Genomic DNA, 144,179 nt, shown 5'->3' with positions numbered 1-144,179 from the left:
GATGTGAATCATTCAAGTGATGCCCATATGCCGTAGATTAGAATGAAGAAAACCCGTTGCATGGCAATGTACCAGGATGCTTCAACTCTTAGTACAACCACTGCGCAACCAGGAAAATATCGATTGCAGTCTTCATCAAAAAAGGAGCAGTGTAATTTCTACCTTTTTCCTTATACAAACCGTTTGCCGTACATTTAAATCACAGAAGTCTCAGACTCGTAGCACTGGACAATATTTCAACCGAACAGTAAAAGTTCGACTGGTAATGCTATTGAGCCACTGCCCCAACGCTGCATGATCAGCATGCGAAATTGCTTCCACGTTCCAGCACGTGCTCTCTAGAGGAAAAGAATCGGCAAGCTGGAAACCTGGCCCAGAGGACAAAAAAAAATATGTTCACCCCTTTTCAGGCCTAAAGGGCCATAATTAACATGCAGTGCAAGCTGTCTAACACGCTGCGACGCCTTCTGTAATCTGGACCCCCTCTGTTAGTTCCTTGTATATTCCGATGGATCGAAGATTGAGGGCTGAGTGTGAACAACGTCAGGATAAGGGCGATAGACATCTCATGAATTGCTATTTAAGCACGTTGACGTCAGTCGGTACGCGATTGCTGTAAATGATATCCAGTTTGCAAGGAATGTGCATAGAATTGATGCATTCTAGACTATTCATTTGTATAGGTATTTAACAGACAGCATTACACAGCCTTCAAATATTTTGTCTTATCCCAGGTCATCGCGCCTCTGCCCAGTTAACGCTTTCTGGTCTGTTTCGTTTAATTTTATCAAAGACGTTGTTTGATCATTATCTCAATTCATCTAAGGAAGAAACATTTGTGGCTGCCAATTAGATGCAGCGATATGTTAGCGGTTTATCTGCAGACATGTAGCTACTGCGAATAACGCGTCGTGTCCTCGGTTAAATGAGCCTACAACTCATCCTTGTTGCTTTTGCTCACAGGAGCCACCGCTTAATCGAAGGCCACACAAAGGCGGCATAGCCGCATGCTCGTCATCCATGGAGGGATGCTGCCATTGAGTTGAAAATGCCTTTTTTGTAGTTCGCTCAAACTCTCGTTGGAAACAAGTTAACAACGGTAGGTTTGTGGCGTGTGAAACTTAGTCATCATAAAATCTCTTAACTTTCAATACATCCATGTGTGTGGTTCCCACAGTGACATTGGAGTAACGTCGTCTTCCACCAAGTCAGGGTGGAGAAAGCTCCTCACTCGCCGAGCGCTGCAGAAATGCGGGAACCGAAGTGCGGCAAGTCGCATCCTGAATTGTGCTCTCTTCATGTACCGAGCATCGCTAGTCGCCCTCACCTGCTTCTGTCCGCTGCACCAGAAGGGCGACGGCGCCTATTGCCAGGATCACGATGACTGACGCCCTTGGCGACGACGACGACGCTGGAGACATGATGCCCGCTCGGTAACTCATCGCGCACCACCGACTCACACGAAGAGTTCGCGCCGCCGCCGTGTCTGCCCTTTATAAAAGTTCTCCTCTCGGCGGCCGACCCAAGCCGGCTCCCTCTCTCCTCTCCAGCTGATCTCGCCGGTCCTGCAAGGTCGACAAGCCCTGGGGCGACGCGGCGGCGGCGCTGGTGAGAGGATACCCTGCTTGGACGGGCCGGTCACGCGTCTCTTCAGTCGGCACCGGCCGCTGTGCGGCAAGCTCCAAACGAGGCGGCCGACTAGTTACCGCCATGGGGCAGCGTTTCTCCAGCGAGCCGGTACTGGTCGCCTTATGGACAAGCATTGACGAATGCATGACTTGCCGTAGCATCGTAGCCGAGGAAAGTATGTTATACTATGAAGCGTCATAACAGGGGTAGCGAAACGTGGTATGGTTGGTTGCCCTATAGAGTTTAACGTCGAAACCCCACTCAAGCTATGAGGGATGACGAAGTGGGGGACTTCAGAAATGTCAACCAGCTGGGGTAGTTGGTGTGATATATGGCATATACGCTTTTGTATCGCGAAACCGCACAGGTGATGTGGACAATACAAAAAGGCATGTAATTAATCCAGATGAATGCGGTCCATTTTTAAGCCAATATACTGTCACTTGAAATTTATCGGTATTGATGAATGCAACAAAACATTTGCTCTGGTTTAGCTTGTGGGTAAACCTAGATTTACGCGAGAGCTATCTGCTTGGCCACGCTTAGGCTCGGCTTGAAATTAAAGACATGTCTTTTGCATATAGTAGTTTACTCTGTGGTTTCAGCATTATTTATGTCATAGGGAGCACTTTTGACACTAAAGTGCGATGAGGCGAATAATTTTATTGTGCGGTGGTCCGAATCCCTCCCTTACGGCACCTCTTTCTCTTTGTTTTCATTCTCACCTTCGCGATGATGCGATAGCGTAAGCTACCAGCCAATATATAAAGTCCCGCTTTAACCGAGCCATATGAACAAGCTTGCGTGGCCTAGAGGTAACGCGAACACTACGTTACTGGCAGGCTGATTGTGATATCACCCTCCCATATGAAATGAGAGGACCGAGGTATGCCAAACGTAATGTCGGGAAGCCTTACGTCCAGTTAGTGCTCGACCATATGTCAGCTGCCAGCTACAACCTCCAGCGACTTCTTCTTTCTTCGCTCTTCGGACAGGCACGGACAGGCACAGTGAAATGGCGAGAGTGTGGCCAATGTAGCTTTCGCTATAAAATCCAGTTTATTTTTCCAGTTCAGTGTTAAGTCGTCGACCAGTTTACAGGGCACACCATCAAAGCTCTCCGACAGGGGACTAATATTACACTTCCTTTGTGATTTTCGAAGTCGGCGGTCCCCATCCCTGGCGGCCTCCGTGCCTGCCTCTTAAGAGAGAGAGGCAGGGTGGAATTCTTTATACCTTCGTGTACGCACAGGAAGATATTATGGACATGCTGCCATCTGTCTGGCTTCTGGCGTTTCAGAAAATGGGTTTTTGACGCCACTTTGGTCCAACCAGCATGCCTAATGCTATGGCACCCTTGGGCCAAAGTTGTCTTGGCGCCATTAAAATGTCCCGCATGTACAATGTAGGCATTCAGTTCTGCTTGAAAATTTTTATTTAGTCCAAAGGACGTAGTGCTCGGTTCAACACGAATAATGTCCAAAGAATTTGTTTCTTTCTATAAGGTTTAGCCTCCCAAGAGACTCAGGCTATGACAGACGCCGCTGTAGAGGGCTCTGGACATTTGACCCGCCTTGTGTTCTTTAATGTGTACTGAAATCGTACAGCTCACGGCCACTTCGGTTTTCGCCTGCATTGAAAAGTGACCGTCCCGGCCGGGATTCGATTCCGCATCCTCGGGCACAGCCGCTGAGCGCCCTAACTGCTGCACCACCGACGCGGAGCAATCTCTTCAGAATATTTTGGAGCTAACAGGTTTTCAATGGTCTTTACAGCTGATGGTACTAATGTTTATTAAGTAGCAAGTCATTGGGATGATCCACTCGGTAAGTTAATACTTTGCCAGAAAAAACAACAACGTTCAATTGGAATACGGGCTATATGAAAGAGGACAATATATCGTTTCTTTTTAATGGATTCGTTAGACAGACCGTAATTACTAAACGGCGTGTCGGCACAGACATATAAAACATTTAACAATGGCAAAGGAAAACAAAACACAACAGCAGCTCTCCGCTTTCTTTCACTTGTTTGGTCTGGGGAAAACGACGTGAAAATATGGGTAGTTTATGTCAGCTCGAAAAATCGCGAATAAATTTCCTCACCTGTCCGCTCATATTCCATGTCATCCATCTCTTCTAAATGTTTTGACAATCATAAATCTCATGCGGGTAACTTTATATAGAAAAATAATACCCCCCGCGCGTAATGAGAGAGAAGAAGCAAATTTCGATTCGTACTGTGCACTCATCAGCACAACAGTGCCAATAAAGGCCTGCAGTTTAAGCAAATCACAGCTGATCCGCAAGCAAGATCAGATTTTACTCTGTGTGGGAGTATTCAGTTTACTCCTTTCGCGCTAATAAAGACGACAAGACGGCAATGAAATTATCTTTGCACTAAATAATCTATAGACGACTGTTCAAACTAAGGTCAAGCTCCTGCAAGTGTGTCTCTTACGGCAGTATTATTTTGGAGAGAAAGCGGCGCCAGAGTAGCCAGAAATGTCCCTTAGATTCGGGCTGAAGGTGAAATTGGAGCAACAAGTTTTAAGGATTTCTCGCTTCGTTAATATATTTCACACTCCCTCTCGCTTTTGTTGGGCTGTAGAGTCTTTTTTAAGCAAGTGAATTGTAATGGGTGCACCAGGTGGCGCAGGTGTAGCGCAGATATAGGTGGCGCAGGTATAGGAAAAGAACTAGGAAACTAACTAGTAAGTATGCTGGTGAAAAGGACGAAGAAATAGAGAGCGTTAAGCAGCAGGTGATAAGCACGGAATGTAAAAATTGCATAAATTATATGGAAAAGAAACAGAGTGTGGAATTATACCGAAAGTGGAAAATCCAGATCAGGAAAGAAGTTTTCTTTGATAACTCAAGAGGCAGCGCCCTACTTTTGGATATATCTTTTAGATTTATGGATATATCAGGGTGCCTTAGAACACGCACCTGCAAAAAAAAAAAAATTAGCCATCAAGATGACACATGTGCAATATGTGGTACATCCACAGAAACAATTAACCATCTTATACTCGAATGCGATGGTACCTATCCGGAAGTCGATGCAGGAGCAGTCAGTCTTCCTGAGGCCGTGGGGTTTAGAGATACCAGTGGCCGGGTGAATGAACCTGCGGTGGAAGCTAGCAAAAAACGTTTGGAAGATTGGTGGCGTAATAGCAGAAAAGTAACATAATGTCAGTAATTTTGGAAAAAAAAAAATCAATAAACTGAATCATGGTATCGTTAACTGATTTAAAACAATAATTAAGATATAGGGGAAAAATGAGCATAGTAGCAACTGCTACCACGCCGTTCCTATATTTCATCCACCGATCCATCCATCCATCCAAAGATTAAAAAAAAATCGAAGGAGTAAGCGCTTTCATTTACCCAGCATTGTCAATAGTATTATCCGAGTTTTTTTGCAGATCACTAACGCATGTTATGCTATCATATCTGGGCTTTATGGTGGCCAGTGTCTGGCATGGAATGGATGTTTTGTCGCCAAATACAGAGGACTACAGAAAGAAACAATCATTAGACAATCAGCGCTCTTGCCGCATCCGTCTCCTTCACTCGTCTTGTGCATTTCTCGCTGAAAAATGCTTTCTATTTACCAAGGCCTACTAGCCCGTCTTTTTACTTCTAATAGTTATCTAGGACATGCTTCCGCAAATCTTGCTTTTGCCGCGATAACTGCTTACTTCGCATTTGCAACGAAATGCTTGGGCCCCGAAAGCAGTACTTAACGTGCAACTTGCGGGTTGCTTCTGCTCATGGAAGCCATAGGTCCGAGCTGAGTAATTTCTGTTTTAAGGTATTGCAGCCTTGAGGCCATACATTTCTTTACATTTCCTTCTAGAGAGCTTGATGCGGATTACACACCACTATTGCTAGCTTAACAAGATACAATAATAATGTCTGGAGCAATGGGTTAAAAAATTAGGTGCTGAATAACACATCTATTGATGCATTGTGATTGCCCAAAGAGACCCCTTGCGAAATCCCAGCCATCTATTCGCGCTGCTCTTAATACCCTTTCTTGATATCCTGCCCTAACCCCTAAAATGCACTGCTAGTGTCTGACCGCATCGGGTTTCATTTACGCATGCTCAGTTTATTTTCATCGCTCGCCGCTGAAAGAAACCGCCACCACTGAAACAGCAAACGCCGGTCAGTGCCATCAGCGTCCTCCTTCCTAAGGCAATGTTCACCTTGGGAGGGAACAGCTGTGCAAACACCTGAGCGTGGGCTTCTATTGCATAGTGTTCTTGTATCACCTGTCGGATGGCTCCACGGTGTTTGATACAGGGTTTTAGAGTTCGCGCCGCCGTCACGACTGCCATGCCATCGCTTGAAAAGAATGCAGACATTATGTGCAGCAGCGACGCAAAGCGGGAGACTAGTTGCAGTGTACCTGTAGCAGTCGACATTAAAGCGTTATAACTCGTGCTGCGAGGAGGCGCTACCACTATGAAGGCTGGGCTACTAGTTCCTGCTGTTTCGAGAAGCGAATTTCTTACATTTGTGTTTACGACACTTCTCACTTGTAGCACTCATCGAAACTGCAACACGGACACGCGTGGTAATTTGCCTCCCATTCAACTTAATGACCTTTTGAACGTACAATTATTTTACATGTGCCCAAAGTGGCCATCAAGTATTGTGATAAAACTTAAATAATATGGAATGGTATTTCAATGGCCCCAAGAAAGACAGAGCATGACAGAAGCCCGCAGACACTGCATTCAGCATATTGTTACATTAGGCCATGAATGCACTGATATGCGCACGAGGAAGGAGGAAGAAGAATCTCGTGAGTTTTGAAGAAAACGACGTTCGAGCAGTGTCGGCTGGTGCCTGGTTGATGCTGCTGTGTTCTTGTGTGCTGTGTGCTGCGTTATCTTGGACTAATCCGTTGGCCTTATCTTGCCACGTATCATCTTGGTGGAGGTGACTAAAGATCCCCTTGCGCACAGAATGAAATAAAAGAGCAAAATAGCACTGAAAAAGATAGATTTGCGCAGTGGTCGCCACCTACCTGGGCTCACAACAACGTCAGCAACGACCACTATGACCTCCGAGGCAGCCCCTACCATCGCAGCAACATCGGCTCAGCCAGTGGTGCTCACGAAGGTCCGCCACTTTCCCATCTTTAATGGCGAAGACAAGCCGGACGTTAACGACTGGCTAGGTGAGTACTAGCGCTGCAGCAGAAACAACCACTGGGACGCGACCATTATGCTGGCGAGCATAATCTTATATCTGGCGGGAACAGCTTGGACGTGGTTCCAAATTCACTAGCAAGAGCTAGCGACCTGGGATATTTGTAAACAAATGCTTCATGACGTGTTCGGGAAGCCGATTGGGCGGGCTCTCGGAGCAAAAATAGATTTTTCTACTCGCACCGAATCCCCCACGCAGTCCTCCCTCGCCTATATTCAAGACGTGCTTTCGTTGTGCAGCAAAGTGAACAGCCCCATGCCAGAAAGTGACAAAATAGGGCTTATCCTCAAGGGTATAGCGGATGATGCGTTCAACACCCACTTCCGCGTGGATTGCTCAACCGTCGACTCGGTACTACAAGCCTGTCAAACATTCGAGCAGGCTAAACAACGACGTCGCGTACGTCGCTTTCATTGTCTTCCGACCACGGCGGCTACATCATCCTGCGCTGACCTGGCGGCTTTGCAACAGCCTTCTCATCCAGCGAATATGACTTGTGTCATCCGGGGACAACCCGAGGCCTAGGATCCTGCACCACTCACGTCTCCGCCGTCCGACACCGTGGCCATGATACAGGCCGTTGTGTTCCAGGAACTTGCCAACGTCGGCCTCTCCGTCATTCCCGTGCCGCCACCTCCACCAACGCAACCTGTTCCTGTAGTGGCTGTTGCTACCGCCAGCCAGGCTTCTCCACGTCACTACCTTAGCCGCAATCCTTCAGAGTGGCGCACGTCAGACGACAGGCCAATTTGCTTCATTTTCTGTCGCGCCGGCCACACATCGCGTTATTGACGTAGCCGTACCTTCTTCGCCCCTCGCTCTTATTACAATGCCGACCATCGATACAACAATGGTCCTCGACGCTTCCCTGCCCAATCAGAGGAGCCCTGCTCCGCCTATGATGGACCTGGACGTTACCTTCCTCAAACAGATCTGCCTCGCAACAAACCGTCCCCACTGCCCGTCGCTCCAGCCGATCTCCATCCCCACTGGCTCGTCGATCCCGTTCACCGGTGCCTCGCCGTAGCTCCTCCCCATCATACGCCGGCACCTACTCGGGAAACTAGCGAGTGCAGCGCCCAGGAATGACGCTGCATTACCGACCCGCACTGTCAACTCGGAACTGACCCCCAAACACAGACGTAACCACATTGACATTTTGTGGACGGAATCTCAGTTTCTGCCCTTATTGACACTGGAGCCCATATTTCAGTGCTTAGTTCGTCGTTCTACCAGCGCCTTAAAAAAAGTTCTTACGCCCGCTAACACCTCTACAGTTCGTGATGCTTATGGAACCCCAGCTTCCTTTTGACAGCCTGCTCCCTTCTGCCGCAACTGCCAGCTCATATGCTCGTGACGCTATAGCCCGAGCCGATGCTGCCCGCGTTGTTGACGCAACCGATTCGCAGCCTCCCAGCATTCCCAGAAACGTCGCTGTGATTCCTGTCATCGCAACACCCTTTATTCTTGCGGCTCTCTCGTGTTAATTTGGACCTTAGCTCGCCGCGTTGGCCTCTCGGAAAAACTTTTGCCCCGTTATAAAGGACCCTACCGTATTTTACGTTATGTGGCTCCAGTGAAATACGAAATTGGGCCCTTCCATCCCGCAACGCATACCTCTACACCACGCACCGAGACGGTCCATGTTGCACGCCTCAAGCCGCACTTCACGGACCCTGGTATCGACGATAATACGCACCGGTACGGAGCTTTTTACCCGGCGCGGTAGTATTACATTAGGCGGTACATGCACTGATATGCATATATAAAGAGGGAGGAAGAAGACGACGTTCGAGAAGTTTCGGCTGGTGCCTGGTTGACGCTGCTGTGTTTCTGTGTGCAATGTGTTGCGTCATCTTGGACTACTCCCTTGGCCTCACCTTGCCACTTATCAATATATTTAACTCACTGACGCGCCTACCCAGACGTCATCGAAGGCTTTCAAAAAAAAATTCTGAGGGCACTGTGGAATGTGCACTCCAAAAATACGGAACTCTTGGCGTTGCTGGTGCACACGGTGCATCAAGTTTGCTCTCATTATCGCTATCAACTGATGTCCCATCATTATCATTGCTACTGTCATCATTGTCATTATAACTTATTGCAGTCATTTTCATTGCTACTATCATTCCCATTGTAGACAAGAAGAGTTATGATTCGCGTTTCACAATCCCGGGCGTGGCGCAGGTAGTAAAGCGGTCGTCTGTGATCCGAGGATGGAGGTTCCGTTCCCGGTTGAGGCAGGATTTGTATTTTTCTAATGGCTCATCAGGATAATTCACGAGTGATACATCAGTGCACATATTCAATGCATAGATCTCATGCACAATTCGGCGCAAAGATCTAGCACACAGCTCTCGTGCACTGGATTTCATTCCATGCGCCTAGAAAGGATTTTTCCTTAAATTTCCGCATCAGCTAAGCTAACAAATAATTGTTCTGCAGACAGAAGCAACGAGCAGTCATCAAAAAGCCTCTTGCTGTACAAGAAAGGAGCACATGAGAACGTTGCCACGAATGCCCTAGTGAAGCTTGGCAACGGTGGCCGGATGGGCAAATGGATAAATACTACGTAAGTGTATTCGGTTCTTAATGTCAACTGAGGAAGTATCCGGTTGATCAGAATCTATCCATTCGCGAGTAGGCTCATTTTGGCCTCAGTTTGTTCAGCAATTGATCACGCAGACCAGCTGGGGACTTACATTTTTATACAAGATGAATAGAGTTTAAGACAGCACCTCTTCTTTGAGACAGCGTACAGCACCCCTTGAGGTGCGTGCATGACATCTTTGGGAGGCGGCCATAAAGGCTCGCTAAGCTCTAGAACAGGGTCAGAGTAATACCACCAAGGCCTTCGTAGTTACTTTTGCGCACCAGCACAGCCGTTGTCAGCTTGCACTGCCGTTACAGATAAGCAAGTCCTTTTCTACACGCAAATACATCGCGTAATGGTTGCGCACGTGGTTCGCTTTTGAAATTCTCCAAATATTCATTTCGAAGCGCACAAGGTTGCTTAAAAAGCGTTGGAGCAACTAAGATGAGAGCTACCATTAATAATTTAATTTTCAGAAGCAACTGGGACGTGCTTCTGTGCATAAAGAAGGTCTGAAACCAGGGGGAAAAACCATAACAGTCAAGACCAAAGATCATTAAGCGGCATCAAGCGCATGCTGAATAAAAAAGAGAGGACCTTTAACGGCAGTCAAAAACATGTTTGCAGAAAATGCAGGCGTTTCAGCAGTTTGTCAATACTACAGTCCCCCAGTGGTGCTTATGCGCTTGACAGGCTTCACGGAGGGAGGGAAGAAATTGTTGCTGCGGTGAGATTCTAAATATAAAATGGAGGCAGTGGCAAAGTGCTACATATAGTGGCTGCAAATATGCGGTACACGAAAAAGTACTGGTCTTGAAACTCCGGTTGCGCATTATCTGAAGTCATGAAGCCTTGTAACGCTTAAATATATATATATATATATATATATATATATATATATATATATATATATACAAAAAAATGCATGCTATTCTTTCGCCATGAAGAAACTGTAAACTTTCATGTTCCACTTTGTTCACTGGACTATAAAAAAAGACTGCCGACGCGATTCCATGAACCAAATAAAGCTTATTATCTCTAACGCTCTCTGCGTTCAAGTCACTTATGAGACAGACATCTTAGAAAGTATTTTTTTGGATCATTTCGGATTTTTTTTGAAGAAATTTGTCTCAATACATTCCCACCAGAATTCATTTTGAATCAATTTTCCTAAACTCCAATGATCCGAAAAAATACTTTCTAAGATGTCTGTCTCATAAGTGACTTGAACACAGAGAGCGTTAGAGATAATAAGCTTTATTTGGTTCATGGAATCGCGTCGGCAGTCTTTTTTTATAGTCCAGTGAACAAAGTGGAACATGAAAGTTTACAGTTTGTTCATGGCGAAAGAATAGCATGCATTTTTTTTTGTATTCGTATCGAGAGATTAATATACAGGCGCTGTTTTGGATTCACCGTCATAAATGCCGAAACAGAAGTAGCATTCAAACTTCCGTAGTTCAAGGTCTCAGAAGAAAAAAAAAAAGAAGCTGGTGAGGGGTATCCCACGTGTACCTGCTAAATGTAAGCAATGTTTAAAAAAAATGATGGCGCTGTTTTCGTCCAGTGGAGGAAACTGCACATTTGGAGATTTGCGCGGCCTATATCTTTCTCCATACGTATCTTTCTCCAAATGCTGATCAGCCAACGTTTTATTAACGGCTTCAAAAACGAGAAATCCTTACAGAAGTGGTCGACTTCCAGAAGAGCTGGCTGTAATGTTTGCGCTAAGCTCCCAATCATACGTAAACAAGTATTTATTACTGGTTTTAAATGATGAATTTTCAATTTAATAGCTGACACATGAGAACCCTACCACGTTAACATCCAACGGCGCATATCGGAGTTCAATATCCGCTTTTTTCGTTTGAGCGCTTTATCCTACAGAGCATTTCGTGCTCAATGGGTGATATATAATAACTAGCAGCTGGTCACTCAGTCAGCTTCCTTTAAAAGGCTTCAAGCAAACCTGCAAGGAGGTAACTTATATGTCTAGCAATACAGCCAGCTCTTTTTGACATTGGCCTGCAATTTTTGCATTCAGGATTTGTTCCCCAAGCAAATAATTAAACATTTGGATAATTATGCTTTACTTGCGTATTATGCATTATTATGTATGTATTAACTTTGGAGAACGAAAATACCGTAGATAAGGCTTGCATGGGACACCTGTTACAAAGTCGTTTCTCAAGGTACTATGTCTTGTACTTCGAATGCATGCTGAGGAGGTTAAAAAGCAAACATATACTCTATTGGAATGTCCGGGCACTGGTCACCCAGGGTCATTTGGGACCGCTTTCTTAACGCATTGCAAGTTCTAAGCTGCAAACTTTCAGCAAGCTTGTGCGTACCTGCTATAAAATGCGGCAGCTTCATGCGAAAATATATCAATATACCTAGATAGGGGAAAGGATAAACAGTAACAATTACAAGGAAGCAGATTGCTAGTTAACAATAGAAGGAAAGGGCGCGCCTTGTGCGCGAATAGTTCTCTGAAAAAAAAAATAAAAAAGTCAAAAGTGATATTCAAAAGTGGACGAGAGCAGCAGAACAAAAGAGACGCCAGCATACAGTACGTTTTTCCTTGTAGTATAACCACCTGTGCCGCTACAGCGATCCGAAGCTGGCCTGAAAAGCAGCTGTTGCCGGACGCATGCACGAAGTGACCGTATATAGGCTACGCAAGTCTCCGCATGGACGCTTGTTCACCCCTTTTTACCCCACGTAAAAGCGCGTCGGTGGTTCAGTGGTAGAATACTCGCCTGCCACGCGGGTGGCCCGGGTTCGATTCCCGGCCGACGCATTTTTATTTTCTAGAAAACACTATGGGTCCGAAGTAGGGTGGTCATGTAGTAAAATAAACTATGAAAATATATAATTATTAGTGTACCATTTTAAATGGGTTGGTAAGAAGTGTCACCTAGCTCCTCATGCATCGAGTGCTCAATATTTGTTTTACATTGATTATTTTCTCTGCACAGTCATCACTACTTCCTTGGATTTTTCCAGCAATCCTCAAGTCTCCTCTTGCTTCCACTGTTAACCGGCTATTCCGTTCTGGATAAGCGCGTCGGTGGTTCAGTGGTAGAATACTCGCCTGCCACGCGGGTGGCCCGGGTTCGATTCCCGGCCGACGCATTTTTATTTTCTAGAAAACACTATGGGTCCGAAGTAGGGTGGTCATGTAGTAAAATAAACTATGAAAATATATAATTATTAGTGTACCATTTTAAATGGGTGGGTAAGAAGTGTCACCTAGCTCCTCATGCATCGAGTGCTCAATATTTGTTTTACATTGATTATTTTCTCTGCACAGTCATCACTACTTCCTTGGATTTTTCCAGCAATCCTCAAGTCTCCTCTTGCTTCCACTGTTAACCGGCTATTCCGTTGTGGATAAGCGCGTCGGTGGTTCAGTGGTAGAATTTTTTTTTTTTTACTCGCCTGCCACGCGGGTGGCCCGGGTTCGATTCCCGGCCGACGCATTTTTATTTTCTAGAAAACACTATGGGTCCGAAGTAGGGTGGTCATGTAGTAAAATAAACTATGAAAATATATAATTATTAGTGTACCATTTTAAATGGGTTGGTAAGAAGTGTCACCTAGCTCCTCATGCATCGAGTGCTCAATATTTGTTTTACATTGATTATTTTCTCTGCACAGTCATCACTACTTCCTTGGATTTTTCCAGCAATCCTCATGTCTCCTCTTGCTTCCATTGTTAACCGGCTATTCCGTTGTGGATAAGCGCGTCGGTGGTTCAGTGGTCATTCTACTTCCGGCCACCGGCGTGTACGGACGCAGAATGATGAGCTCCGGCGGAGCGGCGATTGCGGCCCAGGCTGGCCGCGGTAACAGGCTTGAGGAAAACGACGATAAGGAATATCAGATTATTTTGCCGCATCTGCCCACCGGACGTGTTGTTTTCAACACAGTTTTTTTGCACGGTGACGTACGAGTGCGACCCTTCAGGGTTGAAGATTTCCGGGACGCCCTGGCCAAGATTGGTACGCTCCCAGACGTGGTGGCCTTGGGGGCTTACCAAATAAACCATGTCTGGGCGGTGACTTTGAACAGCACGGAAGCAACCAAGCGGCTGCTAGCATTCAAGGAACTTCAAGTGAAAGGTCGACGGTGTATCGTCATTGACCCGGAGGACCAACAGGTGAAGCTACGGCTCCACTGGATGTTGCACGGCGTGGCGGATGAAGATATCCGAACAGCTTTTGCGGCGTTCGGCGAGGTGACGGAAGTGACCCGTGAGCGGTGGCGAGTCCAGGGAGTGCACGAAAAGGGCTCAACAACGAGAACCGTGCTTCTGAAGTTGAAGCCTGGGATGAAGATAGAAGACCTGCCTCACCAGATAAGAGTAGCAGGGGAGTTGGCCCTTGTTGTGGTGCCTGGGCGGCCCATGCAGTGCCTGCGCTGCCGCGGGACCGGTCATGTGCGCCGGGAATGTAAGATTCCGCGGTGTGCGACGTGTAAGCGGTTTGGCCACTCGGAGGAAGACTGCGTACGAACGTATGCAGTGGCTACTGCACCAACAGCGAGGGCGGACATGACGGAACACCGAATGGACGTCGCAGAGACGGAGGAGGCCGCAAAAGGGGTCGGAGAGGATGAGAGGATGGCAGCAACGACAGGCATGTTAGTGCCCCCGGGGGGTGGCGACGAGATGCTCGGTAGACCAGACAGGGAAGTGGCACTGCCAAGCAACGGACCGTCGGAGAAAGAAACGGTGAGCGATGCCGAGAGCTCAAAAATTGAACTTCCGGAGTCTGCGGGCAGACGGGGGACCCTCGAAGGGAGCAGCGGCCGAGCGACCAACGTCCAGGGCCCTGCGAAGCGTGCCCACGACGGGAGCGCCAGTGAGACGAATGAGGCAGAGGCAGCTAGCAACGACGAGCCGCCGATAAAAACGCCAATAGGGAGGAGGGCGACCTTCAAACCAAGACCGAATGTCTCGACGGACAGGAGAGCTGCCGAAAAGCCGCCCCCGTCACAAGGTCTGCCAGTCCAACCTCATGGCTCTGGCGTCAACGAAAGCGTCTAGCGCCATGCTAGACGTGAAGGGTAAGCACCAAGCTCTTGGCCTCTTTTCACTCTAAGAAAATGGCTTATGTACTGTCACTAAAGGTTGCGACCCTTAACGTGAGAGGTCTAGCAGCAAAAAGGAAGCAGAGCCAGGTACTGCGCCTTTTAAATGAAAATGACATCGATATACTTGGAGTTCAAGAGACAAAAGTCGAGGGTGAACAAGAGACCGAGAGCATGGTGCAACGTTTCACGTCGCGGTTTTACGCAGTTGTCAGCCATGCAGTCGGTACTTCTGCTGGATGCGTCCTGTTTGTAAAGAAGTTGCCGGGTCTTGTAGTGCAGTCGCATGCTTCTTTTCCGTCGGGTCGGGGTGTGGTCCTCGATTTTAGTTTTTGCTCGGCTGAGTGGCGTGCTGTTTGTATATATGCACCTACGGTAGTTGATGAGAGGGCTGCTTTGTTTGATTTTGTTGAAGGGTATTTAAACACGGATAAGCAACTTGTCTTTCTGGGGGATTTCAATTGTGTACTGAGCTCCGGTGACAAAACTAGCCTTCGTACATTTAGGGATCGTAGCACAGAGGTGCTTTCGCGCTTGATTGACGAGTTTGCACTGGAAGACGTTGCAGAGTGTCTCACGAGCGAGCGACGGGTTCAGTATACGCATTTTCAGGGTGCTAGCCACGCCCGCCTTGACAGAATTTATGTGGCCGCAGAACTGGCTCCAAAATGCCAGGATTATTATGTTTTGGCGGTAACGTACTCAGATCACTGCATGGTTCAGTGTACAATTGGACCAAGAAAGGGAGGTAGCGGTTTTAATTGGGAATTGTGGAAGTTAAATAATAAACTGCTGAATGACGAGCAATTCACCAGACTAGTAGAAGAAGAAATTGGTAATATTTGTCAGGAGGACACCCACGAACTGGGTCAAGAATGGGAACTGTGTAAGCAACAAATTAAAATCAAAGCTATAGAAAAGGCCAGCTGCATACGGTTTCAAGAAAAACAAAATGAAATGCATTTAAGATCTTTGCTAGATAAATTGTTAGCCCTGGAGTGTAACACGCCAGGGTTATACATGGACGACGTTAGAAAAATAAAACAAAGACTTCAACTGAATGACGAAGACCGTTATCGCGGAGCACTGGTGCGTGCGAGAGCGGAAAAATTGGCCATGGATGAGACGCCGACAAAAAGATCGTTGGGAATAGAAAAAGCAAATGCAAGGCGAAATCACGTGGCAGAGGTAGATTGGGCAGGACGCACAGAAACCGATAACGAAGGAATCGCGAAAGCTTTTCGGGAGTATTATGAAGAGCTATTTTCGTCCCGAGAGGTTAATTTGGACCGTTTTAAAGAATCCTTTCTTGACGCGATGCCAAAAATAGATGACGAACAAAAAGAAAGACTGGAGCGGCCAATAAGCGAAAAAGAAGTGCAGCAGGCAATAGAAAATTTAAACCCTGGGAAATCACCCGGGCCTGATGGCCTGAGTGCGGCTTTTTATAAAGCGTTCAAGCAACAGCTATCTCCTTTGTTGTGTGCCTTATTTAATGAAGCGTATGAGCTGAAGGCACTGCCTGCGTCTTTCGGATCGTCGCACACAGTACTTATTCCGAAAACTGACCAACCAGATAAGCTTAGGCAGTTGTCGTCTTACAGGCCCATTGCTCTGACAAACGTTGATTACAAGATTTATATGAAGGTGCTTGCTGGCAGACTACAAACGGTTATATGCGAACTAGTGGGCCCTCACCAAACGTGCGGTATCAAAGGACGATCCATCTTTCAGAACATTCACAAAGCGAGAAGTGTGCTCGAACGCTGCGATGCAACTCATGCGTGTGTTGCTTTACTGCAGTTGGACTTGGAGAAAGCTTTTGATTGTGTGGCGCATGCTATTCTGTTCAGTATATTAGACCATGTTAATGTCGGCTCTGTTATTCGAGAGGGAGTGGCCTTGGCGTACCGTAACTGCACTACGAGATTAATTGTCAATAAGTCACTGGGGGCCCCCATCAACGTACGCCGTTCGGTGCGCCAAGGTTGCCCCCTCAGCCCTCTTTTGTTCGGCATTTATATTGAAACATTATGTTTAAGCATCCTACAAAACAATGACATTGATGGTTTTCGACTGCAGGAGTCAGAAGTCAAATTGCTGGCTTACGCAGACGACGTTGCGGTTTTTTGTGTGAATAAGGAGAGTATAAAGAGGACAGTGGAGGTGGTAAAACATTTTAGCAAAGTCACAGGGAGTAAAGTTAACTGGGGTAAGTGCCTGGGATTTTGGCACGGAGACTGGCAGCTGACCCCCGACACTTTCGCTAATGTGTCGTGGGTTACAACGCCTGCAAAGTACTTGGGTGTGCCCTTGGAATTTTACAAGGAAAGCGAGCCTTACTGGCTAGAGCAGGTCAGAGAAACCCGTGAAAAAGCGGAGAAATGGAAAAGCGCTCAATTATCAATATTTGCAAGAGCCGCAGTTTGCAACCTGTTTTTAATTAGTAAGTTATGGTATGTAATGCAAGTGTTGCATTGCTCCCGTGTAAATGTGCAAAAATTGCATCGAGTTTTTGCGGTGTTTGTTTGGGCCTCGAGTTGGGAGAGGTGCAGTCGGACAAATTTGTTCCGGCAGGTGAAGCATGGAGGGCTTGGTCTGGGTCATTTGTTTGTGCGACAGATTGTCAACCGGTTTATGTTTTTTAGGGATGCCAGTGATCCATTCCTGCGCACAGTGTGTCAACAAAGACTTGGTCGAGCGTTGCCTGATTTCGTAGTTTATACGCAATGTATGCCGGGATCTCTTTTTGGATTCTTTAGGGAAATTGTTTTGAGCGTGAAATTCTTAAGCGCACGTTTTTCGAAAGAGTATTTAAGTAATGTTAACAGGAGAACATTATACAAGGATGTTTGTGAAGTGGTGTTCCCGGTGCCCTTGTACCGAGCTTTATACTATGGAGGCACAGGAAGTAATGTATTAAAACGCGTAAAGAAAATGCAAGTTGCTACGGGAGCTAAAACTTTTTTCTTTATGCTACATACCGGTACTTTGAGTGTAAAATCATTTATGGAGGAAAAGGGTATTTTCCTACCGTGGGGGGCCCAATGTCTCATCTGCAAACAGCCAGAGACAATAGATCACGTGTTTTTGCATTGCTGGGAGGGGGTATATTTGTGGGATGTTCTGCAAAGGACAATTAAAAAACAGTTGCCACTTGATTCCCATGGCATTAGGTATTTGCCATTGGATAACCACGATGATATGCCGTTAGACCAGGTTATGTTAATGTGCCTCCACAGTATATGGCGCGCACGAATGGCTGGTTATCACTGCGATCCAGATGCACGGCCAGCCCGCATGTATTTCCGTGAAAGTGTGCAGCGATGGCTCGACGTGCTTAAATTGCAACCATGTGCTCCTGAGTGGCTGTCAAAGCTGGAACCTTTGACGGTGCTCAAGGAATTTTAAAATGACAATGCCTGCCCCTCAGTGGGGGATAGGCAACGCGAACTAGCTTTGTGTACATATATTATTCCTTTGTTCCTGTTGTTTTGTTTTCCAGTGCGTTGTATTTGTGTCAAAGTCAGGCAATAAAGAAAAAAAAAAAAAAAGTCGGTGGTTCAGTGGTAGAATACTCGCCTGCCACGCGGGTGGCCCGGGTTCGATTCCCGGCCGACGCATTTTTATTTTCTAGAAAACACTATGGGTCCGAAGTAGGGTGGTCATGTAGTAAAATAAACTATGAAAATATATAATTATTAGTGTACCATTTTAAATGGGTTGGTAAGAAGTGTCACCTAGCTCCTCATGCATCGAGTGCTCAATATTTGTTTTACATTGATTATTTTCTCTGCACAGTCATCACTACTTCCTTGGATTTTTCCAGCAATCCTCATGTCTCCTCTTGCTTCCATTGTTAACCGGCTATTCCGTTGTGGATAAGCGCGTCGGTGGTTCAGCGGTAGAATACTCGCCTGCCACGCGGGTGGCCCGGGTTCGATTCCCGGCCGACGCATTTTTATTTTCTAGAAAACACTATGGGTCCGAAGTAGGGTGGTCATGTAGTAAAATAAACTATGAAAATATATAATTATTAGTGTACCATTTTAAATGGGTTGGTAAGAAGTGTCACCTAGCTCCTCATGCATCGAGTGCTCAATATTTGTTTTACATTGATTATTCTCTCTGCACAGTCATCACTACTTCCTTGGATTTTTCCAGCAATCCTCATGTCTCCTCTTGCTTCCATTGTTAACCGGCTATTCCGTTGTGGATAAGCGCGTCGGTGGTTCAGTGGTAGAATACTCGCCTGCCACGCGGGTGGCCCGGGTTCGATTCCCGGCCGACGCATTTTTATTTTCTAGAAAACACTATGGGTCCGAAGTAGGGTGGTCATGTAGTAAAATAAACTATGAAAATATATAATAATTAGTATCCAATTTTAAATGGGTTGGTAAGAAGTGTCACCTAGCTCCTCATGCATCGAGTGCTCAATATTTTTTTTACATTGATTATTTTCTCTGCACAGTCAACACTACTCCCTTGGCTTTTTCCAGCAATCCTCAAGTCTCCTCTTGCTTCCACTGTTAACCGGCTATTCCGTTGTGGATAAGCGCGTCGGTGGTTCAGTGGTAGAATACTCGCCTGCCACGCGGGTGGCCCGGGTTCGATTCCCGGCCGACGCATTTTTATTTTCTAGAAAACACTATGGGTCCGAAGTAGGGTGGTCATGTAGTAAAATAAACTATGAAAATATATAATTATTAGTGTACCATTTTAAATGGGTTGGTAAGAAGTGTCACCTAGCTCCTCATGCATCGAGTGCTCAATATTTGTTTTACATTGATTATTTTCTCTGCACAGTCAACACTACTCCCTTGGCTTTTTCCAGCAATCCTCAAGTCTCCTCTTGCTTCCACTGTTAACCGGCTATTCCGCTGTGTCAAAGTGCGTCGGTGGTTCAGTGGTAGAATACTCGCCTGCCACGCGGGTGGCCGGGTTCGATTCCCGGCCGACGCATTTTTATTTTCTAGAAAACACTGCGTCCGAACCAAGAAGGCTATGTTATTAAAGAACTATATAGACAGATAATTATTAGCATCACCCTTTAAAATGTGGTGCTGAGAAGTGTCACCCAGCTCCTAATAAATTGAGTGCTCAATATTGTTTTTTACATTAATTGATTATTTCTTCTGCACCGTCAACTTTGCTCCCTTGGCCTTTTCCACCAATCCTAAAGTGTCCTCTTACTTCCACTGTCAACCGGTTTTTCCCTCTGTACAAGCGGGTCGGTGGTTCAGTGGTTCAGGCCACTACCACTGAACCACTGAACCACCGACGCGCGCATCTATATGTGCGGCAGATGGTTTTAAGGTTTTGTTTCCAACGTGACCAAAAAGATTCATTCCTGAGAACCTTTATGCAAATCATGCTATCGAGTGCAATTCCAGAGTTTATATTCTCTTCATGCTCTGCTCGGGGATACACTGTGTCACGCTTTCTGCGAGAAGTGGTCTGGTCGTTCAGGTTTTTGCGCGTGCGGTACTCTGTAGAGTATTTAGCGACGGTACCACCTAAGTGGCTGTACAAGGATTTTATTTCACAGTTGTTGTCAGCTCTATTGTACAGAACCTTATACTGTGAAGGCCCAGGGAAAGACGTGCTCAAGCGAGTTAAAAACATGACTGTTGCACCGGGCGTAAAGACATTCTTTTTTAAATTGCATACAGGAACCCTCCATATCAAAACATGGATGGAAGAAAAGGGCCTTTTTGTACCTTGGGGCTCAAACGGTCTACTATGTAGGAAACCTGAAACAGTTGAGCACGTGTTCCTGGATTGTTGAGATGCGGTGTTTTACTGGGATGTGCTACAAAGGACACTTAAAAAAGTCCTGCCATTGACGCCACGTGTAATTTGGTACTTGACAACTGTTAATGATGATTTTCAGTATGACCTCATCATGCTATTGGGCCTTCACAGTATTTGGAGGAGTAGGATGGCTCATAGACACTGTGATGTCGATGCACGATCTGTATGTGATTATTTTGTTGAACAAGTGTATAAACTAAAATAAATTTTGAAGCAGCAAGACGCTGTGGAGGAGGTCTTGAGTCTGATGGGCGAACTTGTGGTAATGAAAGGCCATTAGACACGGTTGTCAGCCAAGGGGCATGGCAACCACGATCTTTTACTGATGTATTTGTACCAATTCATGCAATAAAGAAAAAAAAAAGTCGGTGGTTCAGTCGTGAAACGTCGCACCATGTTATCGGTCTCTTCTTCCCCATCAACTTTCGTTTCCTGCCCGGCCAGGACGTCGATGTCATGCTCAGTTAAAAGGCGATACACCTGGCCCTGCTTCTTCTTGCTTGCCAGTCCCCTGACATTGAGTGTACCTACTTTTATCGGAGCCGCAGAAGCCATTTTCTTACGGAGGAAAGAGGCCGGTAACATGGTACTTACCTCTCGCGTCTAGCGCGTGGCTAGACGACGTCTTTGACACAAGCCATGTCGTCTGTAAAATAATTCACAAAGGTTTCCGGCAGTAAAGTTAATTGGTCAAAGTCCCTGGGGCTTTGGCACGGAAAATGGCCAACGACGCCCGAGAAGTTCGCAAACATGTCCTGGGTGACAACACCAGTAAAGTACTTGACGGTCCCACTAGATAGTTATCGCAATAGCGAATCGTACTTGAGGGCACAGACTCAAGCCATGCGGGCAAAGGTGGAGGGGTGGAGAGGGCAAAAATTGTCAGTTTTCTCCAGGGCCACAGTGTGCAATATGTTTTTTATGTCGAAGCTGTGGTAGGTGATGCAAGTGTTGCATTGTGCAAGGATGAACGTACAGAGACTGCACCGGATATTTGCCATTTTTGTGTGGGCAGCAGAGTGGGAACGATGTAGCCGGACAAGTTTGTTTAGGCGGGTGAAGGACGGTGGACTGGGTTTGGGGCATTTGTCTCTACGACAGATTGTCAGCAGACTTGTTTTTGTTCGCGATGTAAAAGATCCATTTTTGCGTACAGTGTGCCAATTAAGCCTCGGAAATGCACTGCCGGACTTTGTTGTCTCGACCGAAAGTGTATCGGGACGCATTTTTGGTTATTTTAGAGAAGTTGTCGCTAGTGTGCGATTCCTGTCTGTTCGATTTTCTTATGAATATTTATCTTGTGTTAGCAGGAAGAAGCTGTACAAGGATTTGTGTGACGTAGTTCTTCCCATACCAATGTACAGGGCCTTATACATTGGAGGACCAGGACGCGAAGTACTTAAGCGGGTGAAGGCGATGCAGGTCCTGTCAAATGCAAAAACTTTTTTCTTTAAGTTACACACGGAAACACTGCCAGTAAAGACGTTCTTGGAAAGCAAGAATTTATTTTTACCTTGGGGTTCGCATTGCTTAATTTGTAAACAGCCAGAAACTATAGACCACGTTTTCCTACATTGTTGGGAAGGGGTATCTTTTGGGATATTTTACAAAGGACTTTAAAAAAGGAATTCCATTAGACTCGCATGGTATTAGGTATTTGCCAGTAGAGAATGAAGATGGGGTGCCATTTGACCTTATTATGCTTATGGCCCTCCACTGTATTTTGCGCACGAGAATGGCAGGATACCATTGCGATCCTGACGCACGGCCAACACGAATCTATTTTCGGGAAGGCATGAATAGATATATTGAAATTCAGAAACTTGCTCCTGAAGCTCCCGAGTGGCTCGGAAGATTGGAGCCATTAGTGAACCTAAGAAAATTTTAGCACAACGACGCCACAACCCACCTGGCTGATTGTTGTAATAATGAATGCTCATTGTGCCCTGTAAGTGGTTTTGTGTATTGTGCTGAAGTCAGGCAATAAAGAAAAAAAAAAAAAGTCGGTGGTTCAGTGGTAGAATACTCACCTGCTACGCGGGTGGCCCGGGTTCGATTCCCGGCCGACGCAGAGTGTTTTTTAGTTTTTGTCCTCTCTTCGGGAATTTCCGTTCGACACTTTGCTGAGTGCGTTCATGTAAGGCACTCGCATGTGATGCATTTAGCCGGAGAAATTCGTCTTAAACTACCCTGTTTAAATCCCTGCTAGGCAGCCGCTTTTCGATGGAGGCGCAAAGCAAGTCGTCTGTGCACTGTCATATAAGAGAGTTAACTGCTGATCTAGTTGGTTGTCAGATTTCAAATATTATTCAGCGCAGCACAGACACACTTAAGAAAGAGGTCACTGTGGTCGCTTGCTGCAACTGTTTATATAGCCTTCTCGGATAATGCGCACGCATACAAGGCATCAGGGAAGCAGCACCAATCTTAACAAAACAGGCATGAGAGAAATGTATGCTCAGCCTCATAAAGGAAAACCGATCTGTCATTGACACTGTTCGAGCCTGCTCTTTGATATAGAAGGCTTCTAGAGTTTCAGGAGCTGTCTGCTGTCTGCCTCTACCCAGAATTCACACGTCGCGGAACCATGGTGTACAATTGGTGCAGACCCTACAGTGGAGAACAAGTCGCTCATCCTTATTGTTTTCAACATATTTTGCATGTAGCCTAAAGCTGTCATTCCGGCAACGTCCCGTGTGACCAAGACAATGAACTTTCATAGAAGGCGTTGGTGGCGCACGTAATGAACTGCTGGCATCGGTTCTTCTGACATATGGCTTTTTGGCTTCCGCACGTTATGCGACGGATTAGCTGGGCAAGCGTGGGGGGGGGGGGGGGGGCAGGAAACAATACCGGCACATTAAAGCGGTTCGCCACTTTTTCCAGGACATCAGAAACTTTGTGGATGTAATTAATCACAGCACGCCTTACTCCATTGGACAGGCTTGTTGAAGCCAGCAATGATGTTATGGTGGCTAGTTGGTTTTTCATCTTGATGTATGCGCGTACAAGGACCAATTACAAAAAAAGCCAGTCTAGTATAATTTTTTTTGTAATTCGTGCTTGTGTCAAAGTATAGCGCGCCTACCTGAAGTTGTTGAAGCCGGCTTCCCTGAGTCGGTCTTAGTACCAGTTGCGGAAAGACTTCTGAAGAAGATGACGGCTGGTGCGAGCAGGAATTAACTGGAGGGAAAAGAAAGGCCTTTTGTGGTGGCGTACATCCGCGAAGTTACTCACGTCCTGAAAAAAGTTGCAAACCTTTTTACTGTGCCGGGGGTATTTTCTGCCTGACGCGAACTTGCCCAGCTAAGGCGCCGCATAAAGTATGAAAGCCAAAATGTCGGATGTCAGAAGAGGCATTGCCAGCGGTTCATCAAGTGTGCTCCCAATGTCATCTGTGAAATTCCGTTGCCCTGTTTAAAATCATATATTGGACAGACAGGACGTTGCCTAAATGACCGATTTAGGGAACCCGCAAAAGATTTAGAAAACATTTTGGTGAGCGACTTGTTTTGCACTGTAAGGCTTGCCCCAATTGCACACCACGGTTCCGTGACGGAGAATTCTGGGTGTAGGCAGACAGCACTAGACTATTGAAGCTTTAGGACCATTATACATCAAAAAAGCAGATCTGAACTTTCAGTGACACGTCGGTTTTTCTTTATTGGGCTGAACAAATATTCCTCGCACGCTTCCTTTGATAAGATTGGTGCTGTTTCCCCGATGGCTTGTACGCGCGAGCATTAGCCGAGAACACTATATATGTCTTCTGCTTTCCCCTGCTTAAACAGCGGTAGCAAATACCCGTAAAGTCCTCTTTCTTGTGTGAGTCTGTGTTGCGCCTAATACCCTTTTATAATGTGTACTGTCGGTGCACTTGAAAGAGCCGCGGCTAGTCGAAGTTTCCGGAACCTTCATCAAGGATCTCTCCTATCCTGACAAGTCAACTTGTCGAAACGTTGGCTCGGCTTGAGAACTGGGGCTCTCCCTCATTCCTTGTTCAGTGCTCTCTCATATCGTGTAGCAATCTTCTTTCTATCGGTCAACTTTGGGACGTTAAGAAATAAAAAAAAAGAGTAAGTCCAATATACCGTCAAAGTAGACTGCAGGATGAGCATTTAACACAAATTTACTAAAAACAGCAGTGTAGGACAAAAAACAAAAAAAAAAACGTGAGGAATTTGTCATGCTTTCCAACCTTTCACAAAGCAAAACATATTGGGAGCGCTGCACGGATCTGCTTTAGAAAAATGCGAATGTGCGTTGGCTGCAATTATAGTAGCTCGTAGAGTTTCATCACCCAGCACATTTCAATATCATTACGCGGCACTTTTGTGCATCATGACTAAGAGTTTTTGACTCATGACTAAAAACTAGTCATGGTCATGACTTTGACTTAAACAACTCATGGACTCCAAATCATACATGTTGGATCTCAGATGATCTGACTCAAGGCAAGTGACTATGACTCATCACTAAATAATAATGGCTCACATGACTAGTCGTGACATGACATTCATATACCGCTTGTAATTACACACATGCGTGGCTACCAGTCTCATCTTAATGTGACGCCACACCACACGTCACATTTTGTTTCCATGTTTTACGAAGCCGTTTCCGTAAGCACAGCCAAGTAAGGTTTTGCCATCATAAATGCGATTTCTTTGCTTTCTAAACTGCCCATCCGTGCTATACGCAAAAAGGCGCACACTCGAGATCTACGGGACCGAATCGCTAGGTGAAAACAACGTGATTTCACACATTGAGAGGAGTGGCGATATGCATTTTTCCCTGCGATGTAGAGAAGCCTGAGAGAGCCTGTCCATCTCTTCCATCTGGCGGAAGAGGCCGTAAGAAGCCAAGGGCTGCCTGGCAGCGTCTCAGCTTCGGTTTCACTACTCCGCATCTTCTCAGGTCTGCGCGCCGGAAGCGCAGGAAGGCGCCCTTTCCTGATGAAAATAAAATTTGTACAATCAATCAATCAACCTGCGAATACATATTGCAGCAAGATCTTGCAAGATCTACGTGACACTAGTGCTGCAAAAAAAAATGTAGCTGATTTAGCAAAGTTGATCAAGTGCGAAGCATGCTAGCAAGCACGATACGTCCAACTGCGTTTACGGTTCGAGGCTAGGCATTCGAGGAAAGGCTCAGGAAAGTATTGGCGCAATCGATGACGGGGGCCTTCGTACTAACGCAATATAAACTTGTAGCAACGATTAGCGCAATTAGGAAATCAGTGCGATTGCGGCGTTTTTTTAATGAGCATGGTTGGAAGCAGAAGACGACAACACGAAATGAACAGCACGAAATAGAGGCAGTAAAAAACGCCGGGTGATCGGCTGCGGCGGTATCTGAGAGATGTCACTTAAATCCTGGGCCCAAGCACTCCCCTCTCAAAAGGTTTTTGTTCTCAGCTCGCTTCAGCCCAGGTTATATAAGCCAGAAATGTTTGGTTGGAACAGACGGTAATGAGTAGTGCTTTCTATCCGCAAGGGCTGTTGTTCTTTATATCCAAAAGCTAACCTTCGCTTTATTTGGTTTTATTTGTGGGGTTTAACGTGCCAAAGCGATTCAGGCTATGAGAGACGTCGTAGTGGAGTACTCTGGAAATTTCTACCACCTGGAGGTCTTTAACGTGCACTGACATCGCACAGCACAAGGATGCCTTTCATTCCGCCTTCATTGAAAAGCGGCCGACGCGGCCGGGATTGGATGCCGCATCTTTGGACACAGCAGTCGACCTCCCTAACCACTACAGCACCACAGCGGGTTACCCTTCACAAAAAGTTCAAACGACAAAGAAAAGAAGTCTATAACTTCGAGGAAGTCGATTTTCAAAAAACAAAAAAAAGTCAATTCTCATTTCTTTCTGACAAAGCTCCGCTTTGTTGCACGCAAAATATTTCTCTTCTTGATACTTGCGACACCTAAGTCCACCTTCGAAGAAATCGGACCACTTTTCGACTTGAAAGTTTCGAAAGACGTGACTAAGAGCTGTATGTTACTATTTTGCAGGTGATGACAGTAACGGTGATGTTTTTCACGGTCGCAAAGTCACCTTGCCTAAGCAAGCACCACAGCTAACGTTTTGCTCCTGGACAAAGTGCGGTTTATGCCCTCTGCACATAAAGAATCGCGTTAGCAGTCGACATTTACCGAACGCTCTATCGCACATGGAATAAATGTCATTTTGGGGACTCATTTATTTGTTTGCTTTTTTGTTACCCCGTGCGAACGCCAATAGGCCTTAAGAAGTCACCAATCGCTGCCTCATCGGCTGAGCAAAATTGTACCGTGTTTATTTTGTTTTCATTCTTTTGATTTGGAGATCTTCGCCTTCTGTCGCAAAAACAAAGGGAATCCCCTTCGGTAAGCACACTGTGTTCCCCTTCCTGGCGCTATCAAGCGGCCAGGAAACGACCACCAGAACCAAAATTACAGCCAAGCTTATTACCTTCATTTCTTTGCTCAGCGCATGAACCGAGGGGACATTCGTGTCGTTCCTGAGGGTTTTTCCTGCCGTTTCACGGTAGGGCGGTAGATAAGCTGGAAAGCTGATGCACATACGTAAAAGCATGGCTGCAAAATAAAACCACTGCAATCAGTTGAAATGTTCAGCCAAAGAGCCTGTCGCTTGCCGCCAGACGGGGCAAACTTGTTTTTGTATTTTCCTCCCCACGATACCACGTCTAGGTGCACCCACGCGAAATCGTAATACGCGGAAAAGTACGATCCAGGGGCCAACAGGTGCGACGATATGATAACCGCACGTGGCTCAGCTTGGCCAACGACTGCGGCCTAATGCTAAATCGTAATTGGTAAACCAATACACTTTGACGGCGAGGAGAGTCGGGTTAAGGTTACGCAGAGCGCATTAGGCGAGAAGCCGCGAGCGACGTTTAAAGAGTCTTCAACACCTGCTGCAATTATGATTTTCTGAGAAGCTGAGGGAGCGTGGAACGCAGGGATAAAAGTTTGGCCCAAGTGACCGCAATACTGCATTGCTTATGATCAACGCCCGCAATAATCGTTGACTTATTAGCATGCCTGCCCGCAAACGAAGTTTGGAGTTTGTCTACTTAGAAAACTGGCCATGAATAGTCCCGATAAGTTAGTTGACAGCTAATAGCGACGACATTTCTTTGTGCTTGAAACCTCTATATGTCAGCATGTGTATGGCAATGATTGTCACTACTTTCTGCGAAACGCGGTACTGTCTTGGCCTTCCTTCGCTTTACACAGTGAGCAGGGTTGTTTGTGTCGATCTCTGATACCTGCAAAGCTGCATGCCTCGCGCAGTGAACCTTTGTGACCGGGCCCAATGGCTGCTGTGACACACGCAGTGCCTTGTTTGGCACAGAAATCCATAAGTAATTAAGCAGGCGTGTCTAAAGAATACGCGAGTATTAACACCCTCTGTTTCCTAAGCACCTGGTAGCACGTTGGTTTTGGCAGTCTTATTTTTCTTAAACAGGCAGCTGTAGCTCTCAAGTCATGAATCCCCAACCAGCCCTTACCTTCTCCTAGTGCACTGATGACGTAGCTGTTCTTCAAATATATGGCTGTTTTTCTGCGTCGCTTGTATATCGTTACGGCTATGCGCTGAGTGCGAGCATTATTATCTACGTAAAAAGGCGCCTGTTTTGCTTGATTCCTTTGCGCGTATTTCGTGCTTTAAAGATAGTGTTGGCTGTGAGCTGGTACAGCGACGAGACGCAATGTGACAAAAATTGGCATGAATAATTGTAATTTTTAAAGAATGTAAAATATTAAAATTTGAAAAACCAAGCTACATGGTTATATAGTTTGTAACGTTTATTTCAGAGATGCATCAATAATGAGCTGATCGCTTTGAAGCCAAACTGCAGGTCAATCACACAAAACAAAAAGGCATGCACACTCTAAAGAAGATGGAATCACCACGCGTAAATTGAGAACTATTATCTTGACAAAACTTAAGTATCGCTGAGTGGAAATAGCTTCTAAAAATTCGGCTAATGTACTGATCTGTTGCGGAGATGCTCGTAAATCCCCCTCTTTCACTATGGTCTTCATGAAAGTACGAAGTTAATGCGTAATTTTCGGGCTTGGTATTGGTATTCAGTTTGCTTTGAGGCAACTAAAACATTAGGGGTATTAGTAACGAAACCTTTAATAGTAAGGTGATTTTCTTGCGACATTTCGGTGTTATTTGTTTTTTATGGCATTGTAGGGTAGGCGTCATCGGCGGAAATACATACTGTGAAATATTTAGTATCGCCAGAAGCAGTAACACCAATGCAAATTAAGGACAAAAATAAAACAGGAGTCCAGACAAGCACTCGAGAAACCCCACATGCTTGAGTTATTTCACTTTATTACCTTAAAGACTCCGCGTTAAGGGTATTAAGGGTGGGAAAAAAAACTTATTTGGTTTTAGTGATCACGTTACATTATAGAAATGGTTTGTTTACTGTAGTTGATTTCAGCAAACTTGTTCTACCGGTTAGATGTGCTGTTATTCAGTGCATGCGTCTATGGTCACTTCTGAGAGTATTAGTTTCTTAAATGAATCAATCTGACAGGCGCTGCCGAAGTTAGAAAAAACTCAAGGCATATTGCAAAGGTCTGCATTTTTTTTTTCATCCAGAGCCTTCGCTAAGCCGTCAGTTGCCTCTATTAGCAGCGTTATGTAGACATTTTTGCTGAGAGCTTAAGGATCTCAGAAAAAGGTATTTGTTCTTTCCAAATGTACATCCCTTACCATTATTATTAAAGGTTGCAGAATTCTCCAACATACGCATATCACCGCGCGTATTGTGTGGAGGTGCGTTTTTGTGTATGCGACTGTTGTAAAAAGTCTTTATGGAGCTATGGCGGCCTTATGTCATTTGCCTACCCACGTGCGCTTTATTCGGCGGATACAGGTGACTTTTCGGTGCATTCAAGCATTGGTTATTCCTAATACGCAGGTGGAATGGCTAAGTTTTGTGCCAATAAATTCTGCGCTGCCATCTAGTGAAATTAGCGTCTCCGACTCTATATCGCCCATTTGGCAACGTAATCCGCCAAATAGAAGGAAACGCCCCCCCCCCCCCTCCCCCTCATATGCTAATATGCGGTTGATGATTTCTGGAACCAGAGATTGTGGTTGCTGCTGGCTACAGATGGGGTTAACCTTGGTGGTTATGCCGGCAATTTCTCCACTATAATACACCTAAATATTAAAACCGTATCCACAGTTTAGGCACAAACACGCCATCCGAAATCACAGATAATATTTTATTCAGCTCCCTTGCAACACTAATTCTTCTTGCGAACAGCAAATACACACAGTCGCACGTGATAGTTATTGTTTTATCAAGCTCCTTTGCAATACTAATCACGCTTGACAATGCCCTGGGAGCCCTACAAGTGTTGTGAAATTGTTTTTTTATATATGAGCAGCGAAATATTTTGCATGCCCTTGTGTTCATATGTTTGTGAAAGGCCAGGCGTCTGGTTAATTCGCTTGTCTCGTCACTAGACAATTACCGCATAAGACGACGTCTTAGCTGTCCAGCGCCTACTTGTAACAGCGTCAACTCAGCAGCATCGAAATGGTATAAAACGTAACTGATTATCAAGTAGCTTTGTTCAAACCTGGATTTTCTGGACTTTATATCGCTGTGAGCTATTTGTGATCTCGTCATCCTTCGGGATGGCGGGCGCACGACCCCTGCACCCACCCGCCACCATCGATCAGGCTGCGGCGTACTCGACGGGTCACCTCGACGTCGCGGACGTGGAGCTTCCAGACTCGGCAGATGACTCCACAGTGACTGAGATGGATTCTGACAACAGCTACACGCCTGTACAGTCGCGCCGCCTGAAAAGGAAGCTGCGCCGAACATCAGTAATCAGTGAGACACCAAAGAAGAATGCTGAAAAGCAAGGGATCTTCTCCGTGGCCTTCGTACCAACAACGGCAACGGCGAATCTGAATGTGATAAAAAGACAGCACCTGACCCAGTTTTTCGACCAGCTGGTTCCCGGTGAAGTTGACGAAGTCAGAATTAATCCCTGGAAGAATGTCCTGACCGTGGATGTCAAATCTCAGGCTATAGTGGACAAGCTGAAAGGAATTGGTGCGCTAGGCAACATGCCAGTCCATTCCTTTCTTGCACATGGGAAAAAGACTACTGCAGATGTAATCACCGACGTTGACCCCGTGATAAGTGAAAGCGACCTCTGCACGCTGATCAAATCTACGGCGCGCATTGTGGATGTTCATCGTTTCGGCCGCTCAAAGTGCGTTAAATTAGTCTTTGAAACTGAATCCCTCCCATCCCACGTTAAAGTGGGCTATGTGAGACACTCAGTTCGGATGTATGTTCCAAGACCTGTTCAGTGCCACAAATGCCACAAGATCGGACATGTGAGCGCCGTTTGTCGAAACGAGGTATCCTGCCGTCGATGCGGCGGTACGCATCCTCGTGACACATGCCAGACGGAGACTGTCAAGTGTGCGAATTGCTCGGGTGCCCATGAAGCGAAGGCTAAGGACTGACCTAAAATTCGGAACGAAAAACGTATACTAAAAAAGATGGTGAGAGATAACTCGACTCATCAAGAAGCGGCCGCGTCTATTCGTCGTCGCAAGCACCGTTCCCGACGCCGACACAAAGAATTGGAAGGCAAGCCTAGCCTGGATAAGTCAACTTCAGAGTTAACGTCAGCTCAGGAGCCACAACAGATTGAGTCTAATCCCGTTAAGAGTACTCTTGCTGTAATGTCGCAGACAATGTCACAGGCCAAGGATCAGACAGAAGCTGTTGTATTACCTACCGCCTCTGATGTTGAGTGGCCTGCTCTACCATCAAAGGCCAACGCCAGGCCTCATCCCAGTTTGGTTGCCACACGTAATGAAAATTCCGACAACCCCGACAGCCAGAAGGTAAAAGAAATGCTGAAACAGCTGGTTCGTTCAATGCGGGTGCTGCTCTCCAGCATCAACACGCAAACAGGAAAGTTTGCTGTTCAGTTTTTGGACGCATTTGAGGCGCTCTTGGCGGCATTGCAATAATTCACAATGGCGCAACAAACTAACCCCACCTCTGTGACGATGCACTTGCGCCGCAGTGTAGTGATGCAATGGAATGCCCGAGGCCTGCGTGGTCGGCTGAGTGACTTCCGACAGCGGGTACAGAAGTACCGCTTTCCTGTGATCGTGATCTGTGAGCCCAACATGCCGGCTGCTTTCCGCCTTTCTGGATATGTTCTGCTATGGTCTAGAGAAGCAGACGAAACAAGCAAAGTGCTGGTATGTGTACGCCAAGACATTGCGCACGTCCGCCATGCTCTGCAGCCCCACAACACGAACCATTACATTTGTTTGACGTTAACCCTGAAACGACGAGTATGTTCTGTAATTGGCGCTTATATTCCACCGAGGGATGGCTTGGACAAATCATATCTATTTTCAACAATCCAGTGTTGTGCAGCTCCTCGTATTATTGTGGGGGACTTTAATGCTCACCACATTCAGTGGGGTAGTGCCATAATGAGCAATAGAGGAAGATACCTGGCAGACTTTATGCCTACGCAAAATCTCGTCGATATAAACGACGGCTCACCGACGTTTCTACGCGGAACAACCTACAGCAGCTGCTTGGGTGTGGCGTTTGTTTCCAAAAGCCTCCATCCCTCCGTTTCTTGGTGTAGTGATGTGGAAACACATGGAAGTGATCACATACCAACGTACATATGCGTCAAGTGGTTCGCACCTGCCACTTCACCTCGTGTGCAATACACAGACTGGCCTGCCTTTAGGGCAGCGGTGGAGACTTCCAGCGTGGACCTCCAGTCACCATCTCAAATAGAGGGACTGATTACTTCCTCTCTCAGTGAGAACACTCGCTATGTTAGTGTGCCGGTGTCAGTGTCCAGCATCGACGTGGAATTCGAGCGGCTTCGCGCGATCCGTCGGCGGGCTGAAAGGAAGTACAGAAGAACGAAATCCGCGCAAGATCTCGCACTTTCTCGCCGAGCTAAACGACAAGTTTTGCGCCACCTGGAGAGGTTAGGACGACAACGTTGGAGACAGTTCTGCTCATCACTGGATCCCCGTAAGCCCCTGTCGCGTATCTGGCATGTTACGAGAAGCTTGCGCACACCTCCGCGAGAAAGGCACCCTTTTCGTGCCCTGGCCCTTGACCAACGCCGCATTGAAGTTGACGTAGCTGAAGATTTTTGTAAAATGGTTGTGGGCACAAACCAGTTACCGATTTCAGAGGTTTTTGCATCACCTTCGCCAAATGATCAATACGACGTGCCATTTACAATAGCTGAATTAGACGCCGCTCTTGCTTCTTGTCGACATTCATCTGCACCTGGTCCTGACGGGATTACTTATTCAACCTTATCAAACCTAGGCAAGGATGGTAGAACTGCACTACTTAATTATTTCAATGATATATGGGCTTCTAGTACTGTTCCTGAACACTGGAAAATTAGCCGCCTGGTTGCTCTTTTGAAGCCTGGAAAGCCTCCTCTCGAACTTACCTCATACCGGCCAGTTGTCCTAGCAAGCTGTTTTGGAAAAGTTATGGAGCGCATGGTGCTGGCAAGACTTGAGTGATATCTAGAGAGTAATGATCTTTATCCGAATATGATGACTGGATTTCGGCGCGGACGCTCTTCCATTGACAGCGTCATCGACCTTGTGGCGACAGTAGAACACGAAAAGCGTCACCGTCGACTAGTAGCTGCTGCATTTTTAGATATAAAGGGAGCTTACGACAACGTCCTCCATGAAGCTATTCTTGATGGACTTGACGACGGGGGAGTTGGTGGCCGGCTGTACTTGTGGATTGTAAGCTATCTCAGCGGCCGCTCTGTTTACATGACTACGCCTGAAGGAGATACTACCCACTTTCAGGTCGGTCGTGGAGTTCCACAGGGAGGAGTTCTCAGCCCAACTTTATTTAACGTTGCGCTAATTGGCCTGGTGAGTGAACTGTCAACTAACATCCACATAAGTCCATATGCTGACGACATCTGCATCTGGGCCTCTGGTTCCACGCGCCCACAACTACGTGCGAGACTGCAACGAGCTGTGTCATCAACATCGATGTACTTACGGCGTCAAGGTTTATTTTTAGCGGCAGAAAAGTGTGCAGTGATCGCGTTTACGGGAAAATGTGTCAGCCGCTACCCGATTACCCTTCATGAAGTCGTAATACCATACGTCTCCAGGCACAGATTCCTAGGAGTAATTATTCACCACCGACTATCTTGGTCGAAACATATTGCTATGGTGAAGAAAAGGCTAATTAATTTTTGCCATGTACTTCGTTACATAGCTGGCATCAAATGGGGTCCAACTGAGCGCTCCTTAATACGGCTTTACGAGGCTCTGTTTGTTGGCTACATCCGGTACAGTCTCCCAGTACTCTCTAGTATGAGCATTTCCTGCTTGCGGACTTTAGAGAGCGTGCAAGCGCAGGCACTGAAAATATGCCTTGGACTGCCCAGATGCACCTCTAACAAAGGCACAATTGAAGAGGCACACGCTCGCCCAATGTCCATATACTTGTCACACGAACCACTTCGTGTATATTTACGAGCACTTACAAGACACCGTTTTCACCACTCAGCAAGATTCTGGATGAGAGGCCGGACTGCAGTTTTACAAGTGCACTCCGCTGCCATCAGTCGCAAGTACCGACAGGATATGCCCTCCCATATCGTCACACCCAACCACCATGGACGATGGATAAACCTTTGGTGCACCTTCGTGTTCCCGGAATACTAAATAAATCAATGGTACCAATTAGTGGACTCAAACAACTTACTCTAGCACACATCTGGTCAGAATATCCCAATTATACTCACGTATACACCGATGGATCTGTGTCAGCACAGGCATCCGCTGCAGCTGTGGTCATACCAGCTCAGAAAACGACTCTGCATTTCCTTTTGGGACATACCTCTACATCAACCACTGCAGAACTTGTAGCTATTCGGGAATCTATTCCCTATATATGTGGGGAACCACCTCAAAAATGGTGTATATTCACGGACTCGAAGACTGCATTACAAATTTTGGAAAACTTCTTACGCCACACTGCCTATCAGTCCCTGGCACAAAACATTATGGAGCTCATCACATCTACCCAGCTGCAAGGCCACATGATAATGTTTCAATGGATCCCTGCCCACTGCGGCCTCCATGGGAATGAGCAGGCCGATGTTGAAGAGAAAAGCGCACTCATCAATGGCTTCCAAACAGCTGTGCCTTTTTCAAGAGCGGATACGACGTGTCTTCTAAAGAGTTGTATGAATATTGCTTCAGCAGCTTACTGGGCTCAACCAGACGCCCGACACATCCGTCTAAGAGGGCTCGATCGAACATTTAAATTTAATGTTCCGCGTGATATTCCGCGTCATCAGGCATGCTTGATACATAGACTTCGTCTAAACGTGGCTTTCACGCGCAAGTACTTACATTTAATTGGACAGATGGACTCACCGGAATGTTCAACGTGTGGCATCCCAGAGACTGTGGATCATGTATTATTGGTGTGCCCAGAATATGCGAACGAAAGAAATGCGCAAGCTGCTTCCTTGAAGCGTTTAGACAAGAGGCCTCTGTCGGAGGAACTGCTGCTCGGCGCTTGGCAGGACAAGGGGAAGGGCGTCCAGGCAGTGCGTGCTCTTTGCCGTTATTTGAGCGCCAGCGGACTTGATTCGCGCTTGTAAAGCAAGCTGCTGTGTCTGTATATATATTTCATATGCCTTCTCCCACATCGTCACCCATCATGACCTTCTTTCTTCTCTCCTTCCCCTTCCCCAGTGCAGAGTAGCAGGCCAGATTTGAATTGTTCGGGCCAACCCCTCTGCCTTTTCCTTTCAATAAATCCATCTATCTATTGTTCAAACCTGCGAATAAAATGTTTCTACATTAGAGGGCGTTTTGTTGACAATCTGCACATCTTTCGCAGAAAAGTTCGTGATATTTGGCCATTCGTGTACTTCAAAACAATTAAAAATGAAATATTGTTCTGTGATTATTAGACTCCTTTTAATTCAAGTGTATACATACCATCATTTTACAGTGCATAAACCTTAGTTAGACACGCGTAGTATCAGGACTGCATTGCGACACTTCGCAGGGCGTACATGCCGCTGATGCTGTTTCTCGTCTCTTCTGCTGGCCCTCAGTCTTCCTTTCATCAGCGTGACGATGGCGCAAAGGAACAATTAAGAGCCATTGCAGCACTCCAGCGTTTCCTACATTTTATGCATAAATAGCGGTATTTGTAGTCCATTGATATTCTGTGTCTGGTCTTTCTTATACGCTCACTTTCAGCCGTCCGCCATAGAGCTGCAAAGTCCGCATCTGTACAAAGGTCATTCTAACAATATTGTGTCCTGCCTATGGTCATCGTATGCGCCTTAAGAATAATTAACACGACGGAGTCTTAGCCAGAACGCTAACGACGGCTATCGTTCCTAACCTAATTATTGCCAACTTGAAATGGAGAGGGCCGGGGGAATGGTGATAAGCGGATTAGGCATGTGGGTTTATTTCATATGTGCGCGGTCCAGTGCTGCTGACCTCGCAAAGCGGAAAACGGACATGAAGTGGTGTCTCGTCCACGGAAGAGAGGGCGCTGAGAGAATTAGCCTTCATATTAGAAGGCGCCGAATGTACCGAAACGGGTTAACGGCGCGGATCATGAACCTATACCTCTGTAATGTACGTCACTTGGAGCCGACGGACAATAAAAATGAATGGTTTATTTACTAGCGTAGATCATACATAGACTCCATGAAATCCAGGGCGCTTGCCGTATGAATGCGTTTCCGGACGAGTTCATCCAATCGAGTAATAAGGGCGCCGCGCTCGTTAGCCCGTTTTACCTCAGAAATATTGGCGCCTAAAACAAAAAAACTTGATTGAAAGTGAAAATTTCACGTTTTAGCATTTTTCACAATGATTTATCATCATAAAGAATTGAGGCACACTTTCATTTCGCAGCCATCGTATCGCTCCTCCCGCGTCGATCATGCTTACAAAGTAAATGGCATAACTTGCAATACTAATGCACTTTTTCATTCCTTTTTACCTCGTACGTCAGTAAAGTGGAATCGCCTTCCGCCCGATATCGCATTAATTCAAAATCAAGATTCATTTCGCTCATCACTGATGCAATATCTTGAAGCTGATCCGTGACAGTTTTTTTTCCTGACTATTATCTTATTTCATTTTTCGTTTTTCATGCTTGTTTGCTCCCAGTGCTGTTGTTCTTTTCGCTGTATAATGCTGTTTTCTCACCGCTTATGACTATTGTCAATTTATTGCACTTGTATTACTTTCTTCATTCTACGATTTTTTTCATTGTTCTGTATTCCCTTGTTAGTTTAGCCTTTGTTATGTTTTGTTCATTTAGTGTTCTACGCTTTCTATCATATATGATGTACTACTCCCTCTGTAATGCGTTGCGCTTGAGGGTAATAAAATTAAATGAAATGAAAATAAAATAATGAAAATTTAGAGCAAAGATAATATTTGGCAGAAAATGCAATAGCCAAGTGACCAATTCGTTAGACGGAACACTGCATCGGTTTTTGTTTTTCACGTTCTCGGTATCCTCGCACAGATGACAAAGTGTTTTTCCCCTGTTTCACATATAAGTTAAAGTTAAATTGGTTCACAGGAAGGGAAAGGCGCAGTAACTGTCACACTTGCTCTGTGGACACCCGAACCGCGCCGTAAGGGAAGGGAGGAAGGTGGGAATGAAAGTGGAAAGAGAGAAAGAGGAGCCGTAGTGGAGGGCTACGGAGTAATTTCGACCACCTGGGGATCTTTAACGTGCGCTGACATCGCACAGCACACGACGCCTCTTCGTTTGGCCTCCATCGAAACGCAGCCGCCGAGGTCGGGTTCGAACCCGGGAACTCCGGCACAGTAGTCGGGCGTCTTACCACTGCACCACCCCGGCGGGGCTTTCACATATTCCCCTACAGACTTCTCAGTACATGTTTTGCACCGCATGGTGACAGGTTCTGTTTAACTTTGCAAGAAACATATTTCATAATGAATCACTTAAAAGATCTTTGGATTTATTTTGTCTCTTATAAATGTCATTCAGTTTAGAAAAACCTATCTCACTGTAAATTTCATAAGCCGAAAAGGAATTTCATTCTAGTAAAGTACAGTGATTTTTTTAACTTTGTATATGTATCCGAGGCATTACAGAGCCCTCAAGAGAAACTGGTCGATCCCTCCCCCCCCCCCCTTCTCGTCCGAAATAAATAAAACATAGCCGAAAAAGGAATAACGGTTAACGCAACAAAAAATAAATATCAGAGCTTATTGTAAGACGCAGGAGAAGTCAGCACCAGGGGCGTATTCTTTGTTTCATTCTCTTGCCTATCGCAGGTCAAAAACTTCTCGTGGAACCGCGGGACAGCTAGGTAATTCGAAGACTCGAAGATTGCGCTATTCTCGGCCTTACTTTGGCGTCAGAAGCATGTAATAGTCATATTTGCTTGCATGTCAAGTGCCTGTGATTGGCACATATATTAGGAGTTCTTTCATTTTTTTTTTTCACGCTTTCCTTCTTCATAATCTCGTGTAAAAGAAGCTTTTGGCTATTTCACTATATCATGAATCATAATTGCAGCGAAGAAAGACGATCATATCAGCAGCGTTCTTCCGTGTGCTGCGTGTTCCTACTTACGTGATCGTCTTTCCTAGCCGCATTTATGGTTGAGGAATTTTTCGTACTCTTGTGTCACTTCAGTTTTTGCGCCGATAGTTCACAGCTCTACAACATTCTTTACAACTCGGTCGACCGACAAGCTATGGGCGAGGTTGTTGTCTTCTCTGTTATTGACATCGTAAAACAGTGACAGAGAAAATACGAAAGTGATTTCCTACCAACATTGTGCCGTAACTGTAATTTGTGTAGTGTTCAGAGTACAGTCATATCATTTCGCTAGCAATTTACATCAAATTGTGGGGCAAGTTGAGGACTAGTTTGCGACAGGGATTCGAACTGATGACATATGCACCTTTGTCAAAACGTGGTGGTAAAACCGTTTCGCGTCTATTACTACTTAAACCTCCGAAATATTTCCTTCCTGATTTTGTTTTCTTTTTGCCCCTTTTTTATAATACATTCTTAAAGCTTCAAAATAATATTATCTTGCAAGAAAACGATTGTGGGTGCCCTTACCTTTATTGAGTTCTTTTTTGCGCTATTTTTATATCATGAGTTGCATGCCAAAACAATCAAGAGGCTAGGTGTTGAACCCTTTTGCTGCATTTTCAAGAACACAACGGAAAAGTAACACTAAGGTAAAAGGGAATGTAGACACTTGCATTAACTTTCCGCAAATGGTTACCTTATAGGAGGCGTGCATGAAGCGTACATTATTATTTGTTGGTTGTTTGGTACTATCGGTGCGTATGCGTGAACGTGCGTGCCTACTCCTGCGGCGTTTCATTCAGGAGTCTTTGAACCGATGGCTGAGAAAGTGCCCTGGATGCAGCATAAATGCATTCGCATGATTCTTGGGCTTGTTTAAGGCTCCATATGTTCAGAATAAAACTAGCACGTTAATGCCGGAAATAACAATCTTTATTGACCCGCCACCTACGCCGGATGCAGCCAAGGAGAAAGAAGCCGAAACTGAAAGGAAAGCAAAGAGCATTGCCCGTAAGTACGAGAAGCCAAGCATCGCAGTCGCGGTTATCAGCACTTATGTGGAGACAAATTTTAATAGAACCAGCATAATAAAACGCCAGTTTTATAGCGCTACCTATTGTAATATTAAGGGAGAAATAATTCGTCAGGATGCACTAACGGCGTTCATAGGTGCCATGGTTTTCAGGAAACCCCTACACTCTCCACCACAAATCAGACTACGGGGGCGAGGTTCTAACGGTCACAAGTTAGCCCTTGAAAGCCAGCTGGCAATAAAATTACCGCCTTTAGTTCACAGCTTTGCGTCCTCGACAATTTTGTTTCTAAAACTACGTTCGCTAAGTAAATGCGTAGAATTCATATTTAGCGTGTTTCACTCGCAGCGTACACAGACCCCTAGAGGAAATATCCTCGCTACTCCATTTACTGTGTCAGGTAATCAGAATTAGCAAGATCGAAGTTCTCGATGCAGCCACGACAAAACCACACAAAAATACAAACAAGGTCGAAATATAATGAGCTAACTCGATTTCTTACAGCAGTGGGAAATCGCTGAATTAAATGCTTTGTGACAAAATACACTGTAGTAGTGTGTCACGGCGCATCGTAGCTGAACAAAAGAGAAGTTGTCTCGTATGCCTAAAGCCAATTTCCAAACATCAGGAGACAAACTAAAAGCAGGGACGGCGTACTGAACAACGACATAATCCTGAAAGCACCCCTCGAGTACGCACACATTCAATGACTCTTCAATAAGGCACACACCCGCCGCGATCACTATGAGTCATAGGGACAGGGTATTGAACACCAGACCCCTAGAAAAAAAAACCCTCGGCCACGAAGGCGCATTGTGATGGAGTTCAGAATAAGAACGCCCTGAATCAGTGTCATGCCATAAAAAGATACAAAGAATAGAGAAAAAATTGGACTAGGGTTGTTGGCTTACTCGGAGTGTGTCGCGAATGACGAAACCCCTTTGATCTTATACGCAAGGGCGTTGGTTTTATATTAAAACTATGTCATTTCTTTGTAAACGGGTGAGTTGGTAATCAGCGCAAGTGTGTCTTTCCGCTGTCATCGCTACGTCGCACGTTTTCCAAATGTTCAACGTTACAGATCTCCGGGTGACCAAACACGAAACGAAGCTATTCATAAGAGTCTTTCTCAAAGCCCGTATGACGTTATCGAACAGTAAGCGCGACAAAGAATAGCCACTAAGACGGGCGATATCACACTGCTAAAACGCATGCCACTTGGAAGAGGCAGGCATAGAAAAAAATTTATCAAGGAGAGGCTTACTGTTCCCAAACAATCTTTAGAAATTAGTGCCATAAGAGAGGGATGGAGGAAAAACAAAGTCACCGAGCTAACGTGGTTCGATGAAAGCTGCGTAACTGCGTTCGAATGGCGAGCAATAGTTTAGCGCTCTGGACCGACGCTAGTATGCTGAGGAAGCTTGGGTGAGGCGCCTCAAAAATGAAGGGAAGGATTTCCTGACCGCATTGAGCAGCCTTGAAAACTTCGCTGCAAGCAGGAAACGGTGGTCACATAAAGAGAACAGAAATCACAGATACTGTCATTTGGACCGAACATTATGCACTGAAGCATGCGCATTGCTAGTTTGAGGAGGTTGAGTTTGAGGTTGCTGCTAGTTACAGGTCAAGTAAGCCTTGCGGATTCCACCGAAAATTGCTCTAATGTAGCGACACTTGAATTTTAAATATGGTTCAAAAGTCAGGCACGTGTATAACATCCTTTAAAATAGTTTGCAGTCACTCCTGCTGTCACTACCTGCAGTCCATAGCAGAGTCCTGGGGGAGCACTAAAAGAAGGCATGAAACCTCCTTTCTAAAACATCGTTTCCTCACGGGTATAGACAACGCCCTCAAGTTAACTATAGGGGACTCTTGTTGACTTAACGGAAGCGAACAATAATCTACTTTCTGCGCTGTGACCTGGATAGTAGGTATGGAAATGCTCTACCTCCGAGCACACAATCCAAGCGGAGAAGATGGCAGGCCTGCGCAATATACATTCACGCAGGATTGCGAGCACAGCCCGTAGGAATGAGATATAGAAAAATAACCTGGGATCTATTTAGCTCTTAGGTCACGCATGGCTTGACGGGAGAACATTAAAAGAAACTGAAATGACTGAGCACTGTTCATCTGAGGTTTATTCTTGCGTTAGGAGTTTGTTCAGCGTGTTAGAGAATCGGGCAAAAGATGAAAAAAAAGCAACACGTTACATTTACACACGCGGAAGAAAAAAAAAGCATTTATTGAAGCTCAGCATCGCATTGCTCAAGTTGAGGCCGCGTTACTCTCTTTGGTCACAGGTGTGCTTGCTATTCCTAATATGGCGTACAAATAATCTGTTTATTCAGCTCAGTTCAGTCGTTCAATCGTTTCTGAGTCTTCGTGACCCTATGGACCATATCACGTCAAGCTTTCCGGTCTCCCACCGTTTTCCTAACATCACATAGCTTCATCTTCAGTACCTCTAGTAATCCATGTAACCATCGCGATCGCTACCTACCCCTTCTCCGGTGACCCACAATCTTTCCCAACGAAGTGGCGTCCGTGTGCTGTGCGATGTCAGCGCACGTTAAAGATCCCCAGGTGGTCGAAATTACTCCGTAGCCCTCCACTACGGCTCCCCTTTCTCTCTTTCCACTTTCACTCCCACCTTCCTCCCTTCCCTTACGGCGCGGTTCAGGTGTCCACAGAGCAAGTGTGACAGATACTGCGCCTTTCCCTTCCTGTGAACCAACCAACCAACCATCAAAGTTTTCTCCAGCTACTCCTCTTTTCTCGTCAGATGACCAAAGAAGCTGAGCTTTAACTTTAGAATTTGACCCTCCAATTAGCAGTCAGGGTTTATGGTTGAAAATATCGACTGACTTAATCTTCTGGCAGTCCAAGGAACTCTCAAGAGTCTCCTTCAGCACCACAATTCAAACGCGTCAATTCTTTGGCGGTCTGTCTTCTTTACAGTCCAATTCTCGCATCCATACATCACAACTGGAAAGACCATAGCACGAGTTATACCGATCTTGGTTTGGCAGTCTGATGCCTCTGCTCTTTACTAGGCGGTCAAGGCTTGCCACGGCTCTCTTTCCCAGAAGCAGGCATCTCCTAATTTTATGGCTGCAGTCACCTTCAAGGGTAATCTTGGAGCCCAAGAAGAGAAAATCTGTCACGGCTTTCACTTGTCCCTGTATGTTCCAGGACCTGATAGGGCAAGACGCCATGATCTTTGCCTTTTTGTGTTCAGTTTAAGCCCAAACTTCTCACTCTCTTCTTTAACACGCGTCAGAAGTCTCTTGAGTTCCACTTCACTTTCAGCCATTAAAGTTGTTTCATCCGCATATCTAAGGTTGTTGATACGTTTCCCAGCAATCTTCACTCCAGCTGAAGACTCGTCCAGACCGGCCTTCCTCATGATGCAATCAGCATACAGGTTAAATAGGCAGGGCGAGAGTATGCAGCCTTGACTCACTCCTTTCTCAATCGGGAACTAATCCGTAAGACCTTGCTCAGTTGACTGTGGACTCTTATACTGTGGCCTCTTATATTTCATACAGGCTCCTAAGGAGACAGATGAGGTGAATTGGAGCTCCCATCTCTTGGAGAGCTCGCCACAATCTTTTGTAATCTACGCAGTCAAACGCTTTCACATAATCAATAAAGCAGAAGTAGATGGGTTTCTGGAACTCTCTTGCTTTTTCCATCATCCAGCGAAAGTTGGCAATCTGGACTCTAGTTCTTCTTCCCTTGAGAAACCCAGCTTGGATGTCCGGAAGCTCTCGATCCACATACTACTGCAGCCTACCTAGGAGGAATTTCAACACCACCTTGCTGGCATGCGAAATAAGCGCGATCGTGCGGTAGTTGGAACAATCTTTGGCACTGCCTTTGTTTGGAATAGGGACGTAAACTGACCTCCTCCAATCCTGTGGCCACTGCAGGGTTGTCCAAATTTGTTGACATAATGTATACAGAACGTTAACAGCGTCATCATTGTTTATTACCCTGCCATCAAAGCTTCCCGCGGTTACGGAGTTGTAGCCAACACCAAGGCTGAAACGAAACTTCGCTAGCATTCAAATGTCTGAAAAAGAACAAGCCCGCTGTTTTCCAATATTTGAAATTGCAGAAGAAAACTTAATATTCGGTGTGCACGTAGGAGCATAATCTTGCTAAATGTATTTCAATGTAACCAAAGTAGTGATAGTAGATAAAAATGTTGGCCGGGCATTGAGTACTGCAACACTCATGCTCTGAAACGGCACTCTGTCCGTCAAAATGCTGCGCAGAGGGATGAGAAGCTAGAATGCGTCTCGCTACGTCACGCTCGATTGCTCATATATTTAGCGCCGTTTATCAGAGACACTTGAGAGGCTAATTTTTTCGTAATGTGTGCGCAGTCAATAATCGGCATATAGGTAGTATCCGTTTTTCTTTCATGCTGTGAAGGAGTTGCCATCTTGCTTTCCGCCCTTCTCAAATAATGCACCAATAACCACGTGCTTTGAAACTGCAGAAAACTCCTTCATGTTGTATTTTCCGTACACCGAACACCAAAGGAGGTCTCTGTCGCATGTAGCAGCCCGTTGCCGCTACTCAGCGCGTAACAGTATTGTCGCACAGTCCTATGTGAAGGACCGCAAATTTCCGTACATTCTTCTTCAACCGAGAGAAATAAGCTGGTGTCCTTAAAACGTAATCGAATCTCCACAATAACCGTCGTTCGCCGAGATGAATGGCCACCGCCAGGCTAACGGTAATCTGGGCATTTGACCTCGGAACGGGCCAGTACCAAAATCGCTAACATTTGCGTCGTTGCCTCGGTGCAACAAGAGGCCGTTGCATTGTGACGCACAAGCAGTTACATAAACGACCGTTATGTGCCTTCTACGCTTGTGTGTTTGTTTGTACGACAATGTCTGCCTCGTCAAGAGGTTCGTCGACGCCGTCAGCTCGAGTAGCGAACCCCATAGCATCCGCGCAAGCGCGAAGCGTGCGTGCGTGAACGCACGGTCGGCCTTAATAGCGTTTCTCGTAAAGCTCCGCTATGCGAAAGTAGGACGACTGCAGATCACAAAGCGTTTCCTTTGATTCCAAGACTGAACACACGGCAACGGTGTTTGTCGCTGCGAAAGCGGCTTGGTTCTATTCGTTTGTAGCACAAGCAGTCTCCTGCTCCCGCTTTATCTTACTGTCAGCCGCTGCATGAAACTCAACGCTAACAAATAAATAAGCCGTACTAAATGCAGTTGTATCGAGTGAGGGCTCGGCTACTAGCGGCAAAAAATATGAGAGCAGCCTATCGTAAGCTACTATCCGTAATTTTCTGCGGCATTATTTTTGCGTTATTTTACCTTGCAAGGCCACATTTGTCGAACGTGCGTCGCATGCAATACAAAGCCACCACTTAGACACACGATACAAAGATCACCCAAAAGAATTAACGATCTCATCCGAAATAATTCCTCGGCTCGCATATTTAAATACACAGTGAGAACAAAGTGACTTAGGCCTCAGCATGCATGCGATCAGGCTCTAACTATAAAGCGGATTTTAACGGTAAATCCTTTTTTATAAGTTATAGAATAGAAATAATGAATTCCAACAAAAGTATTGCCCCCACCAGCCAGTTCCGCGAGCCAACTTTAGTGACGGTTAGATAATTGCAAGTCATGGTACCCTGCGTCTAGGCTACAGGATCATTCGGTTCTCAATGGTGACAACAGAGCTTGTGCTGTTCTCGAGGTGACGAGTATAGACTGGACGCCAGAAAAGAACAATCTAGCTTCCTTTTTTTTTTTCATAGAGCTTCTTTTCATTACTCTTTTTTTTTTACCTGTAAAATTAAACTTCGAAGCAATTGACGATGACTGTCCTTTTCCTCGCGCCAAACGAAGAAATGACAGAACAAGCAAGATTGCAAACCGCCATAAAAAAAAAAGAAAAAAAAAACGCGCATACAGTTTATATCGTGTGCAGTGGGCATTACAGTACGACCTTAGATGGCATAACATCTACTTGAAGTTTTTGTGCACCTTGTGCAGTGTGTTTAGGACTTTATAAAATAAACAAAAACGCCGCACGCAAACTTTTGTGACATGTACTAGCGTTATGTTTTGGGCGTGTGTTTCTGTTTGCACGGCTAAAGAGATCAACACGAGAAGACGAGGGTTAATATTAAAGCACACATGACAGCTTTTTATGTCTCCTTTTGTGTTAGCCCTCGTCTTTTCGTACCGCTTGTTCCCACTTTGCAAGATGGTTTTTCTTCGCTCTAAAGGATAACATGGCGACGCCTTCTCCGCGGCTACCAAATACTGTGTTAATATGAAATTTCAGTCATCCACTTTAGAAATTGTCAGGATTTTGACGGTTTAAACAAATGCCTAGAAGTATTTCGTTCCTTCAGCAATCTTTGGATGCGCCCCTTAAACGTACCGGGTAGTGTTTTTACTGACATAAATCGAAAGAGATGAACTTTTCTTCGTATTGGGGGGACATGGTAGGTTTGGTTTCGACTATGGAATTTAACGTCCCAAAGTGACTCAGGCTATAAAAGCCGCCCTAGTGGAGGACTGCAGAAATTTTACCACATGCAGCTCTTTAACTTGCACTGACATCGCACGGCACACGGGCGCCTAGCTTGTCGCCTTCATCGAAAAGCGACTGCCGAGGCCGAGATTCAATCACGCATCCCTGGACTAACCAATTCGAAATGTGTCCCAGAGAAAACGTTATGCATACGAAACCTATGTAGAATACTCTGGATTAAAGGCTCATTGGAAGGAAGAACACCGGGGGACAATTGGCTCCACCTTTATGGGTATGTAAGCGTCAGTGCATATAGTGCAGATTTCCACTTTTCTCAATGGCTTCCTTTATCGCCTTTCCTTGCAGAGCCCAGTCCACGTAAATCCACCTTGTTACTTTCATTATTACTAATACCATAATGTGTTCGCTCTGTCATTTTACCAACAGCCATTTTCATACAATCGTAATCTGCCGCACTCTGTGACCACCGTGCGTAGATATAAAGGCTCTCCTTCGAAAGTGTTAGTTACATAGAAGGAGGGGAGAGGGGGGGTGGGAGTTAGTGAGGAATACATGTAAAAAGAACGTCATGTTCGGTATTGTCATGAGGGGCGCCTGTGCTCTCGAGCTAACATGGCAATATGGCAACATTTTCGTTTTTGGCGTACGGGTCTCCTACAACTGCTCACTGCATACCCACAGCTCTTCGTTTATCTCTCTTTCCTGTGTTTTTTCACCAGGATAGGTTGGTGGGACAGTACACTTTCTCAAAGCTTGCATTGCAACATGCTCTCGGAGAAACAAATATCAAACAATCGTAAACTCAAACTCTACTAAGACCGCTTAAGGCCTCACCGCACGCCTTGTGGACAGATAAAAGGACCAATATCATAAAAAAGGTATTTATTATATCAGACGTGGCAGACTAAGCCGGTGATCGAAGCGTGTCAGATAGCAAAGGCGCTTTGAACAGAAACTTAAACAAGAACCAGCAAGAAAAACATCGCATCCCAAAAGACCTTCGACCTGCCACCGTCACAGAACCTATCTAAAGCCAGCCAGCAAAGTTGCCTTGCTGTGTAAAATAAGTAAGGCTTATCGCATATCGGAATTGACCACTCTTGAGCAACGAGAAAACGACTTTCTCAAGAGCACAAGCAGAAGCCAGCCGATCTGGCTGGGTACTTGAGGAAAGCACGCGGTAACTTGTTGGGCAGGGGAAAGACAGACCGATAATAACAATGAAAGGAAAATAGTGCGCCTCGCAAGGTACAGATTGAAACAAGCTGGAGCCCGGCATGCGTCATCACTTTCTGCCTCAAGTTCAGTTCGGTGCACGTGCGGCGAATTCGGTAGTAAAAACAAACAAAACAAAATAACTCTAAATGAGAAGATAGTTCGCCGTGCCTTGTTTACGGCCCCTGTCTAGTCTGCCGGAAAGCGTTACTCCATTACGTGCAGGCAGCTGTTTCCGAGAGGGCACCTCTGTCAAATCTTTGGTCCGACAAAGTGGTCGATAACAAAACAGTGCATATACCAAGTAGAAAGCGATGCAATTTAGACCTCCTCTGCATGCCGAGGCATGGTATATCTAATGCCTGATTTTGTGCGATTAGTTAGAGGTCCCCTTTTCCGGAAAATCCGGCGTTAGCGTTGGGATTGCGGCCGAAAAATCACGCCTAGCTCTGCCAGGTGGCAGTTCGCAGAAAACACGGCCACGCCCTGATTGGTCATCGGGTTATCTGATGTCCGAAGACAACGTGGCACGTCCGAAATGGTGGCCGCTGCCATTTCGGACTTCGCCTTTCATGTAGGAGGGTGATATCGGTGCTTAGTCTTTCAGTACACTTGAATGCCGCGTCATAAACGCTGCCCCTAGGCCGCGTAGGCACGATCGTGTGGCCTGATCGAAGCGTTGGATTTATACCTACGCATAGTGGCCTTGCACATAATCTGGCGTCCTGTGACTGTGCGCTAGTAAGAACGTATACAGGCACAAATAAAATTGCCGATTAATTCACTAGTAAAGTGTACGGACGCAGAGAGGATGCATAAAGGGAGCCGACAAACGGAAACCGTCAACCCCATCGCTTCAAAAGCGTAAAGGCGGAATTGCCTCCCTATCAGAGTGAAAGCGAATTCTACCAAATTAGCATAAAACAAAGTTAGCTCCGGGAAGTAAACATCATGGCTGCTCGATGCTTAACGTATTACTGAAGGTAGTGTTTAAAAGCAAAACCTTTGCGACTTGTATCCGATGTAGCACTTCTAGACCATCGCAAGTACTATGCATATTGTCTGAAAACCACATGCACCAAAGGGGCATAGGCGCTAGAACGTATGCGGTCGGCTGCGACCCTGTCTTTTCACTTTAATTATTGCTCACGCACAAGGCTGACTTATCGTAAAGAGGATCAGTTCGGCCTAGTGTGGCAGGCGAGGCATAATCTGGGCTCCTGATTTTCGCTCTGTATAATAGAGCCACGGGTGTTACTACACTACTACTTTACTGCTGAGGGGACGGAGGGGATGACTTCCATACTGCGGCCGTTCATGAGAGAAACAAGGTGATGTCGATTCAGAGAATTCTGTTTTTTTTTTTTTTTTAATAAACTATATCGCCGACTTTTATATTTAGTTGTGGTGCGCTTCAAGTGCTACTTTAAGGATTTGTCTTAGCTAGTAAAAGCTCTCATGAACATTTGTTCGTTTCCATTATGTACTAACCATTACGTAAGAGCGGTATTTAGAAGTGAGAAATACTAATTTCAGATTTGTCACAACTAAACGCAACTTTAGATACATGTAAATTTACGTGGCGTATCAGCAACAATATGCCCTCATTATGTTAGCATGCTGCAGGCTCCATGCCCTGGTCTTTTTAGGCTTGCCCTATAGCTAAGCTTAATTCTTGATGTTGTCGGAATGCCTGAGTTCTTTAAACTTAATTATTGCGTCGGAAGAATTATGTTATTGTAAAAGAGAAAAATAACTAAACCTAGAACTGGTAGACATGTTTTAGTTAAACTCGCAGGGTGCCTTTATGGCTCTAGTGGGACCGCCCCTTTTACGAGATTTTATAATTCTATGTTTGCTGTGTCAGGAGAAATACAAAGTCGAAAATGAAGCTGACTATGATCACTTGTTCGAGATATCATTGAGGAAGACTAATATTTTTCGATCATTTTGTGTGGAATAATAATGCTGACTGAACGGGACTGTCGATTTAGTTTACAACATTTTGCCCTATTTTGTTTGAAGAAAGTTTCACGTACATAAAGCTTTCCACATTTATTGTACCGGGGGGGGGGGGGGGGGGGGGGGTCTAATTTATTTCTGTGCTCTAACCTCGAAATGAATTCTTCCTGTGTATATATATGTGAAGCCTTCCTCGCACAACATACTGTGGCCGTCGGAAATACCTTGATTCATTGAAAACATGTTTATTTTTATTTTCGCATCTCCAGACTCTGCTGGTGTGGATGGAGTAGAGAGCTTCGCGCTTCAGGCTCTTTTGACCGGCATGTTAATGCTATGAAGCATTTGTGTACGTGAGGGCTTCAGGAATGCCTCGCGACCTTCATACGACCTTCGCCAAGTGCTACGCAGGGTATAGGTCGCACGCGAAGCCCAGCTTTTTGTCTAGTTTCTGAATATCTTTTAAACGGAGATTTAAATCCAGAACAGTAAAGGGAGCCAGTGCCTTCATAGTTCTGAAGGGTGTAAACTCAGCCTTCGGATATATCTTCCAAATCAATTTTTCGCACCAGGAAAGTAAGCGTTTCTACTCCGGACCCTTAAACCATTGCACAGTGTCGAAAGCACGTAAGCGAAGCTATCTGCTAGCTTTCACGACGCTAAAGTGGCGTCTGTCCCCGGCCTACGATCGAATAAGCGTGAGCGTGTCGTTTGCAAGCGTACAGATCTGAACGAACGTTTCTTTGCTACCTAGGGAATAGCGGAAGAATTAAAAAAAAAAAAAAAAACATTTTTACTCAAAACTGCAGCTCTGTGTTTTCCTTTAAAAGTAAGTTCTAGGTGAGAAGGAGGTCACTGAAACCTTAAACGCTATACGTCATCATAGAAACTGGATAAACTTCTTGAAATAATTTAAAGTATCAAATCTATGTTCTTTACGCACGAGCCATCTGTATTTCTTCACGAAAGTATAAAATACCATATTCATCCGCCTGCTTCGGCCAACTTCACAATATCAAGCATTTTACTGTTCGGTACGTGTCGGAAATATCCTCTTCGAAGCAAGTTTGCGAGCCGAAAGACAAATTTTATTAAATATATTGCTTTGGGTCACAGCCTAGCGTCGTGCCTAGCGCCTTGCGACAGTGAACTGGGCAAAAAAATACATATATATTGACCAAACCCACAATAAAACAAGCTTGCGCAAATGACACCAGATAGAATCGAAGAATACAGGCCGAGTGCAGACTTTCTGTAGACCAAGTCTACAGTGCCGTCCGGCTCGCGGTTGACAGTTTATTGCTTCTTCGCGGCGCTCTATATTCTCAAAATAAGCCCCCCTCTTCGACACCATCTCTTCTGCACCGCTGTTGGTTCTGCACCATTGATTATTTGAAGGTTTCTGTACTGTCGCTAGAAATGAAGCATTTGATCCTACTGGAGTTAGTGCCATTCATTTCCTCACCGGTGGCCCTTATTTCTACTTCCGTAAATGTTATAGCGCAGATTTTGTAGCGCGATTTAGATGCACATACGGGCTTTTTACGAGAGCACTTCATTACTGAGTTTACCGAGATGAACCTCTAAAAAAAAAAAAAAACAAAAAAAAACAAGAATTTCTCATGTATTCTGGCCATCTCAGTTTCTAATAAGTGCTGGGCAGCCAAAGCCGCACTAGGAAATAGATGACAACTGTTTTAAATTTACGAACGTTTTCTTGAAACGATAGGAACGCCCAGATTGGCATTCATTCCGTGTTTTAAATATTAACGCATGCCCTCCCTAAAATAACACGGTTTTGTAATAATGGGTAGGATATTTTGCTGTCTTTCGAGCTGGAGATAGAACTATAAATCGAATTTCTCAATCTTGGCTTTTTGGATAGATAACGTCCGCCAAGAGTAGCCTCCTGTTCAAGGGTAGACCGAGCCGACGTCAGTAAGTCTGCGTCGCTTTCTCACGGCGCGGCCCACCTCGGATGGTAGCCTCTTATTTCATTGGCTCAGCTGGAATGTGCAGGTCAATGTCAAGGCCCTGCGGCTACGCGTCTCGAACAAATCGCAGACTGCGTTGGCGGCTGACGCAGACCGGTTTTGTTTCTTTTTGCCGAGAGGCTGGGCGCGGTTGCACGGCGATTTCATCGGACATGTGCGCGACGTGCAATAGGTTGCGAGAGGTCTTAGCGTTGTTTGAATAGAGCGCGTTGTATCGCTTGGAGGGAAGTCCACGTTGTCTGTTTAAGTAACATGTGATTTATAGGCTCCACCGGTTCATGGCCGACATACTTGCGGGAGACGGCACATTTCCATCTGGGTAGTTGTACACATGAACGACAACGCCTACAGCGTCCGCGGCTCCAACGGCTGAATCTTACGGCTGAGGCAAAGCAGTAAAATTGAAGAGATTAAACCCAAAGATTGAAAGCTTCCGTCTCTATAAAGTGCGGCTTTTCCGCTCTGCTCAGATGGTAAATGAACGGAATGGATGACTCGCATTTTAAAGCTTTCGCCCTCATCACGTGCTCTTCCCATGCCACGTTTGTACAAAGGCATTTTGCATGCAACAATCAGAAGCGAACAAAGAGATCACAAACGCCTCAATAAACCGGAAATATTATTTCAACGCATCCTACAATTTTTCGGTAGGTCTTGCAGGGCCTTATACATTAGCAAAACTGTTCTCACGTGCTGCTTGTTCCATAATTCATCTCCCTCGTTTCAAAACCTACCGTCTTTCTATAGTTTTCGGGAGGAGGAGGATCTAATTTTTGGAGGCGGGAGGGCTGAGGGGTAAAAGTGTATATTAGCTGCATTTCTCCGGAGCTAATCTGCATTAAGTAAGCGTTGTGTCTCCACAGAAAAGCGAAACTGTGTGCAGCCTACGTTTAGAAAAGTAACGTTTAGTTTACAGCTCCTTTAAAAGTGTCTGCTACAAGTTACCGCGGATACTCTCTTGCTAGTACCTCTAACAGATGTGCACACGTCCATCTACTTGTTCCACCTGGTGAAGTACTGTTTCAATATACGATGCTAAGAATATTAAACAGCCCACGATAGTGCGCATCGGCAGGCGTTGTTAACAGCAATTGAAGCAAATTTTATTCGAGTTTCCGCAAGCATACAAAATTAATTTTTCTCCTACACTATCAATCAATCAATCATGTTTATTTTGCATGAGCAAAAGAGGTGGCGGGAGAAAAAACTGCATTGTTTGCAGCTTGAAGAGGCTCCAGCCACCCATACAGCAGACACTCACACACTCACACAATGGACATGAAGCTAATTTTAATGGGAAATAAATATGTTCAGGACGGCTGAGTAACTTTTGCCTCAGCCAGAAGCGAAAAATCTTTACGCCTATTATTCGTTTTCATTGCATACTGTTGAAGATTGGAAAGCATCCGCATATCCCTGCTGTTCTGTTCTGCCTAGCAAATCGCCTCGTGTGCGTCCACACGGTTTAATGACGAGCGCGACTTATCTGGGGACTGTGCATGGCATGCAGATACTCTCACGACGAACGTCCTTGAACAACTACCAGTCACCGAGCCCCCATGTAAAAGAAAATAACACCACTTACGGGGGAGATTGCTCGATGTTCTTGAAGCCTGCACTTAGCCTTTGCCCTGGAAAAAGAATCGTCATGCGAGCAAGAGTAAATTGAAATTGACTAAGCTTGCGGTAACGTTCCTGTAGAAACGTCAGCATATCGAAATAACGGTACGTAAACACCGGTAATCTGGAAATCGGCCTATTAAAGAAAACTGGTTAAACTTTCCCAGTATACGTCTGCATAATTCTACAGAACTGAGTCTTTGCTAAATTGCTTCAAATTTGAACAGTTGAAAATAATCATATCCGCGATTACAAACACAATAAAATCTGCGCAGCCAATAAAATGCCTCCAGTAATGCTACGCAGTATTTCCGATTGTTATGCAGCTTCTGTGAGTAAATCGCGATACATTTCTCCTTCAATTACAGGTACTGTTTGTGTCTCAATCGTTATACTCGATTGGTATTAAAACAAAGCATAGCTTATTGGTGGTCTTTAATGCTCGAAGTCTTCTCTCGCTAATTAGAGAAATGCAGTGTAATGATCTATCTAGTATCGTTTCAGATTTCTATTTTTTGTTTTTTGCTTTTTTTTGCAGCTAGAAGTGTGCCCTTATGTAAGCGGAGCAAATTGCGTTTCGACTGAGATGGCTCAGTGCTCATTGTTTGTTAGGGGTGACGCAGTTGCACAACCGGAAAGTGCCTGTTACCTTCCCTCGAAGGTGCCATTTGCAAACCCCCCTGTCGATGTTATCATTCAAGAGACACTACGCCAAACCTCGTCGCTTAGCTGTTAGCATACCTTTTTGCAAGTGAACAAACTATCATAAAAATAAAATTAAAAAATTCTGAAAAAGCAACAGCTATGCGTCACTTATCAACAATTGTATCAATAACTGCAGAACTTGGAACCCCGAGGACCTTCTTACTTTAAAGTTGCACAGAGCAAGAAGAAAGTATGAAGCTTTCTTCCCGTTTCAGTCCTGCCTATGCGTAGTTCTGCGTTTTCGGTTTTTCCCTACTGCTGCTGTACACCATCGCAGATTGGCATGGCCCCATAAGGTAACACCTAGCGTGCACTACCTTTTTCATAGCACAAGATAAGGCCTTCAAAGCGCTAGGTGCAGTGGATTCCATAATCTATAAACTGGAAGCTGTCGCCATTGTTTTATGATCATTATTTTCTTCGATGCAGGCGACAAACGCAAGCCGCTGCCCAATGCAGACGAGATTGGTAGTTTGCAGCAAAGTGATGTAATCTAAAAAGTCGCATCGGCATCGCACTTAACTAGCGGCGAGGTGTTATTTGTCACTTTTGCATAATATGTGCAAACATTAAGCTCGTTTCGAATGTCGCTGGCTGCTTCGACAATTCGCGGCTCCACACAGCATCGGCTAGCATTGCCTTATATACTCACATTGTATTCTTCGCCAACGAGCGATTCAGTCTGTACAGTTCATATAGCAATTTATTGTAAATTAGTGAAAATGGTGAGTCGTTATGTGCGGAATATCGCTAATTTAAATCCTGCTTTCACACCTGTCTCTACAGCAGAAACACCCGCTACTTGGACTTTCGGCAAGAGCGGTTATAGAGGAGGTGCCATAAATAGCAGGTTATGGTTCGCAGGTTTCGCAAATATATCTATAACAGCGCTTGACAGTTGCGCGTCTAAGTGTCCTGCTACCCCTCGCCATGGATAATAGTTTGTATCGTATTTCGTTTGCGCCGTATCTGCCACGAGGCGCTCGCTACAGCTGCAGGTCACGGGGCACTCACGATCTGCAGGCTGACGAGCTCGATGTCGCCGTCGATGATCATGACGGGTGTGACGAGGCGGCGCATGGACTGGTCGATGATCTTCCGGTTCAGGCTGACGAACGCACAGCTCGAATGGGACGACACCTGGATTTCCTCGTACGAAGAGCGCCCCATCACTTCCATGTGCTCCTCCAGGTTGATGTGGAAGGTTATCTCGCCGAAATTCAAGCTCATCCTGCGATCCGAGCGACGACACCGCGCAGAATGGTGTGAATAATTTTGGGCCTGACATGAAAGAAAACTGCACCAGAAAGCGCCGAACTATTTCGCAATGTATTTATTACCAGCCAAAAACATATTAGAAGGAAAGGAAGGTCTTACGTGGCCGCTTTGTAGGCGCTTTTGTTTTCATGAAACCTACAGTGAAATGACGCGAACCATGTTGGTACTAAACTCCACAAAATAGGCGTTTGTTCGCTCGAAATATTTTAGTGTTCGGCAAAGAAAAAGCATCTTTTCCTTGGCTGAAGCACTTGAGTGTCACACAAGCGAGTCTCTTGTTCGAGCAAACCCACAGCATGCCACGCGAGCCTTTTGCTACAAGATTTTCTCTACAACCCACCTTGCACCACATCACTCATGCCACCTGTTTCTCCCCCTACCTGAATACGTTTCTCAAGCTCACCGCATCTCGTAGCAGTAGACAGTGAGGGAAACTATTCCCCTTGCTACGACCTCGAAGTAGACACAGTACCGTAAGGCTCTGAGATGTGAGGAGGTGACTTTCTAAGACGATGTTGCATCTTCAACAAGAGTTCCACATCATTAGCAATGCAGAGCAAAGTCGGCAAGAAGACAAAAAGCTGACACGACGAGAAAATCTCCCCGTCAACGATGCACTATTTGCCACGTTCGTCTACCAGGAAGCCTAATTTTCTATTTTCTGTGATGAGAGCGCTTGTGCTTCCTCAAATTTGTGCACCAGTTGACACTCGATGCCCAAACAAACCAGGGGAGACGAGCTCAGCCTTGTCCGGCCAATACACTAGGCGACTGGTTTCATCTGCTCTGAACGCACAGCTGCTGAACCGGCGCCTCCGTCATTGTGCTACTCCACCAAATATTTCGGCCTCTGCGCCTAGACTCCTAGCGCGTTCCCCTCTATGTGGCACCTTCTCTCAGTCGAAGGTGAGCTGGCGCCATCCTCAGGATGTTCTAGAAGGTAGGCGTACATCAAACATTAGTCGTATTCGAGAGAAGCACCTCTGTTTCACTTCAAACCTCAAAGTTCCCAGTTTTGTTAGCAGTAAGCCAATAATTATGAAAATTTAAAATAAACTGTTTTAAGCGAAAAAGTCAAATGAGGGCCTGTATGCAACTGTGTAGGAATTGAAGGTGAATTTCGGCTCCGTAGCTTACGCCGTAGCAAAGCAAGCTAAAGAACTGTTCACGGGTGCAATGAAATATGCCCGTATGCGGGCACAGAATTTGTTTGATAAATTAGAGGAATTTTTGATAATTTATTCTCGGAGCTTTTTGGGGCGTGCGGCAAAAACAAAAAAACAAATAGGCATTCTCCCAGATAGTGCCGATTGTTATAATAGGATACTCGTTATAACACGTTATAAATAGGACACTAAGTACACTCCATCAATGCTTCCTTGATAATCAATTGAAAATTAATGTAACTAAAACTAAGGCTATTATCTTAAAAACCAAAACATAAAATCTATATTACACAATTCGATCTTAAGCTAGGTTTGGAAACAATAGAGGTTGTAGACAATTTAAGATATTAGAAGCATAATTCAACAGCTTGCTAAGCTGGGACAATCATATGTTAACGCTGTCATCAGTGAGCATTCTCGTGTCACACGTATCATTAACCGGCATCGTCACTTACTTCCATGTAAAGTTAAACTTCTCGTCCATAATTCAGTCTTAATGTCGCATGTAAACTAAGCGCACATAGTTTGGGAAACACCTACAGGTATAGTACCAGTGTAAATAACATTTACGTTTTGCAGAAGAAGGCACTGCGTTCAATACTAAATTGCGATTCTGATATGAACACATGCGATTAATTCCGCCAACCATATGGCGTAAAAGTATCTGAAATTTATAATGTTAGGCTAGCTGAAAGACATAAGAAGGACATAAAATAAAATGTGATCTACTTGCGTGACACGGCCCACCTTTCGCTAAATGTATAATTTTACCCTAGCAGACAGATCGCACTGGGGCATCTTCCAATATGCCGCACAATATGCGGAACATATAGCGTATACAAACCACGCTGCCTCGTCTTTTGAATAGGTTTCATGCTGAAAATGTTGATATGTCGCGAGCAAGCCGCAAATGTACATAGGATATGTATGTGCTACTTTCTAGATTTCACCATGCTTTCTTTGCTTCTTTATCTCTTTCGTTTCATGAATGTTGACCTGTTTTGAATAACCAGTGACCTGATGTTCAATGCATTGTGTTTTTGTTTTTTGCTATTATTTTTGTAGGCGCTTCATTTCTTTGTTGGTGTTTTGTTTCTCTCTCTATAATGATGCATCAGGCGTTTTTTTTTGGCAACCATTGTTTGCACTTCGCGCTGTTATTTGTGTAAATAATTTGGATGTTTCCTGCTGTTCTGCAATGTATGACCGAGGGGCATGTCAAGCCACAATTGCTGGCTTTTTGTCTTCGAACCTCACAAAGTGTACATGAAAAAATAAATTGAAAGCGAAATTGAAATTGAAGAAAACGCCTAAGTACGTATTCCGCGATAGTCACACTTCGAACCAAGCGTGAGAAATTTCGCAGACGAACGGTGCTTATGGGTTAAGACTGTGGAAGAGTAAATTGAACGCTTTTATAAGCTACGTTCGCAAAAACAAATATCAAAACGAATAAATTAAATTCAAATAAAGTTTAGACACTACGTATCTGATAAACGAACGTGCACTCTGTGTTCGCTATTTTGACATCGGACAGCCATACTCTATTGTTTGTGATTATTTCACCCCGCCAACTGTTAAGCACTTAGCAGGCGCACAGTATTTCGAGAAAAGATGTTATCAAATTACTGACAAAATTGAAAGTTTCAAATAGCACAATAAAAACCCGCATTGGTATATTCGGTGACCACCGATCGGAATAAATCTGCATATGATATATTTACAAATTACAGCGCTCCTGCGTAAACATCCCTAAAAAGCGAAGTGATGCTAATCAGCAGAAAAAAAAAAACACCTGCAAAATATTTGTCAGCACGGTCTTACTTTTTTCCATTGGTCTTGACGTGGAAGCGAATGGAGTAGGTGTCGTTGTACACAACTGGCCCGTTCAAGTTGACAGTGAACGGCATCTTCTGCAGGACATAACGCAAATATTGCATCAGATATTGCGTCAACCACATACCTCATCTGTAGGGCGGCTACGCGCGAGTGATACGAGCATTCGAGCAAGAGTGGATGTGATGTTGACATCAGGACGTGCCTAAAGAGATTCGCTGCATAGTTCCGCGCCAACCATTTCAACCCTTACTAGCGACCCAACTTCAAGGCAGTATCAGGAAGCAAACAATTAAGGGCGCGTGAGAATGTTTCTTGCAGGAAGCTCTGAAAGAGCCGCTGCCATGAAAAGTGAACCTAGGCGTAACTAATCCCATTTTATTAGATGAGACAGCTTGAAGGAATCGTTGTCACTCCACAACCAAGATAAATTCCAGCCGCATTCTGAGGAGTGGATTACGTGACCAAAACAATTTGGCTCCGATTTTTATTTTATTTTATTTATGAAGTTGCTTCCTGCCTTACACAGAAATGGCAGATTGCGTAACTCTTTAGACAATTATGAAAGCTTAGCATCGTCAAGGTTTTCCGAAACCAGAGGGGCCAGCTAGAAGCCTTACTAGCAGCAGCTATAAGGCATTTAAGCCATAAATGTGAGTGAATTAAACGGAAAGGTAAGAGCGTCGCCAGCTAAGAGGCTTAACCTCGCAAAAACAATTACCTCGAACGCATGAATAATAGCTTCGCCGTCGAAGAATTACTGCTCATTTGCGAAATTGCCCGAAACATTCATGATGGCTGCAAATGACAGCGTCGGAGATTTGGAGATATTGTTGGAGATAACTGCTTCGAGGTCATTTATTCGCGATCACTGCTGAAGATAATTTCTCGCTTTCCATTAACTAATGTGTCCTGAATAGTTATTGTATTGCATGCAATGCGTTTTTTCAACGCCTGTGCTGGCGGCACGCGACGTCGAAAGTAGTAAAAGCAGTCCGCTCACGTCGAAATGGTACGGGATGATCAGTTCGGGGATGAAAACGGTGCCGTACAGGGTGAACTCGTTGGCGATGCCACCCTCGTCCATGTCATGCCTGTTATACTCACGTCCGTTCACTAAAGTCTGCAACAAAAAACAAGCACTGACTATAAATCACACGTGAGGGCAGGGTTCAGTCTGCGCACATCCAAAGCCCTTCTACCAATTCACAGGATCCTGGCAAGCATCAAGCAGACCTTGTATTCAGTACTTTGTTCTAAGACGCACTTATTGCCGTTAACTCCTAGTTGCCGTAGGTATGCGCCCATATCAGTTTGCTTGTAACGAGCAGAATGACCTTGGGAATGACACGAATGTTTTGTTCTGTTTGTCGATGCTCAAAGCCGCCGGGCATAGCTTCATCGTTTTCCTTTGCCGAGATCTATCACGAACGATTGTGGGGACTCGCGTCGACTTATCACAGCGGCGTTATCTAGATGTTTCTTCTCCGACTTAAAATTGAGCGCTGATTGACGGGCAACGGCCGACGAGCAGGCTCGCTATTATCGCGCCACCGAGTTTCTCAGCTATTTGCAGAGGCACGTACTTCTGCCATTAAGTAATAATATTCTGCACCATAAAGCAGCTGTGAATAAAAACTTTCAACTCAACCACAGTGACATTTTGTTGAAGAGAGCGAAATACATCGGTTTGCAAGTTTCTTGGAGGTTCTTTACTGTTTCTACCAAGCATGTTCGTAATATTGGTGCTGTTTTTGGAACCTCACTTACTGAGGCACCGTAGTTGTTATATAAGCCACCACAATTAACCATTTACTGCTCTATAAAAAGTGCATCAAGCAAACGAAACAAATATTCCTGAGAATACGAGTGGTTTTTTTGTTCAGTATTTAGTGTACCTGCTCACAAATCAAAATATAACACACTCTTTATTTTATTTTATTAGGACGCTCAATTTACCACTCAGTAAGTAAGCAATATCCCGGTAATGAAAACAGCATTTCGAGGTCAGCATGACACCCGCCCCGTATGTGTCCACGCCAAGCAACGAACTATTAGGATTGTCATGACAATCCAGAAACGCTTCAAACAAAGGGTGGTGGCCAGAATTTTAGCGCGGTTGAGCGAGTTACTCAGCCTACAGTGTGCGAGGAAATAGCCGGACGCAACTTGATCTCACTGACCGACTGAGCTACAATTTGAGCAGATACTACACGCCCGTCTAACTACATATACAAACACAAAAAACAAAACAAAAGAGGCTCTAACATGTGTTTTGCAATCAGATTATGAAGCAGATGAAAACGTCTCCAACACTGGGTCTATGAGATTATATTTTAGAAGGGATTACTGCATCAGAGGAGGCATTTAAATCATCCGCTACATGACTTACATAAAGGTTCTGTAGATGCTGGTTATTTAGGATGATAATGGTGTATGGTGCACTTGTCCCTCGAACTAGGTTTCAGAAGAGTAGAATTACATGTCAGAACGTGCGACTTCCAAGTTCACCTGTTGGCATATCACCTCCTCAACCCTGAAACGTGTGAAGTACGGGGAAATGCAATGGCTATGGAAGGAGGGGCATGATACTTTACACCCTTGTGAGCATCATTTGAAAATATGACGCACAGCTACGAAAAACATTCTTTTTCATTACTTGATTGTATAAATTGTATACATGTACTGCATTACCACAAATTCTTGGACTAGTTTGTACATACTTGAATTGGTGAAAAAGGCATCATATAAACGAATCACAACTGAGTAATGAGTAGCGCCTGTTTTTCGTCTCTTTCCTGTTATATGGTGTGCATATTTCGGCGCCAATTCACCAATTCAAATAACATGTACTGCTGCTCTAAATGCCGCCTATGGTTTTTGTGAGATTCTTTCGAAAACAGTGCCAGAAGTAATATGCCTGTTATGTTTTATACTGAGACTCATGGATTTTACTTTTTTTTTGTATCAAGCTATGTGCGTTTGCTGCTCCCACGACACTATACATATGGTTAGGCTATGGGCCTCATCAACGCGTGAGGTTAGGGGAAGGGCGGAAGAGCTCAAGATCTCGGTAAAGAATAGATATTCAACTCTAACCGAGGATGGCGACATTACTCTAGAAGCAATGAACAACAATGTCAAAGATATTATTACGGAGTGCGCTGTAGAAGTAGGCGGTACGATAGTTAGATATGATACCGGTAAGCTGCCTAAGGAAACGAAAGATTTGAATAAGAAACGCTAGAGTATGAAAGCTTCCAATCCAACAGACCAGATGGAATTGGCCGAGATATCAAAGCTAATCAATAAGCGCAAGGTGGCCAATATAAGGAAGTATAACATGGAGAAAATTGAGCATGCTGTAAAGAACCGGGGAAGCCTTAAAGCGGTACAAAATAAATTGAACATGGGCAAATCCTGATGTATGCGATAAGGGACAAGGCGGGCAACGTCATTACGAATATGGACAAGATAGTCAAAGCAGCCGAGAAGTTCTATACAAATCTCTTTAGTAGCCAAAGTAGTCAGGAGCGTAAGGAGATTGGCGGTAGGGAAGAACAGTCAGACATTCCACCAGTGACGAAGGACGAGGTCAAGAAAGCATTAGAAACTATGAAAATGGGGAAATCAGCTGGAGAGGATCAGATAACTACAAATTTGCTAAAGGACTGGGGGGATATCGTGCTAGAAAAACTGACCACCCTGTATACGCAGTGCCCGGTGTCATCGACGGCACCGGAACCATGGGAGAATGCAAGCATTATCCTCATTCATAAGAAAGGGGACTCTGAAGGCCTTAAACTTACAGACCAATCAGCTTAGTGTCTGTTACGTAAAATGTATCTACTAAGGTAATCGCTAATAGAATCAGGACAACCATAAACTGCAATCAAGCAAAAGATCAAGCAGGTTTTCGGAAACGGTACCCTACTATCAATCATAGCAATACCATCAACCAGGTTATAGAAAAATGCCCGGAACATAACCAGGCCTTATACATAGCATTCATTGATTACGAAAAAGCATTTGACTCAGTTGAAACCTCGGCGGTGATGCAGGCACTGCGAAATCAGGGGGTAGACGAGCCGTACGTGAAAGCGCTGGAAGACATATATAGTGGCTGCACCGCAACTATAGTTCTGCATAAAGAATGTAACAAAATTCCCATAAAGAAAGGTGTTAGGCAAGGAGACACAATCTCCCCAGTACTATTCACAGCTTGTTTAGAGGAAGTATTCAGAGACTTGGAATGGGAGCAGTTAGGGATAAGGGTAGATGGAGAATACCTTAGTAATCTGCGATTTGCTGATGACATTGCCTTGCTAAGCAACTCGGGGGATGAACTGCAAATAATGATTGATGACCTAGACAGGAAAAGTAGAAAGGTAGGATTAAAAATCAATATGCAGAAGAATAAGGTAATGTTCAACAGCCTCGGGAAGGAACAGCAGTTTACATTAGGTAGCGAAGCAGTGGAAGTAGTAGGCGAATATGTCTACTTAGGACAGGTAGTTACCGCACATCCAGACCATGAAAAGGAAATAACAAGCAGAATAACATTGGGATGGAGCGCATTTTGTAAGCACTCGCAGATTGTAACTAGCAGCTTACCGGTATCGCTCAAGAGGAAAGTATACAACAGTTGCATCTTACCTCACCTATGGGGCTGAAACGTGGAGGCTAACCAAGAGGGTTCCACTTAAGTTGAGGACAACTCAGAGGGTTATGGAACGAAAAATGGTAGGGGTAACATGAAGAGATAGGAAGCGTGTAGAGTGGGTCAGAGAAATAACTCAAGTTACTGACATTCTAGTGGAAATTAAGAAGAAGAAATGGGCATGGGCAGGACATTTAGTACGAAGAGAGGATACCCGTTGGTCGCTAAAGGTAACAAACTGGATTCCAAGGGAAGGAAAGCATAGCAGGGGGCGGCAGAAAGCTAGGTGGACGGATGAGGTTAAGAAGTTCGCAGGGGTCAAGTGGATGCAGCTAGCACAGAACCGGGTTAATTGTAGAAATATGGGAGAGGCCTTCGCCCTGCAATGGGTATAGTCAGGCTGGTGATGATGATGATGAACTCGTATAACACCAAGCTGCTTCACTGACACCGTGGTTCTGCTATATGCCAAACCGAAGCGATATAACTGTCGTCCCCTGAACCCTTTGTGATATGGGGGCAAACATGGTGCGACATATGGATGCGACTGACCACAAGCTGCTTCTCCTCCTTGTCGTAGTGGAGCTGCATGAAGTGCTCGCTGTGCGGCTTGAAGACAGGGCACACAGAGCCCACGTCCGAGTTGTGCCATTCATACTTGTCTTCTTTGCCATCCACAAGGTCCTGGAAGGTGACGCGCACCGCGTGGTGACCCACGTTCACGATCTCCGTGCAGTTCCACACGTGCTGCCGGTCCGCCGACTGCGTGAACTCCCAATTCACCCTGCACGCGAAGAGTGCATGTAGTTACAACTGGCTTCTGAGAACTTTGCATCTGAGTTAGGGTGGCCCCTCCAGAAGGCGTCGTTCTTAAAAAAAAAATTCACGATCAACATACCTCGGCGAATGGGAAAAAAGACTCAAAGTTCCATACTAGCTCTGTACAACTGCTTAGCAGAGTATCTGCTATTGACAGGTACCATGCACTATAGTACGGAAGCGAGTCCAACTTTATGTCCATAGACTCGCAGCACCCGATGATTATTTCGTTCATTTTTCTGTATGTCCATGTAGTAGCTTTATGATAATGAGCTCTGCCTACCCCATTATAAGAAAAAGACATGCCCCTTATCTCTGCAATTAGCCCTGCTTTCTCTGTTCAAGCATAAGGAGCTTGGGCGATAGGAACCGAATATAATGTGATTTCATAGGTTCACTGCTTTTGTGAAAACCGCGAACAGTGCGTCAAACTGAACAATTCTGTATCTGAGAACTTAGATGTGCATTCAGGAGTACCGCAGGTTTCAGTCCTCGGCCCCTCATCGTTCTTTAAATATATCAATGATATCGTTTTGTGCATTGACCTGGGGTACAATTCTGACTCTTCTCGGACGACTGCGTAGTGTGCAGGACACTAGATTCCGTGGTGAACAAATGGGGAATATACCCTGAAACCATACAGCATAATTTCGAATAACAAGAAAAGTGAATACATTTTTTATGCTCTATACCTAATCTCCCAGGCGGGAAAACTAATTATCTAAAACACCTAGGAGTAACACCGCCAAGAAACCTAAGCTTGCAACAGCACGTCAGAAATATATGCGATAAGGCCCAAGGAAGAATCTATTTCCTCAGGAGAAGACTATGCACTGATCTTCCTAATGCAAAATTTAATATTTATTACATATTAATATATTCAACCCTGGAATATTCCGGCTCTTTTTGCACAAGAAATATATGTTAACATACTAGAGCGTACTCAAAGCTTATTAGTACGATTTGTATACTCAAACTTTTACATCCATTGGCCCATATCTTACCTACTTCACGGAACTTTCGAGACGGAACTTTCTGTACTTAGTTTATCACGGCCACTTCAACATATCACGAGAAGCATGCCACCAGGAACTGTTCCACCCCTCTTCGAGAACTAACGATCACAGAGCAGTTCAACAACCTATAAGCCACATTAATGCTCATAAATATTCTTTTTCTTCATCGGCTGTTATTAATAATACTTTTTTTTTGCTGGGATAAAGGCTCCTCTGCTGCTCAGTGAAATCATTCATAAAGCGTGCTAATCACATAAGATTACTATCAATACAACCGCTAAAATCTGTGATGCTGAATTTCCATTTTGTACTTCTCCGTAACTACGCACATTTGCTTCCTTTCTGCAGTCCACTATTCTCGTTTCCCTTAATTGACATCATTTTCCACCATCGCGATGGAACTATAATGACGAATATTTATTCTGCACACCTTTGTTTATAAAGCTGTCTCTCTGGTTTATAGGAGATTTCCTTAGTAAAATAAAAAAATCATTACGCCATGCCAGCCACGTTCGCGTCATCGGTTCAGGTTTCGTAGTCACATTTGCGCACCGCACCTATATGTCTGTCTTCCTTTGGAATCAGTCAGTCGCTTTCAGTTCAGTTCAGTTCAGTCATTCAGTCGTGTCCGACTCTTCGTGATCCTATGGACCATGTCACGCCACGCCTTCGGGTCTCTCACTATCTTCCTAACATCACATATCTTCATCTGCAGTGCCTCGAGGATGCCATCTAACCATCGCGTTCGCTGCCTACCCCTTGTCCGGCGACCCTCAACTTTTCCCAACATCAAATCTTTCTCCAGCGACTCCTCTATTCTCATCAGATGACCAAAGTAGCTGAGCTTTAACTTTAGAATTTGACCCTCCAATGAGCAGTCAGGGTTTATGGTTGACAATATCGACTGATTTGATCTTCTAGCAGTCCAAGGAACTCTCAAGAGTCTCCGCCAGCACAACAATTCAAACGCGTCAATTCTTCGGCAGTCAGCCTTTTTCACAGTCCAACTCTCGCATCCATACATCACAACTGGAAAGACCATAGCACGAGTTATACGGATCTTGGTTGGCAGACTAATGTCTCTGCTCTTTACTAGGCGGTCAAGGCTAACCATTTCTCTCTTTCCCAGAAGCAGGCGTCTCCTAATTTCATGGCTGCAGTCTCCTTCTGAGGTAATCTTGGAGCCCCAAAACAGAAAATCTGTCACAGCTTCCACTTCTTGTCCATTGATGCTCCAGGACTTGACAGGGCAAGACGCCATGATCTTTGTCTTTTTAATGTTCAGTTTAAGCCCAAACTTCTCACTCTCTTATTGTACGCGCATCAGAAGTCTCGTGAGTTCCACTTCACTTTCTGCCATTAAAGTGGTATCATCCGCATATCTAAGGTTGTTGATACATTTTCCAGCAATCTTCACTCCAGCTGAAGACTCGTCCAGACCAGCCTTCCTCATGATGCACTCTGCATATAGGTTAAATAGGCAGGGCGACAGCATGCAGCCTTGCCTCACTCCTTTCTCGATCGGAAATAATCAGTAAGACCATGCCCAGTTCTGACTGTGGCCTCTTGCCCTTCATACAGGCTCCTGAGGAGACAGATTGAGGTGAATTGGAACTCCCATCTCTTGGAGAGCTTGCCACAATTTGCTGTGATCTGCGCAGTCAAACGCTTTCGCATAGTCAATAAAGCAGAAGTAGATGGGTTTCTGGAACTCTCTTACTTTTTCCATGATCTAGCGAAGGTTGGCAATTTGGTCTCTAGTACCTCTGCCCTTGCGAAGCCCAGTTTGGACGTCCGGAAGCTCCTGATCCACATACTGCCGCTGCCTACCTTGGATTTTCAACATCACCTTGCTAGCATGCGAAATAAGCGCGATCGTGCGGAAGTTGGAACAATCTTTGGCACTGCCTTTCTTTGGAATGGGGATGTAAACTGACCTCCTCCAATCCTGTGGCCACTGCAGGGTTGTCCAAATCTTCTGACATAATGTATGCAGAATGTTAACAGCGGCATGGTTGAGGTTTTGAAGCAACTCAGCTGGAATGCCGTCAATTCCTCTAGCTTTGTTCTTAGCAAGGCTGGCTCAGGCCATTCAACTTCACTCTTCAGGATGCCCGGCTCGAGATCAGTAATCACAATCGTCATATGATGGGTTTGCACATTCGGGTCCTTCTTGTACAGTTCTGTGTATTCCTGCCACCTCTTCTTTATCTCTGAGGCTTCAGTGAGGTCCTTGCCTCGTTTGTCCTTTATCACGCCCAGCTTAGCACAGAAGCTTCCTTTGTTATCTTTGATTGTCTTATACAGAGCTCTTGTGTTCCTTAATTGGCTATTGTCCTCAACTGCTTGGCACTGTATGTTCAGTAAGGTATTCTTATCTCTCCTTGCTATTTTCTGAAAATCCACATTGAGAACCTTCTATCTTTCTTTTTCCCCCATAACTTTTGCCATCCTCCTTTCCTCAGCTATTTGCAAAGCCTCTTCAGATAACCAGTTTGCTTTCTTGCATTTCTTTTGCTTTAGTACTACCTTACTAGCAACTTCTTGTATTATATCACGAACATCAGTCCGCATCTCTTCGGGCTCTCTGTCTTCTAGATGTAATTCTTGAAATCGATTCCTCACTTCCACAGCATATTCTAATGGAATTTGATCCAGGTCATACCTGAAAGGCCTTCTAGTTTTCTGCGTTTTCCTCAATCGAAGCCTAATTTTGGCAAGAAGAAGCTAATGATCGGTGCCACAATCGGCCCCAGGCCTTGTTTTTACTGCTTGTGTCAGTTGCTTTATATACTAATAAATTCTGTGTTCTTGATAGCACATGCCTTTCTCGTCTTAATCGCCTTCTCTTTGCTTCGGAGAAGGTGCCGTCAAAGCATGTCACAAGCTGCTTCAACTATTATACGTATATATTATGGTGAGGCTACCAAAAAAACATAAAATAATGTGCCTCTGCTCGTGCCACTAGGTATAACTGGCTGTCACCTATTATATTGCGGAAGTTGCGGTAGCTTCTGCCTCATATATAGAGCGAAACTTACGGGACACAGCCGCCCCTCAAAGCAGGATTCGACACGTTGGCTGGGGCAGCGACCGCCTGTCCTTGACGCGGGCGCTGCGCACAAGCCTAGTGTATAAAATAATCGACTGCAGAACGCCCGTGCCAATGCGCTCTGGGAAGATTCAGACTTCCGGGCCACTCTCGCTGCCGCTCCAGGAAAGCGTATTGTGTTTCATCGGGCCCGCGATCAACGCGTCGTTCTCCTCACCCGTACGGCCGCCGCTACCGAGCAACCCAGCCTTCGACGCCTCAACTAGCAAGAACGCCGTGAGAATTCCATTTCGCCAGAGACTTTTGTTCAATCGAACATTATGTTCGCTTTTGATAACCGTTACCTGACTTAGTAATGTTTTACGCTGGAGAACAATTTGATGTTGTGAAAGGTTGAGGGTTACCGGAAAATAGGCAGCGAACGCGATAATAAGATGGCATCCTCGAGGCGCTGCAAATGAAGTTATGTGATGTTAGGAAGATAGTGAGAGACCGGAAAGCGTGGCGTTATTTGGTCCATAGGGTCACGTAGAGTCGGACACGGCTGAACGACTGAACTGAACTGAACTTTCAATGTGACTTTTGACGATATTTATTATATCTAGAATACTTGCTTTGTTATCTTTATAGTCTTCTTTTTACCGCAGCGTTTTGTTCATTGTCGGGCTTTCCTCTTGTCATTTAATTAGTCGTCTTGCTATCAATATCTTGTAGTGGCGTTTTATTTTTTTATTGTACTGTAGTATAATGCAGTGTAATTTGGACTACTATTTATAAACATTCAATTGTTTGTAAAAGAAAGTGACCTCTTTGATTTATTCCGCAATCACACACCGAGACACGTACTACACGGGTTGGCCGGCCTAACTTTTAAATGGGTTCTCAAACCTCATAGAGGGACGACGGATAACTGTAAATAACATCATGGGACTCTGTACGCGCAGAAAATCGCTTATCTGATTTCACACCATGAACAGCATTGTCTACTCTCTCTGCTGTTCTTGCGTCCTACACGATTACCACCACTGTAAATGAGGACGAGCCAAACCCGGACATCCACCTCCTGAATCTTTGGGCTCTGCGTCGCCAGGCAGATCATTATGCTGCTCGTAACCCCGATGACCCATCGGCTATCCCCGCTCTTCACCGGGCTACCGCACGTGCGAGGCGGTATGAAAAGCGTCTAGGAAGACAATGTTGGGCTTCATTGTGTGAGCGCCTGTCCTCCAAGTAGAGTAATCGACAACTCTGGCGAGTGTATTACGCCATGGAGCGCTCTTCTCAAGGTTCTGATTACACAGAGAGCATTCGCCTTGCGATGAATGTAGATGAGGACACATTTGCAAAACAGGCCGCCAGACAGTTTTTTCCAAACTATGATTCCACCTCGACTTCTCCACCTTGCTCACCGGTTACCGAACCCCCCGATGCGATTACTTCTGACCTAACCATGGCAGAGCTGCTGGCCTCCATTGAACGCCTCAAGTCTAACTCTGCTCCCGGGCACGACGGCATACCTAACTCCTTATTCCCCCAACTTGGAAGGGACTGCTTTGCAGGCCCTGCTTAATGCATTCAATAACGTGTGGCATTCTGGTGTCATGCCGGACGAGTGGAAGCATTCTATTGTTGTTCCAATACCGAAGTCAGGTCATCCTCCAGTATCTCTCTCGGCCCTTCGTCCAATTTCCCTGACGCCAACAATCTGCAAGCTTTACGAAAATATTCTCGCCACTCGCTTATCGTGGTGGTTGGAATCCCATGATTGTTATCCACAATCCCAAATTGGCTTCCGCCCGCAAATAGGAACGGAGGACTGTCTTGCTACTTTGGCTGCTCACGTGCTTCACCACTCTCCGCACAGTCATCTTCTTAGAACTGTGATCGCTACAGATATAACAAAGGCATATGATAACATCCTTCACTCAGGCATTCTTGCCTCCCTACAAACTTTTGGTCTCCCTCACAGGTTTCTCCTCGCCATTCACGCCTTTCTAACAAATAGAACGTTCAGTGTGCGTGTCCATGGAAAGCCCTTTGGTCATTTCCCCTCAAACAGAGGAGTGCCCCAGGGCTCCGTTTTCGCCCCCACATTATTTAGTGTGGATTTTATTCCACTTGTTCGAGCCCTAGAGGCCATCCCTTCTATACGCGTGCTTGCGTATGCCGATGATATAACCCTATGGTGCTGTCACCCAGAATAGTCTGTCCATCAGGCGGCCCTCCAGCATGCGCTGGATGTAATGACATTTCGCCTCCCTCCTTTGGGTCTAATTCTATCGTATACAAAATCCTGTTTCATTCGCATTGGAAATAAAGCTGGCTTACGGGAAGCTCCCACTATAAATTTTATGATAGATAATACCCCGATTCCTCAGGCACAAACCGTTCGCATTCTTGGTCTTCTTCTTCATTCCTCTGGGACTGACAAGACCGCTCACGCTACTCTAGGTCTGCTTCGTCGCATAGCTATGCGCACTGGCGGCGCGCGTGCTCACACGGCCCGCCAGCTTGTTCGCTCTGTCCTCCAGCCGCGTATAATCTACCAGGCACAGTTTCAACGTCTCACACGCAGACATTGGGACTCCCTTGAGGCTATCAATCGTGAGGCTATGCGTGCAATAACATATCTTCCCCACCTAACACCCATACCAGTACTTCAGGAGTACGCCCAGCTAAATACGCTCACTGAACTCGTTGATCAGCGGATGGCAAACAGAGCTCCAAACAGTCTTTACAACTACATCATTTAAAGACACTACCTCCATGGTCGTACTGCCAGCTCACGGACAATCGTCCCACTGCTTCCCTATCGGTATCATCCGCACATCTTCCTCAAGGGTGCATATTATATACCGATGCATCACATACTGCAGAGCGAGGAGTTACTGCTGTGTATAGTCCCTCTCATTCGCATCTCAACACTCCCGTGACATATACCGCAAATACGTGCACCTCTCTGGCACTGGAACTTCAAGCCATTTACAATGCCATAAGTTCCCTTCCGCCAGTTCCTACATTCAATGCAGTTCATCTTTACACAGACTCTCTCACTGCCCATAAACAGCTTAAGGCCGTTCGACGCACATTCCAAATAACACAGTCCATACATTTGCTCTGTTCAAAGTACCCATGTCCTGTGCGCATACACTGGATTTGCGGCAATGCTCGCGATTCACATAATATTCAAGCAGATGCTATGACGCACATAAGCATATCAGGCGATCTACCACCTTCCCCTCTTCCCCCAGATCCGTTCCTGTCCCACGTTTCCGATTCGCAAGTTCTGCGCCAGCGAACATACGCTCTCATTCCTCCGTGTTCGCACCCTCTCCTCCGTAGTATTACTCGGCAGGAGGAGGTAACAGTGCGCCGGATCCGGGCAGGGGCGGCTCTGACCCCATCTGTTCGACATCCATGGCGGGAAAAAGATCTACCAGTGACTAACAGGTGCCATCACTGTGACACTCCACCTGACGTCTGCGATGTGCATCACTTGTTGTGGACGTGTCCATCAACGACTCACATTAGGCAACGTATAATCATGAAGGTGGGCCTGCGGTGGAATCGCTATTGTGATTATGAGAAATGGACAATGAACAATCGCTACACTGCCAACCTTCTCGAATACATAAGCGCAACTGGACTTCACTCCTTTTAACTTTCTATCTCCTACATCCCATTCCCCCTTTCTCAACTTATGCCTTGTGGCAAACGTTTCGCAAAAAAAAACTGTAAAGGGGATCCCGCGCCTCTTTTGACCGTAAAGGCGGGGGTTTGTGACTTAATTGGCGTCCGCGAATAGGACTGGTCAACCAAGTGTCGATGAGAGGAGAGGAGTAGGCGCAAATTTTTTTTAGTGTTGTGTCTTAGCACTGCATAACGCTTCACCCCTAAGATGGCTGATGCAGAGTTAGAACGACTTGTTGAGTATGACCGAACGTTTGGCTCTGAGGGACAAGAGCTTCTCAAATGGGTAGACCAAGTGCGAGCTCGTCGCAATGTGGAACGCAATGAAGAATGTGCGCGGCGGAAAGAGGAGGCAGAACTAGAATCTAAAATTCGGATGACGGAGATGGAGAAAGAAAAAGAGTTACGGATGGCGGAGATTGAAAGGAAATAAGTTACTGATGCTACGACGATACCTACCGAATAATCCGGTAACTGACGCTAATAGCACCGGAGAGACAAGGTCAGAAACGGGGAGGGTCACGCTGCTCGGCCCGAACGCATAAGCCCGCATAAACTGATGCCGGTTTTTATTGAGGGCAGGTAAGCGTTTTTAATGAGGCTTACCTCATGCGTTTCGAGCGCGTGGCTGAGAGTCAGAGTTGGCCTCGCGACCAGTGGGCTACAGCCCTCAGTCTATGTTTAAGCGGCGAAGCGCTCAGCGTTTTTAGTCACATGTCTGCGTCCGAGTTGTTGGACTACAACAAGCTCCGGAAGGCGCTCATGATTCGCTTCCGTATGACAGGCGAAGGGTTCAGAGAAAACTTCAAGTCTGCTAGTCCCCGGAACGAGGAAATGTGTTCACAATTCGTGACACGTCTTCAGAACTTCCTAGACAGATGGATAGAGCTGTCGGACAGAAAGAAAGAGTACGCAGATATCGCTGACCTGATTCTAAGGGAACAGTTCTTTAATAACAGCACGCTCCGCTACAAAAATGTTTTTGAAAGAAAAGAAGGATCGACGCATCCTTCGCGGAAACATTAGCAAGGGCAGAAAGGTATGTGGAGGCCCATGTCTGGTCAAACTTCAGAAAGCGAAGCACCCCGAAGAATAAGGCAGAAAACGCCATCTCCAAGACTACCGAAAGAAAGGAAAATTTCCTGCAGTCATCTGATGCGAATCGCCGTGATGAAAAGAAATGCTTTATCGGTTTACGCACTGAACAACACCGAGAAAATTGCCTGGCCACCACCTCCGACGGATCAGGACAGCCCAATAAATGCCAAAAATGCGGCAAGCCAGGCCATCCAAGCTGGAGATGTTGGGCAAATGGGGCCCCAAAACAATGAGAAGAAAATTGGGAGTCCGCTGCAGTATGCGTTGAGAACGAATACCTCGAACTTAAAGCTCCCCTGAAAGGGGTCACCAAGAAGGGTAAACAACGCCATAAACACTGATAGTTATTGAACCACTCATCATTCTCCCGCAAAAAATTTTCGATCTAGCTTCTGCAACAACAGAGATATCGGCGATTAAAAATGACCCTTCCAATTCTCCCTCTTAACTCGTATACCGAAGGGAGCCATAAAAAAAATAGAGAATACAAGCAAGTTCAAAGCTCCGCCCAGGCATACGTCACTTCGACGAACTTCCGGTTGCCACGCCCTCGCTCGCCGGGGTAACTCGCGTCAACCCGTCCTCGCCCGCACAGGCCTGAGGTGTTCGCCGGTTCCCACAGCGACAGTTAGTGTAACCGCGAACTCGTGGTTACCCTATGTTACACGGCGGACCAAACCATGGTTACACCACTAACCGCAGTTATCGCAAACCGAGCTTGACGACCTTGGTTTGCGTCGTTTGGTTATGACGGCGTCTGTTGACGGAAGCTACTCGTCGGCGCCCGAGTGCGCAAAACATACGAGCGGTTCTGCTTCACAAAGTTATTCATTTGCCCACTGTATAACGTTTAAAGATCGATGTATAGAATATGGTGCCGCCCGACGTCTTCGATTACGGCCGACAGCGCAGCGACTGCCTTGTCTTGCCTGCAGTATAGTTTGAACGGCTTGTTGCTGAGCAGAACGTCAAAAAATGCACGGCCTTAGCTATGAAAGTACACGAGTTTGCAACGCCAGGCTGAGGTACGTTACACAATTACCGCGGGAGTGGGGCACGCGAGCGCGGCGAAGGACGGCGCCGTGCGTGACCGTCCCTAGTCGTCGCTAGGCCTAAATAGTTTCTCTTCGAAACCGCGGCGGTCGACGCTTTGGAACATGATCAACGCTGTCGTAAATCGTCTACTTATGAAACTGCCTTATAGTGAATCCTATCCTGCCATAGTAAAATAATTATAGGATCAACTCTGCCGACGCATTAATCGCAGAGCTAGTACGAGCAGATCGGATCAGCCGAAATGCACCAGCGGCAGCTGGCTTGAGTAGAAACTAGCTTGTATCACGGCTATCGCTCTTACCAGCAATTTGTTGCTGGTCAGCGATCCTCACAAGGGCTGCATACTTGATATTCGGCTCAGTATTCCAGACGCCAACAAATTTTGGCACGCTTTATTTCGGACATCGGTGTTAACGATCCGCCGTGTCGTTCGCGAACGATATGCGGGAGGTGGGGCCACAGCGGCGCTGTTTACGGCGGTGAGGAGGTGCCGCCATCGTGCGGTGCTTGACCATTCTGTTGACGCCTCGTCGGACGACACTCCGGTACTCCTGAAACCACGTTATATAAATAAGATATTTTTAAATGCAGCTTCGTCCTGCCGATCCCTGCGCTGCTTCGGTTGCTGCACTTAATGGGCAATGGCCACCTAACCGATAAGGGCGGCGAGCTGTGTAACAGCTCGCACAGAGTTCGAGCAGTTCGAGCAGCGCACGAGCAGACGACTTTCGCAGCTACCGGAAGAGTGTCCGTGAAGTCACGGTTTAAGGAAATAGTTCCATGCGACACCACCAAGCGACATTCTCTCTGCCCGCGAATTTCAAAAAACGCAGTTTTTAAAAATTAATAATAAATCGCTGGCTTTGTTCCAAGGAGTTGTACTGGGCGTTAATGCTCGAAAGGATGTGTTCTACACACTGAACACGTTTATCAGTGGCTTCTTGGGGGCCGTTTCCGTGGATCTTTAAGGACGGAGAGGAGGTCCCCTTCATCAACGCTGGTTTCACCAGTAAAGAATGCGCAGTCAGGGAATGCTTTCCTGTCGTAGCCGGCATGAATGGAGGCCAGACAGTCCGAGTGCTGAGAGAGACAGGCTGCAACACGGTGGTGGTAAGGAAGGACTTAGTACGAGAGGAAGGTATCACCGATACGATGTCTTCAGTTTACCTACTTGACCACTCAATCCTAATGCTCCCAGAAACGTGGGTCGATATCGACACCCCGTATTTTAAGGGACGACTTCTCGCTAAGTGCATGCAGAATCCCTTCTATGATTTGGTACTTGGAAATGGGGAAGGTGCTAGGCCAGCAGACGACCACGATCCAAACTGACACAAGACAATAGAAAGCGAGACTACGAAGTCCAGAGAAGTAAAAGTTGAAAAGTTAGCACCTGACACCGAGAGCATCGCACCCATTTCTTATGCCACTGAAGCTTGTCCGGTAGTAACTAAAGCGCAGGCACGCAATGATATAACGCTGAAAAAGCTTAAAGTCCTGCAAGGCCTCCCTAGGGGGCCCGTCATTGAGACACCGTTTCAGAGGGTGGTGATCGACATTATTGGCCCACTAAACCCGAAGTCCGCTCAAGGCAATAGGTACATCCTGACCATAAGGAACTATGCCAATCGGTAACCTGATGCAGTCTCGCTTCCTAGCATCGGGACTGAAAGGGTAGCCAAAGCTCTTGTCGAAATGTTTTCCCGTGTAGGAGTGCCCAGAGAGGTCTTCAGTGGCAGGGGCACTAATTTTTCGTCCAAAGTAATCAAGGAGGTTAGCCGTCTGTTGTCAGAAAAACAGCTGCCTACATCTCCCTACCACCCGATCGCGAACGGCCCAGTTGAACAGTTTAACGGCACGCTTAAACAAATGCTCAAGCGCTTATGTCAGGAGAGACCAACCGATTGGGATTGCTACCTGGCTCCACTCCTGTTCGCATAGAGGCAAATACCCCAAGAAAACCTCGGCTTTTCCCCTTTCGAACTCTTATAAGTGAGAAATGTGCGTGGACCCCTGGCTGTACTTAGAGAGCTTTGGACTTATGCAACCATCTCTGACGAGTTGCGAACCACGTACGAGTATCTGCTTGCTTTACTAGACAGACTGGAGAATACCTGTAAACTTGCCCACGAAGAGCTAGAGCGCGCAGGAGAGCATTACAGCCGCTACTACGACATCAAGAGCCGAAAAAGCTCACTCAAACCGGGAGAGAAGGTTCTTATTGTTCTTCCGACAGAGCACAATCAGCTGCTCATGCAATTGAAGGGTCCTTTTGTGGTGACCAGCCGCAAGGGGATGTCGACTATGAAGTGGATTTGGGCCATGCCGCAAAAATAATCCACATCAACATGTTAAAGAAATACCAGCAAAGGAAAGAAGACACAATCGTGGCAGCTGTCGGTGCAGTAGTATCGGCAGAAGAAGACACAGACGCTGGAGAGATTGAGCTTCCTAAGCCCTCACCAAAGCGTTTCAGAAGGTACAAGAAGCTTCACGGCCGACAACAAAGAAGTAAGTCCGATCCTTCTTGGGGCTCACGTGTTATTACCGTGATTTCATTTCGAACTATGCTGACCTGACCTGTCCTCTGTCAGATCTAACACGGAAGGGACAACCTTAAGTCGTGAGCTGGGGCCCCGAGCAAGAACGGGCTTTCAAGAACTTGCGGGAAAAAAAAACTGGCTGAGGCACCAATTCTAAAACTTCCAGATTTTTACAGGGCATTCATCCTGCGAACGAATGCTTCTGATAGAGATGTTGGGGCCGTTCTGCTTCAATCACATGACGAAAATCCTGCACCCAGCCGCCTATGCGAGCCGCAAGTTGCTCCCTCGAGTGGTAGCCTATTGAACCACTGAGAAAGAGGCTTTAGCACTCGTTTCGGGATTCGAGAAATTTCAAGTCGTTCTTTGCGAGAGAAGGTTTCTCGTTCAGACGGAACACCAGTCTTTAGGTTCACAAAAGGAATAAAATCTGCGAACAGCCACGTTCTTTCGCACATGATGTGCCTGTCTATTTGTGCTCGCTTGATTGTTATCAGCGATCAGTGACTTGTGACATGTGCTCAAGGCATTACTGACGAACTACAGTGCTGTGCGTTCTGATTAGTGCATATATGGTGCGCGTCATGAACCGTAGTGAGTGACGAACGATCTTCAATGCATCGAACGGACCCAATTTACTTGCACCTCTCTGCGGGGTGCAATAACATCGTTCTTGGCTCTTGTGGATGTCTAGAATATTTCGAGGCAATATTCTTCAGTAGGGGGGCAGTTGCACAAACTGCCTCACCTGTTATACATATATTATGGTGATGCTACCCCCTAAAAAATAATAATATGCCTCTGCCCGTGCCACTAGGTATATCACCTATTATACAGCGGAAGTTGTGGAATTCTGCCTCATTATGGAGCGAAACTCACGGAACCCCGCGCCTCCTCAAAGCAGGATTCGACACGTCGGCAGGGGCAGCGAACGCCTGTCCTTGACGCCGGCGCTTCGCACAAGCCGAATGTATAAAGTAACCGATCACAGAACACCCGCGCCAGAGCGTTCTGGGAAGATTCAGACTTCCGGGCCACTCTCGCTGCCGCTCCGGTAAAGCGTATTGTGTTTCATCGGGCCCGCGATCGACGCATCCTTATCCTCACCTGTACGGCCGCAGCTACCGAGCAACCCAGCCTGCCACGCCTCAACTAGCAAGGAAGCTATGAGAATTTCATTTCTCCACAGACTGTTGATCAATCGAACATTATTTTCGCTTTTGTTAACCGCTTCCTGACTTAGTAATATTTTACGCTGTGTTTTATATGTGACTTTTGACCATACTTATTATATCTAGAATGCTTGCTTTGTTATCTTTGTAGTCTTCTTTTTATCGCAGCGTTTTGTTCATTGTCGGGTTTTCCTCAAGTCATTTAATTAGTCGCCTTCCTATCAATATCTTGTCGTGGCGTTTTTTTCTTTGTGCTCTATTATTATGCAGTGTATTTTGGACTACTGTTTATGAACATTCAATTGTTTGTAAAAGAAAGTGACCTATTTGATTTATTCCTCAATCACACACCGACACACGTACTACACGAGTTGACCGGCCTAACTTTTAAATGGGTTCTCAAACCTCATAGAGGGACGACGGATAACTGTAAAGGGGATCCAGCACCTCTTTTCCCCATAATAGCGGGGGATTGTGAAAAAGCAAGCTTGGTCGTTATTTCAGGCTTACTTTCTCGTATTTAAGCATTATTGGTGCTATTTGTGTACTCATTGCCTCTGAACAGTCAGTAGTTTAATCGAAAGCCTTCTTGTTAGCTCCATCGCGCGTCATATAAACGATTCGCAATCTACCCATAATTTCTCTCTTGTGGCCCACATGTGTATGTTTGGCTACTATTACTTTGTTTGACCTAGATGAGCATTCTCCGCTAGAACCTACGATGTATCACAGCCGATTATGAACCCTCACGTCTTTGTAACGCCCCTCACCACTGATCGACTGCTCTGCTTCGTAAATTTAGTCTTAAAGCGGCCATTTTAACGCCTTTGCTAAACAAGACATTATTAGTATGCTCCCCACAGCGTCTGACGCATAGACCTTACTGTCCACACTAGGTGAGTACTTCTTTTAACTTAGCACTGAAAAAGAGGGAACAATTCTGGCCTCTTCCCTGTCACCATCTCTACTGTGTCTTCAACACCTCATATTTAGCACTTTCGTGCTGGGTTGGGCGCTAATATAATATTGTCAGGTGCGTTTAGGCCCTCTGCTTCCTTGACCTCGTTATCTTTGCTATCCTACCTGTATACATGGTGTTAGCACTGTCTTTATGTATGCTGCAGTTAATTCTGTACTGTTCATACTATCTGCGTCTACAGGATTTCTGCAGACCGTCATTCTGTGCGTTGTGAGAATAATCCTCATAGTCTGTCTTCGTTTTTTGCCACCGTCATAAAGTGGGCAGTGAAAGAAGGCATCGCTTCCTATCCCTCCGTTTTACTTTTGGGACAGCGGTACTAATATTTCGGTACTAAAATTTAACAACACTTGTCCTTTGCGCGACACAAGGAAATCTACTCGACAACTGCAGTGACCGACATCCTAAAAATACACACCTAAACTTAATCATGCTGTCTTGAAAACCTTTAGACAGATATGATAGTTGTAAAAGATTGCGCTGCCCGTCTCTTGCCGTGACATTCCTCATCGCATTCTGTGTAATTAACAGTGGTCGTAAACTTCCTAGAAACTACACAGCCCATGATGACGTGCATTATGAAACTACCCGCTCCGGTTGGGCTCAACCAATGGCCCGTAAACATCGTTAAGAGATTCGGCGCTTCCGAGCAGCAGCTCTGCAATTGGGACTGCAGAACTGATTACCTCTTGAAGTCCACGGGCATCACCATCTGCATGTAGATGTCGCCGAGCTCCTGGATGGGCTTGGGGAGCTTGATGTACACGGGCGTCACCTGACCAGAAGATAGGGAGGAAGCCAGAGTAAATGACGGAAACTGTTCAATAACCCTAAAGCAATATGGCTAGGCACAAAACATTGGGCAGCATAGATCCACTTATGCCGGCATTGTTACTTGAAAGAATGCACTCACACTCACAAGTTGTAACGTTGCGTTCATGGTATATTATTTCATTGCCTTTTGTAGCAGTATAAACACCAGTCTTCACATGTAATAAACTTATTTTACGAGTCAGCTTCTTTGCGCGTGCGTGCTTGCTTGTTTGGGTGGGTGGAAGCATATGTGTGCATGTGTGCGTGCTCGTGGGTGTACATGTGATCTTCGTTCCGGTACCTAGAGTTTCCTGTACGTTACATAATTCCAGCATTTCTTGAACATCCTAGATGAGGGCCTTGTAATTATAGACGCGATTTTAACAAGATTATATTTTTCATAGAGGATCTACCACTTATTATTATACCCTTTTAATTACTCGCGTTTAAAGGGGTCATGACACGAATTTCGGAATATAAACTGTTTATTGCCGCTTATACCTGATATTTCAAGCAACTAAACCTCAAAATTTTAGTTGCATCGGAGCTGCAGAGATTTTTAAAACTTGTATTTTCGTTTCTTTGTCAACTGTTTACTGATCTGGAAACTGGCGCAGCCGGTGACGACATAGACTGACACTTCGTCGTCTACTGCATGTTCTGTGCACAAGCAGCGTCAACCACGGTTACGCGAAGCTGCGGTAATGCCGGTAAAACAGCAGTGATGCCGCTTACCGAGGTTGCCGCGAACTAAGCTTTCGTCGATCTCTGTTAGCGCTTTTAGCCTAGGGAGTAGCGGCATCTGTGCGCAGGACTCAGGTGCACGTCGGCGCCCGAGTACGAAAGGCGCACGAGCTGACCAGCTTGAACAGCGTACATATTGTAAGTCTCAAATGCTACACATAAAATGTGCAATGTATGTATAGTGCCGTCTGACGGCGCCTTTCCACAATCTTCGGGCACCGCTGAACAGCGTACGTAGTGTAGAGGGAGCGGCGCACTACATCTAGGCACCCAATACCCTGGCCGTCCCGTCTTATCAGCATCGTTTACGGTGCTCGTTTTCAGGCCCGAGCCTGGCCCTTGCCGCATCATGAAAGTAGGCGATAAGGTCATGAGGCTTACAGCACCGCATGCCACAAGCTTACAGCTTACAACAATGGCAAACTTCATTTTTCTATGGAACCGGGTTCAGTGGAGAAATATGGGAGAGGCCTTCGCCCTGCAGTGGGTATAGTCAGGCTGATGATGATGATGATTTTTCTATGTCCTATTATTACCAGAAAAACACATTTTAGCAGGCTTTTCTGACAATGGCGCAATGGGTCCGTCGTATCGCTGGTACGGACGTTCGCGCGGAAGGCACGGACGGTGCGGCGGTGTTTACGACGGTGAGCACAGTGCTGGCGGTGAGGCGGTGAGGACAGACGACACGGGGGCTGGTGCCGCTCTGTGACGTCACCAAGGATTTCAACATGGCGATCGCTGTTGGTGGGAGGAGCTTCGCGGTGTCAACTTTAGTCAATTATTTCGAAATTAGGAATGAGTATGGGGCGCTCAAATTACGGAAATAGAATAATAAGGTCCAGTTGTGTCTGCCAAAATAAAAGCTATGATATACTGGATGATCACGGCATGACCCCTTTAATGTCATGCCTCAAGGCGTTTATAGAAAACCCCGATGTATACGGAACGATTCAATACAGTTTACAATTTGTTATATTGGGTTTTGAGGAAAAGGGCATATTCTAAAATTAGAAAGCTTCATATAGAGCCATCTTTGAATGAAACTGTCAGCTTTGGCTTCGAAAAATGCAGATTCTGTCGCATTATAAACAATGTAGCATATCATTTCCCGAGATATCAGCAGAAAGTGGTTGGGAAAAACGCTAAATGGATACCAACTGAAGGAAAACTAGGGCAATATATTGAAGCTTAATGTAATATCGCCTCTCTTGAAAGGAAGCAGCGGAGCAGGTAACAACACAAAACACAAGAAGCACACACAAACAAAAGGACAACGCTGCTTTTTGTGTGTGCTTCCTTTGTTTGGTGTGGTTACCTGCTCTGCTGCCTTCTTCCAAGAGATGTGTGACCAACTAACTCAAAATTCAACTCTATTAGTGATAGCGCCGGAGATTGTAAACCGTTCTACGAACCCAGCGTAAGCCAAGTATGCGTGCTGTGCAACCGCCAAACGTCTGCATTGTTGTCGGCACCCAAGGTTCTGAGGCACCTAACTGGTGCAGCGAATAATTAGCAGAATTTGCGGTCTAGCGTAAGGATCACTGTAGAAGCAATGGAACTCATCGATCCCGTAACAGGGATTAAAAAGACGGAAATATTACCAGAGTCCTTCTCGAACTCCCGCATACTGAGAAAAAATAAGCAGAAACCATGAAGTACTTTGACGAAAGTGCTTTCAGTTTCGCTGTGTCACCCTTTGTACTGCAGGCTAATTCTTCAATCATGCCGCCTGTGCACTGAATACCCGCACTGATGCGCCGGAACACGAAGGTGGTGAGGAAGTGAGGACAAGGTCATGCCCACAATCCCCGTTCTTGTTATAAGCGTCGTCAGCTGGGCTGCCCTGATTATGCGAAGCGACCCAGGCCCATGATCGTCTGTTACAAATAGACGCCTAGGTAGTTGTGGCCATTTTGTTTTCGCTAAATACAGTGCGGCTGATATTTGTAAAGAAACGCGCAATTGTGGCAAACGGCATATCATGCCCAGTAACCAATTACAATTATTGCGTACAAAAAATAGAGTGTTCAGGATCTGCAATATCGGAGCAATAAGTACGTTAAACGCCCTCGAGGCACTAGGTGCTAAGTAACATTGTAGAATCGTCGTTCCACGACCGCCACAAGTTTCTATTAATTTCAGAAACAGACAGAACCAAACATACAGCAGACAGCACAAGAAAAGGGTTCACAGAACCCGGTTCTAAGGCATTCTTCGCGGGGTTGCTTCGCACGATTGGCTGGCTGGCTGGCTGGCTGAATGATTGATTGATTGATTGACTGAAAACTTTATTACCACCGATATAAGAGTTTCCCTGCTCTTCCACGCTGGTACGCAGACCCAATTAGGGTGCTGTGACACTGCAAGTAGCAGCGCGCAAGAATGCACTCATTCTTCACGGCCTCAGCCGCGGCTGGCTTCTTTCTGGGTCTCAAAGGTTTCGCTTTGTATGAGCACAGCTGCTCGATTGAAGCGATTCCATCGAGCGGGCGTGGTATGAGACTCCCAAGCTTCCGTGTCCTGAATGTTGAGCCTTGCCCCAGGAAAAGGGGCATTGCCAGATATGTGGTGTAATGTACCCTGAGTTGGGTTGAGTCGTTGTATGCTACAGGTGGGATTGCTTATTCTGCCGGCAATTTCTCCACCATAGCGTTACTTATGTTTTTAAAAAAGTTCTAATATCTGTGAAATCTGCCCCACTATATTCGCACAGTCACTTATAACAGTACAAATTCTACTCCAGCAGTCACCATCTATGCACACATTCTCTCACAGAATACCCAATGTACCCCTCTGCAAGCAGTGTTTACAGTTTTCGTGTTCTCTTTCCTCTACTTTCAAATGGTGCAGCAGTAATGGGTTGAAGTAATTTCTGGCCTATAGTCTGCGAAGACTTTTGCTTCTTCGTTGTTTACCTCTTTATATGACATGGAGAATTTTTGTTTGTTGAGCCTGTGGTATTCACCGATCTCGTGGCAGGTGTTAAACCTCTTCTCGGGTTCTAGGTTGTTGACCAGCTCGACGTTCGTCTGGTAGTAGATATCTCGGGTGATCGCGTGAGTGGCTTCGTTTCCAGACATCAATCCGTGGTCTGGGGTCCATTTTATTGTGATCTCCGTGAGATACCCCTATATTCGATCATTTTTTGCCTCGTCTAATACTCTTCCTTATGTCAAGTTGCAGAATACTGTTTTGTTGTCGCTTATTATCGCCTCAGCTTTTGTGGCGAACCGGACTAACACAATTTCTACCTCTTCGGTGATGACCACATTTCTTGTTTAATCGAGTCCCTGATTAAAGGGGCTCCGGTTCCCTCCATCTCTGCGGCGGCTGCAGCGACTACAGCTTCCAATTTCCCGGTGGCAGCTTCAGTGTATGCCACGGAGTTCGGTCTAGCTTGCTCATCTTCTTTTCGATGGCTTTGGCTCTGTCTTCTCTTCTCTCTTTGTTGTGAATTGGGTCATATTTCTTGGCATGGGTAGGATGTGCAGGTTCGTTCAGCAATTTCGGTAGGGCTCCAGCACGACCAGTCCCTGTGTCGTGCTGGAGCCCTACTCATGCTAGGACTTGTCTTCCCGCCTGGGATTGATTGTATTCATCCATTTGTGCTATTCTTATGGCTTCTGTGTACCCTCATTCCCAACAGTCTCGTCGTGTTAATGCCGTTGGGAAGGCTGAGTGCGCTTTTTATGCTTTTCCTTAATACGGTGTCTATTTGTTCTTTTTCCCTTGTTGTCAGGTTTAGATAAGGTGTTGAATACCCTACCCTGCTGATGACATAAGCCCGTACTACTCTTAGCAGGCTCCTCTGTGGGTCCCCTGTTTCTGAGAGTTACTCTTCTTACGTTACCCGCTACTTGTTCGGCGTATTTCTGTAATTTTTCTATTTGGAATCCGTTTGTCCTGTCTGCCTGAACGATTCGTCCAAGAATCCTAATATTATTAGCCTAGGGAACGTTTGGACCATCCACTGTGATTTCGAAGCCTGGCTTCTCCTCATTGTTTGTGTAGATTATTAACTCCGATTTTTGCCGTGCACACCTGAGTACTATATTTTCTGCGTACCTTGTGATCGTTCAAGCTGCGCGTTGCAGCTTCTCCTTTATTTCTGCGTGCGAGTCTGTGTTGACCTAGATGGTGATGTTGTCCAAGAAAAGGCTAAACTGGATGCTTGGTATTCTTTTGCCCAGGGCCGGAGGTTGATCATTTGACCAATGAGAGAAATGGTTGACCAATGGGGACTGCACCGAGCCTTGTGGTGTGTCACTGCCTGTTGTCCTGAGGATTGGGTATTCTATCTCTAGTAATTTTACCTTGGTTCTTTTTTATGAGAGAAAGCTGCTAAATTGTTTAGTCGTTTACGTAGGCGAAGGTTCTTGCAGCGACGTTTAGATCTTGTGTCTAATAAGTCCAGGCCTAATATGGCCTTTGTGTCTCTGGTTTTTCGCTTGTACATGACGTCATGCTTGATTATTCGCATCCCGCTTTGCGTACCGACGAGCCTTCTAAGCCGACTATTTCGTGCGCCATAGTTCTTCGGCATCCATGCAGTTGGCGAGTTTAGTTTGGGCCACTTTATTCATCAGCTTCACCATACATGAGGTGAGAGAAATGGATCTTAGGTTTTCTAACTTGTGTGGGTTTCCTGGCTTCGGTATGAGGATATTGTCTGCGGATTTTCGTTGTGTTAGGCGCTCCCCCTTCTTCTATGTTTATTGCATATACTTGGAGAGGCTGACAATGTAGTCTTCGTCTAAGTTCCTGATTAATTTGTTGGTTACACCATCCGGTCCAGACGCGGAGTTCCTTTTCAGAATGGCTACCTCTGCCCTGACTTTGGTTTCTGTGAAGGTTGATCCATTTTCGGGTTGTTTAATCCCTGATATGTCGGCAGGCTTTTGTTGATGCTATTTCCAATGTAGATGTGTTCGAAATGATTGTGAAAGCCTTCGTCTGTGCCCTCTAATACGTGTCTGATCCTCCGCTGGTTTATGCCAGAGTTATTTTTGACTCCTCGGGGCATAGCAAGTAGCGTAATATGTTCCATGCACGTTTGGGGGAGACTAGTTTGCTTCTCCATGTCGTCATTTGTTAAGCCACTTCTCCACGCATGATTTTAAGGCGTCTTCTCAACCTTTTTGTTGAGTCCGTGGATTCTTCTTCTTAGGTTTTTATTCTACCTTTGTCTCTCTAGTCTTTTTTTCGATGCTTTGGCATCCCACATGTGTAGGAAGTGATGTTCCATTGTGGCGGGGGCGTCATCTTCTTCCATGATCTTTGTATTGTTTTACCGTGCGTGTGGACCTGCTTAGTCCATTTTTCTACGTCCTCGATTTTGTCGGGCGATGTGTTCTGGGTTCTCGTTTCTCTACATTTATCTTAGTCCGTAAGTCTTTGTTGGTCTCCTCTTTTTTGCCCCAATTTCCTTTATTGAGGAATCACGTGCTTTAGAATGAAGTGGTTACTGCTGAGATTGTGTATGGTCACTGCTTGTCCATTTCAGACTCGATACCTTCTAGGGTTTTGGTGAAGGTGACGTCTGGCGACATGTTTGTCCCAATGCTGTTGCCAGTTCTCATGGGTACAACTTGGGTCTGTGTGCAGGGTGAGCGCTAGTCCTTGCGCGTTTTCCCCAGCTCCCTGCCTTTCTGGACTTGTTTGTTATATGACCGTCGTTGATTCACAGCACTGAAGTATCCTGTGATGATGGAGGGGGGGGGGCGCTGCCGGTTGTCTTCATACGGGTCTTTAAGAGATACCTGAATTGCTCTTTGCTTCGGTGTGGTGTATGCGTTATGAATAAGGCAGAACAGCCAAACAGAAGACGGTCGCTCAAGCTGCATGATCCGCTTGCCTGTTGTTGTTTTTTTCGCCTTCCCAATTTCCGCTCTGCTTCGTCTTGGCGCCGCTGTGCTGAGCTATTGGCAGCCCTGGCCGAGTAATCGACGGTTTAGCGGTAATGTTGATGAATTGCCTTGAAGAGCGGCAGGAACAGCCTCGACATGGATGTCCTCTTGAAACAGGAGGCGAAAAGGAGCTTGTGTTCAAGCCCCGCCTCCTCCCTTTTTCTCTCTGCAACACACTACGGATTCGTTTTCTCACACATGAATAAACTGCCATTACGTATAGCCTTCATGTTTTAACGAGTGTTGGTTTTACTACTGGTGTAGGTAAGCACTGTATTTAATCGCCTCCAGAGTAGAAGAGCATACCTATAGTGGGCTTATGCGCGTACTTATGCGTGCTTCGCCGCCTTCATCGTACCTCAAAAACACTCAACAGTATTCACAGCTGCAATGTTCGTTTGATGCGAGCTCTGCCTTTCGTGTGCTCACGTCAATGTAGCAGCCATTAAGCGCGGTATCCGCACACTTTGGAGCTAGTCGGCAAAGTCAGCCTGGCCAGCTCAAACTCGAATATTATTCTCTGTGCCTCCAATGATTCGGCTGCGAGGCCTAGTAGTTTCTGCCCGTCTGATTTAAAAGTTATGTCAAAGCACCTTACCTTCTTTACTATGCCATATTTTGTAGCAAGAACCCTCTAAGATCGCCCGTTAATCCCGCTCACAAGATAGCAAGATAACTTCGTTACGTTACAGCATCACAAGAGTGACTCTAGTTGTTAATAAGTCATCAGAATGATTGCTTGAGCACATCCATTTTGTCTATTTCCCCGTGTCTTTCCTCTAAACACATCTGGCGCTGAGGCAAGTCACAATACGTGAACGCGTGGATAAGGTTCTTGAAACGGCGACGTGTAGGGCACGCCTTCCGGATATATGTTCCTATACGGCGCGAGATTAATTTGGACAATTTCAACTACAGCCACATATGCCGTAACTGGAACGGGCCTTGTTCAGGTGTCTTACAGTGATGCGACAAGTGGCAGTAATAGCGACATCATTCGTGCTGTATAAGGACACAAAACTTATGTATAGATAGTATGATATCCGCCATCGTCAAAGAACTGGCGCTGAAGCTTGCGTTACATAGTGGTTACCTTCCTGTGAGAACGAAACGCGAAACGCTTGTCTTGATCATCCAGGTGGCACAATATGGGGAACGCCTAATCCGTATTCTTTATTGAAGTCATTCATTTTCTTTTTCTGGGTGGTTCTATAATTGCTGAATCTAAGCATCTATTTTTTTATGGAAGTCAGAAATGGTCTTGGCGGGGGTAGGGAGAAATAAAACAGCCAGTTATCTCACATACGACTTTGGTTTGGTGCCATCGCATGGCCTTTCCAAGGCCGCAGGGCCCTCAGGAAAACGTGTCAGCTTGGCTACAACGCTTCGCAGCTATCGGCTCTCTTGACCAATGCATGCTCGGTTGCAAGTCTCAGAAGGTGTAAAACTTCGCTTTATTCGCAAGTATAACTCGCTAAACGCTATGAGGGCTACGTATTCAAATAAAGGGCCTAGGGGACGCAAGAACGGACTTGCAATCTTGTTCCATTTTTCAGTGTGGATAAGTGTTATAGATATTGCGCTTGTATCTTTTCCGCAATGACACAGTAGATATATTCACCACTGCAGTCTGTTGTACAGTCAGCATATAGCCTATTAGCAGCTCAAAGAGATCCCAACTATTTCAGGCAGGTCCCGCGCCAGAAGCTTAATTCTGAATTCCAGAGTCAAGCTACCATTCGCAGCGATACACAAAGTCTGGAAGGGCGCCAATTTCATAAAAATAATCGGTGCGACTGCCTACCATCTTGCATTTTAAAGGTCCACGGAAACGGCCCCCAAGAAACCACTGATAAACGTGTTCAGTGTGTAGAACACATCCTTTTGAGCATTAACGCAAAGTATAACTAATTGGAACAAAGCCAGCGATTTATTATTAATTTTTAAAAACAGCGTTTTTTGAAATTCGCGGGCAGAGAGAATGTCGCTTGGCGGTGTCGCATGGAACTATTTCCTTGTCCCGTGACGTCACGGGTCGGTTGACTGGCAAGGCTTGCTAGAAGCTGCCATTCGCTGCGGTCACTGCAACCATGACGTCACGGACACACTTCCGGTAGCTGCGAAAGTCGTATGCTCGTGCGCTGCTCGAACTCTGAGCGGGCTGCTACACAGCTCGCCGCCCTTATCGGTTTGGTGGCCATTGCCCATTAAGTGCAACAACCGAAGCGACGCAGGGATCGGCAGAACGAAGCTGCATTTACAAATATCTTATTTATATAACGTGGTTTCAGGAGTATGGGAGTGTCGTCCGACGAGGCGTCAACAGCATGGTCAAGCACCGCACGATGGCAGCACCTCCTCGACCGCCGTAAACACCGCCGCTGTGGCCCCTCCTCCCGCATACCGTTCGCGAACGACACAGCGGATCGTTAGCACCGATTTCCGAAATAAAGCGTGCTAAAATTTGTTGGCGTCTGGAATACTGAGCCGAATATCAAGTATGAAGCCCTCGTGAGAATCGCTGACCAGCAGCAAATTGCTGGTAAGAGCGATAGCCGTGATACAAGCTAGTTTCTGCTCAAGCCAGCTGCCGCTGGTGCATTTCGGCTGATCCGATCTGCTCGTACTAGCTCTGCGATTAATGCGTCGGCAGAGTTAATCCTATAATTATTTTACTATGGCAGGATAGGAATCACTATAAGGCAGTTTCATAAGTAGACGATTTACGACAGCGTTGATCATGTTCCAAAGCGTCGACCGCCGCGGCTTCGAAGCGAAACAATGTAGGCCTAGCGACGACTAGGGACGGTCACGCACGGCGCCGGCGTTCGCCGAGCTCGCACGTTCCACCCCCGCGGTAATTGTGTAACGTACCTCAGCCTGCTCGCGGCATCCCGTGCTGCAAGCGTTACAAACTCGTGTACTTTCATAGCTAAGGCCGCGTAATTTTTGACGTTCTGCTCAGCAACAAGCCGTTCAAACGATACTGTACGCAAGACAATGCTTCAGTACGCAGTCGCTGCGCTGTCGGCCGTAATCGAAGACGTCGGGTGGCACCATAATCTATACATCGATCTTTAAACGTGATACAGTGGGCAAATGAATAACTTTGTGAAGCAGACCCGCTCGTACGTTTCGCGCACTCGGGCGCCGACGAGTAGCTTCCGTCAACTGGCGCCGTCATAGCCTCGGTTAACGACGCAAACAGAGGTCGTCAAGCTCGGTTTGCGGTAACCGCGGTTAGTGGTGCGACCATGGTTTGGTCCGCCGTGTAACATAGGATAACCACGGGTTCGCGGTTACACTAACCGTCGCTGCGCGAACTGGCGAACACTTCAGGCGTGTGCGAGCGAGGACGGGTTGGCGCGAGTACGCCAGCGAGCGAGCGCGCGGCAACCGGAAGTTCGTCGAAGTGACGTATGTCTGGGCGGAGCTTTGAACTTGCTTGTATTCTTTGTTTTTTTATGGCCCCCTTCGGCGTACGAGTTGAGAGAGAAAATTGGAAGGGTCATTTTTCATCGCCGATATCTCTGGTGTTACAGAAGCTAGATCGAAAATTTTTGCGGGAGAATGATGGGCGGTTCAATAACTATCAGTGTTATGGCGTTGTTTACCCTTCTTTGTGACCCCTTTCAGGGGACCTTTAATGCATTTCTGTGTGTACGCCTTTTTCTAAGAGACATTTGTTCTTCGGATTTGCTAGAGAAATCATTAGATTGGAGTCAGTTGCCTCAAGCTTTCTTGTTGCGCTGCCAAATCGTCCGCAATTTGCCGCCCTTTTTATCTGCAACAATGGGATATCGACGAAGTCCGCTTGTGACGCCGCAAGCGAACCGCGCATGTTACCATACGCTTCGAACAAGTAAGGTAGTACGTAGAACAAGTAAGGCACGCTTGTTTTCGTTCATTTCAGTCTACCGTGTAACAAGCCACACTACGCCGGTACGTTTGGGGGTGTTCAGTCTTTTATCGAGCTTATTACTCATTAACTATCCAAGAATTCGTTGCCAAGTCATGTCAGTCATCATTTCCAGCAATGCAGACTGAGATTTTTTTCGTTGATTTTTGTCAGTTTCTTAGTGTTTTTCTTTTCTTTGTGTATTTCACGTTTTAAGTTCTACGCAAACATTGAAGCGAATCAAGGTGTGAAGTTGAATTATGCTCTGTAAATGTTTCTGTTATTGTTGATGCTTTCTAATTATGCAGCTATGCTTTCGAATTCAGTAGCCGCAATCAGCTTTATGATGACGTGAAGCACGCATGAAAGTAAAGCAGTTATTTGTCCCGTTTGGCTCCAATAGCGGATTCTGGAGCAGTTATGCTGAAGAGTAGGCCTGAATTAACATAGTCAAAATCGATTGCATTCTGCCTATTTGGTGCGCACCACGATCTCATATTCTCTTATAACCTCGCAGTTATGGGGACCTGTAGTTGCTTTTTTTATTATTCGCGTGCCCTAATGGCTTTTTACGGGCATTGTATAGGGCTTTGAAAAAACCCATAAATTCACGTACATAACAGTGAAATATAAAATTGTAAAGTATAAACATGCGGTGCGTGAAACAAAGAACCTTATGACTGGATAAAAAAGTACTTGATACACATACATACGTGGGCCACAATGCTGCAAGCAAGAATATAAGAGTACAATTCTGACAACATTCTATTACGTATCAGCATGGAGTAAGTACTTCAGTTTGGTAACAAATGCATCGTAATTTTTTTTTTCGGAAAGGATTTGTCCTGGTAGTTTATCTCCATGGTAAATGGACAGGAATATAGGTTGGTGGCGAATAAGTTTGGAGTGAGCCATCTTGACTTACACTTTAATGCATAGCGATTGGTTGCCAATCTCAAATTATAGTCAAAACGATCGTTCGACAATCTAAAATCGAAATTTTAATTAGAGATTAAAGAAATCAGTTTAACAGCCTGTATTGAACACTGCTGAATTCCACGTGAAGATCCATTCTTTCTGAATTCCTACGCATAATTCCCAGTGAAAAATACAGAAAAAGTTTAATGTCTGCATTCCTTTGGTAAGCATATTTTGCAACAGAAACAGCGGCGCTGTATCAAGTATAGTATCTATAAATATATATATATATATATATATATATATATATATATATATATATATATATATATATATATATATATATATATATATATATGAAGGAAAGAAGCCATCAGTCGGCGAGACCGAGGAAAGCATTGGGGACAGCACGTTATGTCTTTTTTTTTATTTTTACTTAGGTAATGCCATAAATTAGTAACGTAATCTGTTTAGGGGAAAGGTAAACACAAAGTAGAAGGAAAAACAACGTACCGATGGTGGGAACCGAACCCACGACCTCCGAATATCGCGTCCGGTGCTCTTCCAACGGAGCTACATAGCCCGCTGTCCTACCTGCTACTTTCTTCGGTATTAATGTTACCTGTACGAACCTTGACAGTGTTCACCGCTTACGGGGGTCTTGAGGGGGTCTCAGCTTGCAGGAGTCTAAGTTCTGGCAGTCTTGAAGCCGTAGGTAGCGTAAGAGGGTTCTAGCCCAGCTTTCACCCTCGCTCTTGGTCACGTTCTACGTGACGCTGAGGGTGGCGCCTCAATTTGTTTTTGGAATCTTTAAAACTAAACTTTGATGCACTTTTGTTTACTGAGACCTGGCTGACTTGTAATGACGATTATGTTTCATTTCCTGGTTATAATTACAACGGTTTACATAGGTCAAGTGGCAGAGGCGGTGGTTTTGCAATTTATGTAAAAAACTGTTATGAGCACAGCATAATAGAATATTTTTCAATCATGACACCAAATGTTGAATGTTTGGTAATAGCATTGCCCCACATTATGGTTGCTACAATATACAGACCACCTGCTGGCAGCAGATCCCACTTTTTCCGGTTCTTGAAAAATCTAATGGAATTCTTGATTTCCACCAAGCTTCCTTTTGCTCTTATGGGTGATGTTAACATAAATATAAATTCTGATGATAACATTTCACGGGAAATAAATAGTATCATTCATACATATGCGTGTTCTAACAACATAACCTTACCGACAAGAATAACTCCAACTACCTCTACCATGCTAGATATCTGCGTTACAAATGTGTTAGTTTCTGAAGCCATGTTTGGTGTGTTGACTAATGACATCAGCGACCATCTACCTGTTTTTTGTTTTGTTCCTCTTAGAATGAATAAGCAAAACATTTCCGCGTTACCTTATAAAGTAAGAAATATAAATGAAAAATCCCTCGATAAATTCAAATTACTCATCGAGAGTGCTTCTTGGGATAATATATATGAGATGAGCGATGTAAATGAGGCATACGAAGGATTCATTCACAAATTTCTTTCATATTATGACGAAGCATTTCCATTGAAAGAAAAAAAGGTGAAAAGTAAGAAGTATAGAAAGCCATGAATCACTTAAGCGCTATACGAGAAAATTAAGACAAAAAATAAGATGTACCATAGATTTATTGAGACTAAAAATGCTGATATTTTTACTGAATACAAGAAATACAGGAACAAATTAAATAAAGAGCTAAAACGTGCCGAATCCAATTACTATGTTGATCGCTTTTCACAGCTGCGTAATGATGCAAGGAAATTGTGGCATCAAGCAAATAATTTACTCAATAGAAAAACGCGATTACTTAGAAGTAACTACCACTAATGAGATAACGACTGGCACCGACTTAGCCACAGCTATGAATGAGTTCTTTGTTAACGTTGCCAACACAGCTTTCAATAATCCAGTCTCATGTACAAAGTACTCAAATTTGATTAATATATTACCAAACTCTGTTAACTTTCACGCTGCAACCACAAAAGAAGTCAATGATTTAATTAAAAACTTGAAATATAACGCATCAGCAGGGCATGATGATATCACAGCACTAATACACGTATCACTGCTTATATGTGATGTCCTGACTTATATCATTAACCTAATGCTTCAAACTGGAACGTTCCCTAATCAGTTAAAGATAGCTAGAGTACATAAAGGTGGAAATAAGAATGAAATTTTCTAATTACTGCCCAATTTCAATATTGCCTGTATTATCCAAAGTGTTCGAGGGAATAATTGATAATAGGCTCGAAAAGTTCCTTCACAAATACAGCATTATAACCAGCTTTCAGTATATGTTTGTGAATCGAAGGTGCTCTGAACAAGCATTGTTAACCATAAAAGAAAAAATAATTGATAACATTGAGTGTCGGAAATATACGCTTGGCTTATTCCTGGATTTTCGAAAAACATTTGATTGTGTACAACATGATATTTTATTAAGTAAATTGACTGATTATGGAGTCCGTGGTGTGCCACTAGATTTATTAACAAGTTATCTGTGGAACGTAGGCTACAGTTTGTACGAGTTAATAACTGCTGCTCTACTAACATGGTTATACGGCAAGGTGTTCCCCAAGGATCAATTTTGAGACCACTGTTATTTATAGTGTCTATTATTGATATCACAAATATTCCTAACTCACCGGATTTGATCATGTACGCGGATGATGCCAATATTTTTTTAAAGACTGTGCCTTGTCTAGATTAGAAGATACAGTTAATGAATATTTAAACAATTAAGAGATTTGATTGACGACAAATAAACTCAGTTTGAATCCTAATAAGACTACCAACATCATATTTAGGCCAATTAACACCACTCTTCAATGTATTATAGTAATTAAATATAACAGCAACGTTATAAAGCAAGTTACGAATAACAAGTTTCTAGGCGTTTGGTTCAATGAAAACCTTTCATGCAATACGCACATTTTAAATTTAGTAAAACACTTGAGCAGAATTGTAGGATGTCTTTACAGATTTTCTAATTTGGTACCCGTCTGGTTAAAACTTTCAATTCATTATGCTCTTTTTTATTCCAAACTAGCATACTGTATTCACATATGGGGAACCACAACTTCTACAAATATTAATAAGTTGCTTGTTCTCCAAAAACAAAAAAGCCCTTCGAGCTACTGAAGGTTATTACGGTGTACCGCGCGACTTGAATACAGAACCCTTATTTAAAAAATATGCCACGTTAGCCGCTAATCAGATTTACTACTTTCGTCTTCTGCAGTACATTCAGGCTGTATACTACTCTACCTGATAGATCTACAGTAACGTATGATCTGCGAACACGAAAAAAACTTGTACCTATTACTCGAATCAACTATGGAAAACAGAAATTAACTGTTCGTGTTAATTTCACTTAATGTGGAATTTTCATTGGCACCTATGGTATTTAAAAAGAACGTAACACAATATTTAAATGAATATCCCCTATAATTTCAATGGTGGTAGCAACTGTATTTTTCTCATATGCAATCTTTTTTGAGTAAATATTGTTTGCTATGAAATTTATGTTATTGAGTGCGTGGTCTGTTGATTTGAATATCCAATGAATGCTGCATGTATTGATACCTTTTATATATCGTAACTGTTGCATAATGTTTTTTTTTTATATTTATATACACAAGAGGTGTGATCTGTTGTCTGCTGTTGTCTGTTTTGGGAGCCAAGGCCTAGTCAGGCTCGTCGCCTTTTGCCTTGGCTTCCCCTTTCTTGTAAAAGAAAGAAATAAACACCAATTCCAGTTCCAATTCCAATATGTTCCCCTTCACATACTCATTTTGTAGCGGAACCTACAGTGCGATAGGTTTTTAAGCCGTCTGCGTGGCACCGTGGCATCGTGTGCCGTATGGCGGGCATAGAACAAGCGGAAGAAAAAGAAGAGATGAAAGGAGAACAAAAAGGTAAAGAAGGAGAAAAAGAAGAAGGAAAAGAAGAGAAAGAAGAAGTAAAAAGAAGAAAAAAAGAAAAAAAAAGAAGAGGAAAAAGACAGATAACTCCACTATAAGCTGAACCTTAGAGTAGCCAGGCGGCCGTAGCTTTCGCAACTCCATTAGGCTTAACCGTAGGTAAACCACATGGCTAAAGTTTTTTTCCTTGATTTTCACTACGAAGGGAATACATTTAGCCTGAAATGATTCAGGTGGTCATATTGTAGGAAAACTGTAGAGGTTTCCTTTTGAGCATGGAAATAAAAACAAAAAGCTCCGTCACCCATTATTTACGCAACGTATATTAATATTGGTAATTTCACCAAATTAGACAATCTAGGCGCGCCTTCGAAATGGGCGAGGCCAAGCGAAGCAGGCGAGACGGAGCGCTGTGAGCAGCTGTAGTAATCCGATTTCTTTATATTTTAGAGCGAGAAATCTGCACTACTACATATCCGCCCAAATCAAGCTTGGCGAGCATATGCGGAGCGCGCAGTCGGCGCCGATCGCTTCATCGCACACGCGGTTCTTCGGGCACCCGCCATACGCGCTACGATGAGGCGCAGCTGAGCGCGCTCGCCTGGCTTCGCCGGTCTTATGCCACGTGACTAGGAGCCGGTATAACAGCTGCTTCGCTTCACCGCAGTCCTTCAATACTTTGAAATATTGAAGTGCTCTAGCTTCACGTTCGCCGGCTCTGTCGCTGTACAACCACGGAACAGAAGGTAGGATAGTTGTAGCTTCGCCAGCGGTTTGTCCTCTAGTTTCGCCTCGTATGAGGCACACACAAGACTGAATGCGAAAGCAGAGCTCTTCGCCTGCTATATACTGGTCTAGGAGAGTTAAACCTCGCCATTGTCTTTTGGCCTTGTCATCCTTTGTTGAGGGAGACTGGGAGCGCCATTTTTGGTCATCGCTATATTCGATATTATTGAAGTTAGTGGGAAAATGTTTGCGTGGAGTACAAATGATCAGATGCTGATCGTTGATGCGCTATTTATATGCTTAGTAAGTACAGTTAGCGGTTCCGTTCCGTCACTTCGTTTCTTGCCCCATTGTTCTCCACTTTTTCTGAACAATATATTTTCCTTTCCGTTCCTCACTGAGCAGCCTTCCATAAAGGATTAAACTTTTTCATCAGTGTCCTCGTTCCTTCCCCTTATCAGATTTACACCCAAGACTCAGCTTTCATATACCTTTCTCTGGGGGTACACTTGTCCACTGCTATTGATGATTGAGCACCTCCGGGATGCTCTCCACCCTATTTTTATTCGTCTAGTTATTTCACTCTTGCGGTACAGGTATGCGCACACTGCTTCCTCAAGTTGACATATTCCATTTTGCCCTTTCCAGCACCATACGAAGTGCCGTAAATTACGGTTTCCTTCCGTAGCCTTTGAGCATTGCTTAAGTTCTCTGCAGGTTTAGACCCACCGTTCTACTGTGCATGTGTAAGTCGTCGATCACACTTTGTAGTTCTCCTGATTACGACATTCTGCGGGCAATGTATTTTTAAAACTACGCTAAACATATGTGTTGTAAAGCCATGCATACCACTGGCAGGCTCAATATTCCCTAAGTGCTTTTTATATATCGCAAGATTCGTCTGTAGAGTTACATGCCGCTACATGCACTGAATTTGCAAAATAATAACAGCCCTTTAAGCTATGCAGCCAAGGGAAAACTACGTTCAAAATGCACTTCTTAAATGTCATGACAAGGTAACGAAAAAGAACGGCCCACTGTAATTGACACTCTATTCGAGAGCGGAAGACGTTGGCCGTCCGCAAACGCTAGTTTTGTTTGAAGACGGGTCATTTTAGTCGCCTGCTACTGTGGACGGTTCATTTACCCTCTGTGTGAGGACTGCCTTGAGCTTAAACGTTTGTAACGTTTGGGCGGCAGTATTTAAGAGGGAACGTAGTCTGCGCGGCAGCATGGCGACAGGTGTCGCGACTGCGAGAAGCACCCACCGGATAACTAGCTTTGCACGGTAATGCCGGTGTTTGCAATGCATATTTCTCGCTGCACATTAAAAAATGTTTGGCCGCTAATGACGTAGCATACTTTGTCACACTTTTCTTCAACACGTTCGCAAACTTTTAGCCATAAGTCGTGTGTATTGGTGCTTTCTGAAACCAGAAAAAATATTTTGGTAAGTTTTCCTTCCATGCAACTATGGGCCGTGCTCCCGACCTGTATCCCCACACGTTTCATAGTGTTTTAAAAATACTGCGCTTATGTAATGAGGTTTCATAATTTCACATCGTGTTCTACGATTTTCATAGTTACTCTGCACCGGATGACGAAAACAGTGGGCACGGGAGCAGCCATCGCGAAAGCACGTCTACGCTCCGTCGGCTTCCTTGTCCTTTGGCGCTATTCTCCTTAGTTCAAGTTGTTAACCAAACGAAAAGAGTAAGGCGCGACAGCGCAAACATTTTATATCTAATTTTAACACCTCGACCCGACCGGGTTTCAGAATTTTCATACATACCTGACATAAGCGATCATTTGTTCCTTTCCTTTCAGATAACCAATTATGCTGCAGAAAACTTAAAAACGAAAAAGCATATTCGGACTTATAAACAAAGCTAACTTTCAAGCAATTACCAATGAGATTTCTGAATTGGTCCTTTTTTTTTTTGAACATTTTATAGTAGCACAGTGCAAGAAAATTGGAACGTTTTCATCGCGAAGGTGCAAGAACTCATCGACCGGTATATTCATTTACACACAGTTTCTTCTGAAAAATAAGCCCTGCTATAATGCGCACATAAAAAGACTAAGCATAAAAAAAGCGTATTCCGCTCTGCCAAAGTGGATTCTTGTGATGAGCGATGGCCAGCTTATAGGGCTGCTAATACCGCTGATGTGTCCGCAATAGAAGCCGTAAGAACCAACTTCCGAACTACATTACGTCGATGTTTACTAAAAACCCCAAGCAATTCTGTCGTGTTGTAGGCCTTAACGTCAAAGCGAATTAATACCGGTACGTCACTCCGCGGGAACTTTATCCTTCGAGGCGTGCCCTAAGGCACCAAATCAAATCTTTTGCAGTAACTTTGCCATTTCAGCTAACCCGCCGTATACAGCCATCCCATGTCGTGAATGGACCCAGTAATTATCGAAGCAATAGGCATAAACAGATAATTAACTCTCTGTAAATGTCATCTGCCCGGAGGTTGACCAAATCATTGTGAAATTCCGGAAAAACGCAGAACTTTGTTCTTTTCTCCTCCTGTCTAAGATTTTCAGCAAACACTAGACGACAGCGCCCTCAACTCAAAATGAAAGATCGGCAATGGAGTTCCAGTCCACAAAATTCACCCAGCAATTATCGCCCCATATCATTAACTAGCGTCCTTTGCAGAATACTTGAACGTGTATTTCATACATGCATCGTCTACTTTCTTGAAATTAACTCCTCTTTTATACATGCGCAACATGGCTTCCGCAAAAACCTTTCTTGCGAAACACAACTTGCGTCATTCACCGATAAGCTTCTTATCATGACCGTCGTTTCTGGGTAGATTGCGTTTTGATTTATTTTTATAAAGCCTTTGAAAACGTCTGTCATAAGCTCCTCCTTTTTAAACAAAGTAAATTCAACCTAGATGAAAAGATTTTAACTTGGCCGGAACACTTGGTATTTAACAGATAGGTCCGTGTCAGTGAATGGTTTCAACTCCCCATTAACTTCTCTTCCGTTCGGTGTGCTACAAGGCTCTGTTTTAAGTCCCCTGTTATTCATTATCGATATAATGACAACCTATGCGTGTCTTCTAATATTCATCTTTTCAGTAATGATTGTGTACTTATTTCGTGAAAGTACCAACATAGTGTCCTACTGTCTAATGATATTAACTCAATCTTCAAATAGTCTGACCTCTGGCTAATGATTTAAACATTTCAAATGAAAGGTAATGTGTGTCTCCCACACGTATATGAAACCCATCTACTACTATCTTCATTACAAAATCATTTAATTCGTTTCTTCATATCATTATCCTGGTGGTCACATAACTTCTACACTTAATTTGTCATTACATAACAGTAAACTAGTCAGCAGCGATAATCACATGTAAAATATTCGCACCATAACTTTTGCACTGCCCCTTCGTCACTAAAACTATTGTTGTACAAATACCTAATTCGAAACAAACATAAATATGCCGCATCCATCTGGGACCTAAGCAGCAAAAATATGATCTATTCCATCGAATTGGTTAAAAATACAACCGCCCATTTCACTCAAAGTAATTATAATCACCATGGCTAGCATAACTTAAATAAAAAGCTCATTGACACTTACATCACTCGCATCCCGTCATAAATTTTCTCGTCTGTGTTTATTTCAGATTTTTTTTTTAAATTCCAGTCCTACGTGATGATCTCCTCGTTCCTCTTTTCTATATCTCTCCTCGCATTGGTCAAGCGCAGAGAGTTGGCATCGCTTTCTACCACACGAAAACTTCCTTTCGGTCATACATTCCCCGCACTTCACAGGACTGGAACTGCCTTCCTGGATCGGTGACGTCCACTGCTGACATTTTGCGTTTTCGCTTTTCCTTAGCTATGATTATATAATTTAGGAAAGTAACACACTTCGTGAACAGTTTTTAGCTAACAATAAATAAATAGGAAACATTTATGTCTCTATTTCTTGTTTCCAACTACTCTCCTCTGTAATGCCTTTGGCCTTGAAGGTATCTCAAATAAATAAATATAAACAAACATAGGTCTACTGTGAAATCAGAAAACTGCTTTGAAATCTATTGATGTCATGTATTCCTATGGGTGCTAATCTTTATTTTCATCCCCAGTCAACCCCCCCCCCCCCCCCCCCCTTGCGACAGCAGCGCCACCGCATCTTGATTACAGCACAGGTTGATTTCGGTCTACAGTGAGTCGTAGATTATTAATGTGCTCTACGTTGCCCAAATTCATAGCTGTTGCCAAATGGGGTCTCTGAATACCTTGTGTAAGCACTCGGTGACTAGCACTGGAAAGACAGTGTCGTTCAGCCTATCATGCATCCTTTGGGATTTTACTACTTTTATAATTAAGAAGCATGGTTATACTGAGAAGAAACTGTAGATGTCTTCTAGTATTTTAACCTAAGAGGCTTTCATTTTCTGACTTTGTAAGGCCTGCATGACACTTAAGATTTCGAGAGAGTAAAATGTTTTATGCATTATGTGAAGGCGTCATATATAGGGGATTGTTATAGACTGCGCGTTCCTCTGTCACCTGCCTGCCCTCATCGACAGTGTGAATACGGCCATAGTGAGCAGATTGTACGAACCTCGTTGGCTTGGTTGGTCCTTTAGTGAATCAAATTTTAATCTCGTCCTGATTCTGTATTTGCGAGCACTCTATTAAGTATGTAACGGATAGTAGCTTAACGGTCTGCAATTTGTTAAGACCTTGACATCCCCTTTCTTAGGGATTAAGATAATGTTAGTGTTCGCTCTATATAATAGGGGAGGCTTGACGTTATGAGGCATAAACAGAAAGAGCGGCCAGGTTTTGTGGTCAAATTTCCTTTTAGTCCTTGAACAGGTCCGCTGTTCTATAATCCTTACCAGCTTTTTCCCATTTGTATTGCTTCTAAGGTTTTTCACTTCCTTTTTACTGCCAGTGCGACACCTATTTCCTTGACATGACTGGGTCTCTCATGATCGCTCTGATTATTATGACTACTGTAGAGATCTTTGCAGGCCCCTGGGCTACTTTAAGTACCCTATTTATATAGCAATAATGCTGCCCTCCTTGGCTCTTAGCTTATACAGCTGACATCTGCTTATGCCAAGTTTCCTCTAGGCCGCTTTAGGCCAGCTTCGTTTCATATCATATTATATTCTTTCCACCGTGTACTTCCTTGTGGCCGCTACCTTACGCTTATTGATTATCCTTGATAGCTTTGGCAATTCTATTCAGTCTGTTGGGTTAGTGGTTCTCATACCTTGAATTTATTGATATCACCGTTTGCTTGCTGAGAGAGATTAGCAGCAGCCTATCTTACTATTGTGCCGCCTATTTGTACAGCGCAAGTGTATTAATATCTCCATGATTATCGTTGTCCACTGCATCTATATATTCGTTCATTACTTCAATATCTGTTATGCATCAAATCCTGTTGTCCTCAGTTTTCCATGTTACCCCGAAGTCGTTAATGGGCCTCTTTCTTGCTTGCATTTCTGTTCACTGTTCGAGTCCACTCTAATTAGAGATCGTATTACAGCACCATATTTTCATTATAACTTACTAAGATCCTTCAAAACTTGCGCGATGCCAGTATTGCGACTAAAAACGAAGTCCATTTTATTTTTAGTGTCTCAATTTGGGCTTTTCCTGTTCATTTGCAGTCCTTGCAGTTGCCAACTGAACGCAGACATACGGGAAGATATGTAAAGCGCCATCATATAGAAGTTTCTTTTTGCAAGGCCTTGCGGAATTCTGGTCACTGCCTATCGCACGCAGAGTGCACCGCGGTACTCTTCCAACCCCTTTCTTGTGGTACCACCTAAGAAGCATGTAGGTTACTTTCAAGCCGGGTACTCCGACGACACAGGCCAATGCGTGGCTGCTAATGGCCGCGGTACACGTGTGAAGGCAGACAACGTAGTCATCGTGATGTGGACGAAAAGGAAAAACAACTGCTGCCTCAACCGTAGGCCAACGCAGCTGTAAGCGTGATCTGTTGACTCATTCGTGGCATGCGCTGTTTTCACCCACCGTGGGTCTAGAGGAAGACACAGTCTTATTCACTCATTAGCTGCTACCAGTGGCAGCGCAGCATGTAGGCACCAGGTGCCGACCCACGAAAGTTCATTTAAGTACAGTCGAGCGCGATTTGAAGGTTATCGCGCGAGCGTCGACCAGCCTAGCACTCCAGGCACCTTGCGGCCGGGTTCGGAACAGAAAAAATCATGATTTCGCACTCTTCTCTCCCTCGTTTGCTGTTCAAAACAACAATATTCCCCCCCCCCCCCCCCGACAAAGTCACCGCCCTTTCTCTCTATTCTAAACTTTCCATTTATTTGCGATAAAGGGTCCAATTTCAGATACTAATACCAAAGAATACGCCGTGCGCACTACGATCACTGCCTGTTCGCAGAATAAAAAAAAAAAAAAAGAAAGAAACTGATTACCCAACAGGGGGTGACGGCTGTTGAAGGAACAGCAAAAAGAGTAAGGGAAGCTGGCCTGATACCTCCCTCGCCTCGGCAGAGGATTCTGGGCCATGGCGCTGTTCATGTTCTCAGTCGACGCTCGCGCGATAACCTTCAAATCGCGCTCGACTGTACGTCTTCGGTTAGTGCTCTCCTTCTGGTTCGCTTTCGTGATCATCTTCCGCTTTGCCGCCAATATCGCTGAAGGCGAATCGACAAGTGCTAATATTTTCGCGCTTAGCACGCTTAAACCACACAAAAGGCTGTTCGGATACATTTCCCTCTTGGCCCCTCGCGCTTTCCTGCTGGATGCTGAACTATTACACCACCTTGAAGCGTGAAGTTGCGTCTCTAAATGTTTAGGTTGGCCTCCTGAAAGAAACAATCAACCCACGAAATAAAGCCACAGTAAAAAAAAAAAAAATTCCGAGATCCCTGCAGAATCTGCACTGGAGAAATGCGTAAGCCTAAGCGTTGATGTGTTGTCCGTGAGCTGTGTCAGCGGAATTCCTTCTGTGATAAATACTGAGCTTTTCCTTTCCTGTAAACCACTTATTTGTATCTAATTATTTACCTAATTATCCGACACGAAGTTATTTTAGCTCGTGTCGCAGAAAAGCCGGTGTCGTCGGCGTCCAGTGAGCGATAAATCCCGGCATGCACTTCATAAATAAACATGCACTTCATAAATAAAAAGCAAGTTACACGACGGGCTGGGTGAGAATCGAACCAGGGTCTCCGGAGTGTGAGACGGAGACGCTACAACTCAGCCACGAGTTATTTTTCTTTTCTTTATTTCCGAGGTATACATGAACAACAAATTGTCACACTTAATAAAACACTTCAGCTGCCCTTGAGCTGACGCGTGTGAGGTTAATTAAAATTTCTTCAATTTTACCAGGTCATCCAGAACTTCTGCCCACTGTGGTGGGTCGGGGAGCGCGCAGATACATTCCCGTAGATAAACAGCACTTTCAACAAAATTTTCACGTACACTGCGAATGTTAATATCTTCATGCCTTACTTGCATCCGTGTTTTCCACAAGCTGTGGAGGCCCAGAAGCATTATTAAATCATAGGGTACGTCTTCGTTCTCCACCGGTAAAAACCGGATGCCATAAGGGTTTAGTGGTAGCTCTTTTTTAATTGTTCTTTGTAGCACGTCCCAATGAAATACTGCATCCCAGCAGTCTAAGAATATGTGTGCAATTGTCTCTGGCTTCTTGCAAAGCAGGCAGTTTGTCGTCCAAGGGACATAGATTCCTTTTTCGTGAAGCCAGGTTTTGACGGGTAGAGTGTTCGAGTGCAACTTAAAAAAGAACGTTTTGGCAGCCGGTCGAACTGGCATCCTCTTCACTCGTTTTAAAATATCCTGCCCTGGGCCTCCACGGTAGGGCTCTCGATACAAAGGTGCCGGCAGCATTATTTCCACTAGGTCCTTATACAGCTTTTTCTTGCCAACACTGTACAAATATTCACGGGAAAAACGCACTTCTAACAACTTGTAAGAGAGAACTACCTCGCGCAAATATCCTGTGACAGCACCACGCACGTTTTCACTTCAGGAGACAACAAATCCGGGTAACAGCCTTTGCAGCCGTACTTGCATGACTGTTCTTAAAAAGGTGTCAATTTGGTCGCGAAGAAAAAAAAAAGCGCGATACCACTTGTCGCAGAAACAAATGAATCAAACCGACTCCTCCGCTTTTTAACGAAAAAAATAAATTCGTTCGCCTCGTCTTTTCCCAGGTCGAAGTCCAAAGAAAAACCGCAAACACACGATGAATTTTTTGAATGGCAGTTCGTGACGCACATAGAACATTCATTACATACCATATCTTTGAAATCAAAAAAACATTGCAGATGAACGCGCGTGAAAAGATTGACAGTTGCCTTCCCTGCCATGCTTCCGCTTTCTCTCGCACTCTATTTGTTTCTTCCTTCCAATGTAAGCTAGGATCGCGATAACATTGTAGGGGCACACCCAGATACTGCACTGGCACGGAAGACCATTGCAATCGGGAGAAAGAAGCCGGTTCAGCATCCCATAAGCCGTGCCAAAATCCGGAGCTTTTTTCCCAGTTAACCCGACATCCAGTCTGGTCACAAAACTTTTCAACAACGTTAACCAATTCACAAATGCTCGCTCTGTTTTCACAAAATACTGCAATGTCGTCCGCGTATGCAAGTAGCGTCACATGCGCCGATTGAAGCTTGAAACCCGAGATGCATTCATTATTGAGAATGGCCAAGCATAATGGCTCGAGATAGGCTGCAAAAAGCAGAGGAGAGAGTGGCCATCCTTGCCTCACCGAAGAACGCACTGCGAGACTGTCAGTGAAATCGCCATTCACTATAATACGCGTCGAGCAGTTTGCGTACGCCATTCTCACTCCCTCCACGATTACCGAGCCCAGGTTACAATGCTCTAGAATGGAGAAAAGGATGTCGTGTGATACGCGATCGAACGCTTTTTCCAAATCCAGCTGAATAATGGCAACCTGACTTCCAAGCGTGTCTACACATTCCAGTACGGTTCGTGCCACATGTATATTTGTGGCGATGCTGCGACCTCTTATGCCGCACGTTTGGTGCGGTCCGACTAATTTGGCTATTACACTCTGCAATCTCTTCGCTAAAACCTTCATGAAGATTTTGTAATCAACATTTGTCAGGCTTATTGGCCTATAGGACTTCACCAACAGGCGTTTCTCCAGATCATCAGTTTTTGGAATAAGTACGATGTGTGACATAGTAAATGATAATGGCACTTGTTTGCGTTCGTAGGCTTCTCTTAGCACTTCCAACATAAGGCTGGAAACATAGTTTTTAAATGCTTTGTAAAAGGAGGTACAAAAGCGCTTCTAGTGAATGCGGTGTTGCCTTAGAAACATGCCGTAGAACGTTATACTGCAGTGTATATCGGTAATTATGAGCATGTTACTTACAGAAGTCGCAGTTACGCGAGTAGCGAAGTACGTTTCCGCTACATTTCTTCTGCGCTCTGCGCACATGCAGAGCCATCTTGCGGCAAACACAGAAGAACCCCTCCTCGCAATGTGCGGCGCTGCCCCGACACGTGGCGCGCCACTCGCCCCTGACGTTTCGCCGTGCACCCTCACAGGTTGTAGAATCAAGCGTCTTTCCTTTCTTTAGATCACTATCTTCGCTCACCCGCATCTCCCCTTCGGGCCGCGCGGGTACCGGTGCGAGGATTCCCCAATACCCTAGCGTTTAGTAAGTTTTCTCGACGAGGTGCAATAACGCTATCGCGTTCCACTCTTGAAGGCGAAGCTTAAGCGTCCTCCAAATTTTTGTAACTTCACATCTTTCCTTGATGCTCTCTTCCATGGTGGTTTTTCCTCTTCCGCCAGTGACAGATACTGGGCCTTTCCTTTCCTGTAAACCGCTTAACTGGCTCTAATGCAGGCAAAACGAAGAGGCGTACGTGTGCTGTGCGATGTCAGTGCACGGTAAAGATCCCTAGGTGGTCAAAGAGCCCTCCATTACGGCACCCCTTTCACTCTTTCCACTTTTACTTCTATCTTCCTCTCTACCTTTACGGCGCAATTAAGGTATTCACATAAGTCGCCACGCCGGGGTGGAGCAGTGGTAAGACGCCTGACTACTGTGCCTGAGTACCCGGGTTCGAACCCGACCTCGGCGGCTGCGTTTCGGTGGAGGCGAAACGAAGAGGCGTCGTGTGCTGTGCGATATCAGCGCACGTTAAAGATCCCCAGGTGGTCGAAATTACTCCGTAGCCCTCCAATGCGGCTCCTCTTTCTCTCTTTCCACTTTCACTCCCACCTTCCTCCCTTCCCTTATGGCGCGGTTGCGGTGTCCACAGAAAACAAGTGAGACAGTTACCGCGCCTTTCCCTTCCTATAAATAAATCACTTTTTTCTTTGTTCACTGAAGTAGTGTAACAGATGCTGCGCTTTCCTTTTTTGTGAAATAATTATTATGGTTATTGGCTCTAATTATTTACCGAATTAAACCGCATCAACAATTCTATCAGTTCCGCACCTTTCCTTGACGCTCTATCCTATATGGTATCACCCTTTTCCCGATATACCAAATAGTTCCTCTTTTACATCGCCGACATAGTCCCGCCCACGAGAAAGCCCGCATACGTGGCTCCGCCGTGGTAGTGCAGTGGTTAAGATGACCGACTACTGTGTCTGAGTACCGGACTCGACCCCGGCCACCGGCGGCTACGTTTCGATGGAGTCGAAACGAAGATGCGTCCCTGTGCTGTGCGCTGTCAGCGCTGTTGTTGTGCCTGTAGGAAGAAGGAAAAGAAAATGCACGGGGCCTGCTACTGGCTCTGTAGCTGAGCCACTGATTTTTAAAAACTGATTTATTTATAGGAAGGGAAAGGCGCGGTAACTGTCTCACTTGATTTCTGTGGACACCGCAACCACGCCGTAAGGGAAGGGAGGAAGATGGGAGTGAAAGTGGAAAGAGAGAAAGAGGAGCCGTAGTGGAGGGCTACGGAGTAATTTCGACCACCTGGGGATCTTTAACGTGTGCTGACACAACACCACCTAGAGTGTTGGCTGACATCGCACAGCACACGACGCCTCTTCGTTTCGCCTCCATCGAAACGCAGCCGCCGTGGTCGGGTTCGACCCCGGGTACTCCGGCACAGTGGTCGGGTGCCTTACCACTGCACCACCCCGGCGGGGCAGCTGAGCCACCAGCGCTGCCTCGTGCGGACAGAAGAGGGAAAGTGGAGAAGAAAGAAAAGGAGAGAGAGAAAGACGCGCGCCGAAACAGCCGTCGTCTGCCACCTAAGCGGTGGCGGGTGCAATTACGGCCTAAAGCTGACAAAAATTACACGGGTTCAATGCTGCTGAACCAAACATTGAGCGAAAGCATGAGCTGCGGGTGGCCGAGCGTTCTTCTCTTTTTCTCCTTCCTCAGCCCACACATAAAACTCCACTTTAACCAACCCACATGAAAGTACCTTAATGGCCTATAGGGGTAACTTGAATGCCAGGGTCCTGGCAGGCTGATTCTGACATAATCGTCCCATGTGAAACAAGAGACCCAAGATGGCAGCTCCTGCCAGCCTGTGTGTCACAGCATCACGTGGGTAAGACATAACTGCGGCCGGGTCACACGAAGGCTTGAGAGTGCGAGTAGTATTGAATAAAAAAGGCTGTTTACTTTTCGCACTCATTCGCCTGCCATTATATTGAAATAGCACTTTCTGTAATAACACACAGTTTCAGAATGTACTCCAATGGTAACCAGTCTACATATCGAGGACGATCTTCATTAGTGGACGGAACCGGAAAAGGACACTGGCACCTGAAAATGTAGCGGTTAAAGGTATTCCGTTGGGTCGCTGGGGTCCTACGGCCCGGCCCGTGTATTGTATCCTGCGATGCACAATCCGCGCCTAATTATCTGGAGGTACTTGTCTGACCAACACGTAGTAGACGGAGAGGCGCAGTTTCTGCAGCACTGGCATACTCGTTTCTTCGGTATCTATATGATTAACTGAAATTGGTCACTCTACCGTCCTTCATTCGTTTTTTTTTTTGTTTTTTTTTTGTGCGTGTTATGTCAATGCCAATGCTGTCCAGGGTTAGTTTTTTGTACTTTGTTTTGTACCGTGCCTCTCCTGCTTAGACCATGTTTGGTCTGCAGTATGTGATAAATAAATAAAATAAATAAACCTAATCCTCCCTTGGCTGAACCCGTTGTTATCCCTATTGTTTGTGTGGAATGGTATACACAATCTCCAATATAAGCACTTGCGTTTCGTGATAAGTTTGTAGACACCATGTGCAACTGCTGGGCCAGGTTCTTTGGTGGAAGAGGCACTTTGCCAGGGCATTGACATGGCTTTATCTCAGTGTATATACGTTAAGGATTTCTCGCAATCTGCATCCATTGCCGTATGTTCGTACAAAATATTTTTTTCTTTTGCTGCTATAAAAAAATAGTGACACATTGTTTCAATAAGTTTCATTTGAAGCTTCCGGTCGACCGAAACAGCATTGCAGGTGGGAAGTGTATTGCTTCCGCTTCGCCTCGCACTCCCCCTGCCCCCAACATGCCGACTGGAAGCCGACAGAGAAAACTGCAGCGCTGTCTAACACTCGATGAGTGTGCCTCTGCTCTCGATGAGTGTACCCTTCGCTCTTCACGCCGCTCGATCATCCCCATGTCCCTTCTTTCCCTCCTCCGATCGCTTCCGACAACGTGATGACCACATGCCAGCGGCTGCGCGGGTCCAGGTTGTGTGTATTCGACTACAGAACGACAAGGTTGAAAGAAGGCAACTGGGCTAGCAAACTTTATCCTGCATAGCATGCTACACGACGCGATACGCCCCCGATGCAAGTGCCGCGAGTAACACACCGGCTCTCCTTTCTTCGGACAAAAAGCGAGCTTCAAACGAACCCTTCTCTCAGCAGGCGTGCTGCCGTGTTTTGGAGCGCACCTTCTTGCTTTTAATTACTGCTGCCTGTAGCCACCGGAGTGGCATCCGGAAAGCTAGGACGCGACACCTGTTTTGCGGGTCCAAGAGGGGCAGCAGTTTCCCACTCCGACTGCTTTGAGTTAGTCCACCAAACCCGCCATGCACAGATTATGGGCGCTTATGGTTTGTGGTGGGCAAAGTGTCGTTACTGTGAGAAAGAGCGGGATAGAGAGTGCAAGACGTCGTCTACCTTATCCGTCAAATGGGGGGAACCACTGGGCGGCCGGACCGTCGTCTTGGCACAATCTAGGCTTTTCGGCATCAAATATCACTCAGTTCACGCTGCCTGATGCGCCAAACCACGAAATTGGCTCTACTAAATTTTATTTTCAGTGATGCCATTATTTATTCTCTTGGTGCAAGGGATAAGCAGTGTACCCAGTACACTGTTCTGTACTCATCTAACTCGTGGTTATTTACTACCATGCAGAGAGCCCGCGCCCTGAAACAGTTTATTTTCTGCTTTTCTGGCTATTGAAAGTGACGTATATTGCTGCATTTTCCCTAATAATCTACTTAAAGTACCTAAGAACGAAGTGTACTCGCAGGTATTTTAAAAAGTTTGAAACATATAAGAATATTCAATCACCTTCAGTAAATGCATTTGAAAAGTTTCATTAACCTTAAACCTATTTTGCCCAGTACAATGCCAAGCATTACTAAGCTTCCACTCATCTAGTGTTTTCTATTTCTTGGCTGACTTTGCACTCTATCTCTTTACGACACTCAGACGAGTCTTAGTGAACCTGAACATTCCCTGCACGCATAATATCCAAAAACTAGGTTCTGATACTTACCGGGTAGTGGTAGCATATGTGTGGGCCAGTCTGTGCGCCCATGACAGTCAAGATTCCGTTCGTGAGCGGGCTGTATTCTTTCTGGTCTTCGTCATCCTGTTCCATGGCAGGAACCACCTCATTGGGCGTTGGACTCGACATCGTCGAGTCTCTTCCATGCTCAACCGACTCGAAGTCTTCGCTCATGGCCCCTGCTGATCCTTGGCGAGATGGCCTCTTCGACAACCGTCAGATGTGAGTCACGCGCAGCTTGGTTTGGTTACCTGGGCCAGTCCGACCTACCTCTGTTGAGTCTTTGGCCTAGGCTGACAGCAGCCGGTGCAGCAGCCGAATTTGAGGCGATTCTGGCGTAGAAGGCGACCGTCTCTCACGGCTGCTACGGCGATACTGCGCGGCAGGAACAACAGCGAGGAAGGATTCGCTGATGGACGGCGACACCGTAATCGTAAATTCTTTTTTACGAATGCGGTCGGCCTTAAAACAATCGACTCACTAGCTACTATCGCCAAGGCGCCCTTGTAAGCTGCTGCTCGCGGAAGGTTACCGTTTGCTGATTTCACCGCCACCGCGCGGCGTCAGCTAGAAGCTCATCCGTAAAAAGAAGCCCTTTAGGGACAATACTCTGGCGTCCACTATCGTTGCCAGGTGGCGCAGAGAACGCTTGTTTCCTCCTGAGCTCATGAAGAGCAATGAAATCTGTTGTTCTGCATTTAGCTACATCTGTGTGCTCGCAGACTTTCGAACACTTAAACATAATTCTACGGTCCGCCATCACAGAACTGTAGGCTACATTCACCGGGGCCTGTCTGGAGACGAGCTGCTGACAGTGGCTCCTATTATGGCAGTAGAAATGAAATATTATGCACAGCTGCGCCATTAAGAAGAGAGTGTCAGTACCTATACCTCCAGGCGGTCATTGTTAAGAGGACGGTGATCCACGGCTAAAGCTGACTCAAGATACGCTTTCGGATTTGGAGAGTATAGGACGAATACATATTACCGCCACAAGCCTCTTCCTGCCCATTATTCTCGACGAAAAGAAAATTAATAAAATTGGTGCCTAAATGTTATGCCAATGTCATTAAATATACTCGTTCTCCTGCTAAATTCGCGGACACATTTACCACTGGGTTACGATTTTAAAGCCTAATGCACGGTTGGAAGTGAGAAATCACGATTGAACTCGGGTGTTAACACAAATAATTACGTTTCGCTTCTGCTAAATTGTGCTGATTGCGGGCGTGTGTCAGATATAATAATGATTCGCTGTGCGCTGCTAAGTATTCTTTCTCTTTTGCTCTAGAGATCAGTATTAGAAGAATAACCGAATAAGTGAATACTTCCCGAATAAAGAGAGCAGCTCTGCAGCCTATCCCTCGTTTTTATTAGTTTGTCAATAGCAATTTTACCGAGATCCGTAAAAAACTGCTTGTACCCAGAACGTGCTCTATCTGGCAATGTGATGTCGATAAGTCTCGCTCTCGTTCGTCTTAGTTCGGTGTTTCCAAAAGGAAAGGCAAGGAAACAAAAACGACAAATTCACAAAACAGTCAGGAAACAGAAACGATAAAATAAACGAGCTGGCAGCTGCTCCTCATTTTACGACAGCAAAAAAGAGCGTAGTAGTATTCTAGTTGGCAGGAAATTGCAAAAATAAAACCACAGAAACAACCGAGCGGAGTCAAAGGCAGAGCACAGGGCGGATACTGACTTAGCTGTCCCCTTGCATCCGTCTTGTCGTCTCTGCGATTTTATGATTTCTGATATCGTGTGCCCTCATTACGTCGCGTAAAATATCGAAAGATCAGCACTCAGCCATGTCAGCTACTACCTATTCCCTGGGAATTCGTCGGTGAAATGGGAGTTCTTATGAGGAGAGGAGGTGGTGAAGAGTGGCAGTTCCTGGCCCTACGGGGCTGGGACGGTAGGTCAACGCCGCTTGCGGTGGGGGCTAGCCAGCCACCGAATATTTATCTGTGGTAGGCCGTCATTGCACCCGCCACTGCTTCGGTGGTGGACGACGGCTGTTGTTGCGGCGCGCGTCTTTCTTTCAATCTTCCTATTCTTTCTCTATTTACTCTTCTGTGTACACGAGGCAGCGGAGGTGGCTCAGCTACAGAGCCAGTAGCAGGCCCGTGCATTTTATGCGAATCATATTAACGTAGGTTTCGGGCCTTCGCGCGACGCCCGGTGGTGGCCACCATTGACCCTGAAGTGGGGTAACGTGACATGACGTCACGTGATGACGTCAAACCGGCTGCAGATGGGGCCTCATATCGCGCCGTCGGTCGCCTCCCGGAGGTGGCCACCATTGACCTTGAAGTTGTTGTTGTTGAAAACCTTTATTTCCACCGAGAAGAAGCTCCGTTTCGGACTCCCCGGCACGCAGGCCTGATGGAGCCTTACTCGGGAGCCTCGCGAACTAAGGGCTGGTGAATATGAATTGTTGCTTCACGGCCTCAGCCGCCAGGCGGATGGCTTGCTGCTGCTGAGCGGGGTCCTCGCTTCGCAGCAGGGTCTCCCAGGCGTCTCTATCTATATTTTCTTTAGCTCTTGGGCTGTTGTTACATTCCCAAATAATATGATCTAGAGTGCCCTTTCTCCCACATGTTAGGCAATGTAGATCCTTTTCATCTTTTGAAATTGTTGCATATACCCAAAAGGGACTAATATTATTGTCCCCTTGTAGCCTCCTCCATGCAATTGCCTCCCCGTTTCCGAGGGAACGGTCTGGCGGCGGATAGACCCTTCTGCTTAGTTTATAGTGCTCTGTAACCTCTTTATACGAGATTAGGCTATCTTTTATATCCATGCAAGAGGGCTGCTCGGCAGCCGCCCGGTGATAGAGAGCTCGGGCAAACTCGTGAGCAGCCTCATTCCCTGCGAAGGATTCATGTGCTGGTATCCATATAATTTCCACGTTGCGCTCAAGCGGCCTGGATTCGATGACTCGTTTAGCTTCTTCTGATATTCCCTTCCCAAAATTTCTGGCCGCATTTTTGCTATCGCATAGTATGAATTTAGCCTTGGTACCGACACAAGCGAGCGCTACTGCCAATTCCTCCGCCGCGTTGGCGTCTCTCGTGCGGCTTGAAGCCGACACTACAGGTGCTCCTGTTCCGTCGACTACTGCGGATACGGCTGCTCCTTGCCGTCCACATGCATCATCTACGTAGGCCACTTGTTCTGCTGGTTGTTCTCCCATTCTTTTCTCGTAGGCTCTGGCTCTATGCCCGCGCCTCTCTTTGTTATAATCGGGGTGCATATTTTTTGCCATAGGCGAGGCGCGTATCCTGGCTCTTATCTCTTCCGGGATATCCACTGTCTTATGAGCAGTGTATCCCGTTTGGATGTCTATCCATTCTAGTATTTTTCTTCCTGTTTCTGATTGGCTAAGTCGCTCCAGCTGAGCTATTCTAACTGCATCAGCTAGCTCGGCCCATCTGTTGTAGATACCCATTTTCTCAAGACGTTCCGTTGATGTGGATATGGGAAGTCCCAGAGCCCTCTTGGAACATTTCCTCAGTATCCTGTCTAGTTTATCTATGCTCTCTTTGTTCATAATTAAGTACGGCGTTGCATAGCAGATTCTGCTTGTTATGTACGCCTGTGATATTCTTAGGAGGCTTCTCTCTTTAAGGCCTCTCCCTTTTACTGTTATCCTTCTGAATATGCCTTGCACTTGATCGGCATATGTTGCTAATTTCTTTATGGTATTGGTATTGTTGCCTTTATGATTGATAACCATACCCAGGACCCTCATCTCCTCGACCTGCGGCACCTCTAGGCCCTCTACTACCACTTTGATGTTTATTGGCTTTTTGTCTCTGCTGTTGGTGTTGTACCTAAAGAGCTCTGACTTCTGCGGTGAGCGAGACCACATGATGTGACGTCACGTGATGACGTCACACCGGCTGCAGATGGGGCCTCATATCGCGCCGTCGGACTATAGTGCTCTAGAATATCGGATGTCGCCCGGCGGAGGCCTCCACGCTTCGGTTCGCGCCGTCGGGCGCGACGCGGCGGCGGCGCCGCCATCGCTGCATCACGTGATATGTGACGTCACGCCAGGGATGAAGCGGCGCGCGCCCGCAACCGCGCCAGCGTGCAAACCAAGAGTCATGCATTTACGGACCATAAGAGTGTGTTTGTCGGGCTGCAAAGAATAAAGTATGACGATTAACCTGAAACCACGTCTGCGTTACTTAGCCCCATCCACACTGAGGCAGCTGCTTAACATGCTTCGCATCCACTGGGCTTAGCCTTGATAAGCCTCCAATTTTTTTCTTTCCCTTCTTACGGGGGTGGCGCTGCGGTCGCCGACGGGAGGGGACGTGCTTCTCATCGGCCCCTGCTATTATGCCAATTAACGCAGTGTTAATTTACAGTTACAACGATATATTTGGTACCAAAGTGTGCGCGAAGGTGCGGGGCATCGACCGGTACCAGTTTTGACCAAGCGGTACGTGATTCTCCCGATTTACGAGGACTTTTCTCTGGTGCGGTGTGGACTTTTCTCTAAGCCTAACGTCGGCCTACCACGAGTACGGCCACCGGTGGCGACGGGCCCGGCCGCTAGGCCTAAACCGGCGACGAGTACGACCAAGATGGCGTCCGAAATGGAAGTGGCCATGTCGATGGAAGACAACATGACGTCAGCACCGAGCATCGGCAGTCTCGGCGGGCGTACGTGCATTGAAGTTCAAGGAGAGGACATTACACCAGAAGAAGTCGAAGGCTGGTCGGCCTCCGGCAAGCGCGTCAAGCAGATCATGGCCGGCAAGGAAACCGGTGAGTCCGCCGCCATTACTCGCCAGTCTAGACCCAAGACTAGGGCCAGCTTTGCTAAGAGAGTTGCAGCCTCGGTAACGAAAGCGGCGAGGGTGCCCATGGACATGCCGAAGGAAGACACTAAGATAGTCATGAGACCACGGGGAGGTCTCAACGTAGCGAGAACTGAGGTTTCAATAATTATGTCGGCCGTCATGACGGCTGCTCGAGTAACGAAGGAAGAAGCCAAAGCAGACACCATCTGCACGAACGCGCAGCAAAACATCATCGTGGTCAGCACCCCGGACGAGAGGCGTGCCACGCTGTACTCTAAGGTCAAAACCCTTAACGTAGGAGACAGGACATACGAAGTCAGCGCCTACCGAACGGCGCCGGACGGCACGGTCAAGGGGACTCCCTTGACCGGTGGAGGCGCACAGAATCGGCAATACAACCACGGTGATAGTACTCTTCGCAGGAGAGAAAGTACCGAACTACGTCAAGTATGGCTCGATATTAGTCAGGTGCGGGCTTTACCGCAAGCACTTTGACGTGTGCAGGCAATGCGGCAAGATCGGCCATAGAAGAGATGTATGCCCGAATCCCAACACCAGAGTATGCTTCGGCTGCGGAATCGCGAACCCCAGCGAGGATCACAAACGCGAATGCAAGCCCAAGTGCAGGCTCTGCGGGGGACAGCATCCAACGGGCGAGAGGGAATGCAAGAACAAGTACAAGATGCCGTACGTGCTCAAAAAACGGCAATGGGAACGCAAGATGGAAGCCAAGCAGCAACAACTGGATCCGAAAAGCTTTCCTCCGCTGCGAGAGCCGTCTGCCGAGAGACCCCGCGGAGATTCGAGGCAGCGCGACAGCAGCCGCAAGAGGGACAACAGCAAGGGAGGCAGGAGTGCCAGCCGCCACAGACCGTCGCAATCGGGGGAAAGAGTCGCCTGGGCCGAAACAGTCAAGGCAAACATGGCAGAGAAGAGACAACCACCGGCGCAAAACGCCACGAAGAAGTTCCAAGAAGAGAACGGGGTGGTAATAAAAGCCCTAAGAGACGAGAACGAGAAGCTAAAGCAGAGAATCGCCGAACAGGACGCAACCATCAAGGAAATCAAAGCGAAGCTAACGACATTAATTGCGATGCAGCAAAAGCAGCAGCTGCTGCCGAAGCCCGCACAAGAGAGGAAACAAGAAGATATAACCGAGGACGAACCAGAGGTCGAGGTGGACCCGAGAGCCACGAAAGCGGCGGGACCGGCTCCCAAGAGGAGAGCCATAGAGGGCGCCAAGGAACGAGAGACAATGGAGAGAATCGAAAAACAGGACGACAGACTCGACCGTCTCGAGGCGATCAACAAGGTAACCAACGAAAGCCTTACTGCGCTCACGCAAACGGTTCAGCAGATGACAACGAACATACAGAGCACGATCCAGAACATGATGGCGCAAACGCAAGCACAGCTGCAGACGCAGATACAGGTACAAATACAAGGTATGGAAGCACAGATCATCGCCAAACTGCAGCAATCATGGACGGGACAGCACGTACAGCAACATCCACACTACCAGTGAGAGACCTCTTGGTCTGGCACTGGAACTGCGACGGCTTTACCGGCAAGAGAGTGGTGCTGCAGCAACACTTGCAGCAACTAACAAGGAAACCAGACGTCATAATGATTCAAGAAACACACAGCGAAGAGACGCCGAGACTGCCGGGCTACCGGTCGCACGACAGCCCGCCGAGCAAAAGGGACACGTCCAAGGGCAAGGGCAGAGGGGTCTGCACCTTCGTTAGGAAAGGGATCACCTTCGTGGAACACGAAATGATCGGCAGAAGCGCCATAGAACACTACACGGTGGAAGTAATCACGGGCAAGAAGAGGAAGGAGAGCACTTTCCTGGTGAACGTCTACAGCAATCTGTCCCACGGACAACAGAAATTCAAGGCACTGCTCCACAAGGCAACTTCAGTCGCGGGGAGGAATACGCTAGTAGTGTGCGGAGACTTTAACGCTCCGAGCCAAGACTGGGGCTACCACAGAACGACGGTCAAGTGGAGAGAACTGATGCAAGACGCCACCGACGTCGGACTGAACCTAATCACGGATCCGGCCTTTCCCACCAGGATCGGCACATCTGTTACGAGAGACACAACTCCGGACCTTACCTTCGTCAAAACTGACGGAGGATCAAGAGAAGCGAAATGGAGAAACACGGGCCAAGAGCTGGGCAGCGATCACTACATCGTGGAGGTCGTCGTACCGCTCGAAGGCCAAGGCAACACCGGCATAAGGAAGCATCGCATTACGGACTGGGACGCCTTTCGAAAGGCGCTACCCGCGGAGCAAGTGGACATTACGGACATCGAGCAATGGACGGCCAACGTCGTTGAGACGACGGAAGGAGCCACCAAAGAGCTAGAGACGGACGAACGGATAGACAAGATGGACAGTCGGCTGGCCCACCTGATAGAAGCCAAGCAGTTCATAAAGGCGAGGTGGCAGAAGCGACGAACCAACCGAAGTCTAAGGAAGAAGATCGCCGAGCTCAACAGGCAGATCGAGGTCCACTGCAGGGTGCTATGCACCCAACAGTGGAACGAGGCCTGCAACGAAGCCGACGGACAGATGCACAAGGGCAAGACGTGGAACATGCTGCGGAACCTTCTCGACGAAACCAAGACCAAGGGCCACCAACACAGCAACCTGGCCAGGATCCTACACAAGGCAATCTGCGAACACGGGGAAGACGAGGTCAAGCGGCGCTTGGACGCAAAGTACCTGCCGACCACCCCCAAGGAAAGACACCCGGATTACCAAGGCAAAGAAAACGAGACGCTAGATCGCGACATCCAGACCTGGGAAGTCAGAGTTGCCCTGCAGGATCTCAATGGAAGGTCTGCCGCGGGTCCCGATCGAGTGACCAACAGAGCGCTCAAGAACCTCAACGAAGCGGCCATCGAAACGCTCACGAACTTCTACAACAAGTGCTGGAAAGAAGGAAGGCTACCCAAGCAATGGAAAGCAGCCAAGACGATCCTCATCCCCAAGCCTGGCAGGCCGCCCAACATAGAGTACCTCAGGCCGATCTCGCTCACTTCGTGCGTGGGAAAGGTCCTCGAGCACGTTCTCATGAACAGGTGGCAGCGTTACCTGGAAGAATCGGAGTTTTACCCAAATTCCATCATCGGGTTTCGGAACAAACTCGGGACGCAAGACGCCATGATCTTACTGAAGACGAGATCATCGACGATACGACGGGCACCAAGGACAACAGAGCCGTACTCGGGCTGGCCTTGCAGAGCGCCTTTGATAAAGTGAGGCACTCGGCTATCCTGGCCCAAGTATCCAGGCTAAATATGGGCAGGAGGACATACCAGTACATCAAAGACTTCCTGACGGAACGGACCACCAAAATCTGTGCGGGAGACCTGCAGCTCGAAGAGAAGAAGCTGGGCAGCGTCGGAACTCTGCAGGGGTCGGTAATCTCCCCGCTACTCTTCAACCTCGTGATGATCGGGGTGACCACCCGGCTAGAACGAGTAGCGGGAGTCCGGCACACCATCTACGCCGACGACGTTACGCTATGGGTACCGGGAGGAAGCGACGGACACATCGAGACAACGCTGCAAGAAGCGGTCAACGCCATCGAGGAGCAGCTGGACGGGTCTGGACTCGTTTGCTCTCCGGCCAAGTCAGAACTGCTGGTGATTCCCCCGAAAGGATCGGGCAGGAAAAGAAAGAATATGGAAGTCAAGTACGAGCGTCCCAAGATCACGGTCAAAACGGCGGGAGGACAAGTAATACCGGAGGTCGAGAAGATTCGAGTACTCGGGCTGCTCATCCAGCGAAACTGAGCCAACGGTGAAACGGTCAACAAGCTCGCGGACAAAGCGGCTGCGGCAATGAGACTCATCAAGAGGGTGTCCATCAGAAAAGCGGGGATGAAGGAGGAGAGCCTGACTAGGCTCGTTCAATCCTTCGCAGTTAGCCACATAACGTACGTGGCCGCCTTCCACAGCTGGAGGCCGAGTGAACGTAACAAGATAGACGCCACCATACGCAAGGCATATAAGGCGGCACTCGGTCTCCTCGGGGGCACGAGCACCGAAAAATTCATGGCGCTGGGAGTCCACAACACGCTGGACGAAATAGCCGAAGCACAGAGAACGGCGCAACTCGAGCGTCTCTCTGAAACGAGAACCGGAAGACATATACTGCGGGACCTTGGCCTCGAACCGAGAGAAGGCAAGCAGCAGAAAGACGTACCTATACCAGATAGCATCAACAGAAAGCTCAGGGTCTTCCCGATCCCGAAGAACGTGAACCCCGAGCACAACAGGGAGCGGAGGTTGGCGAGGGCCAGGGCTCACGTAGACCTCAACGCCAGAGAAGAAGGCGCCGCCTACGTGGACGCGGCGGAGTATCGAGGGAACACCGACGCATATGCGGCGGTGGTTGTCGAGGCATCGACGGGTGCAACGAAGACCGCGGTGAGCGTCCGGACTCGAGAAGCGCACCGGGCGGAGGAGGTGGCCATCGCCTTGGCCGTTTCCGACCCCGGATGCACTACAGTGTTGTTGTAGTGGTTATTTATTGTATGTGCAAAAGGAAAGAAAAGATGTTTGCCAGCCCCGGTATCTGCTATCTTATATCTGAAGCACCTGAACTGGGGCGGCGGAAATAAAGGGATAGCGAGGAGAAGGTAGAGGAAATCAAAGAGGTGAGTGATAGGGAGAAAGAAAAGAGTAGGTAAAAATAAAAGAAATATATACACTATGGTACAGTATACAGTAGTTTGCATGAGGCCCACCCGCAAACGTATTAGGTCACTGAGTACTCGGCACGACGGGCGGGCCTCCGCAATAGCTCCACGTCCAGGCAACTGTTCACTACGCACGCACTTGCACACTGTACAAAACACTGACGGCTGTCGTGGGCGATCAGCCGTTATTGTGGGAAATAGCACACGTGGAGCGTTCAGTCCCAGCGCGCACTATCTGGCGAGGTGAAATAGGCGGGTCATCAAGCCCGCCTGTTCGATGTACTCACACAAGCTCACGTGAGCTCGCTCGCGGGCGCGCGCACAGCCCGGCGGCCACAGGAGCACAGCTACGCTGTCCGGGATTACCCCCTGCGCTCTGTAAGCCGCCAGCAACTCACCCGCCAAGTGCTTGAGACGTGCGCGAATCTGGCACAGCAGCGGAGTTCCCCGGCCGGTTGTGTGACTCTAGAACGGCAGTGAAGAACTACGCCAATGGTAGGGTATGTAGTGAGGCCGCGCGCATACTGCGCAAGGCCGAAGACATCGGACACAAAAGTCCTGTGGTGATCAAGTGGTTTCCGGCCCACATGGGCAGTGACGTGTCGGAACGCGGAATCGTGAACCACAACGAGATGGCCAACTCGGCCGCGCGAGGACTAACCAACCGCGCGGCTGCAAGCACGGCCGACTCGGAGTCTTGGTCGCGGCGCAGTGCCAAGGACAAGATGACCACCTTCAACGAAATAGTGAAATGGTACAGACTGAACAGACAGACTATGCCGCCACCTCACCCGGGGCTTACCCGGAAGGAGGCAGTGTTATACAGACAGTTACAGACGGGGTCCCTGCTCACCCCGGTGCTAGCTAAGCACATGTGTCCGAGTGTGCACGCGAGTGACATGTGTAGACTGTGCGCGAAGGAGAGAGCCACCGCGGCTCACATCCTTTGGGACTGTAGCATAAATCCGCGCGAAGCCAGCGAGAAGACGACGATCCCGCCGCAGCTAGAGGCTGCAACGAGGAGCTATGATCAAGAGACACAACTCAAGGCCGTCCAGCAGGTCTGGGCAGCTCTAGAGAGGCAGCGACCGAGCGAAACCGAGGAGAGGGGGGGCAGCACCCCCAAGAAGGGGGCGGCGGCCCTCTCGAACCCGCGGAAGTAGCGAGGGACGTAACAAGACCTCAAGGAGCACAACGCACGAGACTGACGTAGTGGCCGCGTCGCGGTAAAAGCTTGTCCTCCCTGCTTGGAGGGAGCCTAACCGATTCTGCAGGCATTTTAAATAAAAGTTGTTCTCTCTCTCTCTCTCTCTCCCTTCTTACTACAGCCACAACAACAACCACTGTGATCCTGCTAGCCGGAACTCTCCTTTATTTACCTCGGTTGCCCCTCGAAGGCCACATGTCGTGCAGGTTACTAATAATCAATATTAATTGGTTGACCGGGAAGGAAAGGCGCAGTATCTTTCACATTTGTTCTTTCAACACCTGAACCGCGCCATAGAAAGAGGGGGATAAGTGGGAGTGGAAGTGGAAAGACAGAAAGAAGAGCCGTAGTGGAGGTCTGCGGAGCGATTTCGACCACCTTGGGATCTCGAATGTGCACTGACAGATTTGGGAAGAAGTGGGGAAGGATGGCGTTTTCTGCCCTACGGGGCTGGGACTGGTAGGTCAACGCCGCTTGCGGCAATGGCTAGCCTGCCACCGAATTTTTATTTGTTGTAGGCCGTCATTACACCCGCCACCGTTTAGCTGGTGGACGACGGCTGCTGCGGCGTGTGTCTTTCTCTCCCTCTCCTTTTTCTTTCTTTACTCTCTCTCTATTCTGTCCGCGCGAGGCAATGGAGGTGGCTCAGCTACAGAGCCGGTAGCAGGCTCACACATTATATTTTCCCTCTTCCTACAGCCACAACACCAAAAACAGCATTGACATCGCACAGTACATGAACACCTCTGATGGGGCTGGAGCAGGTGGGTCACCGCCGCTTGCGTCGGTGGCTAGCCTGCCACCCAACTTTTATCTGTTGTAGGCCGTCACTGCACCCGCCACCGCTTCGGTGGTGGACGACGGCTGTTTTTGCAGCGCCTTTCTCTCCGTCTTCCTTTTCTTTCTTCTCTATTTTCTCTTATGTCTGCACGAGGCAGTGGAGGTGGCTCAGCTACAGAGCCAGTAGCAGGCCCGTGCATTTTCTTTTCCTCCTTCCTACAGCCACAACAACAACACGAACACCTTTTCGTTTCACCTCCATCGATGGCGGTAGTAAAAACTATTTATTGAAGGCAAAAAAAATAAATGAAATTATGTTGCCGCCGTTCCGTGGGTGGCTTTCCAGCTGCTGGTCGCGGCCTCCAGGTTCGGATCGTAAGCCGCTGTTGAATATGCGGCTCCGAGCTAACCAAAGCAGCCTCCCACAACTGCGGCTGTTTATTTGCCAGGACACAGGGGGGGGGGGGAGTCCGCCGTACAAGATTGATTGATTGATTTATAGGAAGGCAAAGGCATGGAAACTGTCTCACTTCTTTCCTCTACACACCCCAGCCTGCCCGTAAAGGAAGGGAGGAAGGTGGTGAGTGAAAATGGAAACAGAAAAAGATTGGTTTGGTTTGTGGGGTTTAACATCACAAAGCGACTCAGGCTATAAGACACGCCATAGTGGAGGACTCCGGAAATTTCGACCATCTGGAGTTCTTTAACCTACACTGACATCGCACAGCACACGGGTGCCTTGCTTTTCGCCTCTATCGAAAAGCTGCCGCCGAGGCTGGGGTTCGATCCCGCGTCCTTGGGAACAGTAGTCGAGTGCTGTACCCACTGCGCCACCCCGGAGGAGTCAGAAAGAGAAAAAGAGGAGCCGTTTGAGTACAGAATGCTAGCATAGTCTGCTCGGGGAGAGTTGTAAGCGTGCCTTTGGGCGAGAAGGTATCGGGGTGTATAACGGCAAGGCGTCCAGGGGAGCAGAAAATGTGGGCCTGTAAATGGTGTCACACATTCTGTTCGATTTTAGATAGGGCTAGTGAGGGGGAAGAAGGGATAAGTGGGAGTTCCGGTAGTGGAGGGTGATGTCATGGCAGGGGAGGAGGGTGTCTCGCGTGTCCATCCCGGAGTGGAGGGGGGCCAGCTCGGTCGCTCATCTCGCGAGCGATGGAATTTATCGCCTCATTTCCGGGGTGCCCTGCGTGAGCCGAAACCAAGAAGAGTTGGATAGGACGGGAAGGGGGGAGGAGCGTTAGAGAATGTTGAGCGTAGAGGAAGAGATTCTACCCTTTTCAAAGTTGCAGATTGCGGTCTTAGAGTCGGTAAGTATAAAAACGGCCGGTGTGTTGGCAATGACGAGAGCGATGGCTGCTTCTTCCGCGGCAGTGGAAGTGAGAGCACGGATAGTGGCGACGGAGAGGGGTCTGTGTATTGAAAACAGTGGCCAAGGCATATGCGGGGTGCGAGAGGTAGTGTACCGTACCAACATACAAGGCGTCAGACCGTGTACCGTACTGACACCAGAGGGTGGAGGCGCGGGCCAAACGGCGAGGAGGAATGATGCTCAGGGTGCATGTTCTTGGAAAGGGGCTTGCGAGTGAGCATGGAGAAGAGGGAGCTAGCCAAGGAATGAGTGACAGAGACAGGGGTCAAGCGAAGGGATGTAAGACATGCTCTGTCAGGCGTGGTACGAGATAAACGATCGAGTTGTGCCACGCGATGGACCTCCACAAGTTTTGAAAGAGTAATGTGGACGCCCATCGCCAACAGACGAGAAGTCGGGGTGGAAGTGGGAAGCCCGAGAGCCGACTTATAGGTTTGGTGGATGAGACGGTTGACCTCTTCCTCACCACGAGACAGATAGGGATAGGGGAGGGAGTAGACAAGGCGGCTATTACAAATGCCTGCCCAAGACGACGGAGGCCGTTCTCGCGCATGCCGTGGTGTCAATTGGTAACCCGCCGGATCAGCTGCACAACCTGCTGCACGGTGGTAGTAAGGCCGGAAAGGACAGTAATGTGTTTTCTATTGGATTGGAGAACGAGACTGAGAATACGGATGCAAGAGACGGTATGTGTGTCGGTAGTGACGTTAAGGGTGGGAGATAAGGTCTGAACTATGCCTCTAGCTAGGACGAGCAAGAGCTCTGACTTGGATGTGGAACAAGCTAGCTCGACCATACGAGCATAATCAGCGACTGTGTCCGGGCACGGCTGGGGAACGGCTTCCATCTCTCCAAGGTTGCCGGTAGTCATCCAGAGGGTGACATCATCAGCATAGAAAGCATGGGATAGGTTAGGGATGGTAGCTACAGCACGCGCCATAGGGAAAAGGGTGATGTTGAAGAGAAGGGAAGAGAGAACAAAACCCTGTGGGATACTTCGATTTCCAAGCAGAAAAGCAGGAGAGGAGAGGGGTCCGAATGAGATTTCAGCCGTGCGACGGGCAAGAAAAGCCGTGATGTAACCATGGATCCGGAAACCCACGTTAAGGGTGGAAAGAGCGGCTAGGATGGCGGTATGGAAGACGTCAAAAGCTTTCGTCAAGTTCAGTGCCATGATCGCGCGAGTGTGCTTGGCGTGAAGGGGGTGAAGGACATCTTCGGAGAGCTGGAGCACATACTGGGTAGAGAGGGATGGGCGAAAGCCTAACATCGAATCAGGGAAAGGATGGTTGCCCTCGTAGAAGCTCTGCAAGCGGTCTAGAACGACGTGCTTAAAGATCTTACCGATGCAAGAGGTGAGTGAAATAGGGCGGATATTTTTGATGTTTTCCCGGCTTGAGGATGAAGGTTACCTTAGCATGGGTCCATTCAGAAGACAGAGTGCCTTCGTGCCAATGTTTGTTAAAGAGGTCTGTAATGACCTCTAGGTATGATGTATCCAGGTTACGGAGGACCTTGTTAGAAATTTGGTCTGCTCCTGGAGCGGAAGTGGTGCGGAGTTTATGTAGCGCCGCGCAATTCTCCCCTAGTGAGATCTCTGCGTCAAGCGTAGTATTAGGGGTGCCGATGTAGGAAGGGAGGGAGGATGGAGTGGAAGTGCAGAGATAGCAATCACGAAGTCAAGAAGTAATTTGGAATCGGATATTGGAGAGGATTGTATGAGGCGCGTCACATCCTTGCGTTGCATGGCCTTGGCATATGACAGGTCAAGAAAGGACACATAGGAGAACCACGTATCCCTCAGCCCGAGGTTACTCGAACACTGGACTCAATTTCCGCATTACACGCACCCCGCTTAGAGCCACTCTTAACCTGCCACCGCTTCCGGCAACGGGATAACATGTGCATGCCATGCTCGCCATGCCAAGGGAGTATACGAGGAGGCCTCCCCGGGAATTTGCCACCCCTCAGTATATGCCCCGGTTAAACCCATACCGAAAACTGGCTGCCAGTCATTGAGCTAAGCCAGGCAGCCGAAACCACCTTGGCCCACTCAACGTGCAGGAGAGACCACGTGCAGGTCGCCAGATTGGATTGATCCCTCCCCTAGAGCCTAGAAGTGCAATTCGTACATAACGACTATATGCCCACTGAATAATACGAAGGCGATTGCCCCGAAATGAATTGAGGGGGCGCTGCTAGCATTCGCCGCGAGCGGACGCACGCTACATGGGCTGTGCCTTTAATTCCCAGTATTACTGAATTCCTGCTTCAAATCGTCAAGCGTTTACCATCAACGGGTTTGCCTCGAGTCCCTGCATCGACTGACACCACTGGTGGGCCGGTGAGTCCGGAATTGCCCCTTTCTCGTCCGCTTAACTGCTCAACGCCCGAGGCAGGGAGCTAAGCCTAGCACCTTCGCGGCGGAAACGCTGCTCCGCCGGGCCGCCGCTGCTTCGGAGCAGCTGCGTTCGAATGGTAGCACTCGCTTCGCCACGTCGACTCCAGCCTCGCCATGGCTAATAACGCCACGCACGCATTACCAGTGAGAGGATATGACCCCGGCGCCAGCTCAAATGCAGCCGCCCCCGCAAGTCACTCCCGAGGAGCCATCAACTCTTGGATGGAATACCCAAATCCGCAGGAACATCGCCGATGCTACGCGACCACCACCATCACCGATTCAAGAACCAGCGACGCAACAGCAGGCACCGGCTACCCGGTCGCCAAGACTCCTCCGGCTACCGAACCTGAGTACCTTCCCTTACAAGATTGTGATGAATCCTCGAATGACTTTTGACCTACAAGCAATTGCTGCTAGCTCCTTCGACCTTGAAGAGGGCATACAGGCAACTCTCACCACTCAGCTACAAGAGCGGCCGATGCTTAGAATGCTCAGCAAGCAGAATATCATTGTTTGCACAAACAACGAGACAGACGCGCACCGCCTTGCAGCACTTACTCACATCCGGTTGAATGGCAAAGCTCTTGCAACTACTGCTTACATCACCCTCCCCGAAGAGGTCTGCAAAGGGGTGATTCACAACATCAGGCATGACGTGAGTGATGACTCCATCTTTCAAGCCCTGTATTCTCCCGACCACCAAATCCTAGGTGCACGACGACTCGGAAAATCATCCTCGGCGGTAGTAATATTTCCTTGACACCGAGTCCCGTTCACTATCAACTACGGCTGGTCCGAGTGCCGTTGCTACATCTACCGCAAGACCAGGCCAGTATGTCTCAACTGCGGCATGCCAGGGCACAGAATCGACGTCTGCCCTCAACACAGAAAACCACTATGCCAACTGTGCGGTAACCAGCTCACCGAGGGAATACACAAGTCTAAGCCCATGTGCGTCCTGTGCAAAGGTCCCCACAAGGCCTATTCCAAAGACTGTGGAGAGAAGTTTTACTCTATCAAACCCAAACTCACAACTTATCAACCACCACAGCCCACCTTGAGGACCACAGCCAAGACCCGGAAGACCACAACCAATATCCGCGAGGGAGGCCCCGGACAAAAGAGCAGACTTCGGAAAGGAGACGCACCCGCTCCCGCTCCTCAAACAGAATGCGACCTAACTCGAGGTCACGAGACGCAGCGGCGGGCCGAGAACGCCAGGACGAGCAACAGCGGCAGCACCACGGGAGCACCAAAAACAAGATGTCCACGGGCCAGCCTCCCGATTCCAGAGACCAGTCCCAGCTGCCCATCACCCGAGCTACGGATACAAAGGTGAGCTGGGCAGAATGGCCTCCCCTCCCCACTTCCTCACCTCCCTCACAGAAAGACAACATTATAGAGTCACTCAGACAGGAGAACAAAAAACTACAAGCAATGGTGACTACACTCCCCGCACGCCTCAATGCCATAGAGCACAACATGTGCACAAACATAAGCCCGAACCCACTACCCAATGCCGGAGCTCAAAACGCACCCGCAACCCAACCCGTCCTAGGGGAGATATATCAGCAAATTATTCGGGAGCTCAGATCCTTCGGAGAAGAATTCCGAGCCTATCAACAGTATGTAGAATAACAAACGGCTGAAGCACGCGAAAGCATAGTAAACAAACACTGCATGGAAACCGCAATTGCAGCCATCCTTGACGAAGTGCCTGAAAAAAAGCACAAATCTCGATTCATTAGACCTGTGATCTTGGACGATCCATCAGACAGTGAGAAAACATGTCAGCCGATTCAAGAGTAACACTGTGGCAGTGGAACTGCCGGGGATTCAAGCGGAAACAAGCAGCCCTTAGCATGTACATCACGCAAGGAAAAGAGCCCCCGGCAGCGATTTTGCTGCAAAGAACCACTTGCAACAGGGTTGAAGCTAGTAAGTTACAAAGCGTACCAGCACGACAAATTCTCTGCCATACTAGTTCACAAATCATACACAGCCGTATTCCACGAAGAGATAATCGAGGACATATCACATTGATACATCACTCTCCTGCCGCTAAGGAGAGGTGAGGAAGCCATACGCATATTAACCGTCTACAGCCCACCTAAAGACCGACACGCTAGGCTAGGCCATCTCGTTAAAAGGTTCCTAGCGCTGGCGGGCAAAGCTCCATGCGTGATTGGGGGGGGGGGGGGAATTCAACGCCCCGCACACTTTGTGGGGATACCCGAAGGCAACACCTAAGGGTCGAAAATTGGCCGAAATAATTACCCGAGAGACTCATGCTCCTAACAGACCCTGCGTTCTCAACCAGATTGGGCAAGAGCGTCTCCCGAGATACCTGCCCAGACCTTGTGCTTGTAAAAAACGCAGCTAATCCAAATTGGAGTAATAAGGACCAGCACCAGGGTAGCGACCACTATATCCTCACCACCAGCCTAACTACCGGCAGATACAAAAGGAAGATTGGAACTGCGCGACTCACGGACTGGGACAAATGTAGGGAATCCCGCCCACCTTCAAGCAGTCCCATCGCCGACACTGACGACTGGACTCGGGACATCAGGAACAGCTTAACTAAGTTTACAAAAAAGTCCGAACAAACGAAGACTGTCCAGCGGTCGACCCACATCTCCTACACCCATGGGAGGCGCGGCGTTATCTCACTAAGTGATGGAGAAAACAGCGACATAATCGCAACTTACGGCTCCGCATTGAGCCGATCAACATCCAAGCTAAAACGTACGCATGTACCCTTGCCCGACAGAACTGGAATTCGCTCTGCGACGCAAATCCGAAACTTGTGATCGGATGAACAAGATATTCAGTCTACACCGGGCATGAAACGAAGAAATTCTAAATCAGTTGCAGGACAGGTACTCATGCGCAAGCCCGCACATACCCCATCATGAGTATACTGGCCTACCGAACGATGCCCTTGACGCCCCAGTTACGGAGGCAGAGGTCAGGGCCGAACTCGCTGGGATGAGGATAAACACCGCTGTAGGGCCAGACAAGGTGACGGCCCATTTTCTATACAATCTCCCCGACGACCAGATTACATCATTAGTCCAATATTTCAACGAGAAGCTCTGGGATTAACGACAACTGCCATCATCCTGGAAGATGGCTGACATACGCTTCATACCAAATCCCAACAAACCCTTTTTATTAGACAACCTCCGCCCGATTTCCCTAACGTCATGCTTGAGAAAACTCTTTAAAAAGGTCATCACCATCCGGCTTATCCGATACTTGAGGAGCAATAACCTATTGCCGCCAACGCAGTTCGGATTCCGGCTGCATCTGTCAACGCAAGACGTTCTACTATACAGATACAAAGACCTTCTCGAGAAACCTCCAAAACCCAAACCAGGGCCATTTTAAGCACTTGATATAAAAGGCGCATTTGACAACATTTTCCACTCTAGCATTCTGCGTGGCCTTGCAGATGTCAACTGCGGTCACAAAACATACAACTACATCAAAGATTTCCTTACATCGAGACAGGCTATCCTCAATCTGGGATCCTTCCGATCGCAGCCCATCACACTTGGCCGGCGAGAAACCCCACAGGGGGCGGTCCTTTCACCCCTGCTATTCAACCTGGCGATGAAGGACCTACCATCCCAGCTTCAGAAAATTTCAGGAATACAACACGTCATCTACGCAGATGACATTACGATCTGGTGCCGCACTGGGAACGACGCAGAGGTGGAACAACGTCTTCAGGCTGCAGCCGACGTGCTCCACCAGTACGCAAAATCTCTAGGTCTACAATGCGCCCCAGAAAAGTCGGAACTGCTCATACTCAAGAACCCAAGACAACCTCTAGCTCAAAACATCTCAGTCAGCATCGATCGACACGAAATCCCCAAGCCATCCGAAATTAAAATCCTTGGCCAGTACATACCACAAGACCGCAAAAACGCCACGACCATCAAAAAACTCGCAACAACAACGCAGCAGATAACAAGGATGCTCGGCCGCATTTGCAACAAGCACCAGGGCTTAAAAGAAAGGTACGCAATTCGCCTTGTACAAGCTTTTGTTGTCTCACGAATAATGTAGTACGGGACTGCCTACCTCCACCTCACCTCGCGAGAAATCGCAAAGCTAGAGTCACTAATATGGGCGGCCCATTAAACGGCACTGGGTCTGCCGAAGACCACATCAACATCGCGCCTCATGTATCTCGGCATTAATAACACTCCAAGAAATCGGGAGGCGCAACGACTGTCACAGCTCAACCGCCTAGCCATCAATCGAACAGGCCAAATCCTTCTTCACAAGATACACCTCTAGGTACCCTATAGAGTGGACCAAAGGACGGAACTTTATCAATCCGCAAGAACATCTATGTCCATCGAATACTCGAAAACATACATCCGACATTAAACGCGGAGCGAAGAAGCGCCAGAGCTGAAAGCCTTCGCAAGAAATGAGATGGCCACCCGGACACGCTCTACGTGGATGCAGCCGGCCCATTCAAAGGCCGAATGACCATCGCCATAACGAATCCCGAGGGCAAATTAGTCAACTGCGCATAAGTCCGCACATCCAACCCCACTCATGCTGAGGAGGCAGCCATTGCACTAGCGCTGGCTACCTACCCAAACGCTATTGTACTCACCGACTCCCAAAATTCGTGCAGGAATATTATCAGCGGACTCATCCATCAATCATGTCTGACACTATTAGCAAAACACTCTCCTAATCGGGTCTCAATCATATGGTTTCCGGGACACACGGAACACACAGGAGGGAATGACGCCGCCCACCGGCATGTCCGAGCTCTCTTACACCGGGATCTCCCCTTAGCCGATGAGGAAAAAGAGCATATCACACAGCCTATAATCACCTTTGCTGAACTCCTACAGGCCTACAGACAGGCCAGCCAGACATACCCCGCACCTCACAAACTCTAGACAAGGCAGAAGAACACACACTTCGCCAGCAACAGACAGACACTCTCGTTACACCATTTAAACTCCACCAGTGGTACCCCTCACTTTACCCACCAGAGTGCCCACACTGTGTAGAAATAGCTACGGCTTTTCACATGGTGTGGGCATGCCAATTAAATCCCTTTATTGATAAACTTTCTAATCCCAATTTGGAGCAGTGGGAGACCATTCTGCACAGCGAGGACTCCGACCAACAACGAGGACTGGTTCGCAGGGCCCATGCTGCGGCGCAGGCCACTGGGTTGCCGGAATAGGCGGACCACCCACAACTCCGAGAACTCCCATGCACTTAATAAAGTTTTCAATCAATCAATCAATGCCGAAATGAGTTTGAACCTTGCACGATCCCCGCCGCGGTGGTACAGTGGTTGTTGTCGTGGCTGTAGGAAGAAGGGAAAGAAAATGCACGGGCCTGCTACTGGCTCTGTAGCTGAGCCACCTCCGCCGCCTCGCGCAGACAGAATTGAAAATAGAGAAGACAGAAAAGGAAGAGGGAGAGAAACACACGCTGTATATTCTTGTAAGGTGTTTTTTGATTCAAAAATAAACTTTCAACTTCAACTTCAACAACAGACGTCGTCCACCCCCGAAACGGTGGCGGGTGCAATGATAGCCTACAACAGATAAACATTCCGTGGCAGGCTAGCCCCCGCCTCAAGCGGCGGTGACATACCTGTCCCAACTCCATCAGGGGAGCACATCACTCAGGTAGGACGCCCGGGAAATGTGACAGGGTTCCCTGCTTCGGTACCAATCGCCGGCGGCTGTGTTTTCCATGGAGGCCTCAAAAGGCCGGCTCACTTGGTAAGAAGTCCGGCTGAGCCGGCTTTTGAGGCCTCCGTTGAAAACCAACCGAAAGGCCAAGTGAACGCCTTGTTCGCTGCCAAGGCAACGGCGGTGTAGCTGCAGAGTACGAAAGGGAACGCGGGTAGCTGGCTTCTGATGCTGGGCTCTTCTTCAGGCGCTTATGCCTGCCACCTACCTCAAAGTACCCCTCTTAATTCTGAACTCCTCGCGATTTGGGGAGCCTTGTCAGAAGTGCCTTGCACCGGAACTGGTTCAATACGTATTCTTAGTGATTCCTTTGAAGCTTACAAGGAAATCGCTGCTCCGGGTTCACAAGATGCAACAGCTACGGCCATACACCGCCTCCTTAAACGCCACCAACTCGCGACCAGAACTGTCGCTATTTACTGGACCGCAGGTCACTCGGACGAATCAGGGGCTGCGGTCACTCGGACGAATCAGGGGGCAATGCGGCGGCACGCGCTGCGGCTGCCTTGGCAGGAGGATGTCCACATTTACTTCCCCACCCCCCTTGTTTCATCCTTACTCGACCTTGAGCGGGCAATACACCCCTTCTCTTGCCCTTATGCACTATACTCGGACCAGTCTTCGCAGCCTCAGACAGCATCGCATGCAGGTGGCTACACCAGACCCACCTTTTACGAGAAAAACCCACCTCACCCGAAGTCAAGAAGTCATTTTGAATAATCTGATCGCCCATGCGGCTTACACGCCACGTATTATGGCCCGCTGGCATCAGTGTACAGAGAAAATGAATACGTGCCCCTACTGTACGACTCCTTTTTCGAGGCAAAGACGACGTCCTCCGCGCAACGCGGAGCGAGGAAGGGACCCTGGAGACTATAACATCCCGGCGCAAGCAGTGGGCAGATTTCTGCCTTTCTTTCCCCTTCCCTTAGGCGTTTGCGCGAGGACGATGCCGGGCGGTATATATCCGGAAAAGAAAAACAAACGCTGCTCGCGCGATTAACTCGAGGCGGCATATCTCATCTACTCTGGGATTGCCCTGCTTTTTCTACTGGACGCTCCGGGATCAAACCATGCGCCTGAACTACATCCCTTCTAGAACCTGATGCTAACACATAGATGATATTTGCCAAGTATGGCTCGCTTAGTGGCCTGGTTAGAGCAATGTGATTTGAGTGACGACCTAAACAATGAAGATTCTCCCCTTTATCCCCATCCATGGCCATGAGCCTTCCCATTCAATAAATGGCATTCAATCAATCAGTATCCTGGTTGGCCGGCAGGCCGAGGGAAAGCCCTACCTGCTGTCGAGGGAAAGGCGGCGTAGCTGCGGAGTACGCTTAGGAAACGCAGTTAGCTAACCTTGGATGCTGAACAAAAAACAACATACGGTGCGGTCGGTAGGCTCAGGGAAAGTCCTGCCTGCTGCCTAGAGAATGGTGGCGTAGCTTCGGAGTACGGTCAGGAAACGCAGCTAGCTGACTCTGTATGCTTGATTAAACTTTCCTCTCATGCCTAAAGGCATTACCTAACCGCGAACACGTTGTTTCCGCTGCCGAAGAGAACGGTGCTTCGACGGAAGTCAGGCGGCTGTGGCGAACCAAAGAGAGATAAAGACGGTAAAGAATAGCTAAAGGTAGTAAAACCGAAATTTGCGAAAAGAGTGGTGGAACATACGTGTGGATGCACTTGGTGCAGAGGAACAGCGTGGAAACACCGGTATTGAAATCGGTTAGAAGGCTGGCGAACAATTAGCCAAGTTCTCGAGCGGGATGCATCCTCTGTAGGATGCAAGGCCTTACAGTAGCACGAGGCGGACATAAGCATGTAGCAACGGATGGGAATAAAGCGGCTGAACGCTGATCGATATACCTTCCAACATGCACTGTAGGCGAAACCCGGGGAAGAGTATGCATCAGTGTGTGCCAGATTGAAGTCTGGTCACTTGCCTGTACCTTGGAGTAGGAATGAACGCTAACCGAAATCTACTTCTGGAGTACCTCAGGTAGAGTCGGGGTGGGGGAACCGGGCTTCGGGGACGGGGAAGCTCAAAAGCGGATTCATGAAGCGAACCGGTCTCAGACGCCTTGTGGTGACAAACGCCGTGTAGTGGAATGATCTCGGGGCCGACGGCCACACATTCGGCTAAAAGCGAGTGCTCGCCCTCTACAGAGGCCCGAAAGGGAGCTCGACTCAAACTGTCTCTCAGTCAAAATCCTATGCTGCCCACATTCGCCTTCAAAATCCCATAACTCTATCCTCATTCCTACTTCCCCTTCCCCTACAACTTATCCCTTCCGCTAATTCCCAGGGGAGATACGGGGTTTCTCCCCGGGCCCACTTCCTTGGCTCTGGGTCACGTTAGTAGCATTCTCCCTTTAATTTATAACTTACAATCAAAACCTTTGGTCCGTTTCAACCTGTTCATTTATACGGCCAATTCCGGAACTTTAACTGTTATAGTGGTAAGGGAGGAGTCTATCTATGGACACCAACATACTAACTACTAGGCTCTAAATTCGGGTGTCATGTTTTGCCCAAAACGAGGAGGTGGCTTCCCTCGGCGACCACTAGCTCGGCTGCCACTGTCCTCCGAAGGTCGCCTGCATTACGGTTTTTTGAACAAAGGTCGATGCGAAGCCACGCCGTGGTGGTGCAGTGGTAGGACGCCCGACTACTGCGCCGGAGGTCCCGGGTTCGAACCCGACCTCGGCGGCTGCGTTTCGATGGAGGTGAAACGAAGAGGAGCCCGTGTGCTGTGCAATGTCCGCGCACGTTAAAGATCCAAAGGTGGTCGAAATTACGCCGTAGACCTCCACTACAGCTCCCATTGATCTCTGTCCACTTTCACTCCCACTTTCCTCTCTTCTCTTACGGCGCGGTTCGGGTTTCCACGGAGCAAGTGTGACAGATACAGCGCCTTTCTCTTCCTGTGAACCACAAATGCTGGGCCTCAACTCGACTAGTAAATCTGTACTCGATATTGTACCGAATCGTTTACCAATACTCGAACCCTCTGCATCAAACGGGTGGGTCCCAGTATTTACAGCAGTGGTGGCTCTAAATGACCCAATCTTGATACCCGTCCGGGTGACACCTGGTTGGTTTGCTTGGTTATATGGTGTTAAGTCGTGATGAGTATGGTAGTGCACCTCCATGGTGGTCATTGTGTGACATCATAGAAACCTTACTGAGCCACTTTGGCTTATATGGGTGGTGATGACCCCACTACATCTCGCCGACCTAGCGGTCACTTCTGAATGATGTCACACCCATGGTGCCACTCCACCTTGAACAACATGATAAACACACCTTGTTCACTACCCTAGTTTACCTGAAGGTGGTAACGTGCTAACAATGAATAACACAAACTGCAAAGCTGTGGTCATTGATCTCAGACTCGGCGGCCATCTTGAATCTAGGACGGACACAAAATGTGCAAGCGCAATTGGTATGGTTTACGGAGTCTAACGTCGTAAAGCGGCTCGGGCTATGAAAGGTGCCGTAGGGCAGGGTTTCGGAAATTTCGACCACCTGGAGCTCTTTAACATGCCCTGACATCGCAACAACAGTATACAACAATTGCATCTTACCTGTACTCACCTATGGGGCTGAAACGTGAAGGCTAACCAAAAGGGTTTTACTTAAGATGAGGACAACGCAGAGGGCTATGGAAAGAAAAATGGTAGAGGTAACATTAAGTGATAGGAAGCGTGAAGACTGGATCAGAGAAATAACTCAAGTTACTGACATTCTAGTGGAAATAAAGAAGAAATGGCGCTTGGGCAGTACATGTAGTGCGAAGAGAGGATAACCGGTGGTCGCGTAGGGTAACAAACTGTATTCCAAGAGAAGGAAAGCATAGCAGAGGGCGGCAGAAAGTTAGGTGGGCGGATGAGGTTAAGAATTTCGCAGGGGTCAAGTGGGTGCAGCTAGCACAGAACCGGGTTAATTGGAGAAATATGGAGGAGGCCTTCGCCTTACAGAAGGTATTGTCAGGCTGATGATGATATCGCACAGCAGACGGACGCCTTGCTTGTCACCTTCATCGAAAAGCGTCCACCATGGCCGGTGGTGGTGGTGATGACAACCTTTGATGATTTAAAAGGGGTAGAGGTATGCATGAGCCGGATCTTTGAAGATCCAGCCCTTACAGTTACTAGGTGGTGTCCGTACTACGGGACCCCAGTGGCGTCGGCCGCTGTCCGGGCGCGCTCGACCAAGGCCTTTTGGGCCTGCAGGTCATAGCAGCCGAGCATGGTCGCCTCCCAGTCCTGCCGATTGGTGTTGGGGTGAGGAGGAATAGCTGGGTTGGATGGGAAAGCCCACCCCATTTGGTAGATGTCCGAAGGCTTCTCCTCACAGTGCGCACAGCTGCCTGCGAAGAAAGGAATGAAATGTTTTAGTGCTGCCGGGCACATCAGTGTTGGTATAAAGACGGAGTAGAAGCCGCTCTTTCGTCTTAGCTAGACCTTTATTTGGGCGAAGGTAAAGGCTTGGTTTGGGGCGTAACGTCCCAAAGCAACAGAGGCTATTAGAGATGCCGTAGTAGAGGACTCCGGAAATTTCGACCACCTGGTGCTCTTTAACGGGCACTGACATCGCACAGCAGTCGGGCGCTTCGCTTTTTGTAACCACTGCGCCACCCCGGCGGGGTAAGGCTATGGCAAGATTGATAGTAAAGAACAATGTCTTTAAAAGAATACCCGGGCTCGAGGTTCCGACCGGCTCCTCGCGAGTCGGAGATAATTGTTTTGGAATCAGTATGGGTAGCTGCCAACGCAATGGCGACCTCCTCCGCGTGAGTTATGTCACGAGCACGAAATATAAGCCCGTTAACAGTTTTGGACCGGCCGTGCTTCGATCCCGCATCCTTGCGCACAGTAGTCGAGAGCCGTAACGACTACACCACCACAGCGGTGCCCACAAGCGCAGTCAGTGAGACCTAATGCTCTTAGAATTGAAGTCTCAGCTCTTATAAACCTAGTTATACAAAACGAAAACATTCAGCTTGCTGACAATGTTCAAAATCCTAACTTTCCGAGATGGTGGGGGCGCAGTATCCAAAATATTTTTAGACAGAACTCCGATGCCGTCTTTCCCGATGAGTGGCAGTCTTTTAGCTGTCGCTTCGAAAGGCAACAATTCATGCTGAAAGTTACAGCAGCAAAGAAATGTGCCCAGGTCACAACCCAACCGCCGATGGTCGCTTTTGAATGGAAAGGAAAAAAGGAGGCGTCCGTGTGCTGTGCGATGTCAGCGTCCGTTAAAGTGAACCAGGTAGCCGAAATTTTCGAAGCCCTTCACTCCAGCGTCTAGTATCTTTATTTTTTCTTTGGGGTGGCTGCTCCTGGGGCTGGGACTGGTAGGTCAACGCCGCTTACGGGGGCTGGCCTGCCATATCTGATCAATTGATTTTTTTACACCTTATGTTCCTGTGAACGATCTGCGAAGTCGCGATCGTTTTCTCGTGCCTAGAGTGCGTACACGCTACTGCTAGCGTCTTCGAAAACATTATGTTCCCTCTGTTCTTAACCGGTTGCCCAAAGAAATATTTTCTGCTAATTCCAAAAAGATAGTCAATGCTTGCTTTGGTGAAATCAAGACGTTAGTTTCAGTACACAGCTTTGTTACTTATGTTTTTATGTTTTCTCATCTAGCGTATGTACGTTTTCTACGTTCGCTCTTTTGAATCCATTTTCTTCTTTCTTTGTTTTTTTCAGTTGCTTTTTTCATCTTTTTTTTACATGTCTTTTCGGAGCATGGCTTGTATGGTATCTATACTGCCGGGCACTGCCATTCAAGCCTCTGGAGGCTTTGGCAGGCCTGCATGTCCACTGAAAAAAGGAAATAAAAATTACTATTAATATTATCTGTTGTGGGCCGTCATTGCACCCGCCACCGCTTCGGCGGTTGACGATGGCTGTTTCCCAACGTGCGTCTTTCTATCCCTCTTCTTTTAGAGCGCTGCTGTTTGGCGCCCGTTCCTGATGATGATGCAAACATATATTGACATTGGCTTAGATTACGGGAATGCTGATAGGGTCCCTAGACCGGGACACCGTTGGTCAAAGCCGCTGCCCGTGCTCTTTCGACGGGGGCTCGTTGTTCCTCGAGGTCCGAGCTGGACAAGACCGCCTCCCAACCTTTTCACGTTGATTGATTTATTATGTCTATACTGATATTTTTTGACAAGCCCATACCATATGGTATAAGTTTGACTTCTGGCCACAAAATAGGCACTGCGTCGAAAAGAACTCGGGCTCAATGGCGTGGAGTGTTTCTGGATTATTAAATGACATAGTTTGTAACCTTCGAAGGCTACACTCTTCTGATTCGCTAAGACCCTTAGCGGGCTTCGGGAATGTCTGCCTTTCAAGGCGCGAATGCGGCAATATCTCTGATTATGTTGTTAACGGAGAGGGGGAGCCTTAGTCAGCAAGGGAGGATGCAGAAGGATTCCGGGAAGAAAAGCTCGGGCCGAAGCGTGCGCGCTCGTTTCCTTCAACTCCCTGGTGACCTGGTACCCTTATTAGCTCCTTTTGTGCAGCTGAAGGCCTACATTGACTCAGAATTTTGGAGGCTAGCGGCGTGATTCTGCCACGCATATAGTTTCTATAAACTGCCTGGGAATCTGTAACAATATATTTCGATGCGGAGTGCGTTGCGGCTAGGGCTATCGCCACTTCCCCATAGCCTCCGTATCCCCGTTACGAACAGAAAAACCGTCCACGACCTGCATTTGGTGCACCACTGATATTGTTGATATCCCCAAAACAGGACCCGCAGCGTCCACAAATAAGGCTCAACACTATAGCTAAACGGGCGAGTTGCTGGAACATATTGGATAGAAAAACAGCACAAAAGACGAACACCACAGCAAAGGAACACAAGACAGTGCTCGTCTTGTGTTCCTTTGCTGTGGTGTTCGTCTTTCGCGCTGTTTTCCAAAGAATAAGGCTCCTTCTTCTCTTGAATAAGATTCGTTCATCTTTTTGCTTCTCGCTACTCGTCTAGCGTGATGATGCGCCGGGTATTTGTTTTTGGGGAGTGGAAGCGTAATGAATTTGCTCTCCCACTATTACGGTATATCTCGTCCCCCAGCCACTTGTCGTGGATAGCAAATGTTCAAATTTTCTAAGACCCTACCACCAGCCTTGGTTGTGGCCAGTCGCATTACCTGGCTTGTACGATGGGCGCTAATCAGTTCATCAGTCGTATTGTGCACTCCCAGTTGTAACAGACGCTGAGTAGATGCTTTCATGGGTAACCCGACTGTCTTCTTATAAGAAATTGGAATGATGACGTCCAGGTGGTTTAAATCGGTTGTCCTCATACGAAGATACGGGGCACGTACACTATCCTGCAGATGATAAAGGCCGATATTAGCCTAAGGGTATCTTTTTCTTGCATACCGTTCTTCTTGGTTGCGATCCGAGATAGCATACGGATGACCTGTTCGCACACCGTTCGGAGCTTGGTAATCGCTACTGCGTTCACTCCCTTGTTGTTAATAAGCAGCCCCAAAACCCGCATTGTCTCCCCCTCGCGAACACGTGTATCATGGACCGAGGTTTCCAGCTGTACAATATCCCACTTCCCGCCCAGGACGAGGAGCTCCGACTTGTCCGGGGAACAGCGCAGTCCGCATCCTTCTCGATATTTTTTAACCGTGGTGGCAGCCTCTTGGAGGGCCTCCTCAATCTGTTCCATGTTTCCCTCCGTTGTCCATGTGGTTTTGTAGTCCACGTAGAGGGCGCGGCGGATTCCCTTTATGGCATTAAGTTGTTCAGGCAGGTACATGAGGGCAACGTTGAAGAGCAGTGGTGAAAGAACCGTTCTCTGAGGCGTCCCCCTGGTGCCCATAGGTATCGGCTCGGACCTTGCGTCGCCAATCTTGATGTGTGCTTGCCTATCTTGCAAGAAATCCTTGATGTAATTAAAGGTACGCTTTCAGCAGTTAGTACCGTGTAGGTTTTCCAGAATCTTGGAGTGCTTCCCGTTGTTGAAAGCTCCCTTAAGATCCAGCGCAAGTATGACCATATTGCTGCGTTTGCACGGGCGATCGAAAACCTCCATCTTCAGCTGAAGTAACACGTCCTGGGTTGACAAGTGTGCCCTGAACCCAAACATCGTGTCAGGCATAATATCTTGGTCTCCTATATACGTCGAAAGCCGCATTTGTACCGCCTTCTCCGTGAGTTTCCCTGTGCACGACGTAAGCAAAATTGGCCGCAGGTTATTGATGTGCACCTCCTTTCCAGGCTTAGGAATAAAGCTGACATCAGCCGTCTTCCACGCTTCGGGGAACTGTCCCTTTTCCAACGCTCGTTGATATACTGCGTGAGACGTTGAAACGATTGCCGATTGAGATTGACAAGCAATCCTACCGTCACCCTGTCGCTCCCTGGTGCCGTGCCCCTCCTCATGGCCATAAGCGCCGCCTGTATTTCCTCGACATCGAACTCCCAATACAGGTCCGGGTTCTTAATTCCCTCATAATCTCTTATTGGCTTGTTGTCTTTCACTGTACATAGGTACTTGCTGGTGAGGACTGCAACCAGCTGCTGGTTCGTGCCTGCGAAGCCATGCAGGGCTCTCTTGAGGTTACTTTGCTGATCCCCACGCGACTTGGAAGGCTCTATAAAACATCTAAGAAGACTCCAACCGCCTTGGTGCTAAGGCGTTCTTGCAGCTAGTCGCATTTAGCCAAGCAGTTGTTTTTGGCCAAGGTCCGTGCATACTCTTCTGCTGCAATTTTAATTGCGCGATCTTGGTCTTCTGCCTGCGGTTATGCTTTATTGCGAAAGCATTACTGCTAGCACTTTTCTACCGTCGGTGGAGGTCGTTCCTTCACTTCGTGACATCACGCTGTCACGTTGCGCACGACAACGTGACAACGTGACAGCGTGACGTCGCGACCAGAGGAGAGCAGGGGCCCCAACTCGTCTCTTCGGCCGTAGTCGTTCCTTCGCTCGCCGCGGCGGCTACCACGTGACGGCCTCCTCGGCCCGCCGCGTGAGGGCGCTCGCTAGTATGGATGAGATGCGGAATTAGGTAGAAGTGAGGTAGTTAGAAGTGAAGCAGAAGAAAGTGTAATAATTGAGGCTGAGCCCCCAAAAATGGCAAAGAGTAGGTCGAGAAAGAAAAGTACAAAAAAGAAATTTAACACTAGGATCAGCTACATAAACATGCAAGGAGGTAGAAAAAGAGCGAAATGGCTAGAGATAGAACAGCAGTTGAAGGATGACAAAATAGGTGTGTACGCTCTTTGCGAGACTCATCTCAGGGATCTAGAAGATCCGCCGTTTATAGAAGGCTACGTCTGGGAAGGGTGCAACAGAACGAGAACGGAAAAAAAGAGTGGAGCGGTAGGTATGTTGATACACCAGGGAACAATTTGGCAAAGAATTAAATCATCTTGTAAAGAGCATATCTGGGTTTCAGGAACAATTGGCGGCATAAGGACATGGCTAGGGGTAGTTTATTTAGGAACAGGACATCAATGCAGGCAAGAAAACAGGGATCTTGTTCAATGTCTCAGTGACGATATAAGCCAGTTTGGAAACGGGGCCAATATTATTGTGCTGGGGGACATGAACGGCCACATCGACGATCTGGATGGATACACGGATTGTAACGGGAAGCTAATGCTAGATTTCTGTGAGCGACACGATCTAGTTATAGTAAATAGAGAAAGAAAATGTGAAGGCCAAATCACGCGGGAATTCCGCAACAGGCAGACGACCATTGACTATTGTCTAATGTCGCAGGAAATTTATAGCAAGGTCACAAAAATGGAAATAGACGAAGAAGGGGAGTGTAGTCAAGGAAGTGATCATAAACGTATTACTCTGCAGATGGGGCCCTTGATGAAAAGAGAAATGGAACTTAGACAAAACGTAAACTCAAAATTAAACGACGATCAAATAGCGCAGATAGAAGCAGACATAAAGGAAGCAATAGAGAAAACACCCATGGAAGACAGGGATTATGAACAGGTAGAACTACTCATAAAGAGGAAAATTCAGGAGGTTAAAGTACCAAACCGCTGGAATGGAAAGAGGAAGCCACGGAGCTGGTAGAATAAGGAAATCAGGGAATCTATTGAACAACGACGGGCTGCTTCAAGGGAACACCGAATGGCAAAGAAAGCACAGGTTCTTAGGAGGAAATCGACCAAAAATGGGAATCATATCGACAAAAGAAACTTCAAGTGCAGGCCCTCGTCCAAAGTAAAATAAGACAGTCCACCGATCGCTGGATGGCTGATATACACGATGCCTCTAGAGGCAGAGAAAGAAAATTCTGGAACCATATAAGCTGGCTAGGGAAGACGAATACAAGAAAGCAGGATCGGATTCAATATAACGAGGGAATTTGTTTAAAGGGAGATAACGGAGTGAACTACATTACATCAGTTATAGCCGATTCATTTAAGAGCGACGACAGGGTAATCTCCGCAAATCAGGAAGCAACACAAGGTAGTAGAATACAAAGCAGCTTAGAACTGACCAATCTAAACTGGAAAAAGGCAGAAAAAAGTGTTCCTAGAAACACATCTACAGGAATAGATGGAATTCCGATCAAGCTGATTAATGAACTCTGCCCAAAAAGTAAGGAAACGTTGTTAAAAGCTCTGGAAACAGTCATAACGAATAAGCAAATTCCGGACAGCTGGCGGCAGAGTAAAATGAATTTGATTTATAAAGGGAAAGGAGACAGGATGCACATAAAATCCTACAGGCCGATTACCATAACATCTGTTATGTACAGGTTAGCCATAGAGGCGGTGAAATTAAAGGTGCAAGCATGGGTAGAAAGTAACAAGATACTCGGAGAACTTCAGAACGGCTTTTTAAATGGTAGGAGCTTAGATGATAGCCTGTTCATGCTTACCCAATGCATCGAAATATCTAGAGTGGAAAATAGACCTTTGTATTTGGCCTTCCTGGACATAAACGGGGCATACGACAACGTAAGCAGGGAACTCCTGTGAAACATAATAAAAGAGGGTATCGGTTAAGAGATAATAGAGTTCCTACAGGAAATATACTGGGATAACAAACTAGAAATTACGTGGGACGGGATAAGAAGTACGGAGGATGTCAAAGTATGGAAAGGATTAAGACAAGGCTGTCCTCTATCACCGGTGCTGTTCATGCTTTATATGATAAACCTGGAACGGAGGATACAGGACAGTAACCTAGGTTTTAACCTGTCATATAGATTAGGTGGAAAGGCGGTAGAGCAGCGCCTCCCCGGTTTGATGTATGCAGACGGTATTGTGCTGCTAGCTGAGAGTCTGGAAGAATTGCAAACTCCAGGTAAGTATTGCGGAGACGAAGGGGACGCTCTAGGCTTCAGTGTCAGCGCTGTTAAGTCGGGTCTGGTGATTTTCAACGGCTCAACTGATCAGGGTCTTAAAATACAAGGCCTTGAAATGCCAGAGTAGCAGAATATAAATATCTGGGGGTATGGGTAAACAAAGGATTGGCATGCATTGGAAAGCATGAGCAATCACTTAAGGCCAAAGGGCGAAGTAATGCCGGGATAATGAAGCATAAGGCATTGTGGGGATACAATAGGTATGAGGTTTTGAGGGGTATTTGGAAAGGAATTATGGTGCCCGGACTTACTTTCGGAAATGCGGTTTTGTGCCTAAAATCAGAGGTACAGTCGACACTAGAAACAAATCAGAGATCCGTTGGACGATTAGCACTAGGTGTTCACGGTAAAACTACAAATGAGGCGGTACAGGGAGATATTGGCTGGGCATCTTTCGAAGTGCGGGAAGCTCAGAGTAAAATATTATTTGAGGAACGCCTGAGGAAATTGAACAGTAACAGATGGGCAGCTGAAGTATTTAAATACCTGTACCTAAAATGCGTTGGCTCACAATGGAGGAAAAGAACTAGGAAACTAACTAGTAAGTATGCTAGTAACAAGGACGGAGAAATAAAAAGCATTAAGCAACAGGTGAAAAACACAGAAGGTAAAAATTGGATAAATTCGATGGAAAAGAAACAGAGTGTGGAATTATACCGAAAGTGGAAAATGCAGATCAGGAAGGAAGATTTCTTTGATAACTCAAGAGGCAGTGCCCTACTTTTTGAAGCTAGATCAGGGTGCCTTAGAACACGCAGCTACAAAAAGAAATTTAAGAATGGAGATGACGCATGTGCTGTATGTGAAAACTCCAGTGAAACAATTGCCCATATTATACTCGAATGTAATGGTATCCATACGGAAGTTGGTGCAGGCGCAATCACTGTTCCTGAAGCTCTGGGGTTTACAGATAACAGTGGCCGGGTGAATAAACCGGCTGTGGAAACTAACAAACAACGACTGGAAGATTGGTGGCTTAAAAGCAGAGAAGTGACATAATGTTAGTAATGTAGGAACAAAATTTAATAAATAGAATTATGGTTTAGTTAACCATTATAAATCAATAATTAAGATATAAGGAGAAAAATGAGCATGATAGCTACTGCTACCACCCCGTTTCAAAGGGGACGCTCCTATATTTCCTCCATCCATCCATCCGAGATGGATAAACCTTTATTTAAGCAAAGGAGTTTGGGACTGGCAGATCCCTGGGCCCCCGCACGGCAACACTGCACTCAAGCGTTCATGCCCCGAAGCTCCATCACGCTGGTAGCCCGGCCTGTGACAGTTTTCTGGTCAGCCTGGTCCGTAGAACGCAGCAGGGCCTCCCAGTCCTCCCAGTGATAAGGTACTCCAGGCCCTGCTGGGGAGGGTCCGCCGGGCAGTGTTAAGTTGTGAAAGGCGTTAGCGTGTGATTCGGGACAGAGGGTGCATGAGGGTGTAGGATAGAGGGGATGACAGTACGAAATAGATTGAGGGGATGGGAAGGTATGCGTTTGGAGACATCTCCAAAGAGTGGCACGTCTATTGTCTAGGGATGAGTGAGGCGGAGGGTATAGCTGCCGAGTGGCTCTGTAGGCCTCGGTGAGCTCGCTGAAAGTGTGCATGCGCTCCCTCGTGAATCCCAGGTCGGAGGCTTCCTGCGCCCGGTGTATGGTACCTCGGGCTAAAACGTTGGTAGCCTCGTTGCTGGGGTTCCCGGAGTGCGCCGGCACCCAAATCAGCTCCACTTGGCGGGACGGGTTTTGCGCAGCAGACGAGCTTAGAATGTCAAAGGCTGGACTATGGACTCTGCCTCGCGCAAAATTTTGAATGGCAGTTTTGGAGTCGCTGAGAACGTAATTTGCTTTCGTATACGTTATGGCGGCAGCTATTGCAGCTTCCTCGGCTTCTTCGGAGGTGAGGTTTGGTAGAAGTGGCAGCTTAAAAAGTGGGGAGAGAGAGGAGTTTACTGCGGCAGCCGCGGCGCTTATGCCTGTGCATGCTGCATCCCACTTCTTACACAAATTTGGGACGGAGTTGTGTTGGATAAGTCTCCTCCCATAGCGAAGCCCATGTCTGGCGAGGGCCCGTAAATCCAAGCTTCTGGGTGGCTGGAGCGGGACTACAACACGGGTGAGCAGACGCCCGAGAGCCCTCCGCGTTAGCGGAGAGGACTCAGCTGTGACCTGATGAAGAGGGACAGGTCAGCCTGGTGGCATTAATTTGTCATCGAGCAAACTAAGGCAGTTTTTCCGATGATGGGTGGATTGACTTTTGGTTGGTCACTGGGAGGGGCTGCGTCCTCCTGTAACCGAGAGGGGTGCAACCATTGGCGATGAAGCCCTGAGGAATAAGGCTGGGAGCAATGGCGCGCTCCTGTAATCGAGAGAGGCTACGCCGGTGAATGCTCAGGCGGCCGACTGGAACCTCGGATCCTTGTGCACTCTGAGGAAGTCTATCTCACTAAAGTGGGGTAGATTTTCGGGCTTATGAACTGCTATGGTGGGGCCCACCGAAAATGACAGCCTTTACCGATGATGTATCCTATTGATAAACGGGACTAGGGATAAGGCTGGGGAGCTCCCAACTCCCTGTAATCCAAGGTGGAAGCCGCTGGAGTTGGAGGTGACCACTCCTCGTAGCGGGAATTAAGAGTCTGTTCATCCGCCGGTGCAGTCCAGGGATGGGCTGTGCCGGCTGTCTCTATGTAAGGACGCAGCAGGGGAATCCCCGCTGACTAATGTCATCAGGGGTAGGGGCAACCCTGTGTAACCCAGCCCGCGAGGAGGCATGGGGGCGCTGTTAGAGACTGTATTTACTCCCCCTCCGGCGTACGCCAGGGACGTCCCGGGAAACACTGAGGCCTGCGGGCGTCTCAGCAGGCTAAGAGAGTGAAGACGAAGCGAAAGCAGAACTGGTGCAAGCACCCTTTGAGAGTCTGTCAGTAGTACCGCTGTGAGACCAGAGGGGTGGAGGATGACGCCTCCACTCGCGCTTCCGGTACGTAAGCGGTAGGTCACAAAAGAGTTTTGCAACGGGGCCGGCGCCCAATCCAAGACGCTTAATAAAATTTGGTAGAATCGGGCTCTCGCGTGGAGCGCAGCACGAAGAGAGCTACCGAAGTCAGGGGCGCGAAGGCGTCTGGCAGGGGTGCACGTCATGGGAGTGCACCACGGGTGTTGCGATCTCGCCTGCTCGAGCACGTGGGTGCGACCCACAACACGACCAACGCGGTGGCAGTAGTTGACAAGTCCACCACGCGCGATGGGAGAGCTGCAGGATGAGTTTTACAGCTCGACGAGGACCAGACGTAAACAGGGACAAGAGCGGTCCCCGGCGTGGGTGTCCGCCATTTTGTGGGACTTAGCTCTTGGGCAGGGGCTCGGCCTGGGCGATCCCATGTAAGCCCGGGGGAAACTTTGCTGGCGAGCTAAACTCTTCTTTACGTTGTCCTAGCTGGCCTGCGAACTTCGTCCAGCAGATCAGAATCCGCAAAGTTTCCTGCTCCATCTATGCAGATGACATAGCGCTCTG

At 46.8% G+C, this 144,179-nt stretch overlaps 2 protein-coding genes and 6 non-coding genes across 8 annotated transcripts in view; 6 read left to right on the top strand and 2 right to left on the bottom strand.

Annotated features, from left to right (window-relative positions):
* The window catches only part of LOC146209713 (protein Skeletor, isoforms B/C-like), a 25,532-nt gene extending 24,064 nt beyond the window's left edge, over positions 1-1,468 (bottom strand). The window contains exon 1 of the mRNA XM_084587442.1: positions 1,328-1,468. Coding sequence (XP_084443568.1) covers positions 1,328-1,442 — 115 coding nt within the window. The 5' untranslated portion in view covers positions 1,443-1,468. The remainder of the gene's footprint in view (positions 1-1,327) is intronic.
* A 10,711-nt stretch (positions 1,469-12,179) lies between these two features.
* TRNAG-GCC (transfer RNA glycine (anticodon GCC)) lies at positions 12,180-12,250 on the top strand. Its single transcript has one exon. It is a non-coding gene; the product is annotated as a tRNA-Gly (tRNA).
* A 264-nt stretch (positions 12,251-12,514) lies between these two features.
* TRNAG-GCC (transfer RNA glycine (anticodon GCC)) lies at positions 12,515-12,585 on the top strand. Its single transcript has one exon. It is a non-coding gene; the product is annotated as a tRNA-Gly (tRNA).
* Positions 12,586-18,431: 5,846 nt separating this feature from the next.
* On the top strand, positions 18,432-18,502 carry TRNAG-GCC (transfer RNA glycine (anticodon GCC)). The gene has a single exon. It is a non-coding gene; the product is annotated as a tRNA-Gly (tRNA).
* A 264-nt stretch (positions 18,503-18,766) lies between these two features.
* Positions 18,767-18,837, top strand: TRNAG-GCC (transfer RNA glycine (anticodon GCC)). The gene has a single exon. It is a non-coding gene; the product is annotated as a tRNA-Gly (tRNA).
* Positions 18,838-19,101: 264 nt separating this feature from the next.
* TRNAG-GCC (transfer RNA glycine (anticodon GCC)) lies at positions 19,102-19,172 on the top strand. Its single transcript has one exon. It is a non-coding gene; the product is annotated as a tRNA-Gly (tRNA).
* A 3,186-nt stretch (positions 19,173-22,358) lies between these two features.
* Positions 22,359-22,429, top strand: TRNAS-GCU (transfer RNA serine (anticodon GCU)). The gene has a single exon. It is a non-coding gene; the product is annotated as a tRNA-Ser (tRNA).
* A 16,529-nt stretch (positions 22,430-38,958) lies between these two features.
* On the bottom strand, positions 38,959-108,408 carry LOC146209706 (uncharacterized). The gene is made up of 8 exons (XM_084580963.1): positions 108,223-108,408; positions 78,170-78,258; positions 62,611-62,842; positions 58,402-58,521; positions 57,387-57,475; positions 54,133-54,349; positions 52,379-52,424; positions 38,959-39,026 (listed from the first exon to the last, which is right to left on the bottom strand). The coding sequence occupies exons 1-7, from the start codon at positions 108,406-108,408 to the stop codon at positions 52,413-52,415; spliced, it is 945 nt and encodes a 314-aa protein (XP_084437089.1). The 3' UTR covers positions 38,959-39,026; positions 52,379-52,412.
* Positions 108,409-144,179: the final 35,771 nt, after the last annotated feature.

The sequence above is a fragment of the Amblyomma maculatum genome, chromosome 1 (assembly GCF_055883805.1).
Source record: "Amblyomma maculatum isolate TAMU_Amacu chromosome 1, ASM5588380v1, whole genome shotgun sequence".
In the NCBI taxonomy this organism is placed as follows: domain Eukaryota; kingdom Metazoa; phylum Arthropoda; class Arachnida; order Ixodida; family Ixodidae; genus Amblyomma; species Amblyomma maculatum.
This window is presented reverse-complemented; position numbering and strand designations above follow the sequence as displayed.

Bases quoted from the DNA above. Each gene is read 5' to 3' on its own strand.
- LOC146209706 (XM_084580963.1), bottom strand. From the start codon at position 108,408: ATGAGCGAAGACTTCGAGTCGGTTGAGCATGGAAGAGACTCGACGATG. The intron at 78,259-108,222 runs GTAAGTATCAGA...TCTTCTGGTCAG, and splicing joins ACATATGCTACCACTACCCG to GTGACGCCCGTGTACATCAA. The intron at 58,522-62,610 runs GTCAGTCGCATC...TTTTTGTTGCAG, and splicing joins AGGAGGAGAAGCAGCTTGTG to ACTTTAGTGAACGGACGTGA.